At 37.1% G+C, this 144,179-nt stretch overlaps 9 protein-coding genes and 2 long non-coding RNA genes across 16 annotated transcripts in view; 6 read left to right on the forward strand and 5 right to left on the reverse strand.

Annotated features, from left to right (window-relative positions):
• Window positions 1–403, forward strand: part of LOC117626366 — a 2,590-nt gene extending 2,187 nt beyond the window's left edge. For both annotated transcript variants that reach the window (XR_004585551.1, XR_004585550.1), the window contains one exon: window positions 9–403. This is a non-coding gene — a long non-coding RNA (uncharacterized LOC117626366). The remainder of the gene's footprint in view (window positions 1–8) is intronic.
• Window positions 404–4,440: 4,037 nt separating this feature from the next.
• On the reverse strand, window positions 4,441–12,462 carry LOC117625561. Its single transcript, XM_034357101.1, has 3 exons — window positions 12,301–12,462; window positions 11,915–12,182; window positions 4,441–4,613 (listed from the first exon to the last, which is right to left on the reverse strand). The coding sequence occupies exons 1-3, from the start codon at window positions 12,460–12,462 to the stop codon at window positions 4,441–4,443; spliced, it is 603 nt and encodes a 200-aa protein (XP_034212992.1).
• Window positions 12,463–29,438: 16,976 nt separating this feature from the next.
• On the forward strand, window positions 29,439–33,926 carry LOC117625891 (O-acyltransferase WSD1-like). Its single transcript, XM_034357481.1, has 5 exons — window positions 29,439–29,621; window positions 29,803–30,375; window positions 32,244–32,594; window positions 33,476–33,613; window positions 33,751–33,926. Exons 1-5 carry the CDS (start codon window positions 29,439–29,441, stop codon window positions 33,910–33,912), a joined length of 1,407 nt encoding a protein of 468 aa, XP_034213372.1. The 3' UTR covers window positions 33,913–33,926.
• Window positions 33,927–45,673: 11,747 nt separating this feature from the next.
• On the forward strand, window positions 45,674–48,149 carry LOC117625893. The gene is made up of 4 exons (XR_004585459.1): window positions 45,674–45,991; window positions 46,446–46,556; window positions 46,978–47,089; window positions 47,507–48,149. It is a non-coding gene; the product is annotated as an uncharacterized LOC117625893 (long non-coding RNA).
• Window positions 48,150–58,832: 10,683 nt separating this feature from the next.
• On the forward strand, window positions 58,833–63,506 carry LOC117625890 (O-acyltransferase WSD1-like). Of its 2 annotated transcripts, XM_034357480.1 has the most exons (6): window positions 58,833–59,196; window positions 59,350–59,599; window positions 59,747–59,919; window positions 61,179–61,529; window positions 61,959–62,096; window positions 63,177–63,506. In XM_034357480.1, the coding sequence occupies exons 1-6, from the start codon at window positions 59,011–59,013 to the stop codon at window positions 63,336–63,338; spliced, it is 1,260 nt and encodes a 419-aa protein (XP_034213371.1). In that variant the 5' UTR covers window positions 58,833–59,010; the 3' UTR covers window positions 63,339–63,506. The 2 variants fall into 2 exon arrangements, with proteins under 2 accessions (XP_034213371.1, XP_034213370.1); XM_034357479.1 differs by having other exon boundaries at window positions 59,350–59,919.
• Window positions 63,507–64,755: 1,249 nt separating this feature from the next.
• LOC117626465 (scarecrow-like protein 3) lies at window positions 64,756–67,444 on the reverse strand. Its single transcript, XM_034358175.1, has 2 exons — window positions 67,104–67,444; window positions 64,756–67,004 (listed from the first exon to the last, which is right to left on the reverse strand). The coding sequence occupies exon 2, from the start codon at window positions 66,502–66,504 to the stop codon at window positions 65,080–65,082; it is 1,425 nt and encodes a 474-aa protein (XP_034214066.1). The 5' UTR covers window positions 66,505–67,004; window positions 67,104–67,444; the 3' UTR covers window positions 64,756–65,079.
• Window positions 67,445–86,067: 18,623 nt separating this feature from the next.
• On the forward strand, window positions 86,068–87,821 carry LOC117623755. The gene has a single exon (XM_034354721.1). It carries the CDS (start codon window positions 86,096–86,098, stop codon window positions 86,603–86,605), a length of 510 nt encoding a protein of 169 aa, XP_034210612.1. The 5' UTR covers window positions 86,068–86,095; the 3' UTR covers window positions 86,606–87,821.
• A 5,875-nt stretch (window positions 87,822–93,696) lies between these two features.
• LOC117626674 (pseudouridine-5'-phosphate glycosidase) lies at window positions 93,697–100,647 on the reverse strand. Of its 3 annotated transcripts, none has more exons than XM_034358474.1 (13): window positions 100,434–100,647; window positions 100,209–100,305; window positions 99,747–99,857; window positions 99,335–99,417; window positions 98,827–98,886; window positions 98,635–98,695; window positions 96,843–96,984; window positions 96,690–96,735; window positions 95,964–96,009; window positions 95,736–95,856; window positions 95,545–95,630; window positions 95,261–95,344; window positions 93,697–94,056 (listed from the first exon to the last, which is right to left on the reverse strand). In XM_034358474.1, the coding sequence occupies exons 1-13, from the start codon at window positions 100,506–100,508 to the stop codon at window positions 94,034–94,036; spliced, it is 1,035 nt and encodes a 344-aa protein (XP_034214365.1). In that variant the 5' UTR covers window positions 100,509–100,647; the 3' UTR covers window positions 93,697–94,033. The 3 variants fall into 3 exon arrangements, with proteins under 3 accessions (XP_034214365.1, XP_034214367.1, XP_034214366.1); XM_034358476.1 differs by having other exon boundaries at window positions 96,690–96,758; window positions 96,878–96,984; window positions 100,434–100,646; XM_034358475.1 differs by having other exon boundaries at window positions 96,690–96,767; window positions 96,878–96,984; window positions 100,434–100,644.
• A 1,451-nt stretch (window positions 100,648–102,098) lies between these two features.
• On the reverse strand, window positions 102,099–106,203 carry LOC117623846 (protein FAR1-RELATED SEQUENCE 5-like). Of its 2 annotated transcripts, XM_034354848.1 has the most exons (5): window positions 106,069–106,203; window positions 105,578–105,902; window positions 104,832–104,961; window positions 102,540–104,691; window positions 102,099–102,407 (listed from the first exon to the last, which is right to left on the reverse strand). In XM_034354848.1, exon 4 carries the CDS (start codon window positions 104,664–104,666, stop codon window positions 102,540–102,542), a length of 2,127 nt encoding a protein of 708 aa, XP_034210739.1. In that variant the 5' UTR covers window positions 104,667–104,691; window positions 104,832–104,961; window positions 105,578–105,902; window positions 106,069–106,203; the 3' UTR covers window positions 102,099–102,407. The 2 variants fall into 2 exon arrangements, with proteins under 2 accessions (XP_034210739.1, XP_034210740.1); XM_034354849.1 differs by lacking the exon at window positions 105,578–105,902.
• A 157-nt stretch (window positions 106,204–106,360) lies between these two features.
• LOC117624672 (sanguinarine reductase) lies at window positions 106,361–111,662 on the forward strand. The gene is made up of 9 exons (XM_034356061.1): window positions 106,361–106,686; window positions 107,035–107,147; window positions 107,472–107,525; window positions 107,631–107,715; window positions 107,941–108,046; window positions 109,668–109,754; window positions 109,903–110,000; window positions 110,920–111,029; window positions 111,463–111,662. Exons 1-9 carry the CDS (start codon window positions 106,398–106,400, stop codon window positions 111,526–111,528), a joined length of 1,008 nt encoding a protein of 335 aa, XP_034211952.1. The 5' UTR covers window positions 106,361–106,397; the 3' UTR covers window positions 111,529–111,662.
• Window positions 111,663–111,881: 219 nt separating this feature from the next.
• LOC117624673 (phytochromobilin:ferredoxin oxidoreductase, chloroplastic) lies at window positions 111,882–117,488 on the reverse strand. Its single transcript, XM_034356062.1, has 8 exons — window positions 117,106–117,488; window positions 115,317–115,433; window positions 114,083–114,177; window positions 113,418–113,511; window positions 113,175–113,306; window positions 112,910–113,014; window positions 112,315–112,365; window positions 111,882–112,248 (listed from the first exon to the last, which is right to left on the reverse strand). Exons 1-8 carry the CDS (start codon window positions 117,310–117,312, stop codon window positions 112,060–112,062), a joined length of 990 nt encoding a protein of 329 aa, XP_034211953.1. The 5' UTR covers window positions 117,313–117,488; the 3' UTR covers window positions 111,882–112,059.
• Window positions 117,489–144,179: the final 26,691 nt, after the last annotated feature.

Consider the following 144,179-nt stretch of genomic DNA (forward strand, 5'->3'; position numbering starts at 1 on the left):
CCTTGAAGGTCAAGGTTTGAGTCTCTTCATGCACACTGAATTTCGGAACTTTTTTAAGTTGAGGGCAACATAGTTGGTTACCAGTGAGGGGGCGGTGGTGGGAGGCTGGGAGGTGCTGGCTGACGATGGGCACGTCGGTGGTGGCTGGGATGAGGTGATGGCTGAGCAGCAGCAGCGAGTGTAGCAACTGCTGATGCATTGGGCAGTGGCGGCTGGCTTGAAGGCGGATTGATGGAGGTGGACATGTGGCTTGACTTCGATGTAGTGGCATTATGTGTAATTTTGATATTTTTTAATTATATTATTGTAAAATTAGGTACCACTTTTTGGTTATTGGCTTTATGCTAATTAGGTAAAATTGAAGAAATCAGAAGAAAAACAAGATTCGGATCTTCTGCTTTGATTTTCTCTGTTAGGATCTGCTTGACTTTTATTTCCCACACACCACGTCATTTAAATTTCAATCCAAAAGATTTAAAGTTGATGCATCAAATAAATAAAATAGATTTCCTAATTAAAACATCAAATTTGTGTAAATATTGTTAGAGATAAGAACTACATTTGTTACATAGTGGTATATAACAAATAAATTGACGTGGAACGTAACGAATTTAATATTTTCAAAGGGGTTCAAAACAGAAACATTTAAAAGATTGAGACTAAGCTAAAATAGGATCCATAGTAACTCCGTTAGGAGTAAGAACACTTAGAAAAGAATGATACCTAACAGCACAGAAACAAAGCACATAATTTACCTACCCCAAGATGTGAAACTTCTAAATATGCCCATCATGAAAATTCTAAAATTAAAAGAAATGTTGTAAAGTATAAAGTAGTGGAGCCCACTTACTATTTGTTTGTAGACTTTGGTGCATGATTGTATTGTAGATTCACGGGTGTGTATTGTAGATTCACGGGTGTTATCCACCATTTCCCTATAAAAGGCTTCTCTCTATGCAAAGAGAGACCATGATCTGAGAAGAAGAGAATAGAAGGAAGAAAGAAGAAAATAGAGTCAGAGTCAGAGAGAAGAGAAAGAGTGGAGTCTATCTGAGGAGAAATTCTGTCAGTGTAAACACCACAAAGAGAAATATAATTTCACTCCCAATATTACAGTGGTACTTCTCATCCTCTTAATTTTCTAGTTTTATAACAAGAAAAAAAAAAGAAAAAAAAAGTGAAGGAAGTATACACCCAATAGTTGAAGGTGAATTACTGTTTCGTTAATATGCTGAGAGACTGAACGTATACAATAAGTTTGAGGTCGGTTCTTTTAATAGCGGCCTTGGAAATTTGACAATCCGAAAACCAGTTTCTCACTCTCAAATGGGAGACAAAAATAGGTCAGAGATTTACATAACCGCACAACCAACAAATTGCAAAATTTGATCCTCTCCATGACTTCTCTTCTATTAATTTAGCAAACATTTTCAAAACCAATACATCACATTATTTAAAAGCAAATAATATACCCGTGAATAATTTACCTAGTGAATTGGACATAACTAGAAACTAAAGATATACAACAACAACAACAACAACAAAGAGTTGTGGGTAAACTACTGGAAATTGGGTTTTAGAAGAAACTTTTTCCTAATGCATCTTACGAATGGTTTCTAGCATGTATATAAAAAACAATAGATTAGGCGTAAATTTGTTTTTAGGCATGGAAGTACAATTGGTATGAAGCATGCCTAACTAGCTTCAGCATTTGTTTAGCCTTACTCCTAATTCGATACTAAGATGCTAAATAAAATTTGTTCATATGCATTGTGGAAGGAAAATATCTACGGATCCAAGGTCAAATAATTAAGCCAATCAATTTGGGAATTATTTGATTCTTACCAAATCAAATCCCTAATTAAATCAATCTCTCCAAATTGGGGAAGAATAATTCCTTTCTATCTGTGGAATTATTCTTCCGAAACACTAGCCTCCGAGGCTCCTATAAATACATGGTTACACCAAGGATTGAGGTACGTCTAAACTTCTATTTCAAACTCTTCAGAAATCCCTTCTCACAAACCCTAGCTGCCACACTCTTTTTCTCTCTCACACAAGGCTCTGGCTACCACACACGGCACTGGTCACCCGGTTCTCCCCAAGAGAAATCTCCATACCCTTTGTTAGCTATTGTTTTTCCTACAAACTAGGGGTGGGCACTCAAACCGGCAAACCGGAAATCCGAGCCGAACCGCACCAACAAAAAGGGAACAAAAATTGAGTTGACAAAAAAGTCAACAACCAGTCAAAAACTGAACCGGACTGATTTGGACTGCTTTTGGATTTGGTTCTATGTCTTCAAAAATGGGATCGGGCCGAACCGAACCGGTCAAATTAAATAATATATAATTTTAATATTTATTTATATTCAATACTATATTTTTAATCTCATAACTAATATTTATCCAAGTTCAATTTCAAAACATATCTCTTTTCTAGCTTTAATATGTATTTTTATATGAAATTAAATAATTTATTATTTTTTCAAGTAAAATAAAATAAATTTTCAGTTGAAATTTGTATTAAAAAATAATTTGAAAAAAATAATTTTAATAATCCGGTTCAAAATTGAACTGGACCAAAATCAGATAATTTTTGAAATTCTTTTGTTAAAACCGAACCAAACCAAACTGGATAAATAGTACCGAATTCGGTTCTAATTTGAGGCAAAAATCGGTTCAAACCGAACCGTGCCCACCCCTACTACAAACACACGACCTAACTTAGGCATCGGAGGGCCTTTAGCTAACACTCCCGGGTGTGGTCTTCTACTTCATATTGTTTTGCAGGGAGAAAGAGAAGTGAAGTGGGAGAAGGGATCTTCAGACAAATATTCTTAGGGATGAAAATCGCTCCTAAAAATTGGTGCTTTCATTGAGAGATTCCATATATACTCAATGCGATGCTCTCGAATCTTTGTCAAGGAAAATCTGTTTCTTTACCTCCATTGAAGACGATTTACTTTCTAGTTCAAGCTTCTTTAACAGAGTATTTTTAGAGCGTTATGTCCCCCGGACATAACATACTGGTGACGGCCCTTACCTCTGTTTAAGATGAGTTACTTTTGAGTATGACTTACTTTTGAGTATAAGCTTATCCAACAGAATATTTTTCGAGCATTATTTGCCCCGAACATACACATACAGGTGACGACCCTTACCTCCATGGGAGATAAGTTACTTTCGAGTACAAGCTTATCAATGGAGTATTTTATGAGAGCTATGTCTCCAAACATACACTTACAAGATGCAATGCGAATTGAAGATTGAAAAAAACTGAAAATTCCATATCAAAGCAGCCAATCGGCCAAGTTCTAAAAGCCACTTATTGAAAACATTACAAAGTTCAAAAATAGCAAGAAGGGCTACATCTATTGGCAGATAACCTTTAGCCGACTACCCCCTCTGCTACCTCATGATCAGCTGCGTTGACAACAACCTCAGTTTGCTCAACCGGCACCATCTACTTGGCAGCCCCAGCTACTTGCTCCTCCGCATCTGCCTTGACCTCATCAGCTGCGCCATCCTTGGCATCATCTTCCTTTACTGCAGCTTCATCAACCATATGCTCCTCAACTGCTTCTACATCTACAACATTGATCTGCTCACTTTGAGCAAGGGGCAAGTCAAGATAGAGTTGCTCAGCATCTTCATCTTCGATGGGGTGACAGGGAGAAGCACCATTCCTGCAGTCTAAGTATCCCAGCTTGTACGCGTTAGCAGTAATCTCATACTTGGACGCTTTCGTGGCTTCAACATGGGTGTCAAACTTAACAAGCAGCTTCTCCCGATTTTGGGCCAAGGCATTTTCTTGCTTATCTAAGGAAAGGCTCGACAATGTGTCAAGGTCGCCAAAGTGAAATACGTGGTCAACTAGCTTGACAGAAAGTTCGTTTCGCGCAACTGAAGGACTCTTTGCTCGAGCAGATGACTCTTTAGCTCTCTTGGCCATAACTTGCAACATTAAGTCAACTTCGCACTTGATTGTTCCTGGCTTCACAGATGAGTTGTGATTGATGGACAAAGGTACAATCCTCTCAGTTTGATCCTCGGATTGGCGCAGACGCCCCAAACCTTATTTCTCAGCAGCCTCTTTATAGGCAAATGAAGAAAGAGCAACTCCCATAGGGCAGAGACTTGAGCAAAATATCTCGGACCTCCTGTATGCCATTGACCTTCTTGCTGTTCTCACTGATGAGGTGCTTGATCCCAGCAGATGAAGAATGAGCAACTCCTACAGGGACCTTCTCAGCAAACGAGACCTTTTTTGAGGAAGACTTGCTCGTGGTAGAAGGAGGTCTCCGCTTCTTTTGCCATAGAGGCGCATCTCTTAATCGTGAGGTTGTAGCTTTATCTCAGGCGGATCTATCGTCAGCCTTCCTTTTCTCAAGGAGCTCAGTCAAGAACTCCTCCTGCTTAGTTGGCAGATTGCCTAAGTCTAAGCCATGTAGCTTCCATCTTTCAACATCTTCGGTATAGGGACACCACCGCCCTCCTTCCGATGTTCGCTCAGTAACCAACGCCATTCATGGAACCTAACAGGGATGTTCAGAGCTTGCTGAACTTTAGTCATGTTCGGGCCGAGATCGAGTTTCTTGCGAATGTCATTTTCTACAAGCAGAAGATGGAGTCAGTTAGATACACATTAAAGAATTCCAGAAAGACTATAGTAGACCAATGGGGTGCAACTTACCATCGCAGTAAGTGAGCGGAACGAGTGGACCATCCTCTACCTCCCCTTCCCACCTGGTGCTGACCTCATCCACTTAGGAGCCCAAGTCACATAAGGAAGCCTAGTTACAACTAGACAGCCCAACAATTAATTCAGACATCCTCTATGCCACCGCGCGCCATGAGAAGCGGGGCATTTGTGGAAGCAAAATATCTACGGATCCTATGTCAAATAATTAAGCCAATCAATTTGAGAATTAATTGACCAAATTGGGAATTATGTGATTCTTATCCTAATTGGGGATTTGATCAATCAAATCCCTAATTAAATTAATCTCTCCAAATTGGGGAAGAATAAATCCTTTCCATATGTGAAATTATTTTTCCGAAACCCTACCCTCCGAGGCTCCTATAAATACATGGCTACACCAAGGATTGAGGTATGTCTAAACTTCTGTCTGAAACTCTGCAAAAATCCTCTCTCACAAACCCTAGCCGCCATCCTTTTTCTCTCTATCTCACACAAGACTCCGGCCACACACGCAGCTTCAACCACCTAGTTCTCCTCGAGAGAAATCTCCGTACCCTTTGTTAGCTATTGTCTTTCCTACAAACACTCAACTTAGGCATCGGAGGGCCTTTGGCCAACCACCCCCCCTCTCCCGGTGTGGTCTTTTACTCCATATTGTTTTGTAGGGAGAAAAAGAAGTGAAGAGGGAGAAGGGATCTTCAGACGAAAATTCTTAGGGACGAAAATCGTTCCTCCATGCATAACAATCAAATGACTATGCATGAAAAAAAAGAAACAACCAGAGTAACTCCATTAACAACACTAAGAAAAGAATGGTACCCTTCAACACATAATCGAACCCACGTTATTTACCTACCTGATGAAACGAACTTCTAAATATGCACAACATGTAAATTATTAGGGGGGTGACCATTTACATTGTAATAAGATAGGTGAAAATTCCATAATTCAAGGGAGAAAAAAAAAGAGGACAAGGTATATGTCTAATGGACGTAGGTAAAGTACTATTTTTTTAAGAGATATTTAGTGATATACCCATTTCTAGCACTAATATTATAAATAAACCCTACACAATTGAATTCCTATAAACAAACCCAAAAAAAAACCCAAAAAATGATAGCTAGCCTTATTGAATTTAATATTGATTATTAAATTACTTTGATGCCCTATTGAGTGCTTTGGGTATTTTTATGAGATTTTGGGGTTGGGCTTGTTTTAAGAAATTGATGGCAGTTTTGTAATTTATAAGAAGTTAAAAGCTTTTTTGTTATGTTATAAATGGGCTTTGGGTGTGTTTCTAAAGTCCATTTTATATAGGGTATTTTTATAATTTGGGCTTCCATATTGGGTATAATAGTGAATCTCCCTTTTTTTAATAGGTTGATAGAGTGCACATATACAATAAGTTTCTGAAGGTCGGTTCTTTTTATATGCTCAGAGAGTGCGCATAAGATATGTAGCTGCCCTGAATTTTTATTTTTATTTTTTCGGGAAAACACTGGTTTCCCAAGATGACAATGAGTAAATACATGAGAGGACACACCAAGAATTGTCAATTTTTCATTATGAGGTTCGACAGATAACCTACCTACATCCTCGGATAGAATTATCAATTTTTCACTATGAGAATAGTAACCGCACAAAATACATATTTAGTTAAATCAACATAACCCAATATAACAGTGAAGAGTTTTATACCCAAACCTGAGTCCCTTGTACACCCACTCACAGTACTTCCTAAAACTCACTGTTACTCCAGACGAGATATATCCTTCCTTGAACCTTTGATGAACCCAGTTAACTCCTAGCTAGAACATCCTACAGGAGTTCATGGATTGCTTGCTTGCACACTACTACAATTTAGTTAAACCACGACTCAAAATAGACGACGGTTCACTTTAAAACCGTTGTTGTGTTTCAAAAGACGACAGTTTTACAAAACCATCGTAATATTTCATCTTATACAACCCTAAAATGGGTTGATTTTTAAAACCTGGTGCTTGTCAATTAACAAGCTTCGTCTTTTAAAACACACTAAACAAAAGGAGCCGCTTAAGTGAATTCGCCCTCGACCTAAAATTCAGATTTCCCCCTGTCTGTGTGAAAACCTTATCTCTCCCACCTTGAAACCTCCTAAGCTCTTCTCTCTCCTTCCTTGAAACCCTCTCTGAAACACTCCCTCTCTCACCTTTCTACTCCTCATATGTACCTACTAGCCATCGACGTCGTGATGTCATCAACGCCGCAACGCCATTGACATAGCAATGCTGTCGACACCATCGTCTTCTTCGCATCAGTCGTCACCAGCAGCCATCGACTCCATCTTCATCCCAGACTTCGTCGACACTAGCAATGCCGTGAGTTGACACCACCACCAAGAAGACATACAACCTCTTCGACAGAAAAGAAATCAGAGAGACAAAGGCGAAGAGGTGACGATCATCGTCTATCTCTCAATGGCTCTCTCTTGCCGGAGCTCACTTTCTTGTTGTCTCTCTTTCTCCAGCTCGCTCGATCTCTCTTGCTAGCTACTCCATGAGAGCCTCCCTTCCTCCATTCCACAGGTAAGAACTCTTATTCTCTTAGGATTATTTTCAATAATTTTTGAAGAATCAATTTCCATATCCCTAATATGATTTAGGGTTAAAATATTTTGGTTGTCTAATTGTAAATTATTTGGGCAAATTGTTATATTTTTGTAAATATTTTCGACTTATATAGAAATTAAGGCAACTTTTCTGATTTTTTTTTTTAAAATTTTTGTTTTAGGGATTATATATGTGTGAATCAGAAAGGTGAGAATCTACAAAAATATAACTTCTATTGTGATGCCCTTCTGTGGTTATCGCTATGCTCTTCAAAATTTTCCTTGACTTATATATGCCCCATGATCTTAGTCCCCTATTTATGAATTTGGTATCCCGAAAAGGCCTTATCTCCTCAAAGCTGAAAGACTTTAACCATGGCACCCTCCATGTCCTGTCTGTTGCTCCTCTGCCGCTGCATTGGTATTCTCCAAATTCCACAGTCCTGTAAATGCAAAGTTTTTATGAGCTTCAATACTGTTTAGTTTCATTTGTACTTAATTGTTGTGTGACGTCGTTGAAATGGGTTTACCCACCATTGTCTCTACATAAAGTTTTTAAGTTTGTTTAGACTATTAAGAATTCATATTTTTCTTGTTATATTTATTTAGCCTGCTAGATTTGCATCTGTTATATTGATAGTTTGCATTGATTTTTCTTGTTATATTTATTTTTCAAATTACTTCCATTACAATTGAACCTAGTGTGGAAGTGGAGGTTACAATCGCAGACTCTTAAACTGGACGTGTTTTCAGTGTAGCCATCCTACCTAAAATTGAGCTTGTTTGTTGTGTTCTAATTTTGAATTTAAAGACTTGGTAGTGTTGTTTCCAATTTTCTTGATCTGCCAAATATGAAGTCTACACTTACTTGAATGTGACTTTGGTAGTAGTAGTGTGATCTAGTCTCATCCAAGAGTGTATCTTGTGTCTCCAACACCCTTACTTTGCATTCCATATACTCCAGGTACTGCAGCCACTGAGATCTAAAATTGCATACCAATTACTTACGGAATATTGCAATTTACATAATTTTAATTTGAATCTTTTCTGAAAAGTTGAACTTTATTTTTGTTAAAGCTTATAACTTATGTCTGCTTGGTTGTGAGAATCTGAAAGGTGAGTGAAGTTTGCATTTCTCCAATTCTATGGTTGTGTTGTGTTTCTCTTATTTACTGTTGGATAATATGCTGTTGTTGGACAAAAGACCAACCACTTGATCTTTTACACGTAACCCATCTTGTTTCTTCTATGTTTTTTTTTAGAGGCTTGTCCTTAATTTAATTCTTTATACAGAAAACATGTAAGTGTCTCTGCCTTGAGTCTGAATATCCAATCTTTTGTTTTGTGCTGTCATGGGAAATAGGCCTTGTGTGTGTTTACTTGATTAGTGGCTTAGAGACAATAGATTGACTTCTATAATTATCTGGATTGTATATCTCACTATTACATTATTTTGGATTGCTAAGCAGTTTCCTATGCTATGGAAGTGGTTCTAACTAGGGCTGGCAATGGGTCGTGTCATGTCAAGATTATATACGTGTTAGGAATGCACAATCCAAACTCAACCCGTTTAATAAATGTGTCATGCATGGGTTGACCCATTAAGTTCTCGGGCTAGTTTCGGGTCGTATCGAGTTCACTCGCTATGTGGTAGCAACTAAAAAACTTTAAAAAAAAAATTAGAAAAATGAAGAATAAACAAATAGAAGGGTTAGTGGGTTAGCGGGTTACATGGGTATTTTAACGGGTTGGTGGGTTACATAGGTATTTTAGCGGGTTGGCGGGTTGACCCGAAACTCAACCATTTAGTAAACGAGTACGTCATTGCGGGTTGACCCAAAAATGGCCTGAATTTTAATCGTGTTGGTTGAACCCGCTAAATTCTCGTGCGGGTTTCGAGTCGTGTAACTGGTCGTGCCCGAAATTGCCACCCTAAGTCTAACGAATCTACTGCTAGCGTGGGGGAAGTAGTGTTGGTTCAACCCACTGTTAAATGCAGGGGAAAAGTGGTGATGATAAAGGTATAGCTCTGTATACATATGGAAAACTTGACTAGAAGGATAATTAGGTATAGGAATTTTGGTGTATTATTGTAATTAGGCTTGCAGCTAGCGACCCTAGAGTACTTTCATTTTTTAGATTTTATTTTGTTCTATTGTACTGTTGATATTCTATTTATGAAAGAAACAATTTTTGAGTATATATGTGTTGCGTGAGTAATAGCATATTTGAGTATATATTTTTGATACTATTGGAAACAAGGAAAAAAAAAACTAAATTGTAAAATTACTACGTCAATTTTACAGTTAATAGACGACAGTATTTCAAGAAACCGTCGCCTTCACAATTAGTGGACGACGGTTTTTTAACAAACCAGACGTCTTTGGATATAAGAAACGACAATTCTTTCAAAAAACTCGTCGTCTTTACATCTAATAGACGACAGTTCTTTCAAAAAAACGGTCATCTTTAAATATGATAGATGACAGTTCTTTCAAAAAAAACCTTCGTCTTTACAACTAATAGACGACGATTTTGAGTAAAAGCGTCATCTTGACAAATAATAGACGATGGGGATTTACCATCGTGGTTTTATGCATTAAAAGATGTCGGTCGATTTCACGACGGTGAATTACCGTTGTTTATTGCGATTTTTGTATCACAAGCAACCCATCCACCCCTTTCCTCTCTCTATCGTGCTATCTCTTCCATGGCTAATTGGAGTCTCCTACACATTTACCCGTAGGTTCTCACTCTCCTTCGCCATTTGGTGCGGCTCACATGCACACACGCGCATGCACCCTCTCCTTTTACCAAACCTTCCTTGTTAATTGCCAAAGCAACAAGACAAATAGTGCGAAGCATTATTCAACCCATGAAGCCATGTGTGTACGCAATATCATTGCCTCAAGCCAGTCGAAAGTGATGTAGGATATGGGTGAATTGAGTATTTGGGTAATTTAGCGGAAGCGAAAATAATGGAAAAATTGAAAATAGATGATAAAAGACGCCTTGGCTTCACACCAAAAGAGTTTTGGCTTCACACCAAGGAGTCTCCAATCTCTGGAAAGTAAACTTTTCTTAATATCTCAAATCTGAATTTTAAAGAACTACATAGGTGAAATTTATAGCAAACTAAAACCTAGAGATGATAGTATAAAAATACCTTACTAAAACAGAAATCCTAATCCACAAAGGAACCAATCCAAATAAATTAGGAAACTTAGATCAAATCCTATTAACATCTAGAAACTAAAAAAACTTAGTGAAACTTAGAAAATCTAGAAATCCTAGTGAAATATGGAATCTAGAAAAACTAGTTTTCCTATTGAAATTTGGAAACTAAGATTTCACCCAAACCATAATGATAATGTTGGATTGGCTTATCGTTTCTTTCTTCCTTCTTTGATAAACCTTAAAAGGTTTGTCATAGATGTCGACATCAATTCCCCCATGCTGAGAAGAGCTCGACTCCGGCGAGATAAAACAGTAGTAACGCTCAAGAATGTCGGGATCAATGCGCTGTAAGTCCTGTTTTGTAATTGAAGTACTATCTGAATTTGGTATGTTCTTCTACTTGACTAGGAACTTCTGATATCCACCTTGTCTGTTAGAGAAGAAAAATCAGATATAGAAAATGGATCTAAATTCTTGGAAGAAGAAGTATTTCCAGAAGCGACACGTTCCTTGTATAGGGCCCAATCTTCAATATTAAAATTGGGATGATCCCAATTTCAGGAGAAAGTTCCAAGATATAGGCATTTGAGCCTATTCACTTCAAAACTTGAAAAGATCTCATACTACGAGATTGCAGCTTCTTTACAACTCCTTGCGGAAATCGTTCTGGCTTAATTGGAAACCATAACAAAATCCCCAACTGAAAATCCTTCAATCTACGATGAACATTAGTGGCCCTTTTATATGTGGCATTGCTTTTGTTAATCCTTTGAGTAATCTCAGCATGTAAGTCATGAATGCGGCGTGCAAATTCATTGGCAGATGCAGATGATCTATCCGAACCTAACATGGGCATGAGGTCTATAGGAGTCCTAGTCGTTATGTTGATTGAATTATTATAAGGAAACATCGAAACAAATTGCCTGAACTTCAATTAACCACCTCGGTTTGCCCATCTGTTTGTGGATGATAATCGGAAGAAAACTGGTGTTTAGTACTCGTCATGTGCCATAAAGTCTTCCAAAAATAACTAATGAATCGAACATCACAATCTGATACTATAGTCTTAGGCACACCATGCAAACGAACAACGTCATTCATGAAAAGTTTAGCCACTTTAGAAGCATCGACTGTCTTGGAACAAGGGATGAAATGGGCATTTTGGAGAAACGGTCCACAACCACAAAGATAGAATCGTGCTTTCTCAGGGTCGTAGGTAGTCCAAGTACAAAATCCATGCTGATATCTTGCCATGGGACATAGGGTGCTGGTAATGGAGTGTATAAACCTGTATTTTGCAACTTTGTGTTTGAGACTTGGCTAATAATATTTGTCTTCCAAAAAAGCAATGGTTGTCTCTCCTAAAATGACTAGCTACTCCACCAGCATGCAACTCCAAGACCAGAAAGTCTCGTACTGATGTGCGGGGAACGCAAAGTTTGTTACCCTTAAAGAGAAAACCATCTTGTAAAACAAACTCATCACTTTTGGATTTGTCTTCTAAAGGTGCATCATATATTTTCCCAAAATCTGGACAGATCGAATAGTCTTCTTTCAATCTTTCAAATCCAGTAACTTCCACACTCATAGTACTCAGAGAAATCTTATGACTAAGAGCATCTGCTGGTTTATTCTCTACACCAGCTTTATGTTTGAACACAAATGTGTACTCTTGAAGGAACTCAACCCACTTTGCATGGCGGGAATTCAATTTCTTTTGTGAACCCAAATATCAGAGAGCCTCATGATCTGAAAACAAATCAAATTCTTGTGGTAACAGATAATGTCTCTATATCTCAAAGATTGAACAACTGCGTAAAAGTCCTTATCACAGGTAGAGCATTTTGCTTGGCTTCATTCAATTTGTCGCTGAAATAAGCCACTGGATGCCCTTCTTGACTCAATACACCCCTTATTCCTACCCCTAATGAGTTACAAGCTACCTCAAAAGGATTTAAGAAATCTTGAAGGCGCATTACTAGAGCCTCAATCATTTTAGCCTTAATCTCCTTGAATGTTTTGCAGCAACATTAGACCAGTGGAATTCTCCCTTCTTCATGCAATCCGTGAGAGGAGTCGTGATTGAACTAAACCCACAAATAAAACGACGATAAAATGTGGCCAATGCATGAAAACTATGCACTTTGTGAATATTTGTCGGTTTTGGCCAATTAACAATGGCCTTTACCTTTTCTAGATCATCTTTCATTCCTTCAGACGATACAACAAACCCCAAGAAGATAATTTGACTAGAAATGAATGAACACTTCTTAAGGTTAGCAAATAGCTTCTCTTCTCGAAGAACTGTGCAAACTTGCTATAGATGCCTAAGGTATTGCTCTTGTGATGCGCTATAGATTAAGATATCATCAAAATAAACAACCAAGAACTTACCCATGAATGGCCTCAAAACTTGTGTCATAACTCTCATAAAAGTGCTTGGCATGTTGGGTAGTTCAAAAGGCATGACCAACCACTTATATAGGCTGTCTTTTGTTTTGAAGGTTTTCTTTTACTCATCTCCTGGCCGAACACAAATGTGGTGATATCCATTTTTCAAATCTATCTTGGAAAAGATAGTGGCACCGGTCATCATATCCAACATGTCCTCGAGCCTTGGTATGGGAAACCAATATTTGACTATAATCTTGTTGATCATCCGGCTATCTATACACACTATCCACGTTCCATCTTTCTTGAGTGTAAGTAAGGGGGGTCCGGCACAAGGACTAAGGCTCTCTTGAATAAATCCTTTAGCAAGAAGTTCATGAACTTGTCGCTTCAACTCTGCATGCTTTGTGGGATTCATTCAATAGTGAGGTAAATTGGGCATTGTTGACCCAGGAAAAAGATCAATAGCAAGTTGGATGTCTTAAAGAGGAGGAAGTTCATTCGGGAGATCATCAGGGAATACGTCTTGATACTTTTCTAAGATTGGTCTCACCGCGGAAGCACTTCCATATTAGCGAAACACCCTGATTCCCTTACGGCTAGAACATATATGGGGCATCTTCTACTTCTTTCATAAATTATTTTACAGTAATGATGTGCAAAGCTTTCGATTTGCTTTCATGGCTCTTCTCCTCCTTGCTTGGTGTAGATTTATTCACAAGCTTGGGTTGAAGTGGCTTCAACGTGACTTTCTTTCCTTTATGGATGAATGAACATATGTTTTCTCGACTTAAGATGGTCATGTTCTAATCGTATATCCATGGCCTTCCCAAGAGAATATGACCCACGTCCATAGCCACCACATCACACCAAATATGATCCTTGTAAGATGAAAATTGAGTAGGAACTTGACACTGTTGGGTAACATGGATGAAAGAAGTATTGTTGATCCATGCTACTCTGTATGGTTCAGGATGTTTTTCGGTCAATAAGCCAAGTCGTTAAATAGTTAGCATTGATACAACATTGATACAACTGCCATTATCTATGATCACTTTCCAATCTTTATCACATGACTTGATGTAAGTGTGGAAAATGGAAGTTTTATGTCAATCCTCATTTTCCTTCCTAGGTTGAGCCAAAGTACACCTTGCTACTGCTAATGTTAGATTGACGGACTTCAAGGTTGTTTCCACTATCTTCATCAGGTTACTAGGGCTCATAAACATCTTGCTCAAAATTGCCTTGATCATCAGTTTGTTCGTCAATGATTAGACTTCTTGTTGTTTCCTTCATTAGGCATAGGGCAACAAAGTGTCCAAAACCTTGCATTTATACATCTTTGTGTTCCACCACTACGTGTATCCATTAGTGCACTTTTTCCTTTGTCAACTTTAACTAAATTTGTTGTTGTAAAACCCTTAGAAGTTGTATTAGGCTTTGTCCCATATGTACCAGCACGAAAATCAGATTTATAAGGATCAATTTGCTTGACTACGTTGGAGTACTTTAAATACTTCTCTAATTCTTGTACCATATGAAAAACCCTCTCTAAAGTATTCACAGTATGAGGAATTAATTCCTTTTCAAGCTCTGGACGAAGTCTGATCTTAACCAAGAAAGAGTCATCCTTCGATCTTCCCTTATGTCACATCGGAACATGAATTCCTCAAATTTTGCAATATATTCAGCAACTGGCAAGTTGTCTTGACAAAGAGTTTGCCATTCGTCCAACAAACTTTGTTGATAGGATAATGGTAGATATTCAACCTTTCTTTCATCTCACCCAATGGATGATTGGTTTTTCACTAGCTCTCTCTAGCTGTTCTTCAACATTGGTCCAAAACAATCCAGCTTGACCACCAATTTTATCTTAGCAAATCTCACCTTTCAAGCTTCAGACATGTCATGCCACTCAAAATAGCAATCCATGGAAGCTAACCAGTCGATGAGTTCTTTAGGATTTAGCTCACCATTAAAATAAGGAGCGTCAACTTTCACTAATCTCATCACCCTTTCATCAGGGTCTTGCTTATCGCCACGATGAAAATTGTGTCTCTCCACCTCTCGATCATTCCTTGTATCATGATATCTCTCACTGTCTCAATCATTCCTTCTATCACGATGTTGTCAATCATGATTCCTCTCTTCTCCATTCACACTTGCTTTGTCATGTTGATTAGCTACTTCTAAGTCTGCAAGGCGACGTTCCATGAGTCTGAGTCTGACAAGACTCGCCCCAAATTCCTCAGAATTCTTGATGAACTTTGTGACTTTTCAGACATCAAACCGATGCTGGGCCCACTTACTAACAACATCCTCATCTTCGAAAACAATGGAAAAGAGGGTCGAGACTTTGTACCAAAATTTCAGTCTCCCATGAAAAACGAACTTTTTCCAAAATTTCAACCTGTCAAAACACAGTAATAATTAAATTCTCAACCAGTAGCACGCACAATACAAAGGGACACAGTTTACAGAATAGGCCTTTGGCCTTACATCCAACCCTACGTGGGGATAACAGAGCAATTTTAAGGAATTGCAATTTACAACCGAAAACAAACGTTCAACTAAAATAAAAACAGTTAGAAATTGCCTTACAAAAGTTCAGGGCGCGGAAATACGAATCTTGGCTTGGTTGCTCGGCTCAGATCAAAGCTACTACCTGGGAGGCGCAAAATAGGGAATTGTGAGTGGACAAAAACAAAGTTTTATCATAATTGAAAACAACATACTAACCCTACTGTTTGGAAAACGATGCTGAAATTATGCAATTGAAACCATTCATATGCAATCAATTTAAACCTGAGGTACTCCCACAATCCCGATATAGTGTAATACTACCCAAGTTCAATTCTTTTGACTCTAACCAAATCCCTTCCCTAGATATAGGCTTACAAGACGTAATATGTATGGAAAGCTTTTAAAATAATTAAGCATATACATATATATAAATATATACAAGTATACCACAAAAACTCTCGTGAATGTATAGGTATGCATCGCAAAGTTCATAAGTACAAATATAATATCTATATATGACAACCTCACACCATCACAAGTACCGAGGGAAAACAATCCAACACGGGGATCGTTTGACTAGCCGAAGGGGTTTCAACTTTCTACCCTGCGTCTAGGGATGATCTGTCCAACCGGGGGACTACTATTCTATAGCACACATGTAGGAAAATCCAACGCCATGTATGGCCAAACCAAACCATGTCCTACGCACGCAGACTGCCTGTCAAGGCTTACGGCACACCAAACCAAAGGTGTTCGGATCTTTACCACATGCCGGAAAATTCAACGCCACATGTGATAAAGTACTAACAACCAAATGAGCCCACATGCCGGAAAATCCAATGCCACGTGTGGGTAAAGTAACTAGGGGATGGTACATATCATGGTGGGAATACGAAACTCACATAACAAACAACAAGGTACTGAACTCTCATAAACCACTTCTCAAAAGCATATAAACCATACTCAAAAAAATCTTAAACTTCAAATATCAAAAATAACCGCTAATTCCATAATTAAAACAATATATAAACTCCATAGTCAAAATAATCCAATTTATATGCATGGTAATCTAATCTTTGAAAATAATGCCCATTCAAAACAAAGTCCACTCACAGATACTCCCAAGCTACTCTACCCTAAGAGGGTCCTGCCTGTTGAGCTCATGGGGCTTGAGTACCTATTTTGAAGAACACGAGGACCAAGTTAATAAAACGCCTCAAACGAGAACTTTAAAACAAACTTCTAACTTTCCCAGGACTCAAAGTGTGTGTACAACTGACGGGAGTGTCTAAGGTCTAACTACGTTTTTCGGAAGGTGGAATAACCTCGGAAGACTCCAGGTCAACCGAGTGATCAAACTTCCCAAATTTGGTCAGCCTGGCCCGCAGGGCCCAACACCTCCGATTTCCAATCTGAAAGTTCTTACGAGTTCAACAAAGTCTTCTAAACACGTTCTGCAAGTTTGGTCTCGATCGAGCTGTCGGATCGCTCTCAATCGCACAATCGGACAATCACCAGTTGACCTAACCTCAGAATCATTGATTTTGAGTATCCGGGACTCTGATTCTCGATCCGTGAGTTCCTACACGATCCTAGAGGTATAGCAAACAACATGCTTGGAATTGGAGCTGATCCAACGGTCCCAACATATCGAACCAGGATAACACCTAATAGGCGTTAATCCGTTCGACTGTTATGCGGTAACCAAATTCAAATCCCAGCATACCGTCACGCTCAGGAGGACATGTAGATCAAAACAGAGCACAATGGGCCACCACCCCATGGCCCACGAGCAACCACAAGCTCCGGCAGCTCATGGGTGGCTTGAGAAATTTCCAACGAAAATTTCTCAAATCACCCAACAGTACCTACACCAACACATTCAGACTAACAGGAGGAGCATCCACGAGCGAAAAGTGGTCAGAGCTAGCCGGATCGAAGCCAAAACCATACGGGTTTGACCGGAACTTCCTGGCCTCGAAACGGCAGTGGCAGCCACCAACGGTGTCGCGCAATCTAGAGGAAAACATGAGGGAGGAGAGAGCTATCCGATCTAAGAATTGGCATGACCTGAGGTGGCCGAAAAATTCACCGGCGTCGATAACAGTTTCTACCGTTTCTTCCAGTTGACACCGTTGCCAAACGCCAGGTTTTTTGTTGGAGAAAAGGGGTGGGCTGGGTAGAAGAGAGAGAGGAAGATTTTGAAAGTTGTTTCATTGGAAACATTGGCCCGTCGGGGAGGAGAGAGAAATGCGTGGGGGAGAGAAAACAGATCAAGTTTTTAAAAATCCAACTTTGAAAAAATTACGATTATGCCACTGTGCTTCTGTTGACTACAACTTCTTCATTTAAACTCTAATTTGGGCCCACTACTTGTCTACGAACTTGCACCGATGAGCTCTACGCAACAATGCCACTCAGATCCCAAAAATCATACGGGTCGAAAAGTGACTAACGTGACCCTACCCCAAGGATAAAATTGTAATTTCAGAATTAAATAAATTGAATAAACAATTAATTTGGGTCGGGGGCATTAGGGAATCAGTTTTCGGATCTAGTATTCGAATATGCCACTTGCTTTGATAGGTTTTCTATCATTTGAACAAGACGTTCAAAGTCCGTCTCTGGCTCGTTTGTCTTTCCAGGTTTAGTCGGAGCCATCACTTGACACACAGCGTGAAGAAGAACTCGAAAATTTGAACCCAAGGAAAAGAAAAACTAGGTTTTGATGCCAAATTTGATGTAGGATATGGGTGAATTGAGTATTTGGGTAATTTTGTGAAAGTGAAAACAATGAAAAAACATAAAATAGAAGGTAAAAGATGCCTTGGCTTCACACCAAGGAACCAATCTAAATAAACTAGGAAACTTAAATCAAATTATGCTAAAATTTGAAAACTAAAAAACTTAGTGAAATCTGGTAAATCTAGAAATCCTAGTGAAATATGAAATCTAGAAAAACTAATTTTCCTAATAAAATCTGAAAACTAAGATTTCACCCAAGCCATAACGATAATATTGGATTGACTAATCGTTTCTTCCTTCTGTGATAAACCTTAAGGGCCCGTTTAGTTCATGGGAAAGGAATCTTGGGGATGGGAAAGCAATTTCTTTCCCATGTTTGGTAAGTCATGCATGAAAAATCGTTGCCTGAGACATGGGAAAGTAGGAGGGAAAGTGATGCCATCCTTCCTCCTTGGGTTTTACTTTCCCTTCCCATGGGAAAGTAAGGCCAGCATTAAATGCATTTTTTTCTGACTAATTTGTCCTTACTAATAATTTATAATTACAGTTTATCCAACAGCAGCAACGTTTTATTTCCCCTTAGGTATTCTTTTTTGTTTTTTTAATTCATATTTCTTAAAACCCTCCCAGCAACAACGTTCTATTTCCCTAGATATTTCTCCTAACTCTGTCTAACAAGGAAGGCAAAACTTCAACCTCACCCAGGTTTTCACATTCTCATCCTCAGAGCAACTTCAAATAAGGTGGGTATTATACTTCTATTCATCACCTAATATTTTTCATGTTTATTTTTCTTCTTCCTTTTTTTCCCCACTTGAACACCCAAAATTTTATTATATGAATTGACTTGAGCTTTGGGTTTAATAGTTGGATAATTTGATGTCTTTCTACTTTTTCTTTTTCTTTTTCTGGGTTTAACATGTATTTTGCTCTAATACACCGTCTGAAATTTTGATTGAGGTAAGAAACTAGACATTGATAGAGGAATTTTTTTTTTTTTAAATTTGGTGTCTGTGGGATGGTGGATTATGATGCCAATTACCCAAATCACACTAATAAACTTTGCTTAATTTTGGATTGAGGTTTTTACGTTAGTTTTGGTATTTAGGTTTCTTATTGATTGTTTTCTTGCTATAATTGATTATGGTATTAATTGGTTATGTTATTAATTATATATTATGCAGTTATGGTGCGTATAAAATTGTCAAAGAGGAAAAGGACTCTTCTAATGTTGGACTCTATTAGGTGTTTGTCTAATATCATGATCATATTCCACATTATAATGCATATCATTACGGAAAGGCATTATAGAAAGTACCTCTTGAGATCAAGACCTAGAAATAATGATTTTCAGAGAATTGGAAATATGAATCGCATGATATATGAGACTGATAGAAGATGTGTAGACGAACTCCGCATGGATTTACATACATTCTCCAAGTTATGCTCCATGCTAAGAGCCACTGGTAGACTCCATGATACAAGGAATGTTTCTGTAGATGAAATGGTAGCTGTCTTTTTGAATGTATTGGCGCATCACAAGAAGAACAGAGTCATACAAAATGATTTTTACCGTTCTGGGGAAACCATTAGTAGATATTTTAATGCAGTTTTAGAGGCAGTTTTATGTCTACAAAATGAGTTGTTAAAAACACCAGAACCGGTGCATGAGAACTCTACAGATGAGAGGTGGAAATGGTTTAAGGTAAATCATGAATATGCCAAAACTCTTTATTCTTATATGAAAAATAAGAAATAAATTTTGCTTATAAATTGTTTAATCTGTTTAATCTTCTAGAATTGTCTTGGAGCACTAGATGAGACATATATTAGATTACATGTGCCAGAAGTTGACAAGCCTAGGTACCGAACTAGGAAGAATGAGATTGCTACAAATGTCTTGGGAGTATGCTCCCAAGATATGCAATTCATATATATATATATATTATCTGGTTGGGAGGGTTCTGCTGCAGATTCTCGAATACTTCGTGATGCAATTAGTAGAAGACATGGGTTAAGGGTCTCTCGTGGTAAGAGATGATTGAGTTCTTGGTATTTAATATTTTTTTATATTTTTATCAACAATAATAGTTACAATTATAATTTTATTCAATAGGAAATTATTGTTGATGCTGGATATCCAAATGGAGAAGGATTTCTTGCCCCGTACATAGGGCAGCGATATCATTTAAATGATTGGAGAGATGGATATCAACCTACCACTCCTAAAGAATTTTTTAACATGAAGCTCAGCTAGGAATGTAACAGAGAGGTGTTTTGGATTACTTAAGTCACATTGGGCAATACTGAGGAGTCCTTCATTTTTTCCAGTGAAGACACAATGCCGGATTATTATAGTTTGTTGTCTTCTTCACAACCTTATAAGAAGAAAAATGACTATTGATCCCGAAGAAAATGAGTTAAACGAAAATATCTACAACCAAGAAGAAGATGATGTTATCACTAGCATTGACTCATCGGAAGAATGGGCTGTTTGGAGGGCAAACTTAGCCGATCATATGTTCAATGAATGGAGAGAAAATAGGAACCCAAGATGAGCAATTGAAATGGAGAAGAACCTTTTTCTAGGTCGATTTTGGAATGGGGATAAGGGCCTTAGGTTGGCTGAATGTTATATTTTGAAAATTAGATTTTGATGGATATGTGTAGACATTAAACTTTGGAGTGTTGTTGATATTGTATTTTTTTTCTCAAGTGACTGGTCTTAAGTAATTACAAGATTATGTGTAAGATGTGAATTGTGTGATGTGCTTGCAAGCTGTGTGATCATGTTTTTGTCATACTGATTTGCCAATGTTCATTCTAGTTTTTTTCTTTTTCTTTTCTGGCTTGTTCAGTTATTGCACCCTTACCACCTTCTTTTCATCTAACTCTACTTCCAGTACACTTTTTGCTTGATAGAATAAACATACTTCTATATCAATGAGCTCTTCTAGAAAGCTTCTATAGAACTTGTTTACAACATAAGACTTTGTTTGTTAGTTGTACGTTAATTTTACATGCTTATGTTCAAATTTTTCTTGTGTATATAGGATGGATTTGGGTATGAACTCAACACCTACTACTGCTAGAAGGAATAAAAAGGATAATCACATTTGGACCCCTATCGAAGATGCATTTCTAGTTGAGGCTTTAAATGAATTATGTGTTGGTGGCTATTGGAAGGTTGACAATGGGTTTAGATCTGGATATTTGGGACAATTAGAAAAGGCTATGGAACAAAAGTTACCTGGATGTGGATTAAAAGCAGTTCCTCACATTGAGTCTTGTGTGAAGACATTGAAGAAACAAACACTAGCCATCTCTGACATGCTCACCAACTCAAGTGGTTTTGCATGGAATGATGAAGAAAAAATGGTGGTATGCAAGAAACAAGTCTTTGATGATTGGGTTAAGGTAAGCCAAATTGTATTCAGAATTGTCATCGTCAATTATTATATATATATTGGCATCTAATTTCATGGAAAAAAAAAAATAGGTCCATAATTCTGCAAAAGGATTAAGAAACAAACCATTTCCTCATTATGATACTCTAGTGGAAGTTTTTGGGAAAGATCGAGCAAATGGCAAAGGAGCTGAAGGTCCTGCTGAAGTGATTGAAGATCTTACTGATAATAATACTTTTAACTTTGAAGGAGATGGCCTAGGTGACATCAATTTTTCTTCCCCTACTACCCAAACTCCTATATGCCCTCCTTCGACTCGTCCCAATAAACGGGGCACGAAATGACAGTTTTGATTCTCAGTACGCACAGGGACTGTCATTTCTCCTGCACTTGCATTCTCCCACTTCCATAAGCCATTCTTATCAAACTGCACATCTTTGGACAGAATAACCTTTCTAGTGCTTGGATCAAATAGCTTGTACCCCTTTTCACAGAGTCATAACCCACAAAGATACACTTGTGGCTATTTTCTTCAAGTTTATGCCTTAATGCTGAAGGGATGTGCACATGACAAGGAGATCCAAAAATCTTTAAGTGTGCAATTCCTGGTTTTCTGCCAATATAAGCTTCAAATGGTGTTACCTTGTTGAGAGACTTGGTGGGACATCTGTTCAGTAGATAGACTGCAGTATTTACAGCTTCTGCCCAAAATTCATAAGAAATACCCTTCTCATGCAGCATAGATTTTGCCATTTCCACTACTATCTTATTCTTTCTCTCAGCTACTCCATTTTGCTGAGGAGAGTATGCTATAGTTAGTTGCCTTTGAATTCCAAATTCATCGCAAACCTTGTTAAATTCACTGGATAAAAACTCTCCACCCCTGTCACTCCTCAAGCCTTTTATCTTATATCCACTTTGCAGCTCAGTCATAGCCTTGAACTTTCTAAAACATTCAAATGCACTTGACTTGTTTCTGATGAAATACACCCATGACATTCTAGTGCAATCATCTGTAAATAGCAAGAAATACCTATTTCCAGAAATGGATTCAGTCTTCATTGGTCCACAGATATCTGTGTGAACCAATTCCAAAGGACTTGTAGCTCTCCAAGTGGACTCCAAAGGGAAAGAATCTCTGTGTTGCTTTCTTAGCATGCAGCCTTCACATACTACTGAAATCTGCTCTAAATGAGGTAAGCCATGAACCATGCCTTGATTCTCAAGCAATTTTATGCTTCTTCCGTTTAAGTGCCCTAATCTCTTATGCCATGTCTGCAAGCAGTGTGTAACACTCGCCTTTAAGGCCAAATCACGTGCAGGCATCATTGTAAGTGGAAAACATCTGTTATTGGTCATTTTAACCCTCACAATCAGATTTCTCAGTGACTGATCATCATAAATATTCACCATATTCCCTCCAAACACAAGATAGTACCCATGCTCCATCATTTGCCCAACACTAAGCAGATTTTATTCAAAACCAGGTACAAGCATTACTTCTTGAATGTGCTTCTTACCCAACTTGGTTTTTATCACAAGAGTCCCTTTTCTTGCAACTGGAACTACTTTTTCAGTTCCCATCTTCACTTTAGAGGTCAAGTTCCTTTGAATATTGACTAAAAGTCCCTCATCTCCGGTCATGTGGTTACTACAACCACTGTCAATGTACCATGAATGATTCACTTTCACATCTGTTGCAGCATTGCACACATAGAACAAAGTACTAGTTTCTTCAACTTGATTTGCATAGTTCACCTTATGCACATTTTTTTTCCCATTGCAATCTCTGATCATATGCCCAAATTTCCCACATCCATGGCATTTAGGTTTCCTTTCAAACCAACACTTGCTGTAATGCAGCTTATCATAGTGTTTACAAGCTGTTTTGTTTTCATCATTAGACTTCCAGTTTTTCTGAGATTTTTGATCTCCAGGAAAACTTCCACTCTTAGAATTCTTTTCCTCAATATTCAGACTAGTAAAGGCCCTTTCTGTAGAATTCTCAGTATGGCGATCCAATCTGAGCTCAAAGCTCTTCAAAGAGGCAACCACCTCTTGAACTTCGAAAGTTTCTAGATCCTTGGAGTGTTCAATCACAAAGCAAATAGAGTCATATGATTTCGGCAGACTAAACAACAATTTTTGCACAACTCTCTCTCTAGGCAATTCCTCACCATAACTCTTCATTTGATTCATCATATCAAACAATCTAACAACATATACAGATAGAGATTCACTATCCTTCATACGAGTATTTTCAAGCTTTGACTTGGATTACAGTTTTGATTCTCAATAGGCACAGGGACTGTCATTTCTCCTGCACTTGCATTCTCCCACTTCCATGAGCCATTCTCTTCACACTGCATATCTCTGGACAGAATAACCTTTCTAGTGCTTGGATCAAATAGCCTGTACCCCTTTTCACAGAGTCCATAACCCACAAAGATACACTTGTGGCTATTTTCTTCAAGTTTATGCCTTAATGCTAAAGGGATGAAGGAATCACACTACAAAATGAACCAAGTCAAAGCTTGGATACACCAACTCAAATGGATGAAGGTATTACTCTGCAAGATGAAAGAATAAGTGAAAGTTCTCATGATATTGATCACACACCAAAGAAATGGAGAAGTGTTAACGAAATTATGGCTTAGTGCAATATGTGCATTGTGGAACCTGAAAGTTTTGAAGAATCTTATCTTGATGAGTCATGGAGAAATGCAATGAAGGTTGAGCTGGAAATGATTGAGAAAAATAATACATGGAAACTAGTGGACAGACCATTTGGCAAGCCAATTATTGGTGTCAAGTGGGTCTACAAAACTAAACTAAATCTGGATGGATCTGTGCAGAAAAACAAGGCCAGACTTGTGGCAAAAGGCTACTCTCAGAAGCCTGGAATAGACTATAATGAGACGTTTGCTCCAGTAGCAAGATTGGATACTATTAGAACATTGATAGCACTTGCTGCACAGAAGGAATGGAATCTATATCAACTGGATGTAAAATCTGCCTTTCTGAATGGAGTGTTAAAGGAAGAGGTTTATGTGGAGCAGCCACAGGGTTTTGTGAAGGAAAATGAAGAAATCAGAGTGTATAAGTTGAACAAGGCCTTGTATGGACTAAAGCAAGCCCCAAGAGCCTGGTATGATGAGATAGACTCTTACTTCAACAAGGCAGGATTCAAGAAAAGTCCTAGTGAAGCAACACTTTATGTCAAAACTAGTGAAGATTCAGGTATTCTTATTGTTTCACTCTATGTGGATGATATTGTCTATACTGGAAGTTGCCCAAAGTTACTTGAAGAGTTCAAAAATGATATGATGCAACATTATGAAATGACTGATCTTGGACTACTCTACCATTTTCTTGGGATGGGAGTAGTACAAACAGATAAACATATCTTTCTTCATCAGAAGAAATATGCATTGAAGGTGATTGAAAAGTTTGGATTGAAGGACTGCAAGTCTGTGGTAACTCCACTAGTTGCAAGTGAAAGGCTGTGCAAGGAAGATCAGTGAGGCAGCAAATGAGAGTGAATATAGACAGATTGTAGGTAGCCTGCTCTATCTGACAGCTACAAGACCAGACATAATGTTTGCCTCTAGCTTGCTTGCTAGATTCATGCATAATCCCACTAGAAAACACATGGGAACAGCCAAGAGGGTATTGAGATACATTCAGGGCACACTTGACTTTGGAATTGAATTTATAAAAGGGAAGACAGCTACCTTATAGGGTATTGTGACAGTGACTGGGCAGGAAGTGAAGATGATAGAAGAAGTACTTCAGGATATGCATTCACACTAGGATCTGGTATGTTCTCATGGGCATCAATTAAACAAAACACAGTAGCTTTGTCCACTGCAGAGGCAGAATATGTTAGTGCTGCTGAAGCAACATCACAAGCTAAATGGCTAAGGTTCGTACTTGAAGATTTTGGAGAGGAGCAAGTGGAAGGTACACCAATTCTGTGTGATAACACCTCTGCCATAGCAATGGCAAAGAATCCAGTTTTCCACCAGAAAACAGACATATTAGCCGAAAGTTTCATTTCATTCAAGAAGCTATTCAAGTAAAGGAGATTGAGCTAATCTACTGCAAAACAGAAGATCAGATTGCAGACATACTAACCAAGGCTTTGTCCAAGGATCGTTTTGTGTATCTCAGAGATCTACTTGGTGTGAAATCAGCCAAATGGTTAGAAGGGAGTGTTGATGTGTAACCCGTTAAGCTGAAATCCTTGGCGCCAAAGTTGTTTTGTTTGAATTTTATTTCTTTTTTAAATGTTTAAACTCTGTTTGTAATATGAGCCATTGGATCATAGTCCAAGTGGTCTCTTATCTAGCCTAGGATATAATCTGTCAGATTGTGACAAGTTTAATCATCTCATAGGATGATAGGATCAATGATTAGGATTAAATCCCTGTGTAAATCAGTTAGAGAAGAATCTCTCTTCTCTCTCCTCTAACGGATATATTGGTATAGTGGAAATGGAAGCATATAGCTCCTTCAGCAATATAGCAGCTCAATAATCTCTTCTTTTCTTTCCAAAATCTCAAATCTCCAGAAAACTAGAACACTAAAACTATGAACTCTAATAGGTCGCACACTATAGGAGATATGGCTAGCACACTTCGATCTTTTGTGGACATGACCAAGACTCATTTGGAGACTATGAAATGGGTTCTAATGAGTGAGAATGCAACATCAGAGCGAAGAGCCAAAATTGTTGATGAGCTTCAGAAAATTCAAGGTTTGAGTGATATGGATTTCATTGATGCTGCTGCTGCAATTATCAGTGATGACGCAAAAATTGACCTCTTGTTCACTTTACCAGATAATTTAAAGATACAATGGGTTAAGAAACTTCTTCACCAGTATTAGAAATGGTTTTCAGTTCTGCAATTTGAATGAATCTCATGTTAGAAACTATCTTTTTGAAATGTTTTAGTGCAATATTTTGGAATGTAGGTGATGACTTAAGCTTGGCTGGGCTATATTGTATTTTGAATTTTAGATGCATATGCAGATGCATTTTAAGGAACTATTGATGATGTTGTAGTACTTGGTTTTTCGTTTAGAATCTTGTGATTGTGAGTGAGAAACTTCAATCGATCTGCTGGTTGTAGAGGCATTTTGATGAATAGTTTTATTAGTATGCTAGTTGCATATGGATTTTGAAAAACAGTTTCATGAAATGCATATGCAGTTTCTCAAACTGCTTTGTGATTAATTCATATTTGCTGTTAAAATGCTGATGATGTTGTCCTTGGTTTTGTTTTCTGAATTTTTTATTATTGTGATTTAATGTTCTGCTAGCTGCATATGTAGCTTGAGGAACTGTTTTATGTTAAAATCATGTATGAAGTCTTGTTTTATATGAAATCAATATGAGGATAATAAATATAAAGTCTAGTTTTTAGAATGTTGAGGATGTTTCAGTTGGTTTTGTTTTCTGAATTGTGTGATTGTGATCCAATTTTCTGCTAGCTGTATATGCAGTTTGAGAGATGCAGATTAACTGCTTTATGTTTAATTCATATAAAGCCATGTTTTTAGAATGTTGATGATGTTTAGATGTTGAGATGTTGAAGTCAATTCTATTATTTTTTATTTATTTATTTATTTTTATGTATGCTGATTAGTCTTTTTAAAAGTATAAAATATATATTTTTAAATTCATATGTACATGAACTGTTGTAGCTGCTTTTTGATAAGAATACACCCAATTCCAGCAAATTGTATTGATCAGCTGAAGAAGTCCTATGTTTTTTTTTTTTTAATTTTAAAAAAAGCACAAAACTGACTGGTGACGAGAAAGAACTAATCCAACACCAAAGGCCAGAAACTGAAATTTTGCATATTCGGACTATCAATAGGACATTGGTGTAATGTTTAATAATTAAATTGGAAAGTTTAATAAAATTAATAGATTTTTCATATTTTTAATAGGGGTACAATTGGAAAACTAAACAAAATTTGTTTTCTATTCTTACTCAAAATAAACATCGGGTTACTTTCTCTACATTACCAAACATGGGAAAGGAATTATCATTTCCCATTCCTTAAGAAATCACATAAGAAGGGATTTCCTATCAAATCTATTCCGTGAACCAAACGAAGGCTAAAAAGTTTATCATAGATCTCCCCATGAGAAAACACCAGACAACCAAATTCCTTCACATGCCAATTCCACCTTAGTGCATTAAATAATGTCAATAAAAGCCATTGCAATTTCCACAGTTGCCGACAAGCATACCTTATGAATAAATATTTCATCAATGCAGTCAACAACAAGGTGACTGCCACCAATTAAGCCATCCATAAAGCTGATTGATATTGTCAATCACAACAGCAGATAGAGAAGAATTATTGCTGCCAATCAACACCATTTACACCTTTTCACTCCACTAACGAGGGATTACCAACAAATTTGACAAACCGAAAACATGTTTCTCACTCTCAAATGAGAAATAAATATAGGTTGGAGCTTTACATTATTTACAATGTGAATATCATACTAATGAGTAATTTATCTAGTGATTTCAAAGATCTACCAAAAAATAGTTGTAGGTAACAGCACAGAAACAAATGACGTAATTTACCTACCCTAAGAATGATACCCAACAGCATAGAAAGTCAGATTCGCAAAAAAATAAAATAAAATAAAATAAAAAATTGTGAATTGGACATAACTATAATCCAAGAATATACTAAAAAAAAGGGTTGTAGGTAAATTATTGGTATGAAGCGTTTTATCATTGGTATGAAGCATTTACATCAAAAACAATATACTAGACGTAATTTTTTGTTCAGGCATGAAAATACAATTAGTTTGAAATATGCTTGACTAGCTTCAGCATTTGATTAGCCTTACTCCTAACTTGGTGCTAAGCATCAAATGACTACACATGAAAAAAAAGAAGCAAACAGAATAACTCATTTAGTAGTAACAACACATATAAAAGAATGATACCCAACAGCACATAATCGAAGCATGTAATTTACCTATCCAGCAAGCATGACCCCATCATGTACTCACCCATGCCCATTTGTAGAAACTACTAGGACCTTATCTACTTACATCTCCTCTATGCATGGAAAAACAACATCAAAATTCACTTGTGCGCTCATAGCTCATATTGGAATTTCGTCAAACACTTGATGTGCGCAACTTAAAATAGACCCAACTTTTTGCTGGAAAAACAACCGACTATGCAAGATAGAAAACAACGTTAATGTGAAAATGAAAACATAACTGGAAAAAAAAAAATTTTGAAACTGATTGCTACACAAATTTATACCAATACAGATAATGAATGGTACTGATAAGAACGCATGATTTGGGGTAGATGAAAATGCATAATTTGGGATAGATAAATGAAAAGCTGATAAGAACGGATTGTGACTAGTCTGAAAAATTGAATGTACCTATGGACCCTAATTTTGAATGGCAGAGACATTGGAGGGAATCTAACCTTAGCGAATATGTGGTTTTCAATGATGGACATGAAGCAAGGCTGAAATGGAGGTAAACTATTTTGAAGAGAATGCAACAGTCGGACTGAGTGATCTTTTGTAATGATGTAAAAACATAAGAATATCATAACCTCTTAGGGAACTTATTATAGTAGCCCTACTCTTTTAAAGACGTAATAAAAAGTCACAATAATTAGGTCTGTCTACCACTCTCGTAGAAATTGTTGTGAGGAGCTCTATTCAATAATAAATAAGTGTCGACTTTCCTGACTAGTTTTTTTGGCGCACATTAATTAGACGGAGCATTTAAGGACCTAAAAACAGAGAGAGGATTCATAAGAGGGCCAACATAATATACTCCCTGTTTTGGTGAAAGGTAACCGGAGAAATCAAAGTTATTGGAGGCAGAGTGAAGCATAATGGAGTTTAGGGAGGAAGGAGGAGAGCCAGTGAGCCCCACTGGCCAATACTTCAACAGTTCTATCTTATCTGTTGCAATTCTTGCAGTTTTGGAATTTGAGGTTCCATTCAATGATTCCCAAGCTCTCTCTTTGCTTCAAGATGTCTTCCTCCCTATCAACCCTCGCTTCTCTTCTATCATGGTTTGTCCTCTCTCTCTCTCTCTCTCTCTCTCTCTCTCTCTCTAGATCTCTTCCTTTCTCTGTCTTGTCATTTTATTGGAAACCGAAACGATTTTCGCACTCCTATTTTGTTCATTAATTTTTCACTTCTCTTCTTGTTTTTATACTCTCGTTACCATTTGATATACTCAAATACTCGCAGATAAGTGACAAGGCAGATCAAAAGAAACAATGGAAGAGGGTTGAAGTAAAGCTTGAAGACCATGTTCGTGTCCCCATTTTCCCTTCTAAAATGTCACCACAATCCTATGATGAGTATTTTGACGACTACATATCAAATATAGCAGCAGAAAGACTCCCACAAAACAGGCCATTATGGGAAATTCACATTCTCAAGTACCCAACAAGCCATGCAGCCGGTACCCTGATTTTCAAGCTTCACCATGCCCTAGGTGATGGCTACTCTCTAATGGGTGCTCTTCTTTCTTGTCTGCAAAGTGCTCAAAACCCTTCTGTTCCTCTAACATTTCCTTCCCTGAAGAGCTCATCAGGACCAAAAACTACTCACATGACTAAAACTGTGTCTCAGTTTTTCTCTTCAGTTTTCCATACTGTATCAGATTTCAGTTGGAGCATTTTGAAGAGCAATTTCGTAGAAGATGATCGAACTCCGATTAGGTCTGGGGAAGATGGAGTTGAGTTTCGGCCAATAACACTATCAACCTTGACGTTCTCCATTGATGAAATCAAACTGATCAAGAACAAACTTCGAGTGGTAAGATTATGTACCAATTTTTATTTATTTATTATAATGATTTCTGTTTATATTAAACATACTACGACAAAAAAACTGCTATGAAGTATGAAATTATTTACCAGAAACAAGGATTACACAAATACGCAATACAAATAACTAAAAATTTCACAACTTACATGATATATATCAAAAGAAGTTTCAAACTTTCATTATTATGAAAAGAAAAGAAGCCCTCCCCTTAGGTTGTGGCCATAACGCTCATTAGGCTTATGTGCGGCTTTTCGTCCATTTTATTTTGGATGTTTGGGGCGGTGTACTTTGTTGACCTTTTGTGGACATGGGTTGCCCTGTCAGAATTTTTCTAATGAAATTTGTTCGGTTCAAAATTGGATTATTATTTGCATTCAAAACATTTATTTCCACACCCAATTGAGCTTTCTAGTTGTGCCCTAGCATAAATTCAAAATTCCCGACACAATTATTATTAATAAACGTGTTGTGTCGTGTCGTGTCTAGTTGACCTGCTATTTTTTCGTGCGGATTTTGCATCCTGTATTGAGTTGACACGCTAAATGATAGCAACTAAAAGATATATATAAAAAAATGAGAAAAATAAAGAATAAACAAAGGAAAGGGTTAGTGGGTTAGTAGGTCACACGGGTATTTTAGCTGGTTAGCGGGTTGACTAGCCATGACCCGTTTTGTTAAATTGGTTACATAGGTATTTTAGAGAGTTGGCGGTTTGACCCAAAACCCACCTGTTTATTAAACGGGTCATGACGGGTTGACCTGAAAATGAGCTGAAAATTTAATCGTGCGTGTTTTGAGTCGTGTATCGGGTTGTGTTGAAAATTTCCACCCACCCCTTCGATGTCATTCATGATCCTACTATTTGGGCCTAATAGGATTAGACATAATCCAATCCATGTGGTTTTTTAGAACATCAAACATTTGCCTAGGTTTATAACAAGTCCTATACAAGCCCTTTCTTTTCTTAGTTTCTTTTTAGGGTTAATTACAGTTTAGTACCTTGTAGTTACACCCTTAAAACATGTTAATTCCTATTTTCTCAATTTTTACAATCACATATCTTTTAAATTTGTTACAATGTGGTTCCGCCGTTAGGGTTTCCGTAAGATCTCTTTGTTAGTTGCCTACTTTGCACTATGGGTCCCACATTTTCTCTTTTTTTAATTTTAAATGAATTAAAATATGAATAAAATATTAAAAACCAAACAAATTTAGATAATTTAAATAATATAAAATTTAAATTTAAAATAAATAAATAAATAAAACTCTCTCTCTTTTTCTCCCCTCTACGCTCTCCCTCTCCCCCATTAATTTCTTCTCCCTCATTCCTTCACAACCCACCACCCTTCTCCCTACCCCTCATGGTTGGTGGTGCGGCGGCGCTCCAAGCCCACCATCGCTGCCCTATATATATATATATATATATATATATTTTTTTTTTGTGTTGTGATGGTGGGTGTGGCTGAGAATGGTGGTTAGGGAAGAGAAGGGGGGCTTGGGTTTGATGGGGAAGAAGGGAGAAAGGGGTTCAGAAAGAGAAAACAGAAAAGGTTTTTGTTTGTTTTCTAATCGTTTATTAATATTTTATTCAATGTGTTTATAAAAAAAATTTATTTTATTCAATTTAAGAAAATAACGTTGGTCCTACATGTGCCATGTCATCACTTAACAGATTTTCTCATAGCCAATCTAACGGCAAAGTCACGTTGCAAAAAAATTTCAAAAAAAGGGTATGTAATTGTTAAAATTGAGAATACGGGGACAAACAAGCATTAAAGTAGGGTACCAAACTGAAATTAACCTTCTTTTCAATAGTGATTATATTATTTGAATGAAATTGGCATGAATAATTGCAGACGATAAATGATGTGATTGCTGGAATAATATTCTTGGGCACCAGAATATACATGCAAGAGGTTACCCAAAAATCAAGCAATGAACGTTGTACGGCATTGGTGCTGCTCAGAACCAGAAACATGGAGGGTTACTTGTCAACTAAAGAGATGATCGAACCCGATAATGCTAATATGTCATGGGGAAACCAATTTGCCTTCTTACACTTGCCAGTGCCCAAGTCAAGTGAAACTTTAAACCCACTCGACTTTGTTTGGGAAGCACAAAAGATGATCAAGAAAAAGAAAAGTTCTGCGGCTAGCTACCTCACTAGTTGGCTGTTGGACGTTTTGAAGAAATTTAGAGGCCCTGAGGTACGTAATTAACAAGGAAAATTGACATAAACATAATTTTTATTATTAACCACTTAAATTTAATAAAGTGTAGGAATTTACCAACTTCTCCTTTTTATAAGTATTAGTGTCAAATATCTAATATGTTATGTTGCTAAAATCTCATTTTATACTAAAATGTAAGTATTCTCACAAGATATAGAATGTTTTGTAGGAAATATAATTTGGGCATGATGACCTCATAAGTCAAGTTTGTGTAATCCATTCAAACACTTTAAATGTACTTATCAACAAACTAGTTCTTAACAGGGCGACTTTGAAATTTTAGGGGCTATGTGCTAAATGAGCAGCGGGGTCTCTAAAACAAAGTTTTGAACAAAAATATTGAAAATTGGATCATACATATTGATAGAAAGTTTACAACTAAAATTCACACACACGGGTACCACGGGAGTTTGAACCCAGAATCACTTGGGAGCACACAAAAGATCAAGGCCAATCAAACTAACACCCTACTGGGCAATGTTGGGTTGATTTAGTGTCAATGAATCTTGCCATGAGAAGAAATCACTTAATTATAGATTGCCCCTCACAAAACCACAAAAGTCCAAAATTTTAATTCAATCAAGCTATCAAAATATAAACTACAAAATTCATCATTATTTACTTCAATTTGTCTTGGCCTAATGAGAATGAATGGTCTTGGGATTTTCTTCAAGAGCCGCCATTGGCGCTTAGTAAATTGGTATCTATCTTTTTAACGTGGGAAGAAATCCTAATTTCTAAATTCAAATCTAACCCGTTAATATACTAAAAATCTGGTTAGTCTTTCGTAGAACTTTAGAATATTCTTTTCGAAAAAGAAAAACTTTAGAGTGTTTTATAAGGTGTGGTGTTTGTAGGGAGCAGCTAGATACATTCATGGCACGCACAAGAACTCGAGCATGACAATCTCGAATATGATTGGGCCAGTTGAAAAAATGGCTTTGGACAATCAGCCCGTTGGTGGCTTATACTTTATGGTGGTTGGTTCACCTCAGGTACCTTATTTTTATTTTATTGAGACCTCAGGTACTTAATTATATATGCAGTTACTTTATTTCTAATATGTATGTATGTATGTATGTATGTATGTATGTATATAATAAGATAATGAGATGGTGTTTCATACATGCAGTGTCTTACTGTGACTGCACTTAGTTATATGGGAAAGCTGAGGGTAGCCTTCGGAGCTGAAAAAGGCTTCATAGATTCCCAGAAATTGAAGGCGTCCATGCAAAATGCCTTTGGGGTAATACTCGAAGCCTCCAACCCAATTCCGCCTGCAAAGGCAGCGTAGAAAACCAAAGAAAAAGCCACTTGTTTCAACAATTAAAAAATAAGGCTTGTTCAATATAGATTCATGCATTTTCTATTTCCTAAACATATAATCATCATTTTATAAATTTATATGTAAAACTCAATTTCAAATTTAAATGACCAGTAGGAAATAAGATGCCATAGTATTCCAATGTTTTAACATCGTTGCTACCAGACTTCATATTTTATTTATAATTTATTTCAAGCATTTCATTAACTGCCATAATTATAATTAATACTCCTTATTAATAGCATATCAATCACCCCATTTCTTTTGGTTGTCATTCCCTCTCACATATCACCCCCTAAAATTGCAAACCAAAAAAATATATGTGTAAATTATATATCCAACAATGTACCTATGAAAAATATAAATATAAATATATACGTATAAAAATATAAATATATTATTTAAATAAAATATAGGTATATTATTTACCAAAAAAATTTAAAAAAAAACTAAGTCACTTACTTTGTAATTGAAATTTCCATACATTTTTCATAAATTAAAAATAGGTATATAATTATGTATAGAAAATATAGGTACATTATTTACCCATAGGTAAATTATTTTACAATATACCTATAAATGTGTACAGGTACATTATTTGGAGAGGAAAAATAGGTTCATCTAAAAAAATATGTACATTGTTTTACTAGGTATATTATTGGAGAGAGAAAATAGGTTCATTTAAAAAAATTATTTTACAGAAAACAAATAATAGGTACTTTATTCAGAGAAAAAGGAGTATATTATGTAGAGAAAAAAATAGGTACATTATTTAGAGAAAAAATAGGTTCATTTAAAAAAAAATGTATTTCATAAAATAAACAATAAATAGATTATCAAAAAAAATTTCAACATAAATAGAATGTACACTATTATTCATAAAACTATAATAAAATAGATTACTAGTAGTATAATTCATAAAAGGAAAACAAATAAATAAATAAATAAACCAAAACGTTAATCACATGTAGATTACTAATACATTAATGTTGAATTTAATATTTAATTTCAAATAAGTTTCTAAATTAATTCCTACATCCATTACAACCATTTGAAGATCTTACCAATTAATTCAACGTGTGTCATTAGTTACACCCCCACATAACACGTTAACTTGTATTGAGGGGTAGTTTTGGAATCCAAAAAATAGAATAAATCAGATTTTAAGCTAGATTAGGTAACTGACTTGGATCCTAGTCATCAAGTTTTATTTGAAAAAAATTGAGTATTTTAAATAGAAAACTAAAGGAAAGGGTTGTAGGTGATTAAAAATGAATTTTATGGGTCTAAACTCAATTTACTTCAAAAAGAATGAGGGTGAACGAATCTTGATCCCCAATGGCTGCGGCAGCTAGAGATCTTGGTTAGGGTTTTTTCACCCTTTTTATATTTGAGCCTGTTGTAAGCTAAGTAAAATTCCTCATTGACTTCTTTGTTGGAAAATTTGGTTGAAGATGCTACTTTTCCTGCAAAACATCATACAAAATAATTATTAGAAAATTGTAATTTACATTGATAGAGTAGATTAAATAAAACCAATGAAATTACAGCAAAGTACTTATCTTTTGGGATGTAGTGTGGTCACTATTCTTAAGAGTAGATTTCGCTTATCGGAAAAAATGTCTCGATGTAGCAAGGTTGTATAGCGGCCTACCCTCCAGGATACAACAACATACACTCACTACCCCAAAAAAAAAAAGGCAATAGGCACCAAATGGTGACATTTGTTAGGGTGACTAAAGCCTTTAGTCACCCCAACAAATGTCACCAAATAATGATGACTGTTGCCATTTTTTTTTGTAGTGACTCGCAATACTTAGATCAGATGAACAAGTCAAATCTTTCCTTTGATAAAAGAAAACAAATTGGAACACAAACACAAGTTTTTCCAATGTTGCTGCAACGTTTTTCTCATACTCCAAAATAAGATTTTCATAGTCGGTTGCTTCTCAAAGGCATTAAACCAATTGTAATAAAATACATTAAAACTTCTGCCTATTTTTCAAAAATTAATAGCTATAAAATTCTAACAGTAGTTGGCAAAACCAATATAGCAAATGCAAAATAGAAATTGGTCAACCAAAATAGGCTCAAATAATTTTTTGACTCAAATCTTTTTTTTATATATATTAAATGTGATAGTAATTTTATTGATAACACAGAAAACAAATACAGAGTAGCCGCAATGCCAAATATGAGTACAACATCTTCAGTAACCAAACATAAAAATAAATTTTGATCTGGAGAGAACTATGCATCCCAAAAAAAACCTAAAACCTCCAATTCAGCAGACAAAAGAACCTATACTCAAACCTACAATACAGATCCACCGCGCAATGACAGTAACGACAAATCTGCATCGAGAAGTCGAACATTAAATACAAACATCAGCAAACTCCTATTGAGTTTTTCAGAATTATTAGTTCAAAATAAACACAAAAATAAGGACACCGCACCACATCCTCTTCGGCAAACCAAAGAGACTCGTAGCACCAATATGGCTAAATCTCCTATTTTGCACAGGCAAAACCCAATCCCACACAAAATGGCAACAATCACTTTTCCAACTCCAAACACTGAACTGGAGCAAAATCCAGGTGAGTGAACCAAAAGCTGCAACAAAATCATGGTGTCTATAGTGGATTGCAGTACTTGCTTCAAAAATATAACGAAAACCAAAGAAAAAAGTTGGGTCGACAACACCACACTACAGCTATCCGAGCAACAACAAAACACATCCAAGCATAACAAAAGTCACCAAGGACCTACAACAGCAAACACACAAACAAACAAAAAAAGACAAGATCTAGATAAATCTAGGCAAGAGGACCCAAAATTTGAACAAATTTGGGGAGAGAATAGGAGAGGGGAAGAAAACTAAGAAAGCAGAAAGGGAGATGACGGGAGAAAGATGGAAGATGGGGAAGCCACCCATGTCATGACTTGATTCGAAAATAAGGAATATTCCCGAATCATAGTGTGAGTCATACCATAGTCATAAGAATAAAATCCTACAACCATGATATGATGAGAAATAGAGCCATAGATAATACAAGTTTACTTAACAATACAGAATCATAGTCGCCGTAACTCATAGTTAAATACACACTAGGATCTTTATCAAACAGTTGACTACTTACAAACATTAATTACACAAATTAACAACAAAAGCATAGCAGCTTAGTTGAAACCCGCTTCCTCAAACTTCGTCTTGAATCCTATACAATCTATTAGTGTATGAGCATTCTAATTCCCAGTAGAGTACCGTCAACCTCTCAAGGTCAGCTATCACAGTTAATCAAAGTGTCAGGCATCAAACAACACAAGATATATAAATTATTCATTTAGACCAAATAAATATATTTATATATGCGATGATGCCATGAACTCACTCCCTTCTAGTCCCACTAATTCATATCTTTAGGCAACAAGCATGCATGTCTCATACCATGCGTTTTACTACTATAGCTCCGAATACCCTAAAATATGAACTAGCTCCCATCCATCCCTTAACCCATTTCTCTTTTGTTCACGAATTTCTCAACTTTCACTTTTCATTAGAGGCCATACTCGCATCACCTCAATATATTCAAGCTCTACTCTCATCACCTGAATATATTCTAGATATATCTAAGGCCTTCTCTAACCCCTTAGATATACCTCAAACGACACACACACCCCAAACACCACTATATTTATTATGCATATGTAATGCAGCGCAAACATCATTTATCTCTGCTGAATAATAATACAGATAATAACAATAATATATCATATTTAATCACATGAATAATAATATTCACCCGACATCAAATAATATCCCTGAAGAAACATCAATAATAATATTCACATAACATCAAATAATATTCATTGAGCAAAGCAACAATAAAATTCATATTTATAATACTATATATAAGTACCAAGATTAAAAATGACATAGCCTAATCATTGGGAAATCAAGAAACCCTACCTCATGTCCAGCTAGCTAAAGTACCAAATTTACCCTTCGGAAGTTCTCGGAGTTGTCAAATCTACACTTTTGATCCAATTCCTGAATAAATTCAAATGCAAATTATTATTGAGCAGTCTTCACTCTATTTCACCTAAGACCAGTAAACCTCACCCTCAACCTTATGCATTTCAAAGATTTTGTGTGAAAATGACAAAAATGCCCCTAGGACCAACCCGGGGTCCAAAAGAGCCAAATCTCGTCCTAAATAATCTAAAACTTTATCCTATGCCCTTTCAACACCAAAACAAGGCCAATGACATGCGTTATCCAAAAGTTACCATTTGGTTCCTGTGGGCCCCATAACAACTGATACTTTGAACAACCTCAGATTGACTCAAAACATATACCATCTGACTCGGATCGAGAAATCGAGTTAAATGGACTACAAATATGGCGTCAGAGGCTGTTAGAACAGCCGCCATGGGCTGGACATACGAGTGGGCTTGGCTGCAGTTACTGTTCATCATCTTCTCAAAAAAAATCTGCAAATTTCCCCTTTTTCCATACTAAAACTCAGATTTTGTGAGACGTTTTGACCAACCTAAATTTAATGAAATTGGGCAAACTTGCAGTGGTTTTGGGCTTATTCCCTCTAGTTTCTAACCCAACAAACCACACTCAAAACGGAGCTAAAACGAATGAGAAAATTAGCTCCAAAGTTGGACTCGTGTCTGATTAACTACATAAAACAGATTTTTGTCCAAACTTTGCACATGTGTTTGATATATCAAAATTCAACGAAACCAATTATGTTTTGTTCCTTGACAAGTCTAGTTTAAAACCCATTAAATGGCTTGCTCAAACACGCAAAGGATTGGGAGGAAAAGAGACTCAAAGTGAGGCTCTCGGACTGCAAATTCCCAAAAAATGAAATTTCCCAGATTTGGTTCTAAGTCATATTCAATCAATCTATCACTCCCAGGTTGTTCCTAAGGCTTTTAAAACTCTTTTAAACTTCATATATATCATTAGAACTCATCAAAAACTCAAAATGGAACCAAAATCATAAACAGCCACACTTAAAAATTGCTCTATCCACCCAACCCGAAAATGAAAATTCAAACTCTTCCAATTCAATTTCCCTATTACTCAGGTGACTCAAAATACGCTTTAAGGGACTAGAATCACACAAACACAAAGTTAAAAAATCACATATTCAAAATTTGACTCACCCTTAGAGATTTCTCCTTTCTTCCTCCTATTCTTCCTTCTCCTCCTCACCCTACTTTCATCTTCTTCTGCCCACAATATTATCTTAGCTTAAATAATCATTACACTTAGCCTAGACTAGGTGATTCATCTCTAATAGGTGAATAACTCACCTCTAATTGAAGATCACAAGATTTTGGAAGGGAAAAATAGGGGAAGGGGGGGAAGAATGAAGGGAAAGTATGGGTTTGCCTACATGTTGCAAATTCCTCTTTCTTTCTTTCTTTATTTTTATTTTTTTATATATATATTTTTTGCCTACAAAGGGTATTTTGTTAATTTTCACACATAGGGATATTTTGGTCATTTTGACCAAAAATTCATAAACGATTTCCTACGTGTACTACCTAAGAATCATAATGGTCTCACCTCAATTTCTTAAACGTCCTTTGAAAAATTCACAAAATGTTATGTAAGGGCATTTTGTCCAACTTGAAATTAAACACACTTAATCTTATAGTCTCGATCCAAAATCACTTGATAAAATACCCATATTTATTCTTCACCATAATTTTATTTTTTTATTTTTTTATTGAAATACCAAAGTCCACTTTTTCTTTTTCTTTTTTCAGGGTATTACAACCCACCCCAGAGAGGGGGCGGCTGCAGTGCAAGCTCACAGTTTCTCCTTCATAGAGAGTTTAGGGTCTGTTTAGGAAAAAAAAAAATCTAAGGTGTGTCCCTAGAAGAAATTTTTTAAATGGGAGGGAGAAAGAGAGGGCATTATTACTCTTTTAAAAAAATCTTAAATGAGATCAATTATGGGTAATGTCCTCATAAAACTGTACTCCAATCTTTAAATGCCAACGTCATGGAAATGATATTGAAAGCAATTATAAGACCACAACAATAATACGAAATTAAAACCCAATCAAATGGATATTAACACTTATATAATATAATTAATTCATAACTGTACAATTCATATATATAATAAATACACAAAATAATTTCAATTTAAACTATACAATCTGGAAAATTAAATTCAACATAATTAAGTAATGAATTTTTTTTTTTTGTATTGAAATACTCACAGTCCAGTCGGGGAACACATGAGACATTTACCTAAGGGCTTGTTTGTTACACCGTGCAAGCTTGGACTGGCTTGACTAAAGTTTTATCCCATGTTTGTTTCACCCTGTTCTAATTTTAAATGGGATTAACTAATACTGGGCCCACCAAAAACACCTCCTTAGGTGTTCTTAGCTAAACTCGTTTGGAGAGGAGGGACTAACAGTCCCGACGACCCAAGCCACTAGCAACCACACCCAATCACCCCACAACCAACGACCAACCAAGCAGCAGCTACAACCACTAGATACAACCACCTGCCACGACCACCAGCCACGACCACAAGCCACAGCCACCAGCCACAGCCACCCAAGAAGGAGATGACAGAATAGAAGAGGAAGAGGAGAGAACAGAAAATTTTCTAAAAACAAAACAGAGAAAATGGAGAAGAAGAGATGAGAGAAATTTTTCGAAAAAAATAGAGAAGAAGAAAGAAAATGGAGGAGAAGAGGAAAGAAAATGGAGAAGAGGAGGAGAGAAAATTTTAGAAAAAAACAGAGAAGATGGGAGAAATTTTTTGAAAAGAAAGAAAAGAAAAGAAAAGTAGACAAAAGAAGAGGAGAGAAAATGGAGAAGAAGAAGATAAAAGAGATGTAGAGGGGAAGAAGAAGAAAGAGATGTAGAGGGGAAGAAGAAGAAAGAGATGCAGAGAGGTTCGTCCAAAATGAAAAAACGAGATGCAGAAAGGAAGAAAGAGATGAAGAGAGAAGAAAAGTCAAAAATATATAAAAAAATCTTGCTTTTAAAAAATAATAATAATAAATAGTCCTAGTCCAATCAAACATACACCAAACGCTGTACAAGTGTTATCCAACTTATGTCAGGCCAAGCCAATCCAAGATAGTACCAATACTTAATCTAGTCCATGACAGTCCCCCGTACCAAACGACCCCTAAGTGTCTCTAACTAGAAAAGTAAATGCTTGAGCTTGAGTGGGTTTTATTAACGTTGTTTGGAAAAGAGAGACAAATCGGGTTTACTTGGTTGGGTTGAACTAGATCAAGTTGGATATCATAAACAAGTTACATAAGCCCAAATAATTATAGCTATTATCCCAAACATTAAGTAAACTTGCGTTTACCTCAAAAGAATAGTAAATTTATGCTTTTTATGTAGAAGCAATGATCAGTGCATAATTGTATATCACATTGTACCCTTCTAACTAATTATTTCGTTATTTTTTTAGTTAAACTTGTGTTTTTAATCTCTTTTGTGTTTGTTTCACTGTATTAAGCTTTGGGACTCATTTAATGCATTTTGGAGTCAAGTTAGCTCAAAATTGTGTCTATAGATCAATCAACTTCACAAATTGGACAGTACGTGCTCCGAAGGAACCAGCTAATGAGCCATATATCATTGGAAAGATGTAGAAGTCTAGTGTCTAGAACATTTTACGGTTCATGATTCTGAGTCTTCTAGAAGAAGTTATGCAAGTTTTGGCAACTTAAGGTGAATTCGGCAGCATCTGCGCTACTGTGCCAAAAATGATATTTGAAGGGCCTTCCGATTTTTCCTTGAGTTGGGCTACATATGATTGGAAAGATAAAACAAAGAGCTTTAAGATCCATATTTTTCTAGAAGTTTCTGAACTGAGAAACAATCCCAAAACGAGCCTACATGCAGACTACAGTACATTGTCATGCATGACATATGCATGAGCTAATTGTTTTTGGTGGGGAACTTAGGTAAAGTTGGTGAAGTGGGTGTTGTAGGTAGAGGCAATACTCAAATCAGATTTTTACTTCCCTTAGGTCTATAAATTGTGATGTTCTCCAAGCTTACAAACACACCCCAAGTGGGGGAGCTCTCAAACACCTCTCTAGAGCTCATCTCCCTTCTCTCCCTCGTTTGTTACATAGGACTGTCTTAGCATGGACTATGTGACAGGACCCGATCCCAATTCCACTTTGGAATTCGAGTCGAATCCTGTGCGTGTCCGACACCTGGCGAATGTCGGACACAAATGACCTTTTTACCCTTCCTGTTACAACTACGATTAAAACTTCCTTTAGACTCCTGCCAAAAATTCGGCAGAGTCTCCCCTGTAATTTGTCCAAACCCAAACATTTTTCACCTGTTAAACAAGCAAATAATCTTCACACCAACTGCCAGAATATGTAAATAAAACATTCACCAGTTTTGGTTCTCCAGTCCAACAAGATATCATAGCAGTTACTAATAATTTACAAGACTTTAAGTGCTTTACAACAAAATCCTACGTTTCGTGGGTGGCGCGGGAGCTAGGACTGGCCCGTGGTGGATTCTTGTGCACTTCTACTGCCTGGGGGAGCAAAACAATTTGAAAGTGTGAGTGGACAAAAATAATGTTCTTGAAACGATTTATAAACATAATAACCCCCGTTATAAAAATGAATAGGTATGTAAATCTAAAGTTCGACCGTATTCAAATACAAGGCATTCAAATAAACATGTATATGTATACGTATCTATGCAGATGTAAAACATGCACGAATATCGAGAAAACTGGTATAAAATGACTGAAAGCAATAATTGCATAAAAGTATTCAAATTCCTTTAAAACTACCACCTAGGTGTACCCCTGTAAATCCGTCAATTCCCCTGGCAGGTCTCGGCGACACACAGTCTATCCGTGCCGCAAACTGGCAGGATTCAGGGGACTATAGTCAGCCTGATCCGCTGGCAGGTCTCGATGACACAAAGTCTACTCGAGCCGCTCTGGCAGGATTCAGGGGACCGTAGTCAGCCTGATCCGCAATCCTGGCAGGTCTCGATGACACAAAGTCAGTCGAGCCGCAAATCCTGGCAGGTCTCGGGACACCAAGTCAGCCGAGCCGCAAATCCTGGCACTCACGGTCCGAGCGTCCCCGAAACTGGTGAGGCAATGTCAAGTGCACTGACGAAACTGAAAATAGACTGGATGTCCGTAGACATCAGTCCAACTGAGGGTAATCACCGAAATCGGGTACATAGTGGTCTTAAAATAAACTATCTTAGAAAAGTCTGATAATTAACTGTAGTTTGATAAATCTGAGCTAGGCTGCTATTTCTGTATCATAAATCTCAAAGTCTGCTGTCTATATAACTTTGGCATAATCAGCTAAGCAATGTATAGAAGGGATATTTAACTTCATAGGAAAATCACACTGAATAAAACTTCTTTAAGATCAAATAATGAAATTTATTCAGAAAAATCATTTAGAAAAGAAAAGTCCACTCACTGCTGGTCCGAGCTAGCTGGACCTCTTGAAGGTCCTTCATGTGGCTCAGTCTGGCCTCTGGTGCCTTACTCGAACGATTTGATTGAGAAACGAAGGAGAACGAAAGGCTTGAAAATCGGGTGAAAACCAGTCGGTTTTCTGGATATTCCGGCGAGCTCCGGTCGTCTCGTGGGCGGAGACCGATCGTGGCGTGACGGCAGCGGCGAGACGGTTCCAACGGTACCGGTGCCGGAGATCGAGACGGCCTGTGGTGGCCGCTGGCTTGATCGGAAGGGGAGGGGGTTGACGGGTCGCGCGACGGGAGAGGAGAGAGAGAGAAGAGAGAGAAACTGAGGAGAGAGAGAGAGAAGAAAGGGATAAAAATCTGACTTTTGTCTAAATTACCGTTTTGCCCTTCACGGTATTTTGACCGTATTTTCTTCGTTACAACTCCGATTCGAGTCCACTCCGTGTCTACAGACTCGTTTCATCGTGCTCTACGCAATGGCGTAAGCGGATTTGGCAAATTCCTTCTCGGTCAAAAAGTCAACTTTTTCCCTATTTTATAATGTGAGGGCAAAATCGTCTTTCTTATAGAATAAATAAATACTAATTTTAGGATATTTTGTTTTGGGTTATTACACTATGCTTAGGGACTGTCTTGGTTTGGCTTGACTTGGTCTAAGTTGGATAACACTTATCCTACGTTTGGTGTATGCTTGGACTAGGATTAGATTTTCTTATTTTTTTAAAACTATATATATATTTTTTGTATATGTATAAATACATATATTATGTATGTGTATATATGTATTTTATAATATATATAATATATATGTATATATACGTACATATATATATATATACATGTATAAATGTATATTATAATAATATTATATATTATAAATAATACAAACATATATATATATGTCTGTGTGTGTGTGTATATGTATATTATAATATACATGGGTATAATACATATATATGTATGTATATTATAATATATAATATATATGTATGTATATTATAATATATAATATATATGGGCATGTTATAATAATAATATACATGTACAGTCCCGATCTCTTGGACCACAGGAGTCCAAGAGATTGTGGTCACTCACCGTTGGATATTAATCCAATGGTTCAAAATGATATATATATAAATGCAATATGACATAAATGATTATTACCCGATTCAAGTCAACCGTTGAATTTACATCCAACGGTGGGTGACCATAAATCTCTTGGACTCCTGGAGTCCAAGAGATCAGGACTGTATACATGTATATATATGTATACATAATATATGTATATATAGGTGTATATATGTATATTATAATATATACATGGGTATAATACATATATATATGTATATATATATTTTATACATATATAATGTATATGTGTATATACATGTGTATATGTTATTAGTGTTACAATATAATTTATGCATTTTATACATTGGGTGAGCATGAGACTAGTTAATCCTCCCTTTCCATATGGGTTTAGTCCCCTCCTAAGTCTGATATTAGCAATCCCATCTAAGACTAGGATTAGATAAAATAAACATGGTACTAAATTTAGTCCAAGCTAGGCCAAGCCAAGCATGTATAACAAATGACCCCTAAGTTCTCAAACGCACCCTAAGAAAAGGAGGGGGGGAGGAGGCTCTCAAACACCTCTGTAGAGCTCCTCTCCCTTCTCTTTCTCAAATTCTTTAAGTTCTCAAACACACCCCAAGGAAGAAGTTCTCAAACACCTCTCTAGAGCTCCTCTCTGTTCTCTTTCTCAAATTCTCTAAGTTCTCAAACACATCTCTCTTCTCTTCCTTAAAATTCTCTTAGTTTTTCTTTAAAGTTCTCAATTGTTGTAACAAAACCCTTTTGCTTCTTCGTTGTAATTTATTTTTCATTGTCACGTAAATTCTTTTCTTAAGTTTTCAAGTTTCAATTACAGTTCTTGTTCTCACTATGTCAAATTTTACTTTACACCACACCACATAGGCATCGATAAAACTAAAAACCGATGTTGTTAGTATCTTAGACATCGATTTTATAATTAATAAGACTAAAAGGGAATAAAGGCATCATCATAAATTTTAAGCGTTTTCTACTGATACCGTTGATTATACTTTAGCATCAATAATATAATTTACTGATGAGTAAATTTTTTTTTTCAATAATTTTCTTTTGAGCCGAACAATTAACACCAACGCCAAAAGCAGGTCAACTCCCTACAGTGATTTATTTTACAAAACAATTTAACTCCCTCTTTCTTCTCTCTCGCGATCTCACTCTCGTCGTTTCTTTTCCTCCATCGATTTCTTCTACATCCTCAATCTCTGCCGCCATCCTCTCTGTCCTCCATTCATCTCTGCCGCCATCTTCTCTTTCCTCCATCTCTACCGCCATCTTCTCCTAAACCCTAAACATTAGAACCAACAAAACCAAAATTAGTGAGAACAAGCACGATTCAGTTCAACCCACTCACTTAGACAGAATCTCCGCTAGCTAAGCCGCTCAGTTCAATCCACACGATTGTCGTCACACGGTCACTCAGACAATCACCGAAACCAGGTGATTTCATCAATCAGTCAAAGCCCCAAATTTGGGTTATTTGTTATAAGTATAAATTTTCAGTTTAGGGTTTTATTTGACAATATTGATGAAGAGATTCGTTTTGTATCAGAGCTTTTTCTATTTTATTTTATTTGGCAATATTGATGAAGAGATTCCTTTTGTATTGGAATTTTGTTTTTGTCACTTCCAGAATCACACAATTGTCTGCCATTATTTTCGCACTTTCAAGAAACAAAGTTTTGGTTTTTTCCCCCAAATCCTTTCATACATAATTTGATCATTTTGGTAAAGCATCTAGCAATGATAGCCGAAAACAATTTCTGTAAGCTTAGTTTATCTGTCTATAGCAATTTGAAGTCATGACTTGTTTCTACTTGTATTTTGTATTTCTATCCAGGCAATAGGGTAATAACTAATTAAGTGTGTCTCAATTTTTGTCTATTGATATTAGTTTCTTCAGCGAAAATGGTGACTAAAACAGTGGATCTCCGATCTGACACAGTCAATAAACCAACCGAAACAATGCGGGCTGCAATGGCAGCATATTGCAGATTATGATATGGTATCCACTTCATTAGTTTTAGTCATATGATATCTGGTAGACTCCTACTTTGTGTTCCATGACTGGGGGTCATTTTTTATTTTGCTTATGTTGCTGGCTGGGAGAAATGTTGTGGTTCAGTTTCATTTTTTATTTCTCCCAAAGTTTATCAAAGTAATTGAAGCCAACCTATCATCAGTTGAAGTTGGTTATGATTATTTACCTTGATTGCTGATTTGCAAATACCATAACACCTATTAATCTTCGTTGCTCATTTGCAAAACCACTTTGGATATGCTGCTATGGTAGTGCATGGTATCCTTGGAAATGCATGGCTATCTTCTAACTCTAAGTTCCTAAATCATTTCCATTTCTTTCTTAGCCTTTGCTCGTTTCTTTATTATTTGTAGAGCCTTGTAAGTGGTATAATTGCCAAATGCAGCTGTGGTGGTAGATGCCTGACTGCAGAGTACACGGACCGAGTGGAAGAAATAGCTAAGGAGCATGGTTTGAAGCTTCACATTGATGGGGCTCGCATTTTCAATTCATCAGTTGTGAGTCAACTTTGTGTTCCTGTTGATAGGCTTGTGCAAGTTGCTGATTTAGTTTTAGTATGGTTCTATAACTGGCATTCTTAGTTATCGTTATTTATCAAGTTTTATTAACCAAACTTGTTAAAGTTTTATTTTCCCTTGATCTTAATATGCAGCTTATATTGAAAATCATTACTAGCTCTACTGCCATGTAAGGACCGTTTATAGAACTATGCTTTATAAATAAGGGAATATATGAACACTATTCTAACCGATGAAGCAACTAGTTTGGCTGCACTATAGAGTATAGAGAATGGAGTCCTCTTCATCTTATCTCTAGCATTGTTCTTTGAGTTATGTCTTTTGATTGCATGACATGTTAATTTGAAAATTTAAGTAAATGAGTGTTTTTTTTTTCTTCTCAAAATGCTGATGCAGAGCATGAAAGTGGAGTTGAGGTTGTGAAAGTAGTTGATGAAGCTAAAGTGAGCCATGGAGAGTGTAAAGGACTTGTGATGAAGCTAAAGTGAGCCATGAAGTTGTTGAGACACCAGCTGAAGGAAGGGAGCTATTAAAGTGCAATTGCAGTTTACTTTGATAAGTTCCAAGTTGCTTTCTTCTATGCATGATCTTTTTGAAATACTCCTGCGATTTAGATAGTAGTTATATTAGTCCACATAATAGTACCTTCTCAATATACACTAGTTGGTTTTTAGAACACATTTTTCATGCTATTCACATCTAGTTGACTGACTTCTTGGCTTAACTGTATCACTCAGGTGGAATAGTTTTCTCTGACTTACCTCACATTTTTCAAGTTCAGGCCCAAGTTATAGAGAAGGAGTCATCTTAGTTGCTGAGGATGTTGGGATTATTAGGGCCAGTTGTTGTTCTATTCACGTTCGTTGTCTCCGTGAGCTTAGGACTTTTAGAGTATGATAAGAGGCAAACGTTCGTTTGTTTGAACTAAGCATTCCACCTTTAATTTACATGTATTTTTTTTTGCTTATAGACAAGTATGGATCATATGTGGGGTTGAAAAATTTCTGATTTATGGAAGTGTTGGATATATTTAAATTTATATACGTTTTTTGATGTGTAATGGAAAACACTACCTGATATTGTTCATAATAATCCCGATTTTGCAAAAACAACAAAAGTTAAAAATTTAAAATAACAGTACTCATAAGACAATTGATGCCTATAACTAAAAGTAGCATCATGACTATTGTATTATGTGATGTTGTAAGTCGGAAAAAGAATGAGTGTAGTATAAATTATGTTGTTGTAAACCGTATTTAGCATTGAAACTATTAAAACTATCGATGCCATTGCGTGTTTAGGCATTGGGGGTCAACGATTTTTTGGCACATGGGAGGCACTTTAGCATCAGTGTTTAGGACAAAACTGATGCAGTAGATATATAATGGCAACAGATAATATCCGAAGTGTATGACTACAATAGGCATCGGTTCCCAATACATCGGTAGGAAAGGACCTTTCGCAACGGATATTATCCATTGCTAAAGGTCAAATTTCACAGTGTCTTATTCATTATGCTTATAAGTTAATAGGCTTGTTTGAATAATTGATCACCATTAAAATTTGTATGTTAACTATCTTGGTTGGAATTAAGAGTAGACACTATATGCTTTAATTTTATTGAGTAAGTTTCTTTTCTTTCTTTCTTGTTTTATGTTATTTTCTTTCTTGTTTTTTGTTTTGTGCATGGAATCAAATTGAATCAATCTATCATCAATCCTCGTGAGATCGACCTCACACTTACATATGCTATACTATCGAACGGCTCATGCACTTGTGAGTATCACAAGTTAAGGATGTAGTTGAATAAATTTTAGCGCAGCTGATCCGACAACAACAAGCAACCTAATACTTTAAACAGTTTAATGAAAAAGATTACATTAGGATCTAGTGAGACTGAGTATCAAACAAGTCGAATCATGCAAACCAGATGATTCAAATTGAGGAATGAGTGATTTCAACATGAATTAAATCCAAACTTGACCCTGCCACTCATAGAATCTATTTTTATGTGGCGAACCAAATACATTAAAGCCAATTTCCAATTAATAGGCCAAACCCGAATTATTGATGAGGTGAGTCACCATCCACTTGGAATGTACAACATTATTCACAAACCAAAGACACTACTTAAGACAATGTCCAATAGTTAAAAAACCACGGAAGATTGGATCTTCTTTACAAACTTGTTATTCTAAATATTTTCATGTTCTTTCTCCCACCAAAGACACCACTCAAGACAAGGTCCACATGCCACAGAAGACAACGACCACGTTATATATGCTCATATCATATGTGTTACAGCACAAACCATTATTATAAGATTAAATAATAACTGGAATATAGTACCAGAAAATAAATAATACCCAATTGAAAACCAACATTCTCATTTCCGCAAGACATTCTATATAAATTGGCCAACATTGTGGGATATAATTAGGCCTTAGCTAGAACAACAAATTATTTTGTATTTTGTAGTTAAAGAAGTACCTGAGAAATAAAAATGGCAACTTTTGCTTCTAGGTTTCAATCTTTGGCCTTGGTAATATTGGTTATTTATGGGTTAATGTTGATGTCCAGCAACAAAGTGATGGCACAAAGTTGCAAAGACACAAGCGTTTGTAGATCTTGTTGGAAGTTTGGAAGCAAATGTCCCACATAGGAGGAAACAAAAGGTTTTACAGTTTTATAAGCATGAAACCTTAACACTAATTAAATAAGATTGGTGAGCTGATGAGCTTGGTAGTGAAGGCTATACATGGTTGGCTTGCTTGATTAATAATATTTAATTAATCAAGACTTGGGCTTGAAAAATAAAAGAAAGACACTTAGTCAGAAAATAAAATAAAATAAAATAATTTATTTTATGGATTTCTTTTAGCAGAAGTTAAATTCAAGTTATCCGTCTAATGATCATTAGAAAGCTTTTATTAGAGTGCTACAATTTATAAAAGGCACAATAAATTATGGATTGCATTACACAAGTTATCCACCAGTTTTAGAAGGATACAGTGATGCAAACTGGATTTCTGGTGAAAGTGAAACGAAATCCACTAGTGGCTATGTTTTTGTGTGTGAAGGGGTAGTAGTAGCTTGGAAATCAACCAAGCAAACGTGTATAGCACGGTCAACTATGAAATCTGAATTCATAACTTTGGACAAGGATGTTGAAAAAGCAGAATGGCTTCGTAACTTTATGGAAGATATACCGTTATTGCCTAAACCAATAACTGCACTATGTACACTCATTTTGATAACATGGCAGCTATTGCAAGAGCCAAAAATAAGATATAAAATGGCACGACAAGGCATATAAGGCGAAGACATAGCACTATTAGATAGTTGCTAAAAGATGGATGTTGAGGCCCAAAAACTCCACAGTTCGGCCCAAATATATTCCTAGCTCAATGCGATATCTTACCGAGAAGAAACCCAATTTGGGCACACGAAAGTTCGTCATATGCACTTGCTCACATGCCATGCCAAGCAAATAAGCAACACGACACGCTACAAGCTTAAGTGGGCCCAAGCCACTCAAGATGCATTGTTCTTGCTTGAGTTGATTGTGGTATGGATGGTAATAAATTGACATGAGGCCCATTGATGGGCTGACAAATGGAAGTCCCAGGTTGCTTGGGAGCCTTAGAACTTATGTAATAACCCAAAACAAAATATCAAAAAAAGTAACAAAATATCTAAAAAGTAGGATTAATATCTTCTAGCAAAAAGACAAGTTTGCCCTCGCATATTTTAATAGGGAAAAATTGACTTTTTGATCGAGAAATAATTTGGAAATTCCGCTTATGCCGTTGCGTAGAGCACGGTGAAACGAGTCCGTAGATACGGAGTAGACTCGAATCAGAGTTGTAACGAAGAAAATACGATCAAAATACTACGAAGGGCAAAATGGTAATTTGGTCAGAGAGTCAGATTTTTAGCCATTTTCTCCTTCTCTCTCCTCATTTCTCTCTCCTCTCTCTCTCCTCCCGATTCGACCCAGCACCTGACCTTCGCTCGCTTCCGACGTCGCCCCGGCCGCCACAATTGGAGCCGATCTCCGCCGTTAGTACCAAACGAACCACCACTCGACCGCCGTCATTTCCTGACCCGTCGCCGCCGTTGCCATGGCCGGAGCTCGCCGGAATCTGCCATTTTTGCCGATTTTCCAGTTTGAACTTTGAGCTCTTCGTTCTCCCTCAATTCTCCACCAAATCGATCGAGTAAGGTATGGTTTCTCAGCTATTTTTCGTGTTCTAACTGATGGATGTATGGGTTTCGATCGATTTTGGCTCTAGAATGTTCGATTTTCGACTTGAAAATTGGCCGAAACTTCGGCCTCTGTTATCGGCTGTTTTCGATCACTTTTTGGGGTATGTCCAAGAACAAAAGTGACTCCAAATGGGGTGTTTTACCTAGGATAGGAGTTTGGAGTCTTGGTTCCGAGATTTTCGGCAACCCAAAATCTCTTTGGACACCCAATCTGCCCGCGCGTGGGCGAAGGTGGTGAAGTAATTCTGCGTAGTTTTACTATCCTCGTGTCGTCACGAGCGCGTAGGATTTTGCGTATCTCGATTTGGAGTCCGTTTGAGCCCCGAACGGATTTTCCATATCGCGCAATCCTTGGGTGCAGTGTCGTCAGATCATTGGATCGCACTGAATTTTGGATATGTCGGTCTACATGATTTCAGGATCGTATAAGATTCGACAGATTGCGAATCGGAGTCCCGGATACTCTGAAATCGCGAACCCTGAGGCTAGGGTTTGGATTTTAAGCGATAACGCGATTTTGGCCAATTCGACCGTCCGTTTCGGACCAAACTCGCGGAACATGGTTCCTTCTCTATGACGAACCTTCAGAGAAGCCCAGATTGACCATCGGAGACCGTGGACCCCACGGGTCCCGGATCGGCCGGTCTGGTGGTTGATCGCTTGGTAAAGCTTCGAGTCTTCCACGACCGTTTTAACTATCTGAAAAGTTAAAGTAGGCATATGATTAACTTGGAATAAGTATACGCATTTCTAGGAGCCGGGGGCAGGGTGTTTAATTAAAATTCTTTTATTGAGCAGTTTATTAATTTAATCTTTATGGGTAATCAGGCACCAGAGGCCCGGCAGGACCACAGGAGGGACCTTCAAGAGGTCCAGCTAGCTCGGACCGGCAGTGAGTGGACTTTCTTTCATGAATGATTTTATATAAATGAGTTATATAGATGATTTCTATAAATAAGATTTCATAAGTGATTTTATATTGATTTTATATAAATAAGTTTTTATAAATGAGTTTATCTAGATAAATTTCAGTATCTGATCTTGAATAAGTGTTATTATATGTTTTTCGAGCATGAAATGTAGCGTAAAACATCCTTATTTTTATATTACTCAGTTGAGCAGTAAATTTGAGATTTGTGATACAGAAATGGCAGCTTACCTCAGATTTATCAGATAACAGAGACTTATCAGGTTTTTCTAAAATAGTTGTTTAGAACCACCATGTACCCGCCTTTTTATTTGGTGATTACCCTCAGACGGACCGATGTCTGGACATCCAGTCTGTTTCAGTTTAGTCAGTGCACTTGACTTTGCCTCACGAGTTTCGGGGACGCTCGGACCGTGAGTGCCAGGATTTGCGGCTCGGCAGACTTGGTGTCCCCGAGACCTGCCAGGATTGCGATCATTGCTGACTACGGTCCCCTGTATCTGCCAGAGCGGCTCGAGTCGACTTGGTGTCATCGAGGACCTGCCGGCGGATCAGGCTGACCATAGTCCCCTGTATCCTGCCAGTTTGCGGCTCGGATAGACTGCGTGTCGCCCGAGACCTGCCAGGGGAATTGACAGATTTTCAGGGGTACACTTAGGTGGTAGTTTTAAAGTAATTTGAGCACTTTTATGCAGCTATTGTTTTCAATCATTTTATATCAGTTTACTCAATATACGTGCTGTTTTATCTCTTCATATAATTGTTCAGGTTTACAAATCTATATACATACGGTTATATATATATATATATATATATCTTTGGAGGAATACTTTATATTAAACACAGTTGAACTCTAGCCTTACTTATTAAGTTATTTTACAACGGGGGTTATTATTATGTTCTAACTTGTTTTTAAGAACCTTATTTTTGTCCACTCACAACTTTAAACTTGTTTTTCGCCCCCAGGCCGTAGAAGTGCGCAGGATCCACCACCGGGCCGTTCCTAGTTTCCGCGTCACCAAGCAAGGTAGAGTTTGTGGAAAAATCCTTGAAACCCTATAATCTTTAGAAAATGCTCTGATATCTAGTCTTAGTGGAAAACTGGAGCTGGTGAATACTTGGTTATTCTATTCTGGCAGTTGGTGTGGATTTATTCGATTGTTTGAGAGGTGGAAAAATTCGGGTTTGGTCAAAATACAGGGGAGACTCTGCCGAATTTTCGGCAGAAGTCCAAGGGAAGTTTTCATAGTAACTGTAACAGGAAGGGTAAAATGGTCATTTGTGCCCGAAAGTTGCCAGATGTCGGACATACACAGGGCTTGGTTCGAATTCCAAAGTGGAATTGGGATCGGGTCCTGTCAACTTAAGCCCATTTCTTAGGCCTAAACATGTGGGTGAGCACAAAAGAGAAAAATAAGCCTGTTACCTCAACCAAAGTAGCCCAACAATTGATGAAGTTCGCCCATTTACTTGATAAACCAACTTATTGTCCTAGAAGGCCCAAGCAACCCAAGAAAATATCTGCAAATCTCCAGCACCAAGCTGAAAAACAAAAGCCATGATGAAAGCCAAAATATCCATGTGTGTAAGCTGCTTGGGGAGGCTCCAACACATCCGCTCGCGGGGTGGGGGAGAACAAGTTTCAAGCAAAAACATCCAAAAACTCAAGGGATACTTAAGCAAAACACCCTTCAAACCAGTGTACATACCCATTTCTTTCCGCCCATTAGATCTAACCATAGAAGAGGGGAGAAAAGAAGGAAAAAAGATGGCTGAAAATGGGAGTTCTCCACTGAGGCAGATGCGGGAAGAGCATTGAGTTCCCAAAAATCCTTGATTTTGTGACATTGGGCAGAGGAGATTTTTTCCATTATAAGATTAGTCAAAGGAATGGAGAAGAAATGAAGGGAAAAGCTTGGCTAAATTAGATAGAAACCATTAGGGTTTCTTGGAAAAGAATAGCTTCCAGCGCCTATAAAAAAAGGCATTTCCTACCCATCATCAACAACACATATTTGGAGAGCAAGCTTATCTCTCACCTCTGAAACCTCTGCAATTTCGAGCCCTATCCTTCCATCTCTTCCCATTTTTCCTTTTGTTAAACTTTTCCAAAGCTTGACTGAGTTTTCATCAAGGTGCCGGAAACTACCCAGCACACCCACTACTTCATCATTAGCTAAAACAACCACATCCAGAGAGCAAGCTTCCTCTCTCACCTACAAAACCCAGCAAATTAGTGCTCTATTCATCATTTTTCTCCCAAGAACGCATAGCTTTCTCTTCGGTGCTAAACTCATGTCAATTTTGCTTCCATGCCACAAGCCTCTCATGCCAAGCTAAAATTCTACATGTAAGCACTAAGATTTCATCTGTAAGTTGTTGTTATTTTTGTTGGTGAAGGTAACCAGGGTGTTTCCTAATGCCCTACTGTCCTTTCGAAGCATTCTTTAGGCTTGATTTCTAAACTCAGGCACATGAGATAATTTCATCAATTTTGCTCTTTACGGTAGCCCAGCTCATTTGTGGCTGTCGGAAGAAAAAAGCCCATACAATGGAATAATCTCATTAGATTATGTAACGTCAAAGAAAAACATAGCTGATCCTTTGACTAAAGGCCTACCTAGAGAGCAAATTAAATATGCGTCAAGGGGAATGGGTTTAATATCAATTTCACAATGAGCTAACCTAATGGAACCTTGACTTGGCTGATTGGAGATCCCATGGTCTAGGTTTAATATGCAAACTGGTTGGGAACGGTTCAAGATATGAACTCACTATTTACTCATTCCTATGACCAAAGTGTGTTGTCTGCAGAAGTTTTTAGGGTATGTTTTGTACAAAACGTTTAATGACGTTAATATTTTGATATTCAAAAGAAGTATGGCAAAATACTTTTAATTAACATTACCTATTTAGGAGTAAATGTGGGGTCACATTTGTGAGAATTACATGGCTATATTCTCTAAAGCTCCTATGAAACCAGGATCTGTTCAAGACCAAAATTAACACAACCACATGAACTTAAGTGTCTATAGATTTAATGCATGTGTGGCGTATTGTCTCGGTTTACTACAAAATGATGAATAGTTCAAGGTTATGAATTCCACTGATTCATTAAGTAGATTTCATACATCTACACTAGGGAAAGTTCAAGTCCAAAAGACACTTATATCCTGATGTGTGTTTTATCTAATTTCCTCTCCATTTTTTTGAGTTTGCATATATTTTTTTTAAACAAATTTGCGTTTCAAATGTGGTGTATTGTTAGAAGTTTGAAAGCAAATGTCCCACATCGGAGGAAACAAAAGGTTTTACATGCTTTATAAGCATGAAACTTAACACCAATTAAATATGATTGGTGGGCTGATGAGCTTCGTAGTGAAGGCTATACATGGTTGGCTTGCTTAATTAATAATATTTAATTAATCAAGACTTGGGTCTTAGGCCTTGGGCATCTTGGGGTCTCTAACAAATAAAAGAGAGACACCCAGTCCGAAAATAAAATAAAATTATTCTTATCTTTTTGCCTATTGAACTTCAAACATTGAGGAGAGACGAAATTCTGCCTTCAAGACATTGCAAATATGCAAGCCTCTATCTTCAATAAAAGTCAATATTCTGTACTTAATTTCAACTTACACATTTATACAATTTTGTATTTTGATACTGTCTACATATTATAATCGTGTATTAATATAATGATCCTATAAGCTATTTATTGATTTTTCCTAACAGATCTGGCATCCATATGCGCAGAATATGTTAGGAAATTGGGGCCAGAGGTTGATCCATCACCGGCATGCTGCGCCGTGGTGAAGAAAGCGAATGTGAAATGCGTGTGCTAGCTTGTGGCAAAGGAGATAGAAGATCTGATTGACATGGAGAAGGTGGGCTTTGTGGCTCGCTCCTGTGGCAAGAAAGTAGCACCAGGAACCAAATGTGGAAGCAAGTTCACCCTTCTTTCTTTAATTTTTTTAAAAATATTTGTTATGTCCATTAATTTATACTTCTACAAAGATTTAATAACGTTTTATTTTTATTTTTAATGTATTTGGGCCAGGTTATATCGTTCCCAAAGCATGAAGACTGGAGAGCCTATGCATGAGAGAGGCATGCTGTTGGTTAGTGCAACTTGTCTATTACTAATAGCTAGATTTTCTATAGTGCAAACTACCTCAATGCTTCTGCCTGCCTCCCATAATTTTTTTTTTTTAAATTTTTAAAACAGAGAATTCCAGAAATGGGTTTTCGCCATTCTCATTTAGTATATAAAAAAAATTGTGGAAATTGTCTTTCTTTTTTCCTTTTAGTAGATTTTACAGTACGTATGTATTACTGACTTGTAAAATATATATATATATATATTAGCCCCTTGGCACATGCTCACACATGCGCCAATTGATTTTCTTTTTTCTTTTTTATTTTATTTTTAGAATTAAGAAAAGATAACATGAGTAGTTATGTTCCATAAAAGTAGGACCTATTATCTGATTTGTTTTTAATTTTAATTTTTTAAATATGAAAAAATGTGAATTTACCATATTATCCTCATTTAATTAATATTTTTAATTTTTAATGTTTGAATTAACTAAGGGCATTTTCTAGTATTTTGAATGTTTCACCATTCTCTGCCTTTTGCTTTATCTATACTAGCCTCTCCTCGCTTAGCGCATGCAAGAGGTTTTTTTTTTTTTTTTTAAAATTTAAATTTATTTTAGAATTAAAAAAGATAATGGGTAGTTGTGTTCCATAAAAATAGGATCAATTATTTTTTCATTTTAATTTTTTTCATATGAAAAAGTGTGAATTTACCATATTATCCTCATTTAATTAATAATTTCAATTCTTAATGTATGCATTAACTAAGGGCATTTTCTGATATTTTGAATATTTCATCATTCGCTTCCTTTTGCTTTATATATATAGATTTAAAAAATTAAATAATAAAATAAAATCAGATAATAAGTAATACTTTTATATAACATAATTACCCATGTTATCTTTTCTTAATACTAAAAATAAAAAATAAAATAAAAAATAAAATAAAAAACCAATTAGCAAATGCATGAGCGTGTGCCAAGAGGCTAATATAAATACACACAAAAAAAATGTACGTATTTACAATACTTACAGCTTATTACATTGGCTTTAATTTTACTGGTACTAACTGCTTGAGTGTTGAGAGCCCGGTATATCCTTGCCTACTGAAAGTTGTCATAAGGATGATGTTGATGAATCATTCAAATTGCAGCAACGTAGTGTTGGCCTGGTTGTAACATGAATTGAGTTTATATTAATGAAATATCGTGTTCTCTTCTAAAAAAATCAATTGCCAATAGATGTAGTCTCAACACCTGCACATCTAAATTAGCTTTGTTGTCGAACCAATTACAAGATTAACGCGAGAATTAAGCAGAAAATATTTATTAAAAAAATTTTGAAAAAAATATTGAATGTGTTTATTGACTCAACATTTGCGAAGGATGTAGTAATAATTGATTATTTGTTAGTACAAATAACTATATCTATTGGTATCGTGAATAAACAAGTGGAAGTACTTTTTTGTGCGGAATTTACACCTAATTGAATATATAGTAGATTATGTGATTTTGATTTAGGAGAAAGACTTTTATAAAACGGGAATGTCATTATTTTACTATTCTAATTAATTACGTTACGACATACATAATAACACTTGCATATAACAGAGCATTATTGACAAAAAATAGCGTTGCAATTAAGATTTTCTCCTAATTTAAAGATAATTATTTCATATGACTTGTTCTTTTCTGGCTGTCCTGTGTAATCTCTCCATCCAATTGATGACCATCAACCAAACTACACTGTACTGCCGTACAACGTGGGATCAAATGTCATCTTTTTTTATAGTGACCCCTGCTCCAGGGACCTACCTAATTCACCTACGTCATTTAATAAAGGGAGGTTTGGTGGCCAATAGCAATAGGGTTGTGGAAATTTGGTTCTTCTATTTAATACAATAATACTTATAAAAAAGCCTTCACATGGAAGATGGATCAATAAAACTGAGCTATTTCAAACATTATTTTTTCCAATTTCCATAATGTATATAAATGTTAAAATATACAATTTTAGTTGCAGTCAAGGACTATTTGATCTTGTGCAATTTAATCTTCATAAGGTTCTGAATTCAAAAATAAAATAAAAAGAAAAATTTTGGCATTGCACTTGCCTCTCTCGCATTTATGCATCACATGTTGTAAGGAGCAATTATCCTTTGTCAGGATTCATGTTGTTTCCTCTCATATTTACCTATCACGTGTTGTATGATGTGGTGATTGTGAACCGATGGAGTTCGACAGTTTTCATGACATGTTTATTTATTACGAATGTGTGTTGGAATTATTCTTTTTATCTTTTCATATATATTGGGATTAATTTAATTTCTTATTTTCTATGCTTTTATTAAAACATAAAAAAATCGATATTTATGTGAGTTTCATATTAAAACTTGTAATTAAATAATGTAGGTCTCTCTACCATGGCTCTTGTAAGTGTTGTGATGATGAGATCTATTCAATAATAAATGAGTGTCGATTTTCCTACCTAGCTTTTGCACACATTAATTAGAATCTGCAAATACTCAGATTATTAATATCGACTCTCTGGTTTGGTGAAAGGTAACTGGAGAAATCAAAGTCCATTGGAGGCAAAGTGAAGCATAATGGAGTTTAGGGAGGAAGGAGAAGTAGAGCCAGTGAGCCCCACTGGTCAATACTTCAACAGTTCTATCTTGTCTGTTGCAATTCTTGCTGTTTTGGAATTTGAGCTTCCAATCAATGATTCCCAAGCTCTCTCTTTGCTTCAAGATGTCTTCCTCCCCATCAACCCTCGCTTCTCTTCTATCATGGTTTGTCTTCTCTTCTTTTTACTCGTTAACATTTGATTTACTCGAATACTGGCAATCAGATAACACGAGAGTGTGAAAACCGCCAGCTTACTGCAAAAAAAAAAAAAAAAAAGACTAAAGATTTGATATCAATTATCTGAAATTATTAAACAGGTAAGTGACAATGTAGATCAAAAGAAACAATGGAAGAGGGTTGAAGTGAAGCTTGAAGACCATGTTCATGTCCCCATTTTCCCTCCTAAAATGTCACCAGAATCCTATGATGAGTATTTTGATGACTACATATCAAATCTAGCAGCAGAAAAATTCCCACAAAACAGGCCATTATGGGAAATTCACATTCTCAAGTACCCAACAAGCCACGCAGCTGGTACCCTGATTTTCAAGCTTCACCATGCCCTAGGTGATGGCTACTCTCTAATGGGTGCTCTTCTTTCTTGTCTGCAAAGTGCTCAAAACCCTTCTGTTCCTCTAACATTTCCTTCCCTGAAGAGCTCAGGACCACAAACCACTCACAAGACTAAAATTGTGTCTCAGTTTTTCTCTTCAGTTTTCCAAACTGTATCGGATTTCAGTTGGAGCATTTTGAAGAGCAATTTCGTAGAAGATGATCGAACTCCGATTAGGTCCGGGGAAGATGGAGTTGAGTTTCGGCCAATAACACTATCAACCTTGACGTTCTCCATTGATGAAATCAAACTGATCAAGAACAAACTTGGAGTGGTAAGATTATGTACCATTTTTCTTTTCTTTTAATGATTTCTGTTTTTATTGAACATTAACATATCTACGACAAAACAGTAATTTGGGAAAAGATGATTGGGAGATTCACTATTATACCAAATATAGGGTCCAAATTATAAAATAACCCTATATGAAATGGACTTTAGAAATACACCCAAAGGCCATTTACAACATAACAAAAAGGTTTTTTTATTTCTTTTAAATTACAAAACTGCCATTGATTTCTTAAAACAAACTCAACCTCAAAATCTAGTAAAAAAAACCCAAAACACTCAATAGGGCATCAAAGTAATTTAAAAATCAAAATTAAATTCAATAGGGCCAGCTTTTACTTTTTAGGTTTTTTTTGGATTTATTTATAAAAATTAAATGATGTAAAATTTATTTATAGTTTTAATGCTAAGAATAAATATATGACTAAATATCTCTACCAACCTAATTAGCGGCAAAGCATTAGATGGTCAAGAATGGGCACTCTAATGTTGTTCCAGTGGTAGTAATGTTAAAAGTACCCCAAAAAATAAAGTAGTAAACATAAAATGTTAAAGACAGACAATTAAATTGCTGCAGTATAAAGTCAGAAAAGTTGGTGCATTCATTAAATTTTGGAGAGTCGGCACTGCAAAAAATGTTGGTGCATTCATTAAGTTTTGGAGAGTACCTTCAGATCATAAAACTTCGAGAAGTGCTCAAGCCTTTGGTGAGTTCAAGTTCCCGTGGTATCATGTGCGTGAGTTTCCTCCTTTCTATTTTCTAATTTTGGTAAAAATTATGTACTAATAGTTAATGTTGACATTGATTTGTCAATGTAGCAGGCAGCTACCGGAAATACACAAATACGCAATACAATAGTAATACAAATAAATAAAAGTTCATAAGTTACATGATCTAATGCTCATTAGGCTTATGTGTTATATTAGTGTTAAAATCATGCTTAATTTTATTGATGTGGACTCCGTCTGTTTGTCCAATTTTGGTCTACATTTGTTCCCCTTTTGTGCTTCGGTTGTTTTGTAGACGTGTTGGTTGTCCAATTTTGGTCTACATCACAGCCAACTTAATCCCACCCTTTCGATGAGATTTATGTAATAGGATTAGACATAATCCGATCCATGTAGTGTTTTTAGAACATCAAAGATTTGATTAGGATTAGAACTCCTATACAAACCCTTTCTTTTCTTAGTTTCTTTTTAATAGTGATTATATTATTTGAATGAAATTGGCATGAACAATTGCAGACGACAAATGATGTGATTTCCGGAATCATCTTCTTGGGCACCAGAATATACATGCAAGAGGTTACCCAAAAATCAAGCAATGCACGTTGTACGGCATTGGTGCTACTCAACACCAGAAACATCGAGGGTTACATGCCAATCAAGGAGATGATCGAACCCAATAATGATGAGATGTCATGGGGAAACCAATTTGGCTTCTTACACGTGTCAGTGCCCAAGTCGACTGAAATTTCAAACCCACTCGACTTTGTTTGGGAAGCACAAAAAATAATCAAGAAAAAGAGAAGTTCTGCCGCTGGCTACCTCACTAGCTGGCTGTTGGACGTTTTAAAGAAATTTAGAGGCCCTGAGGTACGTAATTAACAATTTATTATATATATGCTTTTTTCCATGTCCTAATTACCATCTTCTCAATTTCCTTTTTTTTTATTTATAAGTATTAGGGTTAGATATTTAATATGTTACGTTGCTAAAATCTCATTTGATACTAAAATGTAAGTATGATATAGAATGTTTTGTAGGAAATATAATTTGGGCATGAAGACCTCATAAGTCAAGTTTGCGCAATCCATTCAAAACACTTTAAATGTACTTATTAAGAAACTATCTTTTAATCAACTATCATTTTAACGTGAAAGAGATCCTAAATTTGAATCTCCACATCCCGTTAATATACCAAAAATTTATTAGTCTCTTTTAGAACTTTAGAATATTCCTTTCGAAAAATAAAAAGAAAAGAAAAGAAACTTTAGAGTGTTTTATAAGATGTTGTGTTTGCAGGGAGCAGCTAGATACATCCATGGCACACTCAAGAACTCGAGCATGACAATCTCAAATATGATTGGGCCAGTTGAACAAATGGCTTTGGCCAATCAGCCCGTTTGCGGCTTCTACTATATGGTGGTTGGTCCACCTCAGGTACTTAATTATGCAGTTACTTTTTATTTTTTGAAATATAATTATGCAGCTACTTTAGTTCTTATAATTTATTTGTGGAAAAAAAATATATTTAATACCTTAGATATGAGCATCCACCATCAAATAAAATTAGAATGATATGAAAAGACATTAGGGGTAGGTATAGTCTGATTTTCCGCTTGAATTGAAATTAAAATCAAAATTTACACACGGTCTGATTTGGTTCAATTTTTTTTTTTTATAGAAAGTGTAGAAGAACCTAATTAAACCAAACCTATGTGGTTTCGATTCAATTCGGCCCAATTTTCGGTTTGAAAAGACAAAAATACAAAAATGTGAAGAAGAGAGAAATAGGATGTATAGAAAAATAGGAAGAAGAGAAAAATATGTACAATTGATAAAATAAGAGAGAAAAAGGTGAAGAGATAAATAGTAAGAGAAATAGAAAGAAAAAAGAAAAAAAAAAGGGTGGAAAAGGAAGAAAGACGGAAGTGCAACAAAAACGGATATGGTTCACTGAAAAGAAAAAGAAATTGGGCTAAAGTAGTTAATTATATGGGTATAAATTGGAACTAAAACATTTGAGTATTAATTGAACTAAAATATATAGATATTACTTGGAGTTATTAATGTTATTTAAATATTGATTAGGCTTACTAATAATTTTAGATATAAATGAATAGGTAAACTTGACATAACCGGTCTGATTCGGTTTATACCGATTTTTTGAAAACAAAAACCGGGACTAGAATTGATCCAAAGCAGTCTAGTTTGGTTTTTGAACCTAGGCTGGTTCAAATGCTCACCCCTTTACAATTCACAAGCCTCTTTTTATTTTTATTTTCTTCTTTTGATAGATTATATATGTTTAATATTGCAATTTTGAGATAGGCCAATTCAAACTACCCCCTAAATATTCGGAGTCATTCTTAATGTGGGCCTTCGAGTTTCAATTTCATTAATTTATGCTCAATTGCCTTTTTTTTAAAAGGAGTTTCTGATTATAAATATTAAAATAATGTACCTTTTTTTTCCCATTAATATATATATGAATGATGAGATGATGTTTTATCCATGCAGTGTCTTACTATAACGGCCCTTAGTTATATGGGAAAGCTGCGGGTTGCATTCGGAGCTGAAAAAGGCTTCATAGATTCCCACAAATTGAAGGCATCCATGCAAAATGCCTTTGGGGTAATACTCGAAGCCTCTTACCAAATTCCTCCTGCAAAGGCAGCGTAGAAAACCAAAGAAAATGTCGCTTGTTCCGACAGTTACAAAATATGGATGAAAATAACCAGATAAAATTATAATAACTAGCGTTTTCACACGCGCTTCTCATACGTGACAGATTATTATTATTTTATTTATTTATCACACGCGCTTTTTGCGACTCAAAAGTTTCGTTTACAAGTGCTCTTGTTGCAAAATCAATATGGTGTTTATTCTTAAAAGGTTTTAACAAGTTTTTACAATGTTTATTTCCTATCTTTGTACATTGATGCCGTTATTACTGCATATGGGAGAGGTTGTTTCTATTATGCATATATGTTGATGTAAAATTTGGTAATGTAAATATTCTCAATCACGACAGGCTCTTTTCGATTGGTCCACGCTTGCTTGAGGCCAAATATTTTGAAGCAGCAATTTTTTCTTCAAATTTCCATATGAGGCAATACCTTTTAGAGATATTTAGTCACATACCAATTCTTAGCACTAAAACTATATATAAATTGTACATAATTTAATTTTTATAAACAAACTCAAAAAAAAAAAACCAAAAAATGACAGTTGACCCTATTGAATTTAATTTTGATTATTAAATTACTTTGATGCCCTATTAAGTGTTTTAGGCTTTTTAATGAGGTTTTGAGATTGAGTTTGTTTTAAGAAATCAATGACAGTTTTGTAATTCAAAAGAAGTTAAAAGCCTTTTTGTTATGTTGTAAATGGGCTTTAGGTGTGTTTCTAAAGTCCATTTCATATAGGGTTTTCTTATAATTTGGGCTCTTATATTGGGTATAATAGTAAATCTCCCTAAATTTTAACCAAGCAAAAGATAAGACACTAAATCCAACAATCCTTCGTAATTACCTCCTGTGCTCTCTCTCTCCCCCACAACAAAGCATAATCTAAGTAGTCGGAGACCAATGCTCTACATTTTTTCGGCACAAATATGTGTAATGCAACTTACTCCACAGGACATAACAGTATGCGTAATTCAAATTGGTTTGCACGAACTGTGGCAGTCAACCATTTGGTCTAGTGACATTTAGTCTTCACTTAATTGAATGGGACTTTGAATTCAAATCTCGTCCTCAAGAGTTGGTTGTGTTCTTTGAAAAGGAGACAAAAAAATAAATAAAAAATTCACTCCCATCTTGCGTATGACTTAAAAATCAACGCCAGAAAGTTGCTTATGCAGAATTGATAAAGTTGCAGGCACCAAATGGATACACACCAATTGCTTATGAGGCTCCCCTGGAGAACAATTACATTAACAATGCTACATGATATAGCCGAAACCACAATAACTGTATCAATACAATGTTAAAAGGCATTCAGTCTAAGACCACGCTACTTGAAATTGCAGGCACCACTTTGACACACACAGAGATAATTCGATACGAGGAAGCTAAACATGAGCTTATACAAACACTTTTCAAATAACTGAAGTACTTTTATTAGACAGAAGAGAGAAAAACGTATATCATAACACAACAAACTCCATTAGCAACTTAGGCATATAAACACAAAGACCAAAGGTCAGTATTAGTTCAATTAGATTTTAAATTAAAAAAAGAAGATTAAACAAATGAAATGTAGACACATAAACAAGAGGGCCAGCATTCTTTTCCTTTCTTTTGGGTAAGAAGAGGGCCTTTGTATCACTCCTAGCAGTATTCACTTGCAGATGAACAAAATTCTTCGTAATTAGACGAGAAACTCAAACACCATGAGATCCATAACAATGTTCCATATTCTACTTCCTGCACCTCCAAGCTGAGACAGAAAATAGGGGTCGATCTTGCCAGGAAATCAACACACAACCATTCTCTTCCCTCATTCTATACCCATCGCAACCGTAGCCCTGCAACAACCTCTTTGCCTGCAGCATTCCATAATAGCTCAAAGGTACATTTCCAAACCCAGCTAAATCAAGCCTTTGAATCCACTTCTCAAGCTTTTCGTGTCTTTCCTTCCTCTCACATCCCTCACAAGCTATAATGTTTTTTATTTCCTCCCCAAAGAGCATCTTCTCCACCTTCAGTCTCTCTATTGAATTCCTTGACATTGTAGACTCCAAGCAATCAAACAATGCAGCATATGAGTACAGAGCTTCCAATAGCCTCTCCATTAGAGTGGAGCCATTATGGTTAGAATCTTGTTCGGCTATTACCATGACCTTTGGTGTCAAGCTCCAAAATGCATTAAGAAAGCTATCCAACTTCATCGAAGCAGTCAAAGATAGTGGCGATGACGAGGTTGAGTCAGGACTCGCACTATACCCGTTGCCCATCTCTTTCTCTAGCAACTCACCCAGGGTGCCTTGGTTCATTTGCAATACTCTTGGTAAGGGAATTCCACTTGAACTCTTTGATGCTAACGGGGATTTCTTTTTCAAGAGTTCATCATCAGACGCCAAAAGGGAGTGCAACTGAAGAACTGAGCTGATAGCTAGAGCCTCACCAGTTTTGATGCGAAGTTTTTCCATATCAAGATTTTCCAATTTGCTGACTATGGGACAGAACTGAAATGGGATATCCAGTTTTTCTGCTTCCTCAGTCAACCTATGAGCCATTTGATCTAGCACCTCTTTCTGTTGATGAACACCAGTAATTCTCAAATGAGGTGGACCTTCAGGCCTTGCACTTAAAACTTGAAGAAGAGCAATCCATTGTGCAGGTTCAGCTGCATTGAGATCAATTACATGGACCATCTTTTCCCCTTCCATGGCTTCAGTAATAGCTTGGTTTGCAAGCACAAAAGCCACCTTTAGGAATGGCAACATCTCAAAAAACACTTTCCGAACTAGAAATTCTTCAGAAACCAAAGATATTTTAGTGGAATTAAGGGCCCTGTGAAGACCAGGCCAAGCTTTGAGGATTCGATCAGCAAGAGCCTCGGTGAAGTATGCAGCAATCCGCTGCATGGTATCACCATCAGCAGAGGCGAGTTGGGAAATTTGCTCAAGGGCAACATTTGCATTTTCAAGGCTTCCCGTGGCAACATGATTTGCACAAGTGAGCAACAAGTGGATCAAATACAAACCCCGCTCCTCGGATTTTAGCTCTTTAAGCCATGGGTGTGGTGATCCTAAACTAGGCGAAAGTGACATCATGGAAAAGAATTGGAGAGGAGATGAAGTTGTAGATGATGACCCTTCGTCTTGGAACATTGGTGTCATATAACAAACAAGAAGGATTTGGTAATTGGGGAACAAAATTAGATGATTGTCAACAGAAAGAGAAAGATCAATATCACTTCACAATGGAACTTGTAAGTGATAAGATAAGTCCAAGACTTCTAAGGAAATATTCTACTGCTCATGCAAGAACCATATTTGCATGAATACACAACTTCAGAAAAATGCTTACTCTCAACGAGGCATTCACAATAGGTAATAAAAGTAATTTAGAACCAGAGCACTTTTCTATCAAAGCACCCAAAAGGCTAATAATTTATAGAATGTATCACAAATTCACAATAAATACGCAAATAACAGACCAAACTATCGGAAAGGGGGTTTCGAATTTATCCGTAAGAGGGAATCCGAAGAAAATTATCAGCAATTTATTCTGAACCAAAAGCTAGACAAGCTAACCTGGCTGAGAAATCTTTGATCAAGTGAGATAAAATTCACAAAAGAAGTCACCTAAGGGCTGGGCTAAGCAGTTACAAAGAAAACTTCTTTGTCCAAAAAAAAAAAAAAAAAAAAAAAAAGCAGTTACAAAGAGAACAGAGAAAACCAACAAAACAGCTGAACAAACTAGTACCAGAACTAACCAAGCGAAGGAAGATGAGCCAAATCCTTAATGGGTTTTGTAATTGATCAAAAACCCATGAAGAATCCCATGAGAATTCAAAGGAGATCCTCTTCAAACCCTCGTTATGCACAGAGCTGATGCGGGCTTCTTCTGGGTTTCCTCTGGTTTTATCAGAGAGTAAGTTAGCTCAATTGATCTTAATTAAAAGCTGTGAGCTTTGGAGGACAGGACTTCATGGCAACGTTGTCGACAATGCGTGGGAGAGTCCTTTTGTCGTTATTGTTTTGTTGTCCTGCAGTCCAAAGTGGAACATGGAATTGGTGAGAAGATGAGCTTTCTGTTCAGTTTTTTTAATTTCCTTTATCATTTCTCTCTCTAAAACCTGTCTTATTTTCTCTCTCACCCTCACTTTCTCTCTCCAAAACCTCCCCCACTTTATTTGTTTTTTGTCTTTACCTAAGGTGGATAAGGAATCAAAGCTGGCCCAAAGACTTGTTAATATTCCCAAAGGTTGCATGGATCCAAACATGCCCTAACAAAGACAAACAAGGCCCCAAGTTTTGTTTCCTAGTGGGGTAAGTGTGGGAATTGCAAGAAAACTCCCAATGTGCTTCCAAAACCCCATTTTGTTTTTTTCCCAAATGGCCATGACCATACACTTGGTATTACCTTCCTTTATATTAAGACAAAGAGACAAGGAGGTTAAGCAACAGTCCAAAAGTTCATGATAAGTTTATCTCTATTTGTGGACTCCCGGGGTGGCACATCTGGATGACTCCTAGACACTTGCAATTTATTTTGATTTTAACATTGTTGAAAATATTTCGTAGATGATTGTAATTCAAGTGATTAAGCGTTTATTTTTATACCTGAAATTCTAGATTGTTCAATTCTCACTCCCCCAATCTTGAGATCCCCACATTCCGAATATCAAAAATGACTTTTTTAGAAACGGAGAAGGGAAGATTAGAGAACCATATCATTGTATTGGAGATTGATAGCCAAAGCATCTGCAATCATATTTGCTTCCCGAGAAAACATGCTGAAATTTTTAGACCAGCACTTGTGTACATAAGATCTTAATATCATTATTTCCGTGCATTTCTCGATTATGTACGTATATACTGATCACTTTTAATACAAGAACTTTTCGCATATTATTAAAGATACACGTATTGTGAAAAAATATTACAAATAAAAGTAAACAACATCATTTTTCGTTGTTTCCTTTTAATTTTTTGTTTTTTAACAAAATTTGCCAATGATACACGAAGGTATTTTAAACCAGTCCTCTATTTGACTAGTTATGTTGAAAAGTAAAAGTAGTCATGATTTAATATTTGAATTGAAACATGCCATGTCATGTGCTTGAGTTGTGCCAAGTACTCAAATACGCGTACATGACTCCAATCATGAAGTGCCATGTTGACAATGCACGTTAAAGAGCGTTGCATCAGCTTTTATGACTTTGTGTATAAGGACAAAGATGATGGGATATCATAGGTTTGGTGTATCAAAGATGTTGAAAAATACCAAGAAGAAAGTAGCAAGCATATATGTGAAAGGTGAAACGCAAAAGGTAATTAGAGGTTGGTGATTCCTTTAATTGTTGTAATATTTTAAAGAACAAGGACAACATGCCTTCGCTTCTTTTGCTTTTTCTAAAGTTTCACATTTATTTTGTTCAAAGAACTAAGGCCTCGTTTGGATAGAGGATTGGATTTGACAATAAAAATAAATTTTCTATCAAAATAAGAACCACAATATATTGAATATATTTGAAATAACTAGATATAATACATTTGAAATGAATTTAGAATGACTATATCAAATGACTCATTTGAAATCCATTTGTTTTCTTCCTTTTTTATTTTTTATTTTATCCAAATCATGGTATACATTGATTGTAATAGTTTATACAAACAATTTTACCCTATCATGTTATCTAAATCTATAGATTTGGAATCCCTCCATCCAAATGGTGCCTAATCGTGTATTAATATTAATTCAAATCAACAGTTACTTACACGTAATTTTGTTTTTTATCATCTTGGAATTTACTTTTTTTATTTTTATTCAATTGATATTTTTGATTTTGTGTAGAGAAAATTCTAATTTCAATTTAATACCCTGAACTCTCTCCCTTAAGCCATATTTGTCCATGCACTCTTAATTTTAACAATCATGTATCCTAATATTATTAATTTTTTGCCATCTGGTTTCGGCCGTCAAAATTTCCATTAATTACTTACGTGGCATGTCTATGTCCCACCTATTCACTTCTTTCTATGTTAGTTGAAGGGTATTTTCGATCAATTAATGTATTTCTGCCCGAAATTGCAATAGTTTTGGAGCGAAAGACACCAATTGCCCTAAAATACCCTTCAACTGTCATCAAAATAAACGAATAGGTGGGACCCAATGATCCAGGTGGATCTTTTCAAGATAATTAAACAATAAATATTATTTAAATTAAATAACTCATCAACTATTCGACTCGAATGGTTTTAAGAAGAAATGGTTCTCAACCATCTAAAAATTAATGATTTGAATTACCTAAGAAATTTAAACCATTTAATATTTGTGGTTTAAATTTATTTATTATTTTTAGCTTTCTATTCTAGGCATTCAGGCTTGTATATAAACCATTGTAGTTGAATGAATTAAACAAGCATAACTCAAAGTAGTTCCTTAGCTTCTTCCTTTTGTTTCTCTAATTGTCTTAAAATTCCTCTCATTCCCTTATTCCTATAAACTAGGAATTCATAGTTCTATTGACTAGAAGTTTTGGATCAAGTGGTATCAGAGCACCAGATTCGAGAGGGTGACGATGGTTTATGGTCTCAACTTGCAACCAACGCAAAGCTTCTAGAGAAGAACTTTTAGGTCCTTTGCTCGTACACCGAAAGCCAAGGTCCAAGAGAGACATTATGACTGGAGAAAACAAACAGGATACATCCAGTGATGGCGATCGCATCACTAAACTTGAGCAACAAGTTGAAAACTTGTCTGCAACAATCCTTAAACTCGTGGAGAGTTTGAAGACTGGAAAATCTTCACGTCCATCAACTTCATCTGAGCCTGATCAAAAGCTCAAGAAAAAGGTTGTTGAGGATAGCGAAGATGAAGATGACATACAAGCTGATCCAACAAAAAAGAAAGCTGAATCAGGTGACAATAAAAATTCTATTGATACCTTAAAGATTGATTTTAAGGTTGACATCCCTATATATAAAGGAGATGTTGATCCTGAAAAGCTAGATAACTGGATAGACACATTAGAAACTTATTTCACAGTTTATAAGTATTCTAATGTGCAAAAAATAAAATATGCGAGTTTGAAACTTTCAAGCCATGCCCTTACATGGTGGAAGTCCTATCAGAGACGGTATGATGTCTTAGAATTGACTTGGAAGAACTTCAATAAGCTTTTGAGAAAACAATTTTATCCAGTTGGCTATGAAGATGAAAGATGGTATAAGTGGCAACACTTCAGACAAAGATTTGGGCAACCTGTACAAGAGTATACAACAGAGTTCCACAACCAAGCTATGGTTCTGGACATTGACGTCGATGACTACGACGTTTTCATGAAGTATACCGGAGGTCTTGCCGACTACATACGGAAAGAACTAAAATTGTTCACCGTAGACACCATTGAAGAAGCTACTGTGAAGGCCATCGCCATTGAGGTAAAAAATAAAAGAACTGACAAGAAGGATGACAGATCAAAACCTGTCAACAAAACTGACTGGCAGAAAAATGGGACGCGGAGCAAGGAAGGTCAGACACAGAAGGTCTACTGTGATCACTGTCAAACCAGCAGACATGCCAAAGACAAGTGTTGGATACTCCATCCTGAGTTACGGCCAAAGCGCGAAAAAAACAACCAGGGGAGAAATGACAGAAAAGCCACCTTAACTGCACAGCAGGTAGAAGAGCTTCCAGAGTTGAAACACCCTGATGTTACACTTACCCTTATGACAAGACCAGCAGATACTGAAGACACATACAACCGTGAAGAGTTGTTTCATGTGAATATTCAGGTGAAGCAAAGTGTTGTACAAACTATTATTGACCCTAGAAGTCAGAAAAACTTGATTTCAGAGGCTTTAGTAAGAAAAGTGGGTTTAAACACCACACCACATCCTAAGCTGTACCCGCTAGGATGGATTCAGAAGGACGTTGACTTACAGATCACGAAGCAATGTACCTTCAAATTTGCTATCACTAATCGATATATCGATGAGGAGACATGTGAGGTGGCTCCTTTGGATGTTTGCCAAGTCATATTAGGCAGTCCATATTTATGGGACTCAGATGCCATTCATTATCGGAGGCTTCGCAAGTATCGACTTGTGAAAGATGGGAAGGAGTTCCACATCAACGCTTGCAAGCCTCACGCTACAAATCATTTGCTTACAGATAATTTGCTAACAACTAACCAAGCCAAGAGGTTAGTCAATTCATGTGGGCGATTTGTTTTGTTGATGATTCGACCGCAAGATCAAAGTTCTGGAGCTGTGACATTGTCTACATTGTCTTTATCTCCTACACAATGCTCAGACATATGGAAATTACAGGAGAAGTTCAAGGACTTATTTCATGATGTGCAGGGTTTGCCACCACGGAGAGCTGTGGAGCATGAGATCCAGTTGGTAGAAGATTCACCTATACCAAACTTGGGTTTGTACCGTACTTCTGTGACGGAATCTGACGAGATCAAGAAGCAAGTTCAAGGACTTCTTGAACAAGGAGTCATCAAACCTAGCTGCTCACCATGTGGTTCGCCAATGTTACTTGTGCCTAAGAAAGACGAAGGCTGGTGTATGTATGTAGTTTATAGGGCACTCAACAAAATAACCATAAAGAATCGGTATCCATTGATGAGGACTGATGACTTGCTAGATCAACTACATGGTGCACGCTACTTCACTAAGCTTGATCTCAAATCTGGCTATCAACAAGTCCGCATCCATGAAGAAGATACTTGGAAGACTACATTCAAAACAAAGCAGGGATTGTTTGAGTGGTTAGTCATGCCATTTGGGTTATGTAATGCTCTAACTACCTTCATGCGATTGATAATGAGGTACTCTGCCTTTTCATTGACGACTTCGTCATTGTATACTTAGATGACATTCTCATATCTAGTGTCACATGGGAGGACCATCTTCATCATATTGCTCAATTTTTGGAGGTTCTACGAATAAATCAGTTACAGTTAAACAGTAAGAAGTGTGAATTTGGGAAACAACACCTTGTATACCTGGGATTCATTGTTGGTGCAGGAGAACTGAAAATGGACCTAGAGAAAATACATGTGATTTCTCAATGGCCTACGCCCCGTTTAGTAACTGAAGTTCGGAGCTTTATAGATGCATGTCAATATTTGCGAAAGTGTATTCGGCACTTTTCACAAATTGCAGCACCCTTACATTCACTTACAAAGGCCAATCAAAAGTTTGAATGGTCAAGAGACTATGAAGAATCTTTCCAATTGTTGAAATGAAAGATTACAGAGGCCTCAGTACTAGCATTACCGAATCTGCAGAAACCATTTGAAGTAGAAGCAGATGCATCAAACTATACCATGGGAGCCGTATTATTTCGGGATGGGAAACCAGTTACATACCATTCTGAGATGTTTAGCGGACCGGTATTGAATTATCCGACTTATGACAAGGAGCTGTATGCAATACATCAAGCAGTGAAGCATTGGAGAGCTTACTTGTTGGGAAAAGAGGTTGTAGTTCACTTAGATCATAAACCTCTTCAGTTTTTAACTACACAGTCTAAGTTGCAACAAGCTCGGCATATGAAATGGATGTCTTACCTACAACAATTCAATATTGTGATAAAGTACAAGAAATGAGCAACTAACAAGTTGGCAGATATGTTATCTAGACCACCTACACCAGTTAGTTCCACATTGCTGGTGGCTATGCAAATCCAAACCATTGTTCCTTTTGAATATGCCAAAGGGTATAACACAGATACTGATTTCAACTCAGCCTATGCCAAGCTATAACAAGGAAAGACTAGTGAGTTCCAATTGAAGGATGGACTAATGTACAAGGGAACACAATTGTGCCTTCTAGAAGATGGCGACATATTGTGGTGGATTCGTGAGGCTCATACTTCCAAAGTAGCAGGACATTTTGGAGTTGAGAAGACTTTGTTGAATCTTCGTCGCTATGTGTATTGGCCAAAGATGCATCTCGATGTTTCACGATACATTCAAGGTTGTGTTCTATGCAACACATCGAAGCCTTCCAATAGAAAGTTAGGATTGTATCTTCCATTACTAGTACCTGCTCGACCTTGGGAAAATATCTTGATGGATTTCTTAGGTGGATTGCCTAAAACCAAGTCTGGAAATGACTACTTGTTTGTGGTGGTAGATCATTTCAATAAGATGGTGATTCTCATTCCATGCAAGAAGACCATTACTGGAAAATGAGCTGCTAAGTTATTTTTCCAATATGTTCGGAAGCATTTTGGCTTACCTACATCGATTATTTCTGACAGAGACAGTCGATTCTTAGGCCATTTCTGGAGGTCGTTATGGGGAATGATGGATACCAGATTGAAAAGAAGCACTGCATTTCATCCACAGACAAATGGGCAAATGGAGGTTGTAAACTAAACTATGGTACACTTGTTGAGGGGTTACAATTCCAAGCATCTGAAGACTTGGGATGAAAGTCTCCCTTACTTACAGTTTGCTTTCAACAGAGCAGTTCATGGCTTTACACTCAAATCTCCATTTGAGGTTTGTTTGGGTTATTTACCACAGAGTCCTTTTGATTTAGCATTCACTATGAGTGACCAACCATTAAGTGGGAAAGAAGAAGAAGAACATATTGAAGCCCAAAAATTTCTCGAACGAGTCAGAAAGATTCATACGGAAGTAGAGGCACAATTGAAACGTTCTCAGCAACGATATAAAGCTCGCCATGATAAGCATCGTGTGCCATGTAACTTCAAAGAAGGTGATCTAGTATGGTTACACCTTGGAAAGGAGCGGCTAACCGGTGAAGGCAAGAAACTGAAGCCTATTCGTTATGGACCATTCAAGATCATCAAACAAATTGGTGATAATTCCTTTCAACTTGAATTACCACCATACATGCATATGTACTCAGTCATCAATGTCGAGAATCTTATGCTTTTTGAGCCATCTCTACTTGATGATGATCTCGACGAAGACACTCGGCTTCCATTAGTTGATGACTTAAAAATTGAACTAGAAGACCCTTTGCTAGAGGATTGTATCTTGGAGCAGAAGGTTCATGAGACCCGACATGGAAAGTATGAGTATTTTCGTATTGGCAGTAAAGGGCAACTTCCCAGCAAATCGAAATGGTATATTCAAGACAAGGTTACCCAAGAATTTCCACATCTCACCATTTAAATTGAGCAGGAGCTCAAGGTCTTAAATGGGAGAGCCATGATCTAGGTGGATCTTTTCAAGATAATTAAACAATAAATACTATTTAAATTAAATAACTTATTAACCATTTGACTCAAATGGTTTAAGAAGAAATGGTTCTCAACCATCTAAAAATTAATGGTTTGAATTACTTAAGGAATTTAAACCATTTAACATTTGTGGTTTAAATTCATTTATTATTTTGAGCTTTCTATTATAGGCATTCAGGCTTGTATATAAACCATTGTAGTTGAATGAATTAAATAAGCAGAACTCAAAGTTGTTCCTTATCTTCTTCCTTTTGTTTCTCTAATTGTCTTAAAATTCCTCTCGTTCCCTTATTCCTATAAACTAGGAATTCATAGTTCTATCGACTAGAACTTTTGGATCACCCAAGCCTGCTAAATCGAAAATTAACGTAAATTTTGATGGTGAAGTTAACATCGGAACCAAATTGCAAAACTTAAAATATTAGGGTACATGATTGTTAAAATTCAGAGTGCAGGGTCAAACATGCCTTAAGAGTGAGAGTTCAAGGTACTAATTGAGTTATGACCACTTGAGCCCAACAAGCCCAAGTAATAATACCCCATGGCCAGTTTTACCTTTGTTCACCATTAGGCCGTATAGAAGATCTTGGCTGATGACGATGCTTGCCCACATATTTTGTCAATCCTCTTTCTTGTCTCCGCCATAGGATATGAGGAAAGATCCAGGGCTAAATAATACGGGAAACGGTGATCTAGGCAAATGGAGAGATGCTCCCTAGTCCATTCCTGTATCACGGCCAGCATATTCAAGGCCCAGCCCGTTGGATTGATCATGCTAGACATCTTAGCCCACATGTCCAGATTCAATGTACAGTAGTAGGTAGACGTCGGTTAGTGGAAGTACTTAGTAGATCTCAGTTGGTGACATTGTATCTTAGCCACTTACTGTGGTGGTAGGTGGGATAGGAACAGTATGTAAGGAGGATGTCACATTGTGTATCCTTACCTCATAACTTGTAAAGCATTGAGTAGCAATACAAGCATATATTCTCCCAAACTTTCTTTTGCATTCTTGCTCTTGCGATTGTTCTTACTTGGTTCGATCTTATTTTGTAGGAAGGAGGTTGACTTAGCTTGTTCGAGAGGCGATCAAGTCTAAGGCCGAACGGAAGAAAGACTCAGAAAAAGTCATCTTGTGACAGTTGGTGGGAAGAAAAGAGTGCCATTCCTTGGGATTCGAATCGATCATTTTTTCCAAAATCCCTTTTATCACCTTATTACTAGCCTCCGCTTGGCCATTTAACTGGGGATTGTATAGGATGGATTAAACCATCCTAATTCCCCAATTCTTTGCGGCGGCTTGAATAGCCTTGCCCATGAAAGCGGTTCCTCGATCGATTATGATGGACTCGGGCAAGCCAAATCGGTGGATGATATTCCTCTTAATGAATTCTATTACCTCGACCTGGATAACTTGCTTGAGTGGGATGGCCTCCACCCACTTTGCGAAAAAATCGGTAGCCACCAATATGTACTTATGACCCTTGGATGACTTTGGGTGGATTTGGCCAATCACACCCATTGCCAACCTTCGAAAGGCCAAGCCTTGATAACTGGATTCATTGGTCCGGCCGGGACATGTTGGATCGGCCCATGTTTTTGACAATCTTTGCAACCCTTGGCATATTCAATGCAATCTTTGAGGATAGTTGGCCAATAATAACCTTGCCTCCTTAAAAGCCACCTCATCTTAATGATAACTTGATGGGCACCGCATATCCTTTTTGGACCTCGGTCATTGCTACGAGGTGTTCTTTTTTGCCCAAACATTCCATGAGCAAGTCATCGAAACCTATGCGGAACAATACTTCATCTCTGATCACATAATATTGGGCCCTCTGCTGAACTTGTTGGATATGTGACCCATTTGGAGCTTTCAAATATTGCACGATGTCATGCCTCCAATCCTCCGGTCCTATGGTTAACACCGTAACTTCTGCTGGAGTCCCTATTTCAAAGACAGAGGGGAGAGATCGTTTCTCAACTTTAAAAAGCTCCTCAGAGAGCCCCTCGGAGATTTGCACTCCAGATGCTAATTGGGCCATGGCGTTGGCCTGAGAGTTATGCTCTCTTGGTAGGTGGGCGTGTCTCACATCATCAAAATCCTCCATCAACTGGCTGGCCAAGGCATGATATCCGAGCAAAGCTTGGCTAGTCACCTTGTAGTCGCCGGACAATTGTTTTAAGACCAACATTGAATCTCCAATAACCGACACTATTTACCCCAAGCTCTTTCAAAATTTCTAACCTTATGATCAGGGCCTCATATTCAGCCTGATTGTTGGTACAATCAAAGTCTAATTGAAATGAATAACGAGTTCGGAATCCTTTGGGCCATTTAATGATAACACCTGCCCTGCCCATGTTAGATGTTCGAGACTCGTCAAAATAAAGGCGCCATGGAAATAAACTGAAGGTGCCCACGTCGAGGAAGTCCATCTCCTCTATTTCAACACAAGGGTGGGCCACCAAGAAGTCTGCCAAAGCTTGCCCCTTGACGGCCTACTGGGGTACATATCAGAAACTGAACTCTACCAATGCCATCGTCCATTTTCCTATCCGCCCCCTAATGATTGGCCGAGTGAGCATGTATTTTATCAAATTAGTCTTGGCAATTATAGGCACCACGGAGGGAAACATGTAATGCCTTAACTTGGTCGCGGTAAAGTATAGGGCCAAGCAAAGTTTCTCCACTGGAGAATATTTCCTCTCGGTGGCTGTTAAAATTCGGCTGAGGTAGCAGACTTTCGATAGAATTCTCCGTAGCTGAATATATAATTTCAAGGGTTGGCCTCGCTTTGGCGGAATGAGCACCGGAGGTTTGGCTAAATATTCTTTAATGGCGTCAAATGCCCTTTGGTGAGTCTCTTCCCACCGAAATTTCCCTTCATCTTTCAGTTTTAACAAAGATGAGAAGGGCTCAAAATTTCCCACGGAGTTGGCTATAAACCTTTGAAGAAAGTTAATTTGGCCCAATAAACTTTGCATACCTTTCTTGTTTTTTGGAGGGGGCGCGTCAATGATTGCCTTCGCCTTATTTTTATCAATCTCAATCCCCCTTTGGTGCACCAAGAATCCTAAGAAATTTCCTGCAGACACCTCAAAAGCACACTTTTTTGGGTTCATCTTCAATTGATACAGCCGCATTCTCTCGAAAGCCTACCGAAGGTCATTTAAGTGACCTAGTCTAGACTCCGATTTTATGACCACATCGTCGGTATACACTTCTAAGTTTCGACCAATCTTGTCATGAAAAATGGCATTCATTGCCCGTTAATATGTGGCCCCAACATTTTTCAAGCCGAAGGGCATCACCACATACTCAAAAGCTTCAATGGATCCGGGGCACCTGAAGGTTGTCTTGTGGACATCCTCCTCGGCTATAAAAATTTGGTTATAGCCGGAGTGCCCATCCATGAATGATAAAATTTTGTACTTGGCCGCCCCATTGACTAAGAGGTCGGCTATGGGCATGGGATATTCATCTTCGGGAGTTGCAAGATTGAGATTGCGAAAATCAACACATTTTCTTATTACTCCCCTTTTTTTCTTTACAGGTACAATATTTGAAATCCATTCTACATATCTAGCTGGCCTAATAAATTTAGCTTTCACAAGCCTTACAATTTCTTCCTTAACCTGTAACTCTACTTCTGCCAACATCCGGCGGGGCGGCTGCTTAAAGTGCTTGAAATCTTTCACCGTTGGTAGGCGATGCTTGACCAAGTCACAACTCAAACCAGGCATCTCGGTGTAATCCAAAGTGAAGCAATCCTTGAACTCTCTCAAAAGCTCTTCCATCTTCGCCAGAAGTTCTGGCTCCATTAAACCACTGATGTAGATCGGTCGATGGTTGTCTTCCATCCCCAAGTTGATTTCTAACAAAGGGTCTTAGACTTCCGCCTTCGAATCATCCATCTCGCTTGGCGCCAACTCTACTTCTTTGAGCTCAAGTGCATCATCTTCCGGACTTTCATGAAGAAATTCCACCAAGTTGGCGGTGGACCCATGCTCAACCGCTCTTTCGGCCCAAAAATCGTATAGCCGTCTCAAAGTGTCTTCCACCGCGGCCTTCTTCTTTTCCTCTCTGTTTGTATCACTCATTGAGGGAGAAAAAATCAATTATAGTGGAGCACTCCCCATCTTCTTGGGCATCATGTGCCCCCAAGTCTATCAACTTTTAGGTCGAGACTCTCGTAGGTCGGCTGTTCATATCTGACCCTGTAAAACAAAAAGGCCCATTGTCATCCTCATAAAACTTTGCCCCTACCGCGTTGGCGAAGGCCATGAAAGGCCGTGCATCGGCCTGAACAGTCTCTACACTTCCATCCTCATGCCAAAATTATAAAAATTGATGAAGTGAAGAGGCACACATGCTTCCATGGATCCAATCTCGGCCCAACAAAGCATTGAAATGGGCCGTTGTCTCCACCACAAAGAAGGCAGTCATTCTAACCTTTTGCCCTACTCAAACTTGGAGTGGGATAATCCCCTTTGAAGTCATGGTGTCTCCCACGAACCAACTGACTGTTGTCTCTTTCTCATGATTAAGGCTGGTAGGATGTTGACCATAGCCCCCGTATCTACAAGGAATTTGCTCACCGGAACTCCATCGAAATGAGCTCCCACATACAAGGGCTTAAGGTGGGAGGACATTTTCTTGGTGGGCATCTCATAACATACCTTCTCAATTTTTCCTCCATTTTGGGCACCACAATGCAAGGTTGGGCATTTCTTTCCTTTAGAATTTCTTGGGCCACCTCAATTTCTTTGGCCCCTTCCATTTGGACCATGGACTCAACCTCGTCGAACACATCTTCGTCCATATAATAAGGTTGATCTGGCCGAGATTCGAAAAATAGTGGGAGTGTAACAACCATGGCATTTACCTTGTCAAAGTCTCCGAACTTCACTTTGACCTTGCCCACTTTTAGTTCATGCTCAAACTTAGCCATCTCTTCCTTGCGTTCTTTCTCTAAGTGTTCCATAGACTCTTCCGTCAGATCCTCCAAGTACTCGTCATGAGCATACTCCTCATCATCCCCATAGAGCTCTTCGTCTTCGGCCGCCAAACCTTCAAGATTTTCCAATGGCTCCTTACCTTCTTCCTCAGCCGTGTGCTCGGCCTCTTTTTCTAAAACATTGGTTTCGGCGTCGACCATGACTTAGTCTTCTTCCCCCCTAGGCAAGCTCAATATCTTATGGGGATCATCCCCAGCTTCTTGGACCATGTTTTTGTCATTTTCCTCTTTCTTCTCAACCTTGGTGGGCTGAGCCACTTTGGTCACGGCCGGGGCCTTGGCGACCGGAGGCTTGACTTTAAGTGGAGCCGCCCTTGCCTTTTCAACCTTCAAAGGTTTATCTCCCCTTTTCTTGGTCGACTCACTAACTTCAACTTTGGAGTCATTTGCCTCAAAAGCCCTAGTCAAATAGGCCTCTAACTCGGAGATTGGCTCTTCCGGGGCCGTTCCATTCACCTATTCTCGACGTATTTTGATCTCTTCCACCGCGGCTGCCTCCAAGGAAGCGACGACATCGGCCTTGGCTAACTCCAACTCCTCCAAATGAAGCTTCTCTTGAAGCTCGATCAATCGGTCAAGTTAAGCTTGCCTTTTGTCTGCCCATTCTAATTCTGTCTTGCAAGTGGTGGCATATTGCCTTTGAGCCCTTCTCTTTTGAGTCTTACTCAGGGGTACCGGTGGGAGTTTTGGGCCTCTGCTTCTATACCATTGGCCCGCCTTTGTGTTCGGCACCTTGAAAGTTGGGACACCACTACCATCTACAGGGCAGGGTCTTGACACATAGGCCACATCTCGGCTTTTGCCTTCTCCCACCGAAATCCACATGCTTCGGTTTTGGCTTGAGTCTGGCAAATCAATGTCTTCATACCTTAGAGGGACATGTTGATTTCTCCTCTTAGGCTGATATCTCGGCCTCTCGTACCTATCTTGGTACTCATACAATGGCCGTTAGTTCGGCCACACTTCCATTTCGCCCCTTGGGCTATGTGGGCTGTAATTTTCACCCCTTGCTCCTTAATCAGCCCCTTGGTAGGTTCCTTGGTTGGCTCTTTGGGCTTTGGCAGAACCACTTCGAGAGTCACCTCACATTGGCATCGACTGCATAGCACAATGGCCTTCGGAGGTTCTTCCTTGGTCGAAACTTTCTTCTCGAGAACCTTGGCCACCTCAGGATACGTTTTGGCCTTGCCCCTTGCCTTAGGGTCTGCAGGAATCTCCCTTGCCCTTCTTTCTGCCGCAGCCTTTTGCCAAGCCACCCAAGTCCAACCTTGGACTAGGTTGGTCTGACCTTGGGAAGTTAGCGTTCACCATGTTGACTTGAGCATTTGGGAAAGGGTTCTGGTCGACGTCCATTGTAACCTTCTCCGGAAATTTCAAGATCTTCCGATCAATGAGATCCTGCACGACATTCCGAAACACTAAACAATTGTTAGTCGTATGAGACCACACATTGTGAAACTTGCAATAAGTTTTATTTCTAAGTTCATTAGCTTACGGAATATCATGATCATTAGACAATTTTATGATCTTTTCTTTCAAAAGTTGGTCGAAAATTTGTTCGGATTTAGAAATATCAAACGTGTAAGACTTTGTCACGACCGCCTTTTGGGAGGTTCCACTAAACTTGGACATTTGGGCCGTGGTTGGCCTTTGATCCTTAGAGGCTTTAGACAAAGCTTTGCACGCATATGGCCCTTTAGCCACAATCTCGGCCAAGTTTACCCCAGCCGACTCTTCATCCTCCTCTAAGTAAACCTCATTACCTCTTTCTTCTGAGTCTATATCTTCAATGTCCACCGCGTGGACCGCTGTAGTCCTAGACCAGGAAGGTTTGGTTGAATCCCTATAAAATGTCGGTCGAGGTGCTGACCGCCCTTGGACTGACTCACTTGGCTTCTGACTTATCTTCACCAAGTCGGCCATCGAGACTTCCGGCTCTAGTCAATAGAATTGTTCGTGGAAGACTTGCTCCATAACTTGCCAATTCGGGACGGTGTTATGCGAAAGCTTCACATACCATGAGAAAACTGCCCCCGTAAGGGTACTCGGAAATAGTCTTAGTTTAGAGGCCTCAAGACTGGTCCCCCAACGACTTCCATAACATCTTCGACTAACACTTGATTGTGGCTCGGCCGAGGCCATTTTGCTCTTGTTGAGCGGTCAGAACATTTTGTGGCTGAGTATTCATAGGGAGTGAATCAACCATGCTTGTCTTTGATTCTGACCGAAGTCTAGATTCTTCAAATTCTTGATCTCTTCATGATTCCTCCTAGTGTTTATGACCATACAAAACCTAGTGGTCCCACCGGGCGTGCCAAATTATGTTTCCCTCTTTTCGGCCGGGGCAGTCGACGAAAGGAACTTTTGGTCCTTCTTCTTTTGAGTGCAGGGCATGCCACCACCAAGCCCTGAATTTGGGCTTGAATGGAATGTGAATAGATGGAAGTGTTGCGCTTCTAACTTCTGACCAAACGATTGATCGGCCAAGCAAGGAACCTCCTCTTGGCCTAGATTCTTTCACTTCCTCAGGCTCGAGGATGGTTAGATTTCGTATGGATGTTTTTGTGATTTTTAGGATTTTATGTAAAAATAATGCAATTAAGCTAAATATGCGTATAAACGTAAAAACAAGAATTGAAATGCGATAAAATAAATAAAAACGATAAATAAAAGCGATAAGAACGATAAAATAAACAAACTTGAAATTAAACTTAATTGAAGTGCGATAACAATGAAATGTAAAGGAATCAAAATAAACTTGAATTTAAATGACAAGATATATAAATCGAACAAGAATTTAAATGACAAGAAAAATATAAACTTACACAAGAAAAAGGAAGAACTCCCTACACTAAGTCTAGGAAAAGAAAAGTGCAAGATGAAAAGTATGTTTGTTTGTCTGATGTTGTGTGTCCGATGTTTTCGTCGAGCAAGGTTTATATAGGGCACTCGTCAGCCCATGGGCTGGCCATTCAGGTCAACTCTTTTAAAACTTTTTTCCTTCCAAGGCCCCCTTAAATCCGTAAGATTGCATTGATTGAAATATTCTGACATGCTTGATTCTTTCTTGCTTTGGAACATTCGGAGTTATTATCAAATTCCTTGATTTCTTTCCTTGTGAGGCCTCCGTCATGTGCACATGATCCTTCGAAAATCTGGGCGCGAATCGATGTCTTGGGCTAAGACCTTTGATCTCTTAGCATGACATGAGGGTGTCCTTCATGCCCCTTGAATTCATGGTGCTCTATAATTGGTCTTAATGTATATGTGGCTGGAGCTAGCCGCTTGGGTTTTATAGTTTAAATTAAATTTGTGTGTGTATATATATATATATATATATATTAAGTCAATCAAACCTCCAACTCAAAACCCTTTCAGCCCCAATTTGCCAAAAACCAAATACCGTAGTCGTACTTATATCCATTTAACAACACAACAGCCACCATCATTCAACACACTCGGCCGCAATATCTTGAGAGTCGGCCGCATCCTATTTGAGCACCTCCAGCCACATTCGAGCATAGCCCGGCCATTCTCTTCCAGCCAACATGCCCAACCACATCTCTTTGCCCACACGCCCGGCCTCATCTCATAAGCCCCAACTTTCTCGGTCTCCAAATCCAACAAATTCGGCCGCTCCAATCTAGCAAGCCTCGAACGCTCCCTTGCAAGCCCCAACCACTTTTTCGGAAGCCCAAGGACTCTGAAACCTAGCTTCATTCGGCACAACTTCGTAGTTGAGAAACTCGGCCTCTATTCTTCTCGTGCCCAGCCAATTATCGTGCCCGGGTTAGGTGGATTTCTACCACCCCTAAACAACATGATAATGAAAAAGAAAGTACAAGTAAGAAAAACATAAGGGAAAATTTAGCAAAAGGATTTTGTTACAACAATTGAGAACTTAAAAGAGGGAGAGAAGGGAGAGATGCTCTAGAGAGAGAAGGGAGAGAGCTCTAGAAAGGTGTTTGAGAGCTTCCCCCCTTGGGGTGTATTTGAAAGCTTGGAGAACCTCACTATATATAGGCCTAAGGGAAGTAAAAATCTGAACTGACGGGAAGTAAAAATCTGAACTGAGTATTGCTTCTACCTACAACACCCCCTTCACCAACTTTGCCTAACTTCCCCACCAAAAACAATTAGCTCAAGCATATGTCATGCATGACAATGCATTGCAATCTGATTGTAGGCTTGTTTTGGGCTTGTTTCTTCATTGATTAAATTTGGAAAAATATGGCTCTTGAAGCTCTGTCTTATTTTTCTAACCATATGTAGCCCAGCTCAAGAAAAAATCGAAAAGGCCTTCAAATGCCATTTTTGGCACAATAACGCAGATGCTGCTTAATTTCACCTTAAGCTGCCAAAACTTGCATAACTTCCTCTAGAAGACTCGGAATCATGAACCTTAAAATGCTCCAGAAAATAGACTTCCACATCTTTCCAATGATATATGGCTCATTATTAGGTTCTTCCTAAGCACGTACAGTCCAATCTGTGAAGTTGACTGATCTGCAGACACAGTTTTGAGCTAACTTGACTCCTAAATGCATTAAATGAGTCTTAAAGCTCAATACACTTAAACAAAGATAAAAAAGAGTAAAAAGCATAAGTTTAACTAAAAAACATAACTCATAAGCTAGAAGGGTACAAATTGATATGTAATTATGCACTGATTAATATGCTATATTGTCATTTATCTGGCATGCTATATTATCATATTGCGAATTTAGATCACCTATTTTCATTTATCCGATAAGAGGATGAAGGTTTCGTAAGTTTATATATTTTCAATGATAATGCCCTTAATAATGTCGAGCATAGCTAGGCAATTTATTATTCACCTCTCAAAGTCCTTGAAGGGCCATGGCCCTCTAGGCCAAGAAGCTCATATTTTATGGGCTTCTACCCATAAGTATAACCTCTAATTTATCTGTTACCATTGTCATCAGTAACTTCTCCTTCTTTATCATCATTGGCTTTTAGCTTCGACTCTTGCAGGTAATGTTGCATGTTATTTTATGATTTGAACCATGTATGATTTTGGTGTACTTTTCCTTTACTTCATAATGTCTCCAACTCTCAGTTTGGATTCTTAAGTTCTTTATAAACCAAAACCTACCAAATGATGGATTTTAATAACTTTCATTTTAGCATAAACCTCGTATTTATAGCTTTATACTGGGTACTGCTACCGTCTCAGCCGAACCCCCGGCATGCTGGTCAAAGTAGTGGTGTCAAACCAGCCATGTCAGGCCGACCCGACCCGTTTAGAGTTGGCTCATTTAATAAATGGGTCGTGTCGGACCCATCCATTTATGAACATCATCAATCCCGCTCAAGCCCACGATCACAATCCATATGGGCTAGGGTCGTGCTCGTACCAGGCCACTAAACAGGCCGAGATGGACCCACACCAAATTTGACTTATGTATTATATTTTTTTTTACAACTTCATTTAATTATTATTTTTTTACAATTATGTATATACAAACAAGATTTATTATTTGTTGAAAAAAAGGAAGCCAAAAACTTTATTAAAAGTACACTTAAATAGAAAATGACTAGATTATTGTTTGGATTTTAAAAACTAAAACTTGAAAAACAAAATCATTATTTTATATATAAAGAAAATATTAAATTTTATATATTTTAAAGAAATAGACTTGAATTTAAGATATAAATATAATAATATTATGTAAAATAATATTTAATCAAGGATTAGATTAGACGTTTTTGAAGTTCTTCTTCTTACAGAAGTACTTCCAAATAGGCTATTATGTTGCTAGACAAACACCTATTTTGTCAAAGTTTGAATTTAGACAACACATGAAAAAAAAAATTTAGACAACAACTAACTTAATCAATGATTCAAATTCATAATCTTTCTCTTGTCCACATCTTAAAACTCAAGCAGACAAAGTACAATGACATGGGTCATATACAACACTTGAAAAGCGTGGTGTATTTTGGATGGCATATGCTATAGCGTGGTGTATGCAGTACAGTTCTTTTTAGCCAAGTATGTAAGATTATTATAAGAAATAATATATATATATATATATTGTTGTAAAGTATAAAGTAGTGGAGCCCACTTACTATTTGTTTGTAGACTTTGGTGCATGATTGTATTGTAGATTCACGGGTGTTACTCACCCTTTGCCTATAAAAGGCTTCTCTCTTATGCAAAGAAGGATACGAATAAAATTGCAGAGGTTTTTCCTCTGTTTCCTCCATCTCTTTTCTCTCATCAATTTCTCTCCAATTTATAACACGTTATCAGCACGACTCTAACCAACTGAGTTGAAGTTCTCTCAACAGCAATTTAATTTCAATTCCTCTTTCAAATGCATATTGCTCTCTGCTGGACTCTGATTCTCCACTCTCTTTTTCTCGTTCTGGAGCTTCTCCACAACTTCACTTACCGCCGTTTCAATTACCACCCACTCAGAGAAATAGACAACACATTCAGCAGCAGTCTTAGTCCCAGGCTCAGGCTCAGTCTAACCCAATGGTCCAGAACAGAGTGAGAAGCAACGCTCTCACCACTCGGCCTCTGGGTTTGTCGCCATCTGCATGGCCTCCTCTGCAACAACAGTACCAGAAAAATGGGTCTGGCATAAGAACTGTTTTCCTTGGAACCCAAAATGCTGGTGCCAAAAGGGAGTGCGCTGGAACTGGCGTCTTCTTACCTCGCCAAATCGGCACCCAATCTGAAACGAGCAAGAAGACCGGTTGCTCGATAGTTCTCGTTCCAGCTAGAGTTGTGCAGGCACTGAAGCTGCTGGGAGAGTCGAAGTCGAGCTGGAGGACTGACGAGGAGGTAATGTCAATATACGAAGGGTGGCTGGCCAAGCACGGCAAAGCCTACAACGGATTGGGGGAGAAGGAGAGACGGTTCCAGATCTTCAAGGACAACCTCAGCTACAAGCTCGGTCTGAACTCTCTGCTTCATCGGCGAACCGGTCCAATTTCCTGGGCACCAAGACCCGTGCTCAGAAGAGGAGGCTCTCCAAACTAGTCATGCTGCACCAGAATTTAGCCGAAGAATTGCATCTTTAGCAGGGAATTCTGAAGCAAATGCAGGTGGAGCGGGCATGTTGCCCAACATCACGTGACTGGCCTTTGCAGGTTCAACCGGACCAAGTTCTACCTCACTGTTAACAAAATCTTAAGTCTGCCTTTGCAATCCCTCGTCGTCGGAGCGACCTCTCTTCAAGACCTTGAGCGCGGCCTCCCTGCTCTTCTCGACCTTTCCGACCGCGATCTCTACGCTCTCCATGATCTCTACGCTCTTCTGGTAAATGGCTGACCCATGAACTCATAAGATCAAGAATCTCTGAGTTAGGCCTCAACTTTTGTCTGTAGAGATTGGTTAATGTGGAAATGAAGCCATCATCAACATGGGTGACAAAGCGTGGATAAGCGTAGAAATCTATGTCCAGGTAAGTGTTGAGTTTTGTTCTGCCCTCTTGGGGAAGAACAAGACGTTTGATTTTTCCTGCTGAGGACAGAGATTGCTTGATTTCATTGTTTTCACTTGAAGTGCATAAAATTCTTGATGATGAGAGCGGCAGAGCTTTGGTCTTGAACTGAGGAGAGAGTGAGGTCTGTGGGTTGCTTGTAAATTTGTGAGAAATGGATGCCATGGCTTGAGATTTGGATGAATTGTTTGTGGCCATTGCTTTTGTTATGATTGTGACCTCCCGCTGTTCGAGCTTGTCGAGTGACTCCTTGGTCTCCTGCTCTAGGTTTTGAATTTTGCGCTTGATGGCCTCAGATTTCTTCAGTAAATTCTATTCAGCAGCTCGGCTGCCTCTTTGCTTGGAAGAGCTCAGCTGCTTTGGTGAGCTTGTGGTGTGGGTCATGTGGACCTGTGTGGTTGGTTGGCAATCAAACTGAAAAAAAAAAACAAAACAAAACAAAACAAAACAAAAGATGAAGCAGTCTGCGCTGGACATGAGTCAGCACCAGAACACAAGCCTGTGATTGCGGATAGGAACATTTCCTATGTTAACATGAAAGCCACAAGAAGGGCCCACACCATAGGTTTCTCCCACTACAACAAGCTCAGCAACCGGATCTTCAATTTCAACCAAAGGGTCAACGCAAGACTGGTGGAGCATGTGGTGGACATGCGAGGTACCTAACTTTTGCCTACCTAACCAGCATTTCACAATACAGATAATTGTCTTTACTTTATCTATTCTGCAATTATTATTTACTGTATGGTGTAAGTTTATTACCCATACGACAGTATTTATTTAAAAGGGTGGTGCGGGTTTATCGCCCACGCCTTTATTTTTATTTAAATGTATGGAGCAGAATTAGTACCCATACAAGCACGTTTACTTTACCGCACATTTAAAGTATGGTGTGGGATTAACGTCCATACAAGTAATTTATTTACCAGTAAATTTATTTTATGGATTAATTGTGCTGTATGATGAGTTCTTACAGTATACAGATCAGGACCAGAAGTTCCTTGATCCTCATCATACAATTACATCAGGACTTGAGATCCTTGATGGTGATATTGATATGAGAACTGGCAGTCTCTCCGGTACTATACATGTAAACAAGAGATCGGACTTGAAAATCCTTGATCCTTGACATGTAAATAAGGACCTAGAGTTCCTTGATGATGCAACAGTACCGTATTGATTAAAAGTGCCGTACACATGAATAATAACTGTACTGGCAAATGTACTGCACATATGAATAGATATGTATTCATGACTTGATGAGCAGTACTATTCACATGAATAGTGACGTATACATAAATATTAACCATTTTGGGAAAACCGTCACTATATACAAAATGGAACCTGCAGTTCCTTAAACTCATGGATAAACAGCTAAATGAGATGCCAGAAGTTCCTCAAAATATGGACAATTATGTAAGGGCTTGAAGTCCCGAAATATGTATATAAAATTGTAAAAATGTCCATACCATGAGAATATGTGATTTTGGCCTGAAGTTCAAAATCTGACAAGTGTTGGGAACCTAACGTTCCAACTGTTAAAAGGACAACCCTTGAGGTATTATTGCAAATTGTGGTACACCACGTATTTCTTTGGCACAAGAGAATGATGAACTTAATAAAGTTCGATTATGTTATAATCGACACCTCAAGGACGAAATATATTTTGTGAATCCGGTTGTTAAGAATACACCGTGAAATGGATAATATCAGTATAAACTTCAAATGATGAATTGAGGCTCCCCACATATTTTGTTATATCTGGGCCGGAAGCCCATGGATCCAAATATATGAGAGATCCTAAAACTTGAAGTTGTGGGTACATAGTAGTTAATGCTCTCAACTACTATATTGAGATATTGTCGTGGTTTTACTCAATTCATATTTCATGTCCATTTGAAAATGGCGAATTAATTATGAGTTTGGGTTTAACCCAGACCAAAAGTTCTGGGCTCACATGCATGGAAATATGAGAGATTTGATGTGGTTATTTGAACCTATAAGGCACAAGGTTCCAAACCATCATTTTGAAAGACGTAAAAACCACAGATGCAAGTTTAAGAACATGTGAGCAAATGAACATACAACAGATAGATTTTTCCACCTGCAATGAAGGTGCAGGCCCTGTAAAATCTATAAAATTACATTATGTTCTGGAAGCCTCTGAAGGAAGTTGAGTTGAAACTCAGTTGCTCAATTAAGTTTTGCGAAGACAATATCTATAGACGAAAATGTGGCAACTTTTCAGGATTCCAATATCTTCTCGAATCCCCACATTATCTTTTTCTTTCGCAAGAGTCCAAAACTTCACGTGGCCTCTGATAATGCCTGTCGGCACTTTCGGCGTTTTCAAGTATTATTTTCAAAGCCGATCTTGCTTTACGGATTTCACGGAGCTACTTTTTCAAAAGTATCCCGAGAATCTCGCAATTTTCCTATGGTTAATTTGAAATTCACCGGTTCTACCTATTCATTGTATTTGTGTATAAATGTGTTACTAACGAAATTTTCTTTGTAGAAGACATCCAGTTTTCCCATACAAAATGATGCTATATCTACTTGTTTTTCTTATCATTAAGCACTTAATATGCCTGAGAAGCAAGACTATCTCTGATCATCCATTCAGGAAGCAAGACTATCCCTGATCATGTTTCTGCAAGATCAGGGAATTGTGAAGGCGGCCTTGTGCTCTAATCTCCTGAGGTCCTTCTAGACTAGGAGAATTGAGAGCTTGTTTTCTGCTCCCACCAGCTTCCTTCCTTGATTGATGAGCTGCTTGTCTGCTCCCACCAGCTTCCTTCCCTGATTGCTTACCTTACCTTGCAATCAATATCACAATTTTTGTATCTTTTCTTTCCTTTTATAACTCTCTGTTCATAAGGGAGAAGAATCTGTTTTTGACAGAGAAAAGAATTGTGATTTTTGCTTTTGCAGGATATAACTAGATCATCAAGCACTACATTTACTGGGCCGATACAAGCTTGAATGATACTTGAGAAAAGTTTCTCCCACCTAAGGATGTAAGCAATACTTGTGTTATTTTATGCTTATATACTTATTTGATATTTTATCTTGAAAGGTAACCAAATGGGGAGATAAGTCCGTTCCAAAAGAATGGCTTGTATGTATCCATGAATTATTAATGCAAATTTTACAAATTGCAAGTTGGATACATTGATAATACACTGCACAAATTAAAGTCCCATAAGAACAAGAATATGGGTATAGCAGTGATCAATATGATGCACGCCTGTTGCGTAGCAAATGATGTGGATTGAAGTCCCGAAAGGACAATCCCTTGACATGTCAATATTGATATTGTGCACGCCTAATGCGTTGCAAATTGTATGGGTTAAAGTCCCAGAAATTAATTGACATGTATATATATTAATCTGTAGCATGCCTGCAGCATGACAGATATATGGTTCTAAATGTTCCAACTCCCTAAATGGAGATTATCCACGCCCTACTATAACATAACGCTCCATTGGAGGTTATAATCCACATTCTCACATAATAAAAGCCCCCTGCAGTGGCTTGGGTACCCAAAAGCAAAGAAATGCTTATAATTGATGCATGCGCATGCACATGAGAATGGTGGGATCATGAATTGATGAATGACAAATTTTGATTTTGGAGTAGCTACTCAAATCATCAATGGGCTGTGTTGATTGGAACCACGTTCAATTATTAAATGTCGACAATATCATTGGCCAAAATGGAATGAGGCAATTCCATTATAGATGAGAATGAACGTGAAAGAACAAACCCACAGTACGAACCCCAAAATTTGTTAATACTGAAAGTTATACTTGGGTGTTCGGAATAAAAGGGAATATACCTACTTTGTATGACACAATGTTTTCTGGCAGAAACAAGGAATGTTGGGTTTTCTCCATATTTACAAATTCAATTGTGCCCCTTTATTGCACATTTACGGAGACCAACATGTTATCTTTAAGGGTTATTAAATGCACAGAGCATATCACCTGAAGTGATTCCCTAAAGATGTATAAATAGCTGGGTTAAAGCTATATAATGTGTCATAAAGTTTAATCCCTTTAAACAAAATCCTTGAAAGGATTGAAATTGCATGAAGCAAGTCCCTGAATGACATGTGCCTGAAGCACAAAATCCGTACTCAATACTAATATGCATAAATTGCCTCAGTGAGTACATTAATATGTTTGCAAACACATTAAAGCTTCTCAAGAGTTCCAGAAATATTTGTCTCGACTGAAAGATCGAGCATTATGCCAACGAGATTATTGCTTATACTAAGAAAGTATTGAAGCATTTTTATGAGGATTATCCGTTGGACACTTGAAGGATTTTCCGGAAGTATATTGGACCGGACATCGTATTTTCCAGATAGAGCTCAACTCCATCATTTTGGATGATGTGAGGCATATTTGATGCTATCTAAGCATAACACCATATACGGGCATATTTTTGAGTGAAATTATAAATAGCCCAAGTGTTATTAGATATGCGGACTCTGGAAATCTCTATGGTCGCTTACTGGAAACAGCTAGTCATGAAGTTTTCAGGGGGAGATATTCATCAGGGGGAGCATGGTATTCATAAAGACTTTCATACACTGTACTCTTTTTCCTTCATCAGGTTTTTATCCCACTGGGTTTTTCCTGATAAGGTTTTAACGAGGCAGTGTCGCTCAAGATTGACTCACAGAAGCAGTGTCCACTATGACATTCAGACAGATGATCAACAGTATGGCTTCAAGATATTCTATCAAGCATCAGGGGGAGCGTGCCATCAATAAAGACCTTTCCACACTGTACTCTTTTTCCTTCGTCCAGGTTTTTTATCCCACTGGGTTTTTCCTGGCAAGGTTTTAACGAGGCAGTGTCGCACGCATGTCAATATACACAGAATTTTATGTTACACATGGTTATGTACTCTTTTTCCCTTCGACCAGTTTTTGTCCCACTGGGTTTTTACTGGCAAGGTTTTTAACGAGACATATTCTATACCATTTGTGGTCTCCAAGGGGGAGTGTTGTAAAGTATAAAGTAGTGGAGCCCACTTACTATTTGTTTGTAGACTTTGGTGCATGATTGTATTGTAGATTCACGGGTGTTACTCACCCTTTGCCTATAAAAGGCTTCTCTCTTATGCAAAGAAGGATACGAATAAAATTGCAGAGGTTTTTCCTCTGTTTCCTCCATCTCTTTTCTCTCATCAATTTCTCTCCAATTTATAACATATATATATATATATATATTTGGGTTTTTTTGGTAAGTGCAGGAACAGAACTTAGCAAGAGTTACAAAATTATGGTATCTTTGCTATTTCCAATGTACATTGTATATCTTAATGAAGTGTTCTTTATATATTTTTCCAGAAAAGTGTTTTGACACGTCTTAGTTTTTTAGAAAGTGTTGTTGGAATATAAAGCAGCTTTTTTCTTTCCTCAAAAAACGACAAATAAATAAACCTGCCTTACTTTTGAAAAAAACAGCTTTATCAAACAAGTTAAATGCACTTTATGATAATGAAAAACGAAAACCACTAGTGGGTCGGTCAGCGGGTCTCTAAAAGTGCTTTTAAGAGAAGCACTTAAGTATTTCTTCATGAAAAGAAATGTCCTGTTATAAATGTCTGAAGTCTAGCAACTGCAGTATGTACTTTCTTGCCGGTGCAGCTTTTCATTTTGTACTTCTGCTGAAATGCAACGCCACATGGATTCCAAATATTTTTCGGAGATGATATATTAACTCACATCATGTAAGAACGACGAAGAAAAATTATTGTCATAGACATAGAGCAAAAAAAAATATAACATTTTCCCTACCTTTTTTTTTTTTTTTTAATACAAAATCTTGCATAAATACAAGCCAATCTATCTCATATGTTAAGATCAAGGGTTAATTTTCTTTACAAAACAGAAAATAAATAAATACAATCTTTGTTTGACAGTTTCATTATGAAACACCTAATATATTGCTTTATTGTCATTTATCTTGCATTTTATATTATCAAATTGTAAATCCTATAGTCATTTATCCGGTAGGAAGATGAAAGTTTCGTAAATTTACATATTTTCAATGATAATGGCCTCAATAATGCCGAACATAGAAAGATAATTTTGTATTCACCTCTCAAAGTCCCTCTGGTGTAGAAATTTATGATGAAATCAGCCAAATTTGTAGTTTATTAGAGAATAAGAACATGCGATTTAGGAATGAAAGCATCAAAATTTGTGATTAATGTTAATGACAACATTTTTACTTGGCTGTGATGAGTTTAACCTAATGGTGGTTGGATGAGTTTAACTTTTAAAATTTGTGTAACAAATAGAAACGGAAATTGACATTGTGGTAATGCTTACCCCCCTTAATTGATGGTGTCCAAAAATGCTCTCAATTTTAACACGTTACATCTCCTATAAGTGTACACTGACGTTTGAGAGAACACTGATGAGTATTTTGTCCACAAAGTAAAAGCGATTCCCATAGTAACATCAAAATGCTTTAAATTGCCTTCGAGGAAGTGACAAAGTGCCAAGAAAATAAGCACACAAATTAACGAGCAATGACATTGAGAGGATCAAAATGCTTTTTTTTCCTTCGAGAGAAAATATAAAGGGACATTTCAGAAATGCATGTTCACAACAAAAAATTTTATTAAAAATCAGAAATGTATATAAAACATCCAACCAACACAATTTTGAGTGTAATTATTTTTCTTGGGTAGGAAGATGCAGTATTCAGCGAAGAATACTTGCACCATAGCTTAAATGGGTATCATGGCAACTAATGTACATTTTCTGATGAGAGCAACTAATGTACATATTCGGATGAGAAACTCACACACTGGCCATTTCAACGTTACCGCATTATCACGTACTGAAAGTTATAAACTCAAATGACCATCAACAAAACAAAAATTACTGAGCTTGCCAAGTGACTGGTTACCAGATCTGGGTTGAAACAATTTGAGGCCTATAGCGTCGTCTTCACACCACCTGTCAAAAATCAATCCAGTTTTCATAAGTGAATAGGCAGCTTATTTGCACTAGTGAAATCAAGTAATATCATGCACACTACAAGGAAGCTTAGTTGTATCAGTAAAATCATGCATAATTTGATTGTTTTTAGAATACCAGTAACTAAGCATCCTATCGAAGAGTACACCAATATGATAATCAGAGTGATGGTAATCTTTGGCAATCAAATACTTCTTCCTTTGTCAATAAGAAATGTTTTATGGAAAAGTTGCCAAGGGGATGCCATGCCAACAGTACACATGATGCAACTTAAAAAGGAAATAGGAAAGACAAATCTAAAAAGAATGAAATGATAAAGAATGAACCTTCTTCAACCAATCAAAGAATAAGAGTCTAATTTTTATGTCCAAGCTGGAATGTTCCACCTCATAAAGGGAAAGCTGTACTGTTTCTTCCCAAACATAACACCGTAAGATGCACAAGGAGGTTCACTTCAATTCTTTTTAGTTTTATTCAATCATTATTCTTGTTTTAAAACAGTCTTCCATGTTATCTTGTCTTTACCTTATCTGGACCAAAAATACCATAAATTCAAAATATAGCACCAAATTTCCAAATAACTAGGCAATGAATTAACTAAATGAAACACCATTTCTTCAACCTTCTTGCATATTCATTTACTCACAAACCCTCCCTCTAACAATCATATCCGCAATAGGTAAACCTTCTCTCGGGTGGCTGTCCATACAAAAGATTCCACCTACGGTGTTGCATTTGCTTTCTAAATTGCAATGCTAGGAAAACTAAAGTGGACCCTCCAATACAGCCACATAGAAAGATGTTAACATGCAACTGCTTACGATTGCAAAGCTGCATCCAACTTCATCCTCTCCATCCCCTCTCCCCCTCCCCCCCTCCTCCCTCAACACAGCCTCATGCAAAGCATTTTAAAAATCAGCCATCAACTCCACCTCCCTACAAAAATCTGATAGGACAACGTCCACAGATGATAACATTCCTCCAGCGACAGGCATTAAGAGGATGGGTTGTCCTTTTAACCATTCTCCAGCCACTCAGTGCTACTTGGTGGCTTCCCTTTCCAATTATTATGTGACGTCATGAATCAATTCATTACTTACATACCTAAAGAAATATTTTTCTTTGATAATACACACTTGATTTTTCTTGTCATTATCATGGCCAAAAAACAAGAATTGCCCACCTTTATTTTCACGTTCTTTAATCTGCGCAAGTGCTACGGAAATTTTAGCACCAACAAGTGCATTGTTCTTCACCAGTGCAATGTCTAATTGTTGGTTAAGAAACTGAGTTGATAAATCAAACAACATCAACAAGTGCATTATTCTTCATACTGCAATGCCTAAGAAATGCTTTCCAAGACAGCCTCCAATACATCTTAGACTTGGAGAAGTCACCAGCATAGGTTAGGACACAGAAAATGAACATAACAATATTATTGTGCAAAGAATAATAGATAAAGGATACTCGAAGCCAGAGAAGCTCCTCCAGTTAATTCATTCACTCTCGCAAGCAAAAATGGAGTTGCAGCATTTCCAATTATGTTCTTATCCCTGACAAAGCAAATTCATTTTTAGTATATTTAAAAAGATGAGTAAAAAATATTATTAACAGAAACAGGTGACCGTAGATTATTGATGAGAGGAAAATCAGTTTACCTAGCTTCTTCAAGAGCTCTCTTTATTGCAGACTCAATTAACCTTCCAGACGCTGCGTGCTCTTTGGGAATTGGAACAGCAATCAAAATTCCAGTTCCAAGCTCAAGTTTCAGGTTCGCATCTATAAAACAAAAAATAAAAAAAAGAATATTCACAACAGGGGTATTACTTTAAATTTTGCATATAATTTCTTCTAGAAAAATAAATGAATTCACTTTTGTAACTTGCCTATAAGCTGAGCACAGTCTTCTGGGGTATCTATACGGCAAGGCACCTAGATTTTCAAGTCATGATTGAACAAAAGCCATCAGTCAGATTTATATTCGAAACAAATTATGTTAAACATGTAGGCATAAATGGTCCAACATAAAGTTTTCTGCATTTGCATATAAGCTGAGCAGTCTTCTTTCCTTCCATGTAGCATCACCATAAAGTTTTCTACATTTCACACTTGGCATTTCTCTGACCAGAGAGACATGTGTTTCTTTGATTCTGTCCCAGTTCAGCAATAACAAAATGGTGCTCCACTTGAGAACTGAACATAGCAGTTGAACCTTGGGTCTTTATCCCACCCCACCTCTCCCATGCCAATTGTGCTAAGGCTCATGAACCTAGCAGTTGGGCCAACATATCAAAATGAGAGAGAGGCTGACATTCAGTCTTCTCCAGACGCGCAATCAGGGACAGTTTTTCTTCCTACTAACCTCTAAAGAGGTTTCGCTGATCATTTTCTAGCCATCTAGATGATCAAGTGAACTCAACTTGACGTGGATGGGTTTTATTCCATAGCAAATATGGTAATAGCGGAAACGGAAAACACAAGCACTTATGGAAAAATTGTGGTTAAACGCCATTTTTAAACATGAATTTGATTGAGGATAGAACAACATTGATCAAACTATTGTTGTTAGATGGAGAAGTGTAGTATTTTGAAAGAGAGTTGACCATCAATACCTTGCAACCACTTGTTTCAGAGAAAAATGCTGGAAATTCATTGGTCCTATAAGCAGCAACACAAACTCCCTGAGTTTCCTTTTTTTTTTTTTTTCAATAACAAAAAAAAAAAAAAAAACAGTTATTTATAGTTGACAGTCTGCGCTCTATTACTTGCAATCATATACATGAGATAGTTTAGTGCAGACCAAATATTCAAGGGTCCTTGGGACATCCAATATTGATTTTACACCAGCAGAGATGACAGCTACTGGTGTCCTTCCAAGCTCAGTAAGATCAGAAGATATGTCCATTGCTGCAAAAGGAAAATAAAATTTTGTAACATTAATATCGCACCATAACACACTCCTTTAACATCCAAACAGAGTCTGCAAACATTTTTCGGGCCCACGGTGAAGAGTTTCAAATAAATATCAATTTCTTTATATGAACCATATGAGGCAAGATAAACATGCAAGTCTTATATGGTTGAGTTGCCGCATGCACATAAGAGCCACAGACGAAGTAATGGGTCTTTATACAATAATAGTTATTTATGCAACAATGGGCAAAAGGACTCGCAATGATAATCTCTAGCTCTAGAAATCTGGGGGACTTTATATATGAGCAGTAATTATCCACAAGTTAAAGTTTAACATACATTTTGGTAAGAAAGATACTGTAGACTGCTGTTGGTTTCTATTTCTTTTGCACAGAATTCAATGGATAACTTTTTTGAAAGCAATGGTTACAACATGTTTGTGCATGTTAAGTTGTCCAAGAATTATTTCATTTCTATAGGGCCAATATGTGACAACAGATGACAATGGATCTTATATGGTTTCAAAAATTATGTTCTGAACAGTCTCAGTTAACTCAGTTTTTTGATCTCTTAATTTAAGAGTTAAATGTATTTTTATATGCAGGGGCAGCTCTTGAATTTCACAAAGTCGTGGTCATACTTTTATATTTTCCTTAGTTATCTTTGTTCTATGATTTTCTCTGAATATTAAGAGTATGTTGATATTTCCTTGGACTTAAGTTAGTCCCTGACTTTCTAGTCCTAATAGGAAAAGGTGGTTTTATATTAAAATATGATTCTAGTCCTTAACTTAGCATTGGATAATGGGATATTCACTATTTTGAGTGTGCAGAATGTGTTAAGGGAGTCTGCGTATGTGTGTGTATTTGTAACTGTTCATAAGTTAGTGTTCACATCCCTAGAGGAGTCCCAAAATCCCTCTTTTCTAACTTCTTTGCAGCATCATCAGTAGATATTTTTCTTACCCAATTAAACCAAAAGTTCAGAACCTCAAATAACCATTTTAAACAGCCCTGAAAAACCATATATCAGCTGCTTCCCTGAACAGCCCTGCACCTAGATTTCCAGAAAGCAGGCCCTATCTGCCTACTAAATTTCCCAGCCATTTTTTTGTTCCCAATTTAAACCTGAATACCAAAACCCTCAAGTAAACTTTTAAACATCCTCAAAGCTCATAATCTGCTGCTTCCTAGAAAAGCCCCTACATCTGGATTTCTAGAAAGTCATCCCCTGTTTGCTTATTAAATTCCCCAGCCAGAATGTGATATAAAACCCTAAACCTATTCTGCCATCTACATAATATCTAGAACCTAATCTACTCCAAAAGAAAGCCAATGATACAAGCCGACATAGAAGGGTTCCTAATCTGTCCTACATTAGAGTCCTTTGTCTACTATGTTGCTTATCTGTACTCCAATATGGACCATTTGGTGAGCCATAGACTCAAGTAACACAGAAGCCATATGAATTGGCTTGGATTAGGAGAAAAATCAACAATGAAGATATTAGGAATATGGCCATATGAAGTCATGACTCTTTGACTTTTGATATCCAAAAGCATGGGTGGGGACATGAACAAAGCCGGTTTCTTTTATGGACTGTTAGTAATAAATAACACCAATATATATGTAGCATTGAACTCACTATGCTCTCCATGTCTATGTACTCCTCCAATCCCTCCAGTAACAAACAATGGTATGCCAACCTGCAAGAATATGCAGTATCGAGTATTGGAAAAACATTCATTAAAATAATGACAGAAATAGCTTTCTTTATCTTTGTATAAAGTAAACAAGAAAAGAAGTCCTTCGGGAAAGCTGATCATAGATTGGTTACCATAGAAGCAAAAAACATGGTTGCAGAAACAGTAGTTGCTCCATTCCCTCCGGTTGCCACCTAAACAAGAGTCAGCACGTCATCTTGTAAATTTAGTATCAGAAATGACCGTGGAGAAATTATAGCGACGATTCAGAAATTCCATTTGTCATAAATTTCTTGAGCATACATCATAACAGAGTAGGGAACCTCAAAATTATGTGGCCATGAAGGTTATTTTATGCAGAAACCAGCATACTAATAAAAGCGGAAGTATAGGTAGCAGACAATTTTGAACATGTAAGTTCAATGCCACTGATTGAAGCCAACAAAATAATCATTTTATGGTGGTATAAGTATTGAGGTGTGCTTTCACAAATAATGCGGGTATAAATTTGTCAACTTCTTGGCACGTCTTCTGCTGGCTAGCAGCACAACAAAGAATATAAAACTAAGAGTTCAGCATGTTCCAGTGATCATATTGGCTAATACTATCAGATAGAATAAGTGCAATGCATCAGTTACTCACAACATGTGCAATGTCTCTTCGAGCTGTCTTCTGAGCTCTGGGTCCGAGATTGGCAAGCTTCTCCAGTTCTTCCATACTCAGACCTGCACAAAGAAATAATTAGGCAACAAAAGGAAAAACAAAAAGAAAAGAATCATGTCATCAAGCACCCTCCAGAGTAATAATTTAATTTGTGACAAAAATTCTCTTAGCAGATGATACCATTCCATAAGAATACTGTACAGTATTTTCTGAAATCGCTAAGTAATTTTATCCCACCAGTTTGTAATTCGGTGGGACAAATTTCGCTTTGTAACCAGTGGGACAAATCATAGCACAATCATAAGAGGACATATATTAGAATTTAACGAAAGCTACCTCCAAGCCTAAATATTCATCAAGAAAACAGAAGAACAAAGTTAAATATAAACACCTACGCAAGGTATGCCATCCAAAATAGCAATCGTGGCAGGAACAGCTCCATTTTCCCTCACAACTGCCTCAACTTCCCTTGCGGTTTCCAAGTTCTTAGGATAGGGCATCCCTGAACATAAGGAAAAACAAAATTCAGCAAGAAAGTCAAAAAGTGCAGTTCCTCATATACACATAAGCACTGCCCATGAACCTATTCACACATAATCAGCTATCAGTACGGAGCTATACTCCTCTTTCCACGAATCAAACCCGCAACCATGTCATTCGAAGTACCTCAAACCATTGTGTCAAAGCGCAATGTATAATGTATCAAAATCGAATGAATTATGATAGCATACAAATCCAAATTGGGTTTCATTTAATAAACTCTAAAGGGAAAATCATGGAGGAAAAGGAAAACAACTGAAAATACAACAAATTACATAATAAGAGAGAGAGGCAGAGACAGAGAGAGAATTACCATGGGAAATAATGGTGGATTCAAGAGCAACAACAGCATAGCCATTTGACAAAGCTTCAGAAACCTCTGGAGAAATCTTGATAAACCCCACACCACCCTTAAAAAAGAAAATGGAAAATAAAAACTCTAAAAATGTGAAATTTGGTAGACAATGTCAAAACAAAAAAGAAAACCAAATGATTAAACGAAAGAAAAAGGGGAAGGTGTGATTGGAGTGTTAGATACCTTATTTGAGTGGGAGGGATGTAAGTGTCCGCGGAGATTAGAGAGTCTTGAGAGAGCCGAAGAAGACGACGCCATACCCTTTTCCTGTTTACGTATGTTTCCTGTTTTTGTTTTTATTTTCTTAACATTTGCTATAATCACATGTCTAGGACTTTGCTTGGTGTTTTAATATGGGATAAGTAGTGGGTTATAGGATATAGTTGTTCTTATTTCGTAGTTAGTATTGTTGATAGTGGCTGGCTGGAGAGCTCTTTCTCTTTTGTAGGACTAGCCTCTCTGCACGCGTTTCCGCGCCTGCAAGAGGCTTTTTTTTAAAAAAAAAAAATTTATTTTAGAATTAAAAAAGATAATGGATAGTTGTGTTCCATAAAAATAGGATCCATTATCTGAATTTTCTTTTATTTTTAATTTTTTTAATACGAAAAATTTTGAATTTACCATATTATCCTCATTTAATTAATAATTTCAATTTGTAATGTTTGCATTAACTAAGGGCATTTTCTGGTATTTTGAATGTTTCACCATTCTCTGCATTTTGCTTTATATATATAGATAGATACACATATATAAAGTTGTACAACTGAAAGGAATAAGAAATAAGATGATTATTAACCAGATAACTTTGAGTTCCATAAACCCCACTTAAAGAGGTAAAGGGTTGCTTCATAAGCCCAAATTTCATATTGTTATTCCTAGTATTTTCCTTCAATTCATATCATAGTGCTAGAGCATTTTCACCCATTTGCCATGTTAAAAAGCAAGGGGAGGCAAGAGTTATTACCATTCACATGAATAGTGTCTGCTCTATTCACATGAGATATGAGGAGAGGAATTTGTATAGAGTTTTGGTGTAGGAAGTAAAGAAAATGGCTAGATATTTAAATATAAAAACTTGAAAATTTTGGTATTTTAAAAAAATTTTAATTTTAATTTTTTGTCGCTCACGTCATTACTGATGTCACAGCCCTTAAGCAACAGCTCGGGCTTGCTCGGAAGTGTTTAGAATAATTTGCAAGCACTTGTAGTTCAAGTGTCATTTAGCTTTCTACTTTTAGGTTTTTTTTAATTTTTTTTTTAATTTTAAAAATTCATAAAAAATTATAAAAAGATCATAAAAATACATTGAAAATTGCTACAAACTCCTTACAACATTATCCTTGACTATCAAACCCCAAAAATCAATTTTGGCATAGGAAAATTGAAAAATTATGATTAGTGGAAGAGTTCGAGGAAGTTTAATGATCTTCAAGTTAGTGTCAAATTTGATTTGAGAATTTTGTTTAAAATTTTCATATAAGTCAAAGTTGGATTTTAGAACTTCAAAGATGAAAATGTCACAAGGAGTTTGTAGGATTTTTTTGTGTATTTTTTTGATTTTTTGTTCTTCTCATTGAACATTTAGATGCCAACTAAACCAACAAGTTTTTTTATATTCCAATTGAACATCTCACCGCTAAAATGAAATAGGGTTTTGCATATCTATGCAACATGACTTAAAATATTTAGGGAATAACACATACAAACAAGGACCAAAAGCATCTTATAGGAGTATGTGCCTTGTGAGTGGTTTGTGAATCTGTTTGGGATGTTTTCTGAAAGATTTGTGAAGATCTGTCGCTGTCATGGTGGTAGAATATGAATGAATCTGTAAGTGGAATGTTGTCATGAGAGGAAGAAAATCTGGTATCCATAATGCAATTTCCTTACACAGGTTACAAGAACAATGGTCAACCAGTTCGGGTACATACACGAACAATACTACAAACCTGCAACCCAAAACAAAGAAAACCAATTCAATGATGAAAAACATACATGGACAATACATCAAATTTATTGACACAATCAGCCAACTACAAAACGGGATGAGAGCTGGCGGATGCATAAATGTCAAATTCATCCATCAAGGACACGATCGGACTAGATTGTGTATTCGGCATGCTCTGAGTTGTGTCGTCATTGTTTCCAGGTAAAGAACTGCATCATTACAACACAGAATGAGAACTTACTATGAAAGCACTCATGTGGAAGATTAAAAAAAATATATTAATTTGCATTTCGGACTAGTTAATCAACGTAGGACAATTGTGTCTATCATGATGAACCGACCTACAACTCTGTACACCATCGTTTCAATTGGTCCATTGCCTTCTCTTTGCCCTTCACTCTTACTCGAAGTGGATCCATTAAAGTAACTGTTTGAGAATCGCTGGCCACGGCTTTACCACTTCCTTGTGCATGCCCAATTTCCTGCCCCATAGACTCTATCTTTTCCTGCACACCCTGTAAAGTTTCTAAGAGTACCTTCCCAGCTTCCTCGGACATTGATGCAGAATCAATTAGAGTAATGGCTCGTTTAGACAACGTAGATCTCCTCATTAAAACACACCTATCAACGTGATCTTTAATTTTAATGGCATCACGATCAAACACCAACGCAGACTTCGCTTTTTGCATCCACCTTTGTAATAAATACTTATCCGGCAAATATTCGACTTGCTCATGTTTTAGAAAAGCCAATACATGCCTGCATGGAATTCCACAAGATTCCAAGTGTTTGCAACTGCAAGAAGCTAGATCAGCGGATGCGTCATACACAACTTCTTTGACTTTAGAAACCCCGGGTTTTATCCTCTCAGTTACTTTATAAACCCTTTGTCTATCATCCGACGTTGTACATTGAAGAAAACATTTAAGGCTCTTCAATTCTTCCTTCTGAAACTTTTGATACAGCGCCTTTGTATACAAGCCTGCCACCTGGGTTTCCATTGACGTCTCCAAAAGGCTTGCAGGTTTTTCGTTACGGTCAACATGATCGGCATATAACTCCTCATGCCGCTGCTTAGCAAGACCTCGTTCAAATCGTACTACGAAATCCATCAACGAATTCTTTCGTGAAACATATGGCTTGAAGAAAGCATGTGAGCTTTCAGGTTGCTTACTACTCAACATTCCAGCAGAGAAAACATGTTTCACATAGGCTGGAACCCACTTATCACGCAAATCATAAATTGAACTCAACCAAGGATGATCATTTAATCCATTTTCTGTAATCAAGGTAAGCCATTTTGATTCAAATTCTATTGTTGTGTCTATATCCCACATGCAAGCATTTAAATATGAGAATCTGTCTCTGAGTGTTGGGGGATTTACCTTTTCAGAAAATTTGTTCAAAATATGCCATATGCATAATCTATGATATGTAGTTGGGAGAGCTTGCACAATCGCCTTTGTCATGGCTGCATCGTGATCCGTAATGATAATTTTGGGTGGTGGACCAGGCATGGCATTCTTAAATTGGTCAAATAACCACATAAAAGATTCGGTGGTTTCTTTACTTAAGAAAGCACATGCAAGGATAATTGTCTGCCCATGATTATTCACCCCTATTAACGGCGCAAATACCAATCCATAACGATTCGTGTTATATGTTGTATCAAACATAATCACATCTCCATAGAATTTATAAGCTCGTCTAGATGTTGAATCTGCCCAAAACAAATTAGTCAGCTTTCCACTAGAATCTGCCTCCATCTTGAAATAAAAAGACTCACTCTTTCTTTTCTCAGCCCCAAAATGCTCACTCAGCAGCTCTACATCATGCTCCAGCAGTTGCGTGCGCATGTTCGTTTCCCAATCGTAGAAATCTTTATTTATACACCCAATGTTTTCCATTCCTCCTGCTTGTACCTCAAGATTACTTACTGGTTGATGAGTAGGTGTATTAACTACACCAAGTTGGTCAATTTTGAGTGCTTTTCTTGATTCTCTAACATCACGGTGAGATCTCAACAAATGCACCTTATCTGGGGTTGTCAATGAATGGTTGTGTACCTCTTCAAACAACGAAATAGAATACTTGTTAGACTCATGACACTTCACAACCCCAATCCTAGCCTTGCAATCTTGTCGTACTTTGACTCTGCGTCTTTTCCTTACCCTGCCTTCTGCTTCGGGTCTACAATACGTACCTTGTTTAGAACATACATATTCTTTTCTTTTTATCTCCCTCGTGAGTCTATCCTTTTTACTTGAATGACTGCGTATGCTGAATCCTGCCTTCTCTGCATAATTATTATAGAAATTATAAACATCTTGAAGTGAATCAAACTCTTTCCCAACTTCTGGTATGGACTCAGTATTGAGTTTGGGTATAACACAAATGTCAGGATCCACGCCATCACCATCTGCATCGCTACTATCAGTTGAGTCCCACACACATACATTCTCATCCATTCTCCCAACAGATTTCGATATTAACCTGAATATGACATCAATTTAAAACCACATCAGTCTATTCAAATCCCCTTAATGAGTTGCAAAGTCAAATGAATCATAATACATACTAATTAAACTTAATAACATATTATGAAACATAGTCCAGACCCGTGACTTTTCTACCTTCAAGCTAGTATCAACCTCTTCTTCCTTTTAAGTATGATTCTCTGGTTTGGGTGCAGGATGGAACCTTTTCTGAAAGCTGCTTCCAGTTCAGTTGCATTGCCGCTACCTCTTGTATTCCAGCACCATTCTTAAAAAACATGAAAAATCCATCATGAATTTGTTCCAGCAAGTTTTATACATAAATGTTATTCATTAATATAACTTGAATGAAATAATACCAATTACCAAGTATATTATAAATATATATGTAAAGACAATCATGCTGAGAATTAATAGTGCTCAAACATTTGAAATGATTTCCAATATAAAATGAGTGGTTATTGTATAGCTAATTAAATTTGGGCACATATATATAGCTGCTAAGTATAATAGTGCTCAAACTATAGTAATTAATGTAACTAATTAAAGCCCTGCCAATCTAGAAGTATATAAGTTCTATATACTCTCTTTCACGCGTCTGTCACACCAAGTTTATTGTCTACTTTTCAAATTCAGCATCATATAGTAAGACCAACATAAAAGATAGTATCTATTACAAATACTTGGTATATACTACCATATATATCCAAAGGAACAACTCATGCATCCCTACAAACTGTACTGCATGTTGTTTTTCCAGAACCTCAATGAGCTTTTGGGCTAAGCACTTGCATACAAAAAAGACCTTTCATCAAGAAGCTTGGACACAATCAACAATAGATTGATCTTCTTCTTCTACACAAGTTATAGTATATACAGTATACCTTCTTTGTGTTTGGAACCAAACTCAACAATGCAGCGTACTTGTTATTCAACTAGACTGTCTGATGCTTCTCGGTGGCAAAGTGTTTGGTCCCCTTGACATATCTTCCTCTTCCAATAGAACCCATTTCTTTGGAGAACTCCAACTCCATTACCAAATTGCCTCCCATTTATTAATCCCATTTGGGTAAACCCCTCCTCCCATCCCCTCTCTTGCATCCCCATCACCACTATACTAAACAAAGGCCCATTTCTTGAGCCTGGCAAGCTGTACCCATGTGGGAAGGCAATTCCCTGAGCATCTAGCTAAGCTGAAAACAGTCGTTGCTGCATCCAATCATGAACACAATGAACAAAAATGCACTCATTGAGGCAATTCGTCAAACATCTTGGGGGCACATTTTTAGGCCACATCCTAAAATCAAAGGCTAATGCAAACTACAACTAACGCATCATTAATAATCTCAAATTTGACATAGATGAAATCATTTACCTGTAAATGGAGTTTCAAAACTCAGCCTTCGATGTGGTTGCCGCCAAATCTTTAGACCTCTTGTTTTTTGACAAAAGAAAAGGTATCGAGCTCACAAGTTCAATCTCTAACTTGAAATCAAGCCGTCTAGTTTGACCATGTGGCTAACAATGCAGTCCGCATCTACTAAGGTGCGCAATTTGTGGGGGAAATTTTGGTAATTTCAAGCCATGAGGACATTTTGGTAATTTAATGCCAGAAATACAACCACCACAAGTATTTTACATATAACTGCTCGTTTCATCTTCTCTTTCCCTCCTCTGCTGTTACGCTCTCTCTCTCTCTTGCTCATGGCTTCCAGACTCTCACTCATTTCCATTCCCAATCTTCCAACCCCAGCTAGAACATTCTCAAAACACCCTCAACAAATACCTCTTTTTTCTCTTCCACCTCATAGTTTTCATGTAAATCCCTCCTTCAATTCGAGGACCATTTCGAGCTGTAATGGAGGATCATCGCCAGCACTTCATGCTGTCCAAGAGGAAGTGACCACCAGTTCAGATTGCACCAGTGATTCCAAAACTGCCCCTTCCTCCTCTTCCAAGGTCGTTCTCGTCATTGGAGGCACCGGCGGTGTTGGTATTTTCACTTGTTCCTTCTCTCGTTTGTAGCTCTTCATTTGCTTATAGTGCTCTTTTTATGTATATATGTATATATTTCTTTTGCTTCTGAATTTGTTTCGAATTCCGTTGAGAGGTTTGTGTAATTGCTGTTTCTTTATGTGGGTTATATAGCAAAATGAGTCCTGTGTTTGTGGAAATGCTAGTGAAGTATGTGAACTTAAATCAAACAATTATTCCTCTTTTTGGGATGCAGGTATGGGTAAATGATACGGTTTTCCTCCAAGGTTTTTAGTTTTGCACATACCATTTTGTGAATTTTATTGGGAACTTAGTAAATTTTGGTGCTTTGTTAATCTCATTTCAGGTCAGCTGGTAGTGGCTTCGTTGCTCAACCGGAATATCAAGGCACGCCTATTATTGCGTGACCCTGAGAAAGCAACTACGTTGTTTGGTGAACAAGATGATGAGAAATTGCAGGTACCAATTTCTGTGTAAGTAATTATTCAAAAGATCTCTATCACTCAAATATTTGCTATATTTCTGTTAAGTTAAAGCATCGAACCTGAAATCAATTGACTATAGGTGTTGAGGCCCTATGATTTTATTTATTAAGATGCAAAGTTGTGACTGAACTGAGCCCTGGATTTATTAGAGGTGAGAAGGTGTCATTTGACATCTGGATTAATATTCTCAGCAATGTCTTCTTTCAGCTTAGTTTTAGAGCATAAATACATTCTCTTTTTTTAAAACTTGTTTCCTTTCCTGAGGAGTGGGTATCATAGCTCTATAAAAACTTGATAGGTCTTCAAAGGAGACACTCGGAATGCAGACGATCTAGATCCATCTATTTTTGAGGTTTGCGCTTTTACTTTAGTTATGTATACTTTTTTTCCTATTTTCTGTATTGATAATGGGTTAATGATTTCTGAATGAGTAATTTTAAAATGTCTTCTCTTTTAGGGAGTCACACATGTGATTTGCTGCACAGGAACTACGGCTTTTCCTTCGAAGCGGTGGGAAGGGGATAATACACCAGAAAGAGTTGGTTCGAGTTCTATTTTGAAATTTTAGCTTTATGAGTGAGCAAGTACTTGCATCTAAGGCATATGCATCATTTATTTTCTGTTTGGATATGGCAGGCTGAAAAACAGATTACATCTGGATAGATTAAATAGATGAGCTATACATGAACACGCACACAACCAAAGATTCCCTGCTCATCTATACATATGATTTCTGCGCATTTGACTTATAAATTTTTTTAATGAAGATTGGGAGGGCGTGAGAAATCTTGTATCTGTACTGCCTTCTTCGCTGCAGAGAGTTGTTCTTGTATCATCAGTAGGTGTAACCAAGTTCAATGAACTGCCTTGGAGGTAAGACAACTTATTTATGGATGTTGAGTTATAAAACCAGTGCCTTTCTTTTGGTTGAGTGAGCACTGGCAAGAAACTGTGTTTAGTGATTTAATTCATATTAGGGGCCCTTAAATATTGTGTAGTTGGTTCTGAAATTTTCATAATTTCGTAATAAGATCCCAGCAAGGAAACTGTTGTAAACGAAACTTATTAGTTGAAGTTCTCAAGCATAGAAACAAAAAAGATTATTTTCCTCAGTGCAGAGAAATTTCAAAAATAGTTGCAATATTTTGAGACCATAATGGTAAACCAAAGACTGATATAACATTTATTGGGATCAATATTCCTAGCATAAGAAAATTTAATTTTTTTTTCTTAGATTAACCTTATTAGATCTATTATCTAGAACATGTATAGGATTAGGGTTAAACCTTACACATAAGAAATAGGTTTGGTTATCAATTGAGAGAAGCTCCACATGCACAATGTATGGGTTGCACATCCACCTCTAGGCCTGCATTCTCCAAGCATGCCTTTGCACCAATGGCTCCTCCGATGAGTCAAGCAATACCTCCATGCTATTACGGCTCCAAAAAGGTTTTTGGTTATGCCACCAGTCTCCACAAACTGATGCACACACAAGGATCACCAGGTTTATCTTGTCTAGACTTCCAAAGTGAGCTCCTCGCCGATTTCCTTAAAGAAAGTATCTTCACAAGGAGAAGATGAAGAGAGCAAAGTGTGGCCTCAATTTGATGTATAAGGTTGCTAACTTTACCCTTCTTCATGCCTTTTTATTTGTAATGGAATGGAGGAAGGGACTGCAACAGTCCCTTCCTTATAGGAGACATGCTAGTTGTAGGGATAAGGAAAGTATCCAGTGGCTTGATTCTGGTTCTAGGCACTTTACTGGCTTATGCAGCACATGTAGCTCATACAATTACGTGGGTACCTAGAATTCATGTATTGGGTAAATACATGGTCGTTAGGTGATTAACAATGGTTCAATGTAATATACCAACAAAATAATAATAATTATAATAATAATGGTTCAGCGTATGCATGGGTTCATTGTATGGCACAAAGCAATGCATTACATTTAATAAGCAGTCTCATAGACCTCCACATAAGGCTTGTGAACCCTTCTTTTGAGCCTTGAATAAATTTACAGAAAATTTCAGCAAAGCTTATGTATTTCTCTAGGACTGTGGTGCAACCCATCCTAGGTGCAATGCCCAGAGACCTACAGGTGTGGTGCTAGTAGCTTCTATACCTTACCTACTTACAATTTGTAGCAATCAAAGGCCAAAATTCCTGTCCTACATCATGAGAGAGAGAGAGAGAGAGAGAGAACTTAAAAGACAATATTGTTCTTTTACAAAATGGTGCTCAGAGCAATTAAAAATTATTTCTTAGTCATAGTGCAGATACATTATTGTGCCTCTGCTGTTCTTCAGGATTAATGTAGGGGTTTTTATATCTCTTATCGTTATGGCTTTGAACAGTTTGAAAGTGTCACGTAAGCTTAATTCTGAACTAAACCATCTTGTACATCCAACTAGTTCACAATGAAGTGGTTTTTCAATCTTCTATTTCTTTCTCACATGGATTAATTGTTTAAATTCTTTTATTTTTGTAGCATTATGAACCTTTTTGGTGTTCTCAAATATAAGAAGATGGGGGAGGATATTCTTCGTAATTCTGGTCTATCATTTACAATAATCAGGTTTGTGTAAATTAGTTATGTAACTTTTTTTATTACTGAGAAACCAAAAAACTATCATAGTAATTATGGCAGGCTTCCGCTTAGAGAAAAGCAGCTTTATATTCCTAAAATTGTTGCTTATATCGTATTTATACTTTTTGCTTTGCAGACCTGGTAGATTGACAGATGGACCTTACACATCATATGATCTTAATACATTGCTGAAAGCTACAGCTGGTCAACGCCGTGCAGTCCTAATAGGTCAAGGTACACTATCAATTTTCAACGAGCATTGCATAGATAGATTGCAGGTTCAGTTCTTAAGGCTCAATTATAGGTCCTACGGTCTTATACCAAAAATTTAGTCTTAGCACTGCAAAATCTTAAGAAATGCCAAACGGATGAAGGCTGCTCTGTAAATTGAGCTAATGGAACTAAATCACTAGCTAACAATCACTACCTTAACATGGCCAACTGGTACAAAAGCTGCTTTGGCTGGAAAGAAAATTGCTAACATGGTTTTAGCATGAACCACAAAGAGAGAGGGAGGAGGAGGGGAAGGGTTGAATATTGGAAACTGCTATTTTAAAACATTAGAGTAGGGACGATGGGCAATTATGAGTAGTATTACTTTGCTTATTTCATCAAATGTTACCTTTAGGGGTTTTGATGCCACTGACTTGCTATTCGAAACAGTTTATTCAGTTATTGATGTCGTTGATGTCGAAATAAGAAAAGGGAATACAAGGTTCCATGATACTTTAGGATGGGCATTGTTCATAAGTTTTTATATACCTTCACATGAATGTTGCTGCTGTTTAGATTTGTTTGTCCCAGGCTCTCTGAAACCTAATATAATCGATGCTCCCTTACTAGGAGAACCTGGTTCTGAGAACATTGCTCAAAAGCTAGTAACTAATTTCGCATCAAGCGACACATTGAACCTTAAATTTGTGGGAAGGCTTAATTTAGTTGAGTTGAATATATGGAGATTTAAATAAATAATTGTTGAATGAATTTTCCACAAGATACCAATATATTAGATTTTCCTGTCATACATGCAAATTCGTCTGGTTTAGGCAGGGATCATCTTGTCTGTGTACATGATTTTGGGATGTGGTGTTAACTAAATTCCTTCCTATCTTATGTCTTTATCTTAATGGGTTTAATCATTTATGGGATCCAGGAGATAAACTAGTTGGAGAGGTTAGCAGACTCGTTGTTGCTGAAGCTTGCATACAGGCATTGGACATAGAATGTACTGAAGGAAAAACTTTTGAAGTTAACTCAGTTGAGGTAATTTTCCGGATATGATTGCAGTCTTGCAGAATATAGAGGGGTAAACGTACAATGTATGTCTGGCCTTGCTTTTCAACGTCCCTTGGCATTTTAACTCAGAATTCAGTCTTTACTTATATTGATGTTTGGGAATGAACTTGAATTTATAGAGATGAAGGGAAGTTAGATGATTTGCTTGCTTGCCTTTATTCTTTCCTCTCTTTCCTTTTCTCCTTGGTTTAGAGAAGTACACTGCTTTTGACCCCTTACCATTTGGAACACATTTGATATCGTTGCATAGTTCATTGGAGACCTAGGGGCATGTGATATAGAGAAAACAAGGAGGCCAGTGTTTATGTTAGACCCTTATATGAATGAATTCCAATTAACCCTGCCATATTCTGATGCTTTGAAGAAGTTCTTTCCAGTAGTAAAATCTAGTACTGTGCAGGGAGAAGGTCCAGGAAGCGATCAGCAAAAGTGGAGGGAATTATTCAAAGCAGCCCAAGCTCAATAACAGTACTCTGCTTCTAATTCATGCATGTATACTATGAATTGCTTGAAAACAAGAAATATAAGCAATGATCTGTCTGTCTATATATTGTACATAATCACTATGTAATATTTCAATTTAGATCTGTAAATTTTGTCTAATTTCCTTCACTTTTTTTTTAAACAGTTATGTATGCTCATTTCAACCTGTAAAAGTGATCACATTTCCCAAATGTTGCACATTGAAAAGTAGTATATCTTGTGGCTTTTATCTGAGTTCTTGGTACCATTTCTTTGCAAGTTTTTGTTTTTGGCTTCGCCTTCAAGGCACAGTTCAGTTATTCTGATATGAATGACAGAATATGATTGAACTGCACAAAGTAAAACTGGCCCAACCTTGTCACTAAAATAATTGAACTGCACAACAGAGTCCGATTAGCGTTTTCTGTTTTAGCAAAAGTAATTACTATATACAACATCTGCATTCCAAAAGAAGAAAGGAAAAACATCCACAAAGGGAAAACAAGTGCAACAGACTGGAACACAAAACTGCAATCTAATTTTCAAAACTGTTACTAATAAATTCTCCTTTCCCATCCCAAGGGCGACTTTCAAAAGACTTTCCAATTATACTACGACTCTGATTTATAGTCCCGTCCTCGCAGCAGTAATCAGGAAAGTAATCCAGGAAGTTTTTGCTTCCTAGTTCATCAATTCCATTAAAGAGGAAGTTCACCAGCAAGTCCTAGAGATTATTTTAAGTCAGAAACTGCACTCATGTAATAAAATCAAACTCATCAATGTCCAATACCTTTGCTTGTGTCTCCCCAATCAACTTTTTTAGAAGTCCATGCCCAGGATCCTAATGTCACATGTTGTCTCAACAAAATAAGTCACAAAAACAGATAATAGGGGATTAAGCTATACAAGTCAAAGGCAATCAAGAGAGCCACCATAACTATCATTTGATATCTAAAAATTTCTTTTAAAAAATAATTTTCTATTATAATTTAACTTATTAGGTAGAATATTTTTTTTTTTGGGTACAACTTGTTTGGTATAATTGAAAATACTGAATTTCCATTATGAATTCAACAACAGTTCTGTTCTGAAGGCCCTATAAGTGAGACTGAACAGCTTTCAGAGCAATATGCACTGGTCTATTATTTTATTCTTCATACTCCTATGATACTTTCAGTGATGCATCTAAAACAAAATAATTGCTTTCCTTTTCTTTGTTCTTTTAACTTAAACCACTGAATTTTTAGATTTGAGAGTGAGAAAACCAAAGACATGAACTATGACTTCCCAAAAAATCCGTTCCAAGGTCCTAATATGAATCACAAGGAATCCATACATAAGAAAGGATGCATGTAACAATAAACCTGGCAAAGAGAATTAATCACCTTCTCTGCTCTCCATGTTAGATATCTATGTTGTGCTTCACGGTTACACATAATTTTAGAGGCATTTGTCTCCACTACTGCTTGGTCCCTCAGCTCAAGCCACGCCTGCAGGAGCAAGAGGAAGTTCTAACACATGACAACTTGGAATTCTACAGTTTAATTGATATAGGAAGTACCATATAAATGTTGATATTCAATTCCACTTAGCAGCATAGAAAATATCATAAACTAAAATTTTGGGACATAAAAGCCATCAAACTTATACCTTGTAATAATCCATGAATGCAGAATATAAAACATCATATTTGTAGGAGCTTGACGTAAATCTTGTCCATATCACAATTGGTGAAAAAAATTTTAATGACTCGCTAGTAAGCTTTCCTCCCCAGGGTAAAAGCTGCATGAAATCTGTGTTCAGTCATGATGCCATATCTTTTAGAAAGGATATGAAAATAACCACGGGATCAGCATTTACATTATATGTTCTAGTTCGAATCATTCTACTTACCTCAGCATATTTAAGGCCAAGAGGTATTAGGCCTTTATAGTATTTTTCTTTGTAATCTCTTTGACTGATGACATCATGCAAGGGATTGAGGTCCCTATAAATGATCAATTAAGGGTAAGCTGCAAATTTAAAGTATTCCATATTTATACATGATACCAAAACGGCTTCAGCGAGAAAAATATAGTTATGATGTACTAAAATTATCAATTTGAGAAGATAAACATACTATAAGTGTCATTCGGCATCAAAAGAGAGTAAATGGTGGAGTTTCTAGATGCAGCACGCCCAACATGAACAAAAAAAGACAAATAATTTATCAATGTATCACAAGAGAAAGTTGGACTTCTTTTCTATAAATAGATGTACTAAAGTTCGAGCTAATTTATAGCAAAATATGTATATGGATAGCCAGATGTTGCAAAAGCATTGAATAGTAAAGTATAACATCATGTCAGCATTACCTACTCATGTACAATGGGAATTACTTTTCATTTTTCTATTGAGTTTTACTACATATTTTTAGAACAGTAACTTGGTTGGGATATTTCTCAGTTGAGGGAAGACAACACTATCAGTAATGATGTTTAAGATTAACGTAATGATATTGTCATAAAAGAACTGTAGTCCTATGATTACTTTTAAACAATTAATAAATAAGAGCTTACAGAACAACTATGTTCGTATTTGCACTGCTGAAGAAGTTGGCACAAAATATGGGCATATCAAATTCTGGTTCTGGGAAGACAGCAAAATCCAAAACCTGCACATGATTTATGATACAACAGTTATTGGCAGTGCAAAGTGTGAAATGTGTTATAGATCTTAACAAAATATACAATATATGCACATGCTTTGAGGAGGGCCTGTCAATCGAGGTTTCCAAACCTAATCTCATCAAGCCTACAGATTCTCAGGCCATGACCAAGATCTTACTAATTCTCAGATCATCTCCTAGCAGCTTCAGCTTTTAAATTCATTCGTTAATTATCAATTATTATAGTATTAGAGCAAAATATCATGTTATCAATTATTCATTGGTTACTTTTAATTCATGATCCATGTAATGTGTACGTTGAAACTTGAAATCGATAATTTCACCATCTCCTAACTAGTTATCATTTGGAACAAATAACTAAACCTTCAGGAGACATACTTTCTACTAGCCTAACTTCCAATGTTTTCTCTTATTGTTTTTGTGATATCAGATATTTGAGCAAAGATTATGGGGATACCAATTGAAATTACATTTATATTGTTTTTTTTTTCCTACTAGAATAGTAATATGTGAACTGTTACTTACAGGTAAAACAAAAATAAATAAAAGGAAAAATAATCACATGAAAAATCTTGACCTTTGAGACAGAAAATTTCAATAACAATATGGCTTCAACTCAGTTTACGGTTCACTTTCTAATTCTAATTGCTGAACAAAATCATGTGATACTCTAGTACCTTCATAGTGTCAAGAGTGAGAAATATTCTCGCATGACAAGGTAAATTTAACGCTGAAACTAGTCAGTAACCAAATTACCGGAGATAAAAACCAATCAGCCTCTTGTCAAGAAAATGAGTATGAATGGGGCTACAACACATTGCACACACAACAATTTTGAAGAATATATGTATTATCCTATAGATGATTTCCAACTGATCTGTAAGAGATTTCATACATCAATTCAACAAGCAACCCCAAATGAACTATCTTTACTTTATTATGCAGGTGACATACATTTTGAAAATATAACAATGGTGGAGTACTAGGTAGTTGACATCATTGCACCAGTATTATAGCATTAACAAATAAAACAAAACAAAATTATTAAATCAAATGGAGTCACTGTGAGCTCTTCTATAGCTCACAATATAGGGTAAACAAAATGACAAATTACAGCATGATACCTGCATTGTTTGACTCTCAATGCAAAGACTACGCAGAAGCCTAACTTTAGTAGCTTCGAATGACAACATTTCAATCTCTGATTTACCATCCATTGAGATCCTAGAATTATATCTTTCCTGACAAGACACAATGGAATGCTAGTCATGAACAGCAGAAATAATAAACATTATGACAGGTAATAATCATTGGTGAAATATTCATAATTGTATATACTATCACAGCATCAAAGAGTTCTCAAAAATGAAAAAGTTAAATAGTTCAAGAAATGGCCAACATGAAATTGCAAACCTTTTGAAAGCTGATCTAGTCCAAATAATGCACAAGAAAAAGCTGCATAAAATCAATACAATTGAATTCTATTCTTGGTGAATTGCATCTACAATCAATGTTCCATCAGCTAACATGTCAATGTCATGATCTGAGGATACAATTCTATTTTTGACAGGATTTGGATAATCAAATACTACGGTGCTTTCAGCCAACTATGTTCACACTGTGAAAGATAGAGAAGTGTACCAAGAAAGCGCATGCTTAAGCATAATTTTTTTATTATGAAACAGAACTTATTAATAAAAACAATAAAACACAGTACAAATACTCGGTGATTTTTGGAAATGTTGAGAAAAAAAAAATCAACCACCAATCAGGACGAGCCACATAAAGCCAAAATAGTCCTCTAGTTCAACTATAGGACTGAATGATCTGACCACCTACCCAAGCACCCTAGACAATGCCTCTCACATTGGTCGAGGATGATCACCTTGGGTGTCGCCAAAAGGAAAAGATGGTAGCTTGACCTGAGGTCAATCTTGATTTGAGCACTCGCAATGCTCACATCTTAGGTCCCAAATACTAGCTCAACCTGAATACTCAGGCCTAGCACTAGCTGTATGCCTGAGGTCCCAAGCCCCTTCTGGCCCTTTAATCATAGATCAGACTCAAAGAAGAGATCCCTGAAACCTCAGAAAGGACCATCAGTTATGTGACTTGACACCCAATGGAAGGACTGAAGGCAGCTTCCAAACCAGACGCGCAAATTGGGAGATTGTAGTTTGAAAGATTTGAACTCAACATCTTCCGACCACAAAAGCTATGTTGCTTTACCACTACTTCTAAAAACTTAAGCTATTAGAATGGGGGCCAAGAGATATTTTATATTCTAATACCAAGTATTCCTTTTCTCCCATATATGGCGAACAATCTGGTTAAATTAAGCACTTGTATTGGTGATGTATAATGATAATGATTATAAGGAATGACTTGGCACTCCACACCATTGGCAATCAGCAGCAGCCAACATAGTAAGCTCAGTTAAAATATGGGAGGAAGCTGCTCGATTAAGTTCATTTATGACTTCCAAGCAAAGTCTGAAGTGTTTAGTAGTATTTTATATATATTAGCTTCCTATAATTGCATTTACTGATCTTCATACCATAAGTTCCCTATCTGCTTCTTCTCACGGATTAAGTCATCAGTTAAAAGGAACAACACTCACGAAATAATTTGATTATTGTACCAGAAAAGCATCAATTTATCTTTACATGCACAAATTAACGCACACAAAAACAAAAAGAACAAGACCGAATAATTTTTCAGAGGGCGATCCAGCAGCAAACATCTTGTATTTTCAACAAACAGCTGAGCAGCAAAACCAGCATTTAGTAACTTGGAAATTTAAAAAAAAAAAAAAAAAAAGATTTACTCATCCAAGTTTTTCAGTACCAAAAGGAACAATTCAAATCAAACCAATCTAAGAAGAACCCATATCAGTTTTAGGAGAGTACATACCTGCAAGGGAGAAGGTGCCAAATGGGTGTGGCGTTTGGTTTCATCCAAAGCAGAGTTAATGAATTTTTTGTAAGAAATTGCAGAGAGTTGGACAATGGGCATCTGCTGCTTCCTACTGCTACTGCAAATGCTACTAAATAATGCAGTTCTGATTAATGGTAAAGGTCTTTTGGGTACGCAAAAGCTTAAAGAAGAACAACATTCCATTGAAGAGAAAGAAAAACTGGAACTGAAGCATCCACCAACAGCAATATAATAAACCCCTCCTTGGGGGGGTTTTAAGTCTTCCTTTTTCCTTGTTTTTCTTTAAAGTTTTTTATTTATTTTTTTGTGCTGCTAAAGATAGTGAGGTTGGTTCTCTGTCTGTGCTCGGTTCAACTTTATCCAGTTACCGCTACAGCACTGCTCAATGCGTTAGAGCCATGAGAGCAGAAAATCTATTGAGAGACCCACCATGTATGTTGTGTCCCTTTCAATAATTAGGCCTACGTTTGCCTCATTCGAACCGCACATAACAAAACAAATAATAGGAAAAGCATTGTAACGCAAAAACGAACCGTGCCTTTTATTTCAACAAATTGTTATTTTTTGAAATCTTCATTTATAGATCATACTTGTATAAATGTTATTTGAACACATTTTTTTTAATCAAAATTATTTGAACTTAACCACATTAGCTCATCACGTGATGTGGTAACTTATGTGATAATGACAAGTTAATTAATGAAATTTGCTCATTAGAATTTAATTTTTCTAATTGGTATTAATAAAATAAATAAATAAAATTAGATATTAACCCAAAACTTCAAACATTCATTGGGGAAAACCTATTGGGTTTTTAAGATCAATTTGAGCCATTTTTGGGTTTATATAAAAATTTGAATTAATGGTCGATGTGTCAGATGATTGTTTGAGCTAGGTAGGTTGATTTTTCTCAATGCCCATTATACCCCCACTAATATCCATTTGTTTTCTTTTTTTACCAAAAGAAACATTTTCTCTATTCATCTATATATATAAAGCAAAATGCAGAGAATTGTGAAACATTCAAAATACCAGAAAATGTCCTGGTTAATGCAAACATTAATAATTTAAATTATTTAAATGAGGATAATATGATAAATTCACATTTTTTTCATATTAAAAAAATTAAAATTAAAAGAAAAATAAGATAATAGATCCTATTTTTATGAAACACAACTACCCATTATCTTTTTTAATTTTAAAATAAATTTAAATTTTTATAAATAAAAAAAGCCTCTCGCATGCGTGGAAGCGTGTGCACAGAGGCTAGTTACGTAATTATTTACAAAACAACCATTTGTCAACCCTTAGTTTTGGTATTGTTTAATAAAAATGAGAAACAAACTAAATTTAGGTCAATATTTATTAGTTTAATATTTTTAATAAGAGTAATGTTACACTTGCTATATTTTTATCCCACATTTCTATACCACATGATGTGGCATGTCCATATCAATTAAATCAATGAAGTGTATTTTAATAAAGAAAGTTTAATTAACGGTTTTTTTAAAGTGTTAATAAATTATAAAAGAAAAGAAAATATTAAATAATTTCAATTGATGTGGTTGTCCACCTCATCTGCCACATAAGGTGGTATGAGAATGTGGTATACAAATGTGGTAAGAGTAGCATTATTCTTTTAATAATGGTTACAAAACAACCATTTGTCAACCCTTAATTTTGGTATTATTTAATAAAAATGATAAACAAACTGAATTTAGGTCAATATTTATTAGTTTAACATTTTTAATAAGAGTAATGTTACACTTGCCATATTTTTATCCCACATTTCTATACCACATGATGTGGCATGTCCATATCAATTAAATCAATGAAGTGTATTTTAATAAAGAAAGTTTAATTAACAGTTTTTTTAAGTGTTAATAAATCATAAAAGAAAAGAAAATATTAAATAATTTTAATTGATGTGGTTGTCCACCTCATCTGCCACATAAGGTGGTATGAGAATGTGGTATACAAATGTAGTAAGAGTAGCATTATTCTTTTAATAATGGTCACATTTAAGGTTGAGTAATGCTACTCTTACCACAGACCAAAGTGAGACTCTCGAACGGAGAGGAGGGTTTAGGGTTTTGGTAAAGGCGGCTAGAGTTTGGGGCAACTTTGATCCCTTGACTACTGTCTGTGCCTTCTCATCTTATACAAGGACATCACGATCAGTCTTGATTCGTAAGCGGTGGATACACTTCAATTAGAAAGGCGAGATTTTTACAAGGGTGGTTGCTTGCATAGCACGGACAGTCGAAGTATAAGCTACAGGATGGAGGAGTTGGAGAAACAATTTGGTGCGAGACTACGTTTGTCTGAGAAAGAACATGTCGGTATCCGTATCGACGAGACAGAATCCATTGATCCGCTAAAGGGCTCGCAATTTACCCTGGCAGCTAGGGTTGTGACACATAAAGTTGTGAGTTGAGAGAGTTTTATGGGAGTTTTTGCATGTCTGTGGCGAGGTATGGATGGGGTTTCAATAAAAGAAATTGGAGATGATAGATTCCTGATTCAGCTTGAGAATCTGAAGGATAAACTTCGGGTCGTGGAGATGGAACCATGGACTTTCCGCCATTGCTTAGTGGTTGTAGTCGAGGTTCGACCTAGAATGGATGCTCAAAGTGTTGACCTATGTCGTGCAGTGTTTTGGGTATAACTCCATGGCATACCTATTATGAACAAGACTACTATGGTGGCTCGGAAAATTGGATCATTAATGGGGCAAGTGGTAGAGGTGGACCGGGCAGAAGGGGAGGAATGTAATGGGCATTTTCTGCGCGTACACATTCTGATGCCGATTGAACAACCTTTGATGCGCGGAGCTTTTGTGGAGTTTCCGAACGAGGGATCTATCTGGGTGCAATTTCGATATCAATACATCCCGTAATATTGTTTTATTTGTGGGTGTCTAGGTCACACTAGCAGAGTTTGTGTGGAGAAGCTTGAAAGACAGCAAGGGGGAGGAGTGGTGTCCACAGAGTGTTTAATTGTTGTCTCGAGATTGGAAGCTGAGGAAGATATGAGAGATAGAAGACTCCGTACTAATGGCCCGAGGTCACAGACTGACTCTTCGACTGACACCATGACAAGGGGGATGAGGTTTGAATGGCGACAACGCGGAGAACCTCCATGGAGTAGGGAAAAGTAGGATTCCTGAAGTAGGGATAGAAGAAATAGAGGGCGTTGCAACAATTGGAAAGATTTCAATGCTGCATATCGTAAGACTTCTTTGAAGAGTGGTTTTTTGGTAGAAAGAATTCGACATACCCACAAAGATGAGGAAATGAGTCGTAGAATTAAGGAAGAGGCTCGAAATGCTGGCCTCTTAGGGAGAATGGGTGAGCAATCTTTGGCTAATGAGCGTATGAGAATTTGATACAAGAGAATATGTATGCTGGACAACAAGAACAAAGAGTAAATGAGAGTGAACTCAGAGAAACTTTTATAGTTTCTGAGGAAAATGGTTTGGCTATAGATTTAAACGTGGAGGTCATGGAAGGAGTTGGGGATGGTGTTGAGGGTCTGGAGAGAGAGGTGTACGCTCATTGTGAAGAGGATATACAAGATGAACATGTGCAACATGCTAGCTTAACACAAGGATCTGATGCATTCAATTTGGGGCCACTCATTGAATAACCGGGACAACAAAACAAGGCACAATATAGTAGTGGTAGCAGAAAATGGCTAGGGATGAGTTAGCAAGATCTGGAGGGTGTCCCAAAGCAGATTCATTTACACCTAGCAGTGAAATTGCATCATCTTATTGTGGAGGGGTCAGGTCATGCTATGCTATTACTACAAACTCAAGGTGTCCCAAAGCGGTGGCAGAAACAGTTCATTTATAACTCACGCTGGAACACTATTGATGGCTTTCATCAAGTAGTTAAAGAGCAAGGGAGGAAGCAGTTTGGGGGATCACAAAGCCTGCAGGTAGTTCAAAAATTACAGTGGGTTAGAAAAGGGATTTTGGATTGGTGACGAAGAGAGTGGCGGAGTTCACAAATTCGTGTTGATGTGTTGAAGGATGTGTTACGTGAAGAGTATTAGACACACATTTTGATGGGGAATGAGTCTGAGGTTTGGAATTAAAACTCAAGGGTTCCCTACAAGATGAGGAAACTTATTGGAAGCTAAAATCTAGCATATAGTGGTTCTAAGATGGGGAAAAAAAAAAACTAAATTCTTCCATTCTAAAGTATTAGCCAAGAGGAGAGCTAATAGGTTGTATGGGTTGGAGGATGCATGAGGGACTTGGTGGGAGGAGGAGAAGGACATAAAAGATACTGCTACATCTTATTTTTCGTAGCTTTATCAAACAAGTAATCCGACAAATACTATGGAGATTGTAGGGTGTGTCAGGTGCCGAGTACATGATCAACAAAATGCTACTTTGACTAAACATGTGTCTATTGAGGAGACGAAAATGGTGGTACACACCATAAACCCTTCCAAAGCACCAGGCCTTGATGGGTTTACTAGAAGTTTTTTCCAGCAATTATGGGGGGAGATTGGGGAAGATATTGCGAGGTGGTCCAAAGCTTTTTTCACTCCACAAAGAGTCTGGTCTCGATCGGATGGTCGGACTACTCACGATCACACGATCGGACGGTTACTGTAAACCTAGCCCTATGGTTGGCCTTTTCGGAGTATCCGGGACTCCAATTTACAATCCATTGAATCCTACACAATCCTGGAATTACATAGATCAACATATAAGAAATTGACTGCGATCCAACAGCTCAAACGTATCGAACCCGGAAATTGCACAATATGCGAGATCCGTTCGGGGTTCAAACGTTGTCCGAATTGAGATCCGCGAATTCCTATGCGCTCATGACAACATAAGAATAATTTTAGAACATAATGTGGGACCACCACCCTGCCCACGGGTCGCCACACACGCCGGCAGCGCTTGAGTGCCTAGATAAATTTTGGTGGCCGGAAAACTTCAAGGTTGAAGGCCAAGCTTCCTACCCTAGGTAAAACACCTTATTTGAAACCACTTTTGTTCTTGGACCTACCCCAAAAAGTGGCAAGAAGTGGCCGGAATCGAAGGGCAAAATTGGCCAAAACTTCAATAGCTTAATCAACCAATTAAACGCAGAAATTTCTCAGAAATAACACAACCAGCAGCTAGAACATGTTGAAAGGATAGAAAAGCATACCAAATTCGAAAGATTTAGTGGCCGGAGGCGTTCGAACAAGCTCCTGAAAGTTTACTAAAAAAAATGCCCAACACCGCCTGTTTTGTGGCTGATTCCGGCTACCACGCCGCAGATCAAGGCTGGGACCGGTCGAAAATCGAATAAGGAAGTGAGGCAGCTCTAACGGGGCCGGTGCCGTCAAGAACGGAGGTGTGTGGTGGCGGTGGTGGAGGATAGAAGTTGGCTAGTTGTGAAGCTTCTGAGAGGGGAGGAGAGAATTTGGGTTTTAAAACTGAACTTTGAAATATTTACGGTTATGCCACTGAACTTCTTTTGATCGTAACTTCATCGTTACAACTCCGATTTGAGCCCACTACGTGTCTACAGACTCATCTCGACGTGCTCTATGCAATGGTATAACTAAAATGTCCAAATTCCTTCCCGGTCAAAAGTCAACTTTTTCCCTAATAATTTATTCAAATGGCAAAATTGTCTTTTTCTCTAATAATTTAGTAATTAAAAATTAATTAAGGACCGGGTTATTACAGCCAAGCCATCAAAACGTGGTTGTCTTTCATCTTTTTCTTGTCTATTCCATCTGTATGCAAACAGATGATTTTTCCTTTTTTGTTTTTGTTTCAGAGCAGCCCCAACACAAAAAAAATTAGTGTGCTTTTGTTTTTGACAGAGAGGAAGTGAGTTGATCAAATTCACCAAAGGCAGAGGTACAACCCCTTTTTTTAATTTGCATCTGCTACAGGAATAAACCCCAACATCTTTGCTACAAATTTTTTTCTTTGCTAATTGTCATGGATCTTTGAACCCATTTTCCAAATTTTTTCATATGCTGAGGTTCTAGGTTTCTCAGCCATATGAATTTTAACATCAAAATAATTTCAGGGTTACTCACACATGGATTTGCATCCAAATAATTTCTTGTTACTCACCCATGGATTTGTGGCATGCTATGCCCAACATAGAAAAGAAAATAGAGATGACAGTATACTTGTAGCAATTTTTTCCTCTTCTTTGCACTGCTCTAATTTCTCTAGCAGCCTTTTTTAATCTGTCATCAGCTTTCTCCTTTCTTTTTTTCTTTTCTTTTTTTTCTTTTTTTTTTTCCTTCTGTTGTAGCCTTTTTATAGGCCAACTAGATAGGACTCCCCACAACAAACTACACTTTTGAATTTCAAATAAGTGGTGATTAGATTCAGCCTCCCTTTTAAGCCTATTAACTCACCAATTTGAAATATAACAGAAATCCAAAATTTTGGGAACCCATGTTGGCTTGCATTTATCATTTAATTTTTATTTGAAATAAATGATAAAATTTATTTGGCCAAACTTTTTTTTGTTTCAACACCAGGTTCACAATTTTATTTTTCAATGTGAGATTGCTAGACTTTTCTCGTTTACAAGTCTGTTACAACTAGATGTGCAACGAATGGAGAGTGTGGATTTCCTGGGGTATTGGGAGCTGTTACTTAAGAAGTTTGAGCAATGATCGAGGAATGAGGAGATCTTCCAATTGCTAGCTTTTGGTGCATGGAGAATTTGAAATGGGATAAATGCTTTGGTTTTTGACATTAAGCTTTTGGAACCCACAAATCTGGTTGAATGCTTGCTTTTGCAGGTTAATGAATACTGGGACGCTCAAATAAAGGTTAAACTGTTGGTCTCTCAATTACCAAGGGCCCCAGAATACTAGATATGCCACGACGAACATGGCACAAGCCTCCCTATGGGATGATTAAAGCAAATTGTGATGGGGGATGGGTGGCGCAGACTAAACGTCGTGGGACTGGCTAGGTTCTTCGCAATGATTGTGCTTAGCTTTTGCGAGCTGGTGGCACAAGATTACCCTATTGCAGAACAGTACTAGCGGTCGAAGCAAAGGCCATTTGGGACTCTCTAGGTGCGTGCCTTCAGTTGGGGGTCAATTAGGTAAAGGTGGAATCCGATTCTAAAGAGCTTATACGACTGATCAAAGGTAAGGAGGTTGCAGACATCGAATGCATACTTTTTGATATTCAGGTTCTGGCTCCTTAGTTTCAACGAGCAGACTTTAGACATATTCCGTGAACATGTAACAAAGCAGCACTTAAGGTTGCTGCTTATTTTTCTCAAGTTGGGGGTACCTTTAGCTAGGACCTTTCCTGCCCAGTATGGCTCTCTAATATTCTAGCAAGTGATGTAAACCTTGATTCTTCAATTCAATAAATTTCAGCAATTTTTGACAACAACAAAAATGTTACTCTTACTACATTTTTATACCACATTCTCGTACCACCTTGTATGGCAGCTTAGGTGGACAACCACATTAATTAATAAATAAATAATGTAACAAACTACAAATAATTTTAATTGATGTGGATGTTCACCTCAACTGCCACATAAGGTGGTATAAAAATGTGGTAAGAGTAGCATGATTCTTTAAAGTTATACCTTCTCATTGATTTTAGCATATCTCAAGTTGGTTTCTTTCGTTTTGTTTTAATTTTGTCTCTCCCCATTGGTACTCCACACCTCATTCAAAATATATTGAAATCTTTGGGGAGAGAGAGAGAGAGAGAGAGAGAGAGAGAGAGAGAGAGAGAGAGGGAGGACTTGCAAAATCATCCCACATGAAAAGCCAATAGAGATGTTATTGTTCATGGCCGTTCATGTTGCTAAAGAATTTCTTGGGTAATTTATATACCTAAGTATAAGGCTTTTATGAAGTGTGAAGACTTAAACTTAGCGTTGGTGTGTTTAAAGGTGGGTATTTCATTCAGTTTATTTTTTATTATTTCAATTGGCATTGTCTTCATTTGTTTACATATTGGGGAGGTTGGATTTTATTTTGGGGTACGATATATTGGGTATATAAGTAATACATGGTGGGTTTGATACCTGTTCTGGAGGTGATAAAACACAACCGTGCACAAGTTTTCAAACATGCATGAGTGCTTACACAATTTAGGTAAAATAAGTAGGGTTTTCTGTTTCTACTTGTTAGGTAATACAATTTTAACAAGTAAATTCAAATGTGTTTAGTTTGACCACTATATAAGAGGTAACTCATATATGGGTAATTTTTTTTTTCTTCGTATTTATCTCATCCTATGTATTTAACTCCACATACGGAGGTAAATTGTTTTCCGTTACGTATTTACTTCACATGAAGGTCAATCATTTTTTTTTTAATGAATTTTTTCTTATTGTAGGTGGATATTATGAAGACAATATACAGTCTAGAATTCAAAATTTTTTTTTTAGGGCAAAATGGAAATCATTAATCAATCATCAGGAATAATAGGTCTGGCATGAGGAAGAGTGGCCTCATTAAAACCTCCCTAAAGAAAACCCAATGGGATAAAACTTCAGGGGAGGGAAAAAGAGTACCATACACGCCAAATTACAACAACTGGGGGCAAGAACGTTGTTTTAGATACATAACGTACACAAAGTAACAAGTCCATGGATTAAGATATAAATGGAAAGTGGTCTAAAGAAGTTAGATGCAAGAGACCTTTCCGTACATATGAATATCATATCCGAAAATATTCGTGGTCATAGGATCATCAATTGGACAATGGTGACCCGCAAAGACTGGTACACATTATGTTTGCTCAATTAGGAGGATGACTAACCTTAAGTCATTCGAGTAGAGACACTGAGACAGATGTGTAGGTGCTCTATAGTAGAAGATGGAGTCCACTGAATGAGATCAACTCTAGAATTCTTGTATGGAAGTCTTACTCACAAGTGTCAAACAAATTAATCCTTAGACCTGAGACACCACAGTTGTCTTATGTATATGTTGTTTATCTTTGAGATCACTATACGGTCGTATCGAAATAATGTGACTTAAAGGTGTTTCTCAAGGTTCACAGCATGTACGCAGAGACAGGTGAATGTACAACAAGGAATCTCTGCTCTTATAGTAAGAAGAGAGAATACTCTAAAGACATGATTCGTGAATCTTTGGCCAAAGTATCGGATGGAAATTGAAACAAGAATGTTTGCAATTTCATCAAATTGAATCATATAATCTAGAGATGTCATATTAGGGATTTTGACACAAGTTTACAATATCCCGAGAATATGACATAGAGTATTGAATTAGAGAATGATCGAATTGCATTGTAATCACAAATTGACTAGGTTCTCAAAATGAATTCTTTTTAGCCTGGGTAGCCATGACATACTGCTAGGTGTCACTCATGGCTTGTGGAAGCCCTGTAAGGACTAATTATAATTAGCCTTCGCCAATAGGGAGAATTGTATGGAGGGATACAATTCACACTTGATTCAGAGTGAATCATTCATACCCACTGCCTCGCTAATTAGAACCTATAAGATCACACACGAAAAGGAATCGATTGGGAAATTATGAAGAGAATGAATGATTTTGTGACTTGGTCAAAGTCAATGTGAAAGTCAAAGGTTAAAGGTCAAACGGTTGACCGACACTTGACACGGTCAACTAAGGATGACCGGGACCAACACTCGTTAGACAAGTGAGTGATTGAATTAGTCAAGTCACTAGAGTAATTAAATTGATTAGATTAATTTAATTATTCAATTAAAGTTATGAAACTTTAATTAAAGGTCCTATATGACTTGAAAATTCAAAAGGGATTTGACCATATGGACTTAGGCACATATGTGACACATTATAGGATTAATGTGTTGGACCAAGATAGTAAAAGATGATACACAAAAGTGAGGGGGGGAGGGGGGGAGGGGGAAAGGGAGGGGGCAGTGTGGCTACACTAGGGTTTGGGGGCATTTTTGTCACTCTTGTGACATTTTTGATCTTGTAAGTGTGTAGCTATGGAATCTTATCATCCTAAGGTTTTCAAGTTGGTGAAATTGGAAGAGAGAAAACATTAAGCTCTCTCTCCCTAACCCCTTCAATCTATCACATCAAGTGAGGGTGCTAGCACCACTTTTCAATTGTTGTCTACTCATTCTCTTATCCCATTCAATTCTTGGCGAAGAGCTTTGGGGAGGTGCATATCTTTGTACCTATTTGGAGAGCTACAAGTTGGGGAATCAACATCAAAGGGAGAGCCAACAACAAAGGGACCACTTTCTCTACTTGAACACCATTCTTGGTTTCAAGATTCGCTCATAGGGTATGAACATCTTATCTTTCTCTCAAATAGGATTTAGAGAGTCTTTGGTGCACATTTTCATAGACTTATAAAGATTGGGACTAAATAAGACTTGCATGAATCCCTAGTTTATTTAATGCTTCCACTCTTACTTTGATTTCATACTAGATATGGCATGCTAGGTGATTTATGTTAGAGTTTGAGTGGGAAAAGAGTCCCAAATTGGAAAGTTACAACTTTCCTACACTCTTTATAAGAGTAGGGATCTTTCACTATAATAAACACAATTGGGTTTTTCTGAAGTGGGCTTTGGACTTGTTGGCCTTATTTAAATTAAATATATATTTTTATATATTTAAGTTTTTGAACTTTGGATAATTTCAGTTAGTTAGAAATTCAAAGTTATGACATATATGTTTGAACAGATATGTTCAAGGGGTGTCTTAGGCTTATTTAAATAGCTAAACGTACAGAGAAGAAAACTAACTTTGAAACCCAATACATCTCACTCAACACTAAAATCCATTGAGAGTACCCATACTGTAGTTTGCCAGATACCAAAATTCAATTGCTAGAATTTCGATTTTGATAGTTGTATTTTGGTAGACAGTCGTATCTTAGTGGACAGTCGTCTGTAGAACTCCAAGCACAGGAGTGGGAGCGAAATACTGTCTAAGGACATAGCAAATCTGCTAGCCTCTATCATCTCTGCAAGTTAGTATTTTTGGTTAATACAAACTCTTGCATCTATAATTTTCTGCTGTTATATATTGATTCATTTAAAAGCCTTATATATATATAGGGCCTTTCTCCATTGCGAATTACATTGATGCGGATTCAATACGGATTTCTATTTTGATCCGTTAGATGACTTGGGCGGTGGAGATTTAACACAACAAACAAGACATTAAAAAAAAAATACCAATATCTGACTTCGCACCACCATTTGAGAACCAGAAAAACAACAGACCACTCAGCCCATGCTTTCTCTTTCCCATTTCATCTCCTTCATGTTCGATTTTTTCAGCTCTCTTTTTGAGTCAATATATATCAGGGATTCAATAAACAATGACATAAAAGAAAGAAAAAAAACCCATAAATTATTGAAAAAAATAGCTCCAAAAACTCATCTCAGAAATCATTGTCTAAGAAGCAAACCCCTGTTTCAGACCCCAAAAAAAAAAAAAAAAAAAAAAAAAAAAAAAAAAAACCAAACCCAATTGTGTTAGAAAAAAATAATAATAAAAACCATAGAAGATTTAACTCTTTGTTTGTGGAGAAGCTTTTGTTTGCTGTCAATGATTGCACTTCAATTTAGTCTGGTGTGATATATTTTGGTTCTAAATTTATGTTCTTTGAGCTATTGGTATGAAGTAAAGCTTGGGAAAACTCTTCAGGTGGGAAGAGAACTCAGAAAAGCACAGGGAAGAATAGTGGTCTTTTGCTGATCAGTTTGCACAACCACTGCTCCGAGACCAATTCAAGCTGCATGATTTTGTTCACAAGGGATCCATCTCCACTCCAGTGAATCAAACAAGGAAGCCAACCCTTCTAATTGCAATCACAATGGGTAAGATAGTCCATGCCCCATTTGCCACACCTCCTCCATTGATATATTTTGACTAAAAAAGAGAGATGAAAAAAATGGAACATTGAGGAGATGAAATGAGAAAGAGAAAGCATGGGATGAGTGGTATCTTGTTTCTCTGTTCTCAAATGGCGGTGCAAAGTCAAATATGGGTATTTTTTTTTATGTCTTGTTTGTTGTGTTAAATCTCCACCGCTCAAGCCATCTAATGGATCAAAATAGAAATCCGTATTGAATCCGCATCAATGTAATTCGCAATGGAGAAAGGCCATATATATATATATATATATTCTGTTATATTATACGAGTTACTGATTGTTTCAACAATCTTAGACAATATAACAATGGAACAATCAGGGAAGAACTCTCATTTCGAGAAGCCTCAAAATTTCAAGGGAGGGGATTTCAAACATTGGCAGCAGAAAATGTTGTTTCATTTAACAACATTTAATTTGGCTAATGTTGTGATAGAGACTATACCTAAGGCAGAGGGAGACAACATTCTTGCAGAGACTTTGAATGCAATTTCTGCTTGTCAACACAATGATTTCCTATGCATAAATTACACTCTCAATGCCTTGGATGATTCGTTGTATGATGTATATGTAGTCTTCACAACAGCCAAAGAACTGTGGGAGTCATTGGAGAAGAAATATAAAACAGAAGATGCAGGGTCAAAGAATTTTGTTGTTGGCAAATTTCTAGACTTCAAAATGGTGGACTCCAAGCCTATTGTCAATCAAGTGGAAGACCTCTAAAAGATTATTCATGATATTCTTGCAGAAGGCGTGAAAATAAGTGATTCTTTTCAAGTGGCATCTATTATAGAAAAACTCCCTCCATCTTGGAATGTAATAACCCAAAACAAAATATCTAAAAGAAAGAAAATATCTAAAAAAGTAAGGAAAATATCTTTTAGCAAAAAGACAATTTTACCCTCGCATTATTTAATAAGGAAAAAGTTAACTTTTTGATCGGAAAAGAATTTGGTAATTCCGATTACGCCGTTGCGTAAAACAGGGCGAAACGAGTCCGTAGACACGGAGTAGACCCGAATCGGAGTTGTAACGAAGGAGTTATGGTCAAAAGAGTCACAGTGGCAAAACCGTAAATATTTCGAAGTTCAGTTTTATAAACCCAGCTTCCTTCTCTCTCGAACCATCTCGACCAGCCAACTTCAGACATCGATTTCTCCCAACTCAGGCCACCGTTTCAGGCAATACCGGTCCCAAACGAACCACCTCACTTCCCTCTATCAGTCCTGCCCCTCCTCAGCCTCCATCCGCTACTGTAGTAGCCGGAGACTGCCACGAAACAGGCTGGTTCCAACAGTTTTTCTGAAAATTTTTGGGAGCTCGTTCTCTCACTTCCGACCACCAAATCAATCGAGTAAGGTATGGTTTCTCAGCTATTTTTCGTGTTCTAGCTGATGGGTATATGGGTTTCGATCGATTTTAGCTCTAAGGGGTTCGATTTTCGACTTGAAATCTGACCGGAACTTCGGCCGCTCGAAACTACTATTTATGGTCACTTTTTGGGGGTTATCCAAGAACAAAAGTGACTCCAAATGGGGTGTTTTACCTAGGGTAGGAGTTTGGAGTCTTGGTTTCGAGATTTTTCGGCCACCCGAAATCGCTTTGGCCACCCGAAATCGCTTTGGAGTCTTGTTTCCAATCTCAAACTCTGTTGAAATAGCAGCACAACTTGAGATTTCAGTTATTATTCAGATTTTTCTAAAGGAATTTATTCAAATAAACTCATTTACAAAACTCATTTAGATAAAATCTATATAAAATCACTTATGAAATCTTACTTATAGAAATCTTACTTATAGAAATCCTCTATATAACATATTTATATAAAATAATTTATGAAAGGAAGTCCACTCACAGATGGTCCGAGCTACTTCGACCCTTCGAAGGTCTCTTTTGCAATCCTGTCGGGCTCCTGGTGCCTGACTACCCATAAAAATTAAATTAATAGACTGCTGACTAAAAAGAATTTCAACTAAACCCCCTGCCCCCGGCTCCTAGAAATACATGCATCTCCTTCCAAGTTACTCTTATGCCCTCGTTAGCCCTTTCAGACACTTGGACCAGTTTTGGGAAGGTCCGACGCTCAACTAAGTGATAAACTGCCTGATCGGCCGACCCGGGACCCCATGGGTCCACGATCTCTGATGGCCAATCTGGGCTTCCCTGAAGGTTCCTTACAGTGAGGGAACCGTGTTCTGTGAATTGGGTCTGAATTGGATGGTCGGATTAGCTAAAATTGCGTTATCGCTTAAAATCCAAATCCTAGCCCCAGGGTTCGCGATTCCAAAGTATCCGGGACTCCGATTCGCAATCCGTCGAATCCTACACGATCATGACATCGTGTAGACCGACATATCCGAAATTCAGCGCGATCCGATTATTTAACGACACTGCACCCACGGATCGCGCGATATGGAAAATCCGTCCGGGGCTCAAACGGACTCCGAATCGAGATCCGCAAAATCTCACACGCTCGTGACGACACGAGGGTCACAAAACTGCACAGAATTACATCACTACCCTCGCCCACGGGCTCCAGCGCGCGCGGGCAGCTTTGGGTGTCCAAAGGGATTTCGGGTGGCTGAAAAATCTCGAAACCAAGATTCCAAACTCCTACCCTAGGTAAAACACCCCATTTGGAGTCACTTTTGTTCTTGGACAACCCCCAAAAAGTGACCAGAAATAGTAGTTTCGAGCGGCAGAAGTTCCGGCCAGATTTCAAGTCGAAAATCGAACCCCTTAGAGCTAAAATCGATCGAAACCCATATACCCATCAGCTAGAACACGAAAAATAGCTGAGAAACCATACCTTACTCGATTGATTTGGTGGTCGGAAGTGAGAGAACGAGCTCCCAAAAATTTTCAAAAAAACTGTTGGAACCAGCCTGTTTCGTGGCAGTTTCCGGCTACTACAGTAGCGGATGGAGGCTGAGGAGGGGCAGGGCTGATAGAGGGAAGTGAGGTGGTTCGTTTGGGACCGGTATTGCCTGAAACGGTGGCCTGAGTTGGGAGAAATCGCTGTCTGAAGTTGGCTGGTCGAGATGGTTCGAGAGAGAAGAAAAGCTGGGTTTATAAAACTGAACTTCAAAATATTTACGGTTCTGCCACTGAGACTCTTTTGACCATAACTCCTTCGTTACAACTCCGATTCGGGTCTACTCCGTGTCTACTGACTCGTTTCGCCGTGTTTTACGCAACGGCGTAATCGGAAATACCAAATTCTTTTCCGATCAAAAAGTCAACTTTTTCCTTATTAAATAATGCGATGGTAAAATTGTCTTTTTGCTAAAAGATATTTTCCTTACTTTTTTAGATATTTTCTTTCTTTTAGATACTTTGTTTTGGGTTATTACAATCTACCCCCTTATAAAAATTTCGTCCTCGAAATTTGCATCTCTGTCCTTACAGGAAGGGGGAAGAACTGCTCCTGTATTTGTTACTCGGGTTACTACCCTGCACATTTCAGTGAAAACTAAACACTTTCCCTTCCAACCTCTAAACTGCTTGTTTACTACACATTCTATACTTTTATTGGGTCCGATTCAGCTAAGATTGACTTTCTTGCTTCCTTGATTCTCATTTCACCTTCCGCAGGTGATATATATCAAGAATACTCAACTAAAGATCCTTCTACTAGGATCGGCATAACGTCTTACCAGTCTTGGTTTACTTGAGTCTTTTTCTGCTTAATCCAATAGGGTTCTTTAATTCCTACTGAGAGATGTTATACTGTCTATCTGCGAACCTAAAAATTGTCACCACGTCTCTTCGGTTGACTGCTTCCTTAACTAGCCGCACTGATCTGGGCCCACCACTAACAGAACCTCTATAGACTGTGGTGTTTCCTGTAAGTCACCTTGCACACTTGCTTTGCTGCAGTAATGGTCTTTTTATGGTAAACAACAGCAACCACCTTTTTAATATCCTCCAACTGCATTTCACTAGCGGGGCCCTGAACGGTACCTACCACCTCTGACACATTAGGGTAACTTCTCCTGTTAGAGCCTATCAACACATCTCTTAATACTCCTGGCTACACCGACACTAGAACGATTAGCAATACCACCCTCCTAGCTGGTACCTCTACTGAAACTAACTCCAGTTCGATGGCCTCCAAACCTGCGGCCATTCAATGATTTGAAACTGTGGTCACCACTGTAGTATCTCTCTTAAACTCTTCTTGATTAAGGTTACCTATCTCCAAATACTGTGCACAAGGTGCACCCCATGGTCTGCCCATTATCTGGCTGGGGCAGACATCACCACGGCCTCAAAATTGACTAACTACAACTGATCACTATACCTTGAACGGAGGCTTTTAACCTTATCGTAACTAGGTACTACCTCTTACTTTCCAATTTCTATTAATAGAAACAGTATTCGGGTTCAACCATTATCCTCTATCCTGCTGCAAAAATTCCTGTATTCACACCTTCTGTAGACTTATAGATAGGACTGACTATCAACTCCGGCTCTGAAAATACTTGTTACGTATTAGTCGAAGGATCCTGGTATCACTTCTTAACCAAATCCCACTAATACCCTTACTTTTCTGTAGAACAATCTGAACCTCCCTGATCTACTCTATTCCTTTCAATTCAATCTTCCTTTACTACTGAGAGCAACCATTACCAAAATTTATAGCTTTCAATCCTTTTTACTGGATTCACCTAACTCAAGGATGGATCTCGGGCCGACGAAAGCCTGAGCTAACAGTTCTAAGGTCTACTGGAGGTTTGGATCTCCCTGTCTACTAAGTACCGTAAATACGGCTCCTGCTAAGCCTCTTACAAAGATTTCTCTACCGGTTCAGACACCGGTGCAGTTCCTGTCCAATTTGAAAATCTCATCTCCTTACATCGAGATAACTGTCTAATTTTCCTATGGATACCACCACCATTTGGGCCCAACTTAAGAAGAAAACGAGGAAGCACAGAGTGCGAAGTCTACAAGAAGTAAAACCTATGCTCTGATACCAAATTGACAGGACCCGACCCAATTTCCACTTTGGAATTCGAGCCAAGTCCTGTGCGTGTTCGACACCTGGCGAATGTCGGGCACAAAAGACCTTTTTACCCTTCTCGTCTCAAAATTATTATTTTTTTCCTTAGACTTCTGTCGAAATTTCGGCAGAGTCTCCCTTGTATTTCGACCAATCCCAAAAATTTTCACCTGGAAAGTCTTTAAGAGTTATCTCAAGCATAAAAGAAAGGAGATGACTCTTGAAGATATGATTTTAAGGCTGCGGATTGAAGAGGATAACAGAATAAGTGACAAAAAAGGAGTGGTTTCAAACGTGGAATCCAAGGCAAATATAGTTGAGAGCAATCCTTCAAAGCAGAAATCTAATTCCCATAAAAATAAGAAGTCTACAAAGAATTTTGTACCAGGGGCCAAAGGGAAAGATTTCAAGAGGATAAAAGGAGGTTGTTGGGTTTGTGGGAAACCAGGTCATAGAGCACAGGAATGTTGCCACAAAAGGGACCACAATCCTGCGAATTCAAACAACTAGCCTAGGAACAATGAAGCAAATGTTGCAGAAGCAGAAGATGCATTGGCTGCAGTGGTTTCTGAGACAAATATGGTCTTAGATTTTTCTGACTGGTGGATGGACACTGGAGCCACTCGCCATATTTGGGGTGATAGAGCAATATTCTCTACTTACCAAAAAATAGATGGTGATGAGCACTTATACATGGGAAATTCTTTTGCATCTGCAGTAATGGGAAAGGGCAAAGTGTTTTTGAAGTTTACCTTTGAAAAAGAACTAACCTTTCTAGCAATAAGGGATTCAAACTACATGTGCTAGAAATTTGAAAGAATTTGGTTTATGGTCCAATTCTTAGTAATAAGGGATTCAAACTAGTGTTTGAGTCAAACAAATTTGTATTGACTAAGGGGGGGAATGTTTGTAGGCAAAGGCCATCTTGCTAATGGATTGTTTAAACTCAATGTTTCTGCAAATCTTATTAATAATAATATGAATAAGGCTTCTGTTTATATTGTTGACTCATCTTGTTTATGGCATGCTAGATTAGGTCATGTGAATTTTTGTTCTTTATATAGGATGTGTAATTAAGGTTTGCTGACCAAGTTTGGTTTTATTTCAAACAATAAATGTGAAACTTATACATAGTCAAAATTTGCAAGACAAACCTTTAATTATGTACCTGAAAAAACCAATGAGTTGTTGGGATTAATTCATAGTGCTTTATGTGATTTTAGATCAACTCCTACACATGGTGGGAAAAACTATTACATAACGTTTATGGACAATTTTAGTAAATTCTATTATGTATACTTAATACGTAGTAAGGGTGAAGCCCTGGATATGTTTAAGACATATAAGGCAGAAGTTGAAAATCAACTTAACAAAAAAATAAAATTATTAAGGTCAGATAGAGGAAGGGAATATGAATCCACTTCCTTTGCTGAATTATGTGCATTACATGGAATTGTTCATCAAACAACAGCACCATACATACCACAACAGAATGGTGTTGCTGAAAGAAAAAATAGAACATTTAAAGATATGATAAATTCCATGTTAAATAGTTCAAGGGCTCCACACAATCTGTGGGGTGAAGCCCTACTTACTGCAAATGTGATACTGAATCGAATCCCCCAAGAAAAGACTAATAAGTGTCCATATGAAATTTGGAAAGGGAGATTGCCCATTTACAAAATTATGAAAGTGTGGGGTTGCCTAGCAAAAGTTCAAATCCCTTTGCCAAAACGAACCAAACTTAGACCAAAAACAATTGATTGTGTTTTTATTGGTTTAACATCTAATAGTGTTGCATATAGATTTTTAGTTTTTAAATCCGATGTTTTAGACATACATGCAAACACTATCTTAGAATCTGTTGATGCTATATTTTATGAAGACATATATCCATATAAACAAGATATGTCCTTTACAAGAAAAAAGAGACCAAAAGTGATTACCATTCGAAAGAGAATGATGATGTTGTTAATTCAACTTCATCTAGTGTGTCTGCAAATGAGGCAGAGCCTGGAAGAAATAAAAGAACTAAGATTCCAAAGGATTATAGACCAAATTTCTTGACATTTATGACTGAAACTGAGCCACAAACTTATAAAGAGGTCATATCTAGTCCAGAAGCTCCTTTGTGGAAGGAAGCAATCAACAATGAAGTTGAATCCATTTTACAAAATAATACATGGGAATTGGTAAACTTGCCACTTGGTAACAAACCAATTGGCTATAAGTGGATTTTCAAGAAGAAATTGAAATCTGATGGTACGATCAATAAATATAAAGCTTGTTTAGTAGCAAAAGGTTACCATTAAAAAGAAGGGTTGGATTTCTTTGACACCTATTCTCCTGTAACGATAATAATATCTATACAAATGTTGATTGCTATAGCTGCAGTTTATGACATGGAAATACATCAAATGGATGTAAAAACTGTATTTCTAAATGGAGAATAGAAGAAAATATATATATGGAGCAACCAGAAGGTTTCATGGTTGAAGGTCAAGAAAATAAAGTATGTAGGCTTGTCAAATCCTTGTATGGATTAAAACAAGCACCCAAGCAGTGGCATCAAAAATTTGATCATACTATGCTGAAACATGGTTTCAAAATAAATGAATGTGACAAATATGTTTACATTAAAACACATAACAATGCATGTACCATAGTATGTTTGTATGTGGATGATATGCTCATCATGGGAACTAATAAGTTTATAATTAATTCAACAAAGAAAATGTTAAACTCAAGCTTTGATATGAAAGACTTGGGTCTTGCTAATGTGATTCTTGGTATAAGAGTAAGAGAAATGCAGATGGCTATATTCTTTCACAATCTCACTATATAGAGACAACACTACGAAGGTTTGGTCAATATGATTGCAAACATGCCGTTACACCATTTGATGCCAACTGCAAACTTAAAAAACATGCTGGAGATGCTATATCACAACGTGAATATTCCCAAGTTATTGGGAGTTTAATGTACATTATGAATTGTACAAGACTTGATATAGCATATTCAGTGAGTCAGTTGAGTAGGTATACTAGCAATCCTGGATATGATCATTGGGATGCCTTAATTAGAGTGTTAAGGCATTTAAAATACACATTGAATCATGGATTTCATTATAATAAATATCCTCCGGTATTGGAAGGATATAGTGATGCTAACTGGATCTCCGACAATACTGAAACTAAGTCCACAAATGGATATGTGTTTACATTAGGAGGAGCATCAGTATCTTGGAAATCTTCTAAGCAAACATGCATAGCCCGATCGACAATGGAATCAAAATTTATTGCCTTAGACAAGGCAGGAGAAGAAGCATAATAGCTGAGGAATTTTTTAGAAGATATTCCGATATGGCCTAAGCCTGTAACAGCAATCTGTATACATTGTGATAGTACAACAGCTCAATCAAGAGCTAAAAATGTATACGATGGAGTCTAGGCATATTAGACGAAGGCATAATACAATAAAGCAATTGCTCTCTAGTGAGAATAATTTCCATTGACTATATGAAGTCAAAAGAGAATCTTGCGGATCCACTTACTAAAGGTTTATTAAGAGAGCAAATAAAATTTACATTGAGGGGAATGGGGCTACAGCCAACAGAATAAATGATTTAGCCTAATGGAAACCTAACCTAGCTGATTGGAGATCTCATGGTCTAGGTTCAATAGACAAACTAGTTAGGTATACATCAAGTTGTTAACACACTATATGTCTTATTCCTATGGTGGAAGAGTGTGTTGTCTCCTGAAGTTTTTTTAGGGTACTTATGTTTAATGACACTAATTACTTGGATTTAAGGGGAATATGGCAGACTATTCCCAAGTTGGTGTCACCTATATGAGAGTAAATGTGGGGTCGCATTATGAGAATTATATTGCTACATTCTCTATAGCTCTCATGAATTCAGGATCTGTTCAGGACCAAAATGAACACAAATGTATGAACGCACAGTGTGTCTGGATGTGACATATGTGATTTGGTATACTGGTTTGGTGAATAGTTCAAGATTGGATGTCCACTGCATCACCTTGTATATCTGCTAAGTATTCACAAAGGTAGGTTCAAGTCCAATGGACACCTCTCCTAATGTATGTTACATCTTACGTGTATTCTTAGTGGTTACACATAGACTTACTTTTCCCACCCAAATGTGGGGTATTGTTAGAGTGGGAAAAGATTCCTAGATTGGAAAGTTACAACTTTCCTACACTCTTTATAAGTGTAGGGATCTTTCACTATAATAAACACAATTGGGTTTTTCTGAAGTGAGCTTTGGACTTGTTGGCCTTATTTAAATTAAATATATATTTTTATATATTTAAGTTTTTGAACTTTGGATAATTTCAGTTAGTTAGAAATTCAAAGTTCAGACATATATGTTTGAACAAATATGTCCAAAGGGTGTCTTAGGCTTATTTAAATAGCCAAACGTACAAAGAAGAAAACTAACTTTGAAACCCAATACATCTCACACAACACATAAATCCATTGAGACTACCCATATTGTAGTTTGCCAGATACCAAAATTCAAGTGCTAGAATCTTGGTTCTGTAGTTGTTTCCTGGTGGACAGTCATCTACAAAACACAAGCACAGGAGTGAGGGTGAAATACTGTCTAAGGACATAGCAAATCTGCTAGCCTCTATCATCTCTGCAAGTTAGTATTTCTAGTTAACTCAAACTCTTGTATCTGTAATTTTTTGCTGTTATATATTGATTCATTTAAAAGCCTTATATATATATTCTGTTATATTATACAAGTTACTGATTGTTTCCAACAATTTATACTCTCAAAGTTTAGTTATAGAGTTTTTAGAAATCTCTACACAACACCATACCCACAATATTCCCTTCAATCCAACCTTTGCAAAGATTGCCAAAGATATCTTTGCAATCCCATCTTCAACCGTTGCTAGTGAGAATGCTTTTAACTTAGGGAAGAGGATTGTGGATCCTTATAGAAGTTCATTAACTCCTAAAGTGGTAGAGACATTAGTGTGTTCAAGTGATTGACTTAGGGCGGAGGAATTTTGCTTCTACAACGAACCAATAGAAGATGAGATTGCATTTTATATCTTGAACAAATTGAAGCAAGTAAGTAAATGTTAATTTATTTGTATTTTTAGGTACTTTATTTGTTCAAAAATTAAATTAATGAATTTGTATACTTGACTTGTATTTGTAGATGCTATGGGGAAACTACTCAAGCTACTATTTCGACATCACAAGCACGACATCCAACTCCTCCTCCACTTCCTTCACCATCTTGGAGATGAAGATTGGACAAAACAACCATCTTGTGGATGGTTGGTTTGCAAGGCGAACTTATTTTGGGTTCTAATTGAATTAACTTTAGTTTGTATTTTGTTTTCATTTGGGTTGTAATGATAATAAATTTGGTCTTCAATTTCTGTTCAGTTGGGTTATAACTTTAATTAACTTTTCATTGCATTAATGACTAGTATATGATGGATTGGATATGTGATGAGCTTTGCTTGTAATATTAATATGTGTTAAATAGGTAAGAAACTTGCCTAAAAATTTATCTTCTAAATTGCTCATAAACTGCCCTTAAAACTAGGCTTCTAAATTGCCCAGAAACTGGCATAAAATTGGGCTTTAAAATTTCTCTCAAACTAGGCTAAAAAAATATCCATGACTGGCCCAAAAAGTTGGGCTAAAAGCCCAAATACTCTCATCAACAATTGGCCCATTATCGAACCAAATTGACCGTCGTAATCAGTGATATCGAAAGTTGGTAAACCGCCACTGTTGGCGGCGGCGACAGTCATGATTTTCCCATTACTGCTTAAAGTGGTTCGGCTACCAGGCTGACCAGATTGGTTCGATGACCAAATTGAACCCAACACTAATCTCAAGTCTCAATCAAGCGATGTTGTAATCATATTTACTCCTTGTGGTTACAATAGATGTTTTGATTTTTGTGTTGAAATATGATTATTATCACTAGTGGAATGTAATAGTATATGTATGGTTGTTTAATACTTTAGATATAAACGTTTCTATTTGATTATGAATAAACTACAACCGTTTGAAAAAGAAAAAAAAGTTACAAGTAATTGAATCTTTAGAATGTCTACTTCCCAATAGAGAATTAAAAAACTGTTATTTTTCTTAAAAACAAGGAGTTCTCATATCTATTTTATAAGATTCAAAAAGTTGTTTGGTATGCAACTTGAAAACTGTTTTTGAATCTTTAAATTTTGAAAACTTGTTTAGTTGAATTCTTGAAAACAATTTCATGTTTCATTTTTTTACAGTTATGATATTTTGATAAACATTATCAAAATCATATTAAATATACTACTTTAACATCCATATTTTAATACCATACATATATGATTGATAAGCTCAATTAGTCTTCAAGTCTTAAATAATACATATTAAATTAAACATTATAGACTAAACAAATTCTAAGACTAATGGTTCTGAATATAATCCATCCACATTGCTCCTGTTATGTGATCTCTAGCATCACTAATTTCATAAGCATTGTCCTCATGCAAATGGATGTGTTCTTGATCTACTTCAAAGCTTTCTTCATCTACCACTTGAAAATCATTGGCTTGATGACAGGACCCGACCCAAATTCCACTTTGGTATCTGTGTCGAACCCTTTGCGTGACCAACACCTAGCAGGTATCGGCACAATTGTCCAAAATACCCCTTCTTGCCCTAATCCAAAAATTGCTTTTAGGTTTGACTTCTACCGAAAAACTGGCAGAGTCTCCCTGAAAAATGGACATTTACCAAATTATTTTCACCATAAAAATCACAGTTTAATATTTCCCAACTTCAGCATGCACAATGCTAACACACACAATTTACTAGATGGCCTCCAACCTCACATTCAACCTTACCAAGGCAATATCAACGTAATCTACAAATTTATTTCTTACTTTACAAATAGCCACAAATTTTAAAGCATAACTCAACTATTTATTTTGTGGTTGCACCTACTACGTTGCCTACGTACCCTTATTGAGGGATCAAGCCACAAGTAGTTCTTTCAACACAAAAGCAAATTTCAACCCACATGTAAGTACATAAATCAAATATTCCTTCACACTTGTCCAAAACCCAAAAGCTTCAAATTCTAATCAATCCGCTGAAACTCGAGCAAAAGGTATTGATTTCAGAACAATCTTCCACTCATCACATATGCGTATATACAAATATATATATATATATATATGTATATAATAACTCATTAGAAATAAGTAGGAAAACGAGAAAATTACTAAAATAACATTGGCCACGTGAAATCTTAACATCACTATCAACGGTTTGAATAAAACATGCTTCCATCTTTCACATGTAAAAACAAACTCATCACTTAATAAAATAGTTGTGAATTGTATAAAATCCTTAAAACTTAGAAAACCCTCAATCCTTTCAATCCTTATCTCATACATCGAAAAACATGTATTAAAACTTTTACTAATAAGTACCAAGATAAAATCATCAATTTTAGTTTAAAATATCTCAAAATTCAAATACTCTCCACCTAGGCGTACCCTCATTCATAATCCGTCAATTCTATTAATATTTCATCAATTCCAAGTACCATGTATGTTACAACCTCACAGAACTCGGGGGACTTGTGGTCAACCCGAGAACGCATATCCTCGCAGAACTCAAGGGACACGTAGTCGGTCCGACAACGCATATCCTCGCAGAACTCAAGGGACACGTTGTTAGCCCAAGAAAGCATATCCTCGCACCACACAATTCAGGCGTCCCCGAGACTCGTGGGGCGTTATCATAAATGACTAGGTTGTTCCAAAAGCAACTGGAGGGGGTACTTTCGTGGTGGTTTGAAAACTATTTTCCGAAACTTATCATAAAATTCCTCTTATTCCACAAATCCGCTTACCAAATCTTCTCTCAACTTTCCAAAATAAGTTCTTAAATAGATAACCAAAAATCACTTCTCAAAACGAGAGCAATTCCAACATTCCTTAATTGAATTTGACCATCATAATTTTTCAAAATTGTTCTCAACTATATTTAAATATGTACCACATACTATTGAGTAAACTAGTATCCATCATTCATCGATTTCAAGCGACCGGGCATATATTTACATGTAAACATATAATTAGGCATTTAACTAATTCCTTAATCAAGCCATAACCCGGTTAACCAAGCCATTCCTAACTCCACATAATTAAATATAATATAATATGCTCGGAAAGTAAAAGCGATTGCAATACTTCATAAACATTTAATAAAACTCTTAAAGCATAATACCAATTTAAAAAAACCCTCCAATTACAGTTGAAACTACTAAATGGCCTCAACCGAGTCGACATAGCCCACTATTTAAGTCAACTGGGCTCATAGTGCTCACAACCTCAATTTGTTACATGACAATTCCTATTGGTCCACAACCAAAAGTTAAACCCATCCCAGAAGTCTCGTCACATCCAACGCTCTGTTTGACCCCGATCGCAGAATTTGACCCATTTGGGCCACGGGGCCAATAACCTTCGATTTCTGATCCAAACATTCCTATAAGTCCGACAAGGTCTACTTAACAAGTCCTAAGAGTTTGGTCTCGATCGAGCAGTCGGATCGCTCCCAATTGTACGATCGGACGGTCAACGTTTTACGTAAACTTTAAATCATTGATTCGGAGTATCCGAAACTCCGATTCTTGATCCATAAGTTCCTACACGATCCTAGAGGTATCTAGATCAACATATTTGGAAATGGAGTTGGTCCAACGGTCTGACCATATTGAACCGAAATATCTCCTAATATGCGTAAATCCATTCGATTGTCATACGATAACCAAATACGAATCCGAGCATGCCATCATGCTTGGGACGACATGAGGAACATTTTAGAACACAAAGAGTCGCCACTCAGTGGCCCACGTGCCGCCTGCAGAGCGTGGGTGTCTTGAGAAAATTTCGGTGATCGGAAATTTTTTGAAACACCCTACAAAACCTATATCAAACAATTCAGACTAACAAGATGAGCAACTTTTGGTCTCAGAAGCCAGCAAAAAAAGTGGCCGAAAATGGGTGAAGAATGTCCAAAAATGTTGGCCAATATGGGTATTTAAATCAGTCTCCAAAACTCCAAAATTAACCCGAACTAACTACATAAACAGGTAGATCATGATGAGGGGATGAATGTCCATATCTCACTCGACGGATTTGGCCGTTGAAATCGCTGGAAAACACCCAAAAATCGCTGGAAAAAGAGACAAAGCCATTGGAGCTATTTTTCATTAAAATAAGAGAAATCCTTGATGGTTGATGTCAATTAATCCCTAGAATAGGTAGAGGAGGACCAGAGGAACATTTTTTGTGAAGGTGGCGCGGCCAACAGGTGCATGACTGCGTCGTATGGTGGCCCAGAAGTCGAATAGTCATTGTTGCCACAGTGACTATTACGAATTCCAGAGGAAGAATGAGAAGAAGTGGCTGGGGAGAAGGAGAAGATAAAGAGAATTAGCCCGGTTATTGTATGACAGGACCTGATCCAAATTCTGCTTTGGAATTCGAGTCAGACCATGTGCGTGTCCGACACCTGGCAAATGTCGGGCACATATAACCTATTTGCCCTTCTAATTACAATTTATTTTCAATTTAACCTGGACTCCTACCGAAAATTCGGCAAAGTCTCTCCTGTAATTTGTTCAATCCCTAATTTACACATGTCAAAACAAGCATGTATATCTATACAACCAACTGCCAGTACTTAAATATACAAGCCAACAGTTCAGTTAACAAACTAGGGCAACATCAGAGCATTTACTAGTAGTTTACAGATGAAGTTATCCGTTTACAAAATAAAACTTCTGTCACAAAGAAAGGCGCGGAAGACAAAATTGGCCCGGTGGTAGGTTTCCTGTGCACGTCTACAGCCTGGGGGCGCAAAACATTCAAATAAATGTGAGTGGACAAAAATAAAGGTTCATAAAATATCATAAGAATACACTAACCCCCACTGTAAAAACGATTATGTAAAACTGAATATTTACTCTGCATTTGAATCATACTAAAATCAATGCATTCACATATTTATATACGTATATGTAAATCATATTCAAGATCGATAAAACTCGCATAAAAGCACTGTAAACAATTTAAAACTACCACCTAGGTGTACCCTTTT

Source organism: Prunus dulcis, chromosome 4 (genome assembly GCF_902201215.1).
Source record: "Prunus dulcis chromosome 4, ALMONDv2, whole genome shotgun sequence".
NCBI classification, from domain to species: Eukaryota; Viridiplantae; Streptophyta; class Magnoliopsida; order Rosales; family Rosaceae; genus Prunus; species Prunus dulcis.

What these genes read in the sequence shown, in the direction of transcription:
- LOC117624673 (XM_034356062.1), bottom strand. Translation starts at nt 117,312, where the DNA reads ATGGAATGTTGTTCTTCTTTAAGCTTTTGCGTACCCAAAAGACCTTTA. An exon ending in TGGCACCTTCTCCCTTGCAG is followed by an intron (nt 115,434 to 117,105) that starts GTATGTACTCTC and finishes GTGTCTTGTCAG; the next exon opens with GAAAGATATAATTCTAGGAT. An exon ending in AATACGAACATAGTTGTTCT is followed by an intron (nt 113,512 to 114,082) that starts GTAAGCTCTTAT and finishes GATCATTTATAG; the next exon opens with GGACCTCAATCCCTTGCATG.
- LOC117626465 (XM_034358175.1), bottom strand. Translation starts at nt 66,504, where the DNA reads ATGACACCAATGTTCCAAGACGAAGGGTCATCATCTACAACTTCATCT.
- LOC117623755 (XM_034354721.1), top strand. Translation starts at nt 86,096, where the DNA reads ATGGTCCAGAACAGAGTGAGAAGCAACGCTCTCACCACTCGGCCTCTG.
- LOC117625890 (XM_034357479.1), top strand. Translation starts at nt 59,011, where the DNA reads ATGGAGTTTAGGGAGGAAGGAGAAGTAGAGCCAGTGAGCCCCACTGGT. An exon ending in CTCGCTTCTCTTCTATCATG is followed by an intron (nt 59,197 to 59,349) that starts GTTTGTCTTCTC and finishes ATTATTAAACAG; the next exon opens with GTAAGTGACAATGTAGATCA. An exon ending in AGAAATTTAGAGGCCCTGAG is followed by an intron (nt 61,530 to 61,958) that starts GTACGTAATTAA and finishes TTGTGTTTGCAG; the next exon opens with GGAGCAGCTAGATACATCCA.
- LOC117625891 (XM_034357481.1), top strand. Translation starts at nt 29,439, where the DNA reads ATGGAGTTTAGGGAGGAAGGAGGAGAGCCAGTGAGCCCCACTGGCCAA. An exon ending in TCAAGAACAAACTTCGAGTG is followed by an intron (nt 30,376 to 32,243) that starts GTAAGATTATGT and finishes GAATAATTGCAG; the next exon opens with ACGATAAATGATGTGATTGC. An exon ending in TGGTGGTTGGTTCACCTCAG is followed by an intron (nt 33,614 to 33,750) that starts GTACCTTATTTT and finishes TCATACATGCAG; the next exon opens with TGTCTTACTGTGACTGCACT.
- LOC117626674 (XM_034358474.1), bottom strand. Translation starts at nt 100,508, where the DNA reads ATGGCGTCGTCTTCTTCGGCTCTCTCAAGACTCTCTAATCTCCGCGGA. An exon ending in GGATGGCATACCTTGCGTAG is followed by an intron (nt 99,418 to 99,746) that starts GTGTTTATATTT and finishes TTCTTTGTGCAG; the next exon opens with GTCTGAGTATGGAAGAACTG. An exon ending in CTGAAACAAGTGGTTGCAAG is followed by an intron (nt 96,010 to 96,689) that starts GTATTGATGGTC and finishes TTGAAAATCTAG; the next exon opens with GTGCCTTGCCGTATAGATAC.
- LOC117624672 (XM_034356061.1), top strand. Translation starts at nt 106,398, where the DNA reads ATGGCTTCCAGACTCTCACTCATTTCCATTCCCAATCTTCCAACCCCA. An exon ending in TGGAGGCACCGGCGGTGTTG is followed by an intron (nt 106,687 to 107,034) that starts GTATTTTCACTT and finishes ATCTCATTTCAG; the next exon opens with GTCAGCTGGTAGTGGCTTCG. An exon ending in TTGAAGTTAACTCAGTTGAG is followed by an intron (nt 111,030 to 111,462) that starts GTAATTTTCCGG and finishes AGTACTGTGCAG; the next exon opens with GGAGAAGGTCCAGGAAGCGA.
- LOC117625561 (XM_034357101.1), bottom strand. Translation starts at nt 12,462, where the DNA reads ATGATTGAGGCTCTAGTAATGCGCCTTCAAGATTTCTTAAATCCTTTT. An exon ending in CCAAGCAAAATGCTCTACCT is followed by an intron (nt 12,183 to 12,300) that starts GTGATAAGGACT and finishes GGTTCACAAAAG; the next exon opens with AAATTGAATTCCCGCCATGC. An exon ending in AGATGGTTTTCTCTTTAAGG is followed by an intron (nt 4,614 to 11,914) that starts GTAACAAACTTT and finishes TTCTGCTTGTAG; the next exon opens with AAAATGACATTCGCAAGAAA.
- LOC117623846 (XM_034354849.1), bottom strand. Translation starts at nt 104,666, where the DNA reads ATGGATGAGAATGTATGTGTGTGGGACTCAACTGATAGTAGCGATGCA.